Raw genomic sequence first — 144,179 nt, 5'->3', positions numbered from 1 at the left:
AGTAAAGTAGAGGTAAGAGAATCTGAGAAACCTCTGTTTTTGAGAACTAGTCGTTCAGCCTCAAAGCCATCAAATTCAGAGATTTGAGATCCATAACCAACACTGTTATATTAATACACATTTACCTTTCTAATTACCTTGTATCTAAGCCTCTGAAGATTGCTCCCTTATTTATTTTGACAGAATTGCATTTTAGCCAATCAGTGCTGACTCATAAATAACTCCATGGGAGTGAGCATAATGTTGTTTATATGGCACAGATAAACTAGCGCTATCTAGCTGTAAAAAAATCCCTGAGATAAGAGGTGGCCTTCAAGGGCATAGAAATTAGCATATGAGGTTTAGCTTTCAACAAAGAATACCAAGAGAACAAAGCAAATTTGATGCTAAAAGTAAATTGGAAAGTTGTTTAAAATTGTATGCCCTGAATCATGAAAGTTTAATGTTGACTAGATTGTCCCTTTAACGCGGTCACAACATTGTAACTTCAGCTTTTTGCACGTGTCGGGTTAGTGCGCGAGTGAACACTTTTTACTTTCAACTTGTAACACGTGTCGTACCCGACATGCACAAACCCCTATGTTGGATACATGTAGATTAGGAGCATGGTCCCTGCATTACCCTTTATGTCAGCAATATGCAGACCGGAAGCATGGCTCATGCAGTCACTTTATGCCAGCTATATGTAGATGAGAAGCATGGTTCGTGCAGTCACTTTATGCCAGCTACATGCAGATGAGAAGCATGGCCCATGCAGCCACTTTATGCCAGCTATATGTAGATCAGAAGCATGGCCCCTACAGCCACTTTTTGCCAGCTATATGTAGATCAGAAGCATGGCCCATGCAGTCACTTTATGTCAGCTACATGTAGATCAGAAGCATGGCTCATGCAGTCACTTTATGCCAGCTATATGTAGATCAGAAGTATGGCCCCTACAGCCACTTTATGCCAGCTATATGTAGATCAGAAGCATGGCCCATGCAGTCACTTTATGTCAGCTACATGTAGATCAGAAGCATGGCTCATGCAGTCACTTTATGCCAGCTATATGTAGATCAGAAGCATGGCTCATGCAGTCACTTTATGCCAGCTATATGTAGATGAGAAGCATGGCTCATGCAGTCACTTTATGCCAGCTACATGTAGATCAGAAGCATGGCTCATGCAGTCACTTTATGCCAGCTATATGTAGATCAGAAGCATGGCCCATGCAGTCACTTTATGCCAGCTATATGTAGATCAGAAGCATGGCTCATGCAGTCACTTTATGCCAGCTATATGTAGATGAGAAGCATGGCTCATGCAGTCACTTTATGCCAGCTATATGTAGATGAGAAGCATGGCTCATGCAGTCACTTTATGCCAGCTATATGTAGATCAGAAGCATGGCTCATGCAGCCACTTTATGCCAGCTATATGTAGATCAGAAGCATGGCTCATGCAGTCACTTTATGCCAGCTATATGTAGATCAGAAGCATGGCTCATGCAGTCACTTTATGCCAGCTATATGTAGATCAGAAGCATGGCTTATGCAGTCACTTTATGCCAGCTATATGTAGATCAGAAGCATGGCCCCTACAGTCACTTTATGCCAGCTATAAGTAGATCAGAAGCATGGCTCATGTAGTCACTTTGTGCCAGCTATATGTAGATGAGAAGCATGGCTCATGCAGTCACTTTATGCCAGCTATATGTAGATCAGAAGCATGGCTCATGTAGTCACTTTATGCCAGCTATATGTAGATCAGAAGCATGGCTCATGCAGCCACTTTATGCCAGCTATATGTAGATCAGAAGCATGGCTCATGCAGTCACTTTATGCCAGCTATATGTAGATCAGAAGCATGGCTCATGCAGTCACTTTATGCCAGCTATATGTAGATGAGAAGCATGGCTCATGCAGTCACTTTATGCCAGCTATATGTAGATGAGAAGCATGGCTCATGCAGTCACTTTATGCCAGCTATATGAAGATCAGAAGCATGGCTCATGCAGTCACTTTATGCCAGCTATATGTTGATGAGAAGCATGGCTCATGCAGTCACTTTATGCCAGCTATATGTAGATCAGAAGCATGGCTCATGCAGCCACTTTATGCCAGCTATATGTAGATCAGAAGCATGGCTCATGCAGTCACTTTATGCCAGCTATATGTAGATCAGAAGCATGGCCCATGCAGTCACTTTATGCCAGCTATATGTAGATCAGAAGCATGGACCATGCAGTCACTTTATGCCAGCTATATGTACATCAGAAGCATGGCCCCTACAGTCACTTTATGCCAGCTATATGTAGATGAGAAGCATGGCTCATGCAGTCACTTTATGCCAGCTATATGTAGATCAGAAGCATGGCTCATGCAGTCACTTTATGCCAGCTATATGTAGATGAGAAGCATGGCTCATGCAGTCACTTTATGCCAGCTATATGTAGATCAGAAGCATGGCTCATGCAGTCACTTTATGCCAGCTATATGTAGATCAGAAGCATAACTCATGCAGTCACTTTATGCCAGCTATATGTAGATCAGAAGCATGGCCCATGCAGTCACTTTATGCCAGCTATATGTAGATCAGAAGCATGGCTCATGCAGTCACTTTATGCCAGCTATATGTAGATCAGAAGCATGGCTCATGCAGTCACTTTATGCCAGCTATATGTAGATCAGAAGCATGGCTTATGCAGTCACTTTATGCCAGCTATATGTAGATCAGAAGCATGGCTCATGCAGTCACTTTATGCCAGCTATATGTAGATCAGAAGCATGGCTCATGTAGTCACTTTATGCCAGCTATATGTAGATCAGAAGCATGGCTCATGCAGTCACTTTATGCCAGCTATATGTAGATCAGAAGCATGGCTCATGCAGTCACTTTATGCCAGCTATATGTAGATCAGAAGCAAGGCTCATGCAGCCACTTTATGCCAGCTATATGTAGATCAGAAGCATGGCTCATGCAGCCACTTTATGCCAGCTACATGCAGATGAGAAGCATGGCTCATGCAGTCACTTTATGCCAGCTATATGTAGATCAGAAGCATGGCTCATGCAGCCACTTTATGCCAGCTATATGTAGATGAGAAGCATGGCTCATGCAGTCACTTTATGCCAGCTATATGTAGATCAGAAGCATGGCTCATGCAGTCACTTTATGCCAGCTATATGTAGATCAGAAGCATGGCTCATGCAGTCACTTTATGCCACCTATATGTAGATCAGAAGCATGGCTCATGCAGTCACTTTATGCCAGCTATATGTAGATGAGAAGCAAGGCTCATGCAGCCACTTTATGCCAGCTATATGTAGATCAGAAGCATGGCCCCTACAGTCACTTTATGCCAGCTGTATGTAGATCAGAAGCATGGCTCATGCAGTCACTTTATGCCAGCTATATGTAGATCAGAAGCATGGCTCATGCAGTCACTTTATGCCAGCTACACGCAGATGAGAAGCATGGCACATGCAGTCACTTTATGCCAGCTACATGCAGATGAGAAGCATGGCTCATGCAGTCACTTTATGCCAGCTATATGTAGATCAGAAGCATGGCTCATGCAGTCACTTTATGCCAGCTATATGTAGATCAGAAGCATGGCTCATGCAGTCACTTTATGCCAGCTATATGTAGATGAGAAGCATGGCTCATGCAGTCACTTTATGCCAGCTATATGTAGATCAGAAGCATGGCTTATGCAGTCACTTTATGCCAGCTATATGTAGATGAGAAGCATGGCTCATGCCGTCACTTTATGCCAGCTATATGTAGATGAGAAGCATGGCTCATGCAGTCACTTTATGCCAGCTATATGTAGATGAGAAGCATGGCTCATGCAGTCACTTTATGCCAGCTATATGTAGATCAGAAGCATGGCTCTTGCAGTCACTTTATGCCAGCTATATGTAGATCAGAAGCATGGCTCATGCAGTCACTTTATGCCAGCTATATGTAAATGAGAAGCATGGCTCATGCAGTCACTTTATGCCAGCTATATGTAGATGAGAAGCATGGCTCATGCAGTCACTTTATGCCAGCTATATGTAGATGAGAAGCATGGCCCCTACAGTCACTTTATGCCAGCTATATGTAGATCAGAAGCATGGCTTATGCAGTCACTTTATGCCAGCTATATGTAGATCAGAAGCATGGCTCATGCAGTCACTTTATGCCAGCTATATGTAGATCAGAAGCATGGCTCATGCAGTCACTTTATGCCAGCTATATGTAGATCAGAAGCATGGCTCATGCAGTCACTTTATGCCAGCTATATGTAGATCAGAAGCATGGCTCATGCAGTCACTTTATGCCAGCTATATGTAGATGAGAAGCATGGCTCATGCAGCCACTTTATGCCAGCTATATGTAGATGAGAAGCATGGCTCATGCAGTCACTTTATGCCAGCTATATGTAGATGAGAAGCATGGCACATGCAGTCACTTTATGCCAGCTACATGCAGATGAGAAGCATGGCTCATGCAGTCATTTTATGCCAGCTACACGCAGATGAGAAGCATGGCTCATGCAGTCACTTTACGCCAGCTATATGTAGATCAGAAGCATGGCTCATGCAGTCACTTTATGCCAGCTATATGTAGATCAGAAGCATGGCCCCTACAGTCACTTTATGCCAGCTATATGTAGATCAGAAGCATGGCTCATGCAGTCACTTTATGCCAGCTATATGTAGATCAGAAGCATGGCCCCTACAGTCACTTTATGCCAGCTATATGTAGATCAGAAGCATGGCTCATGCAGTCACTTTATGCCAGCTATATGTAGATCAGAAGCATGGCTCATGCAGTCACTTTATGCCAGCTATATGTAGATCAGAAGCATGGCTCATGCAGCCACTTTATGCCAGCTATATGTAGATCAGAAGCATGGCTCATGCAGTCACTTTATGCCAGCTATATGTAGATCAGAAGCATGGCTCATGCAGTCACTTTATGCCAGCTATATGTAGATCAGAAGCATGGCTCATGCAGTCACTTTATGCCAGCTATATGTAGATCAGAAGCATGGCTCATGTAGTCACTTTATGCCAGCTATATGTAGATCAGAAGCATGGCTCATGCAGTCACTTTATGCCAGCTATATGTAGATCAGAAGCATGGCTCATGCAGTCACTTTATGCCAGCTATATGTAGATCAGAAGCAAGGCTCATGCAGCCACTTTATGCCAGCTATATGTAGATCAGAAGCATGGCTCATGCAGCCACTTTATGCCAGCTACATGCAGATGAGAAGCATGGCTCATGCAGTCACTTTATGCCAGCTATATGTAGATCAGAAGCATGGCTCATGCAGCCACTTTATGCCAGCTATATGTAGATGAGAAGCATGGCTCATGCAGTCACTTTATGCCAGCTATATGTAGATCAGAAGCATGGCTCATGCAGTCACTTTATGCCAGCTATATGTAGATCAGAAGCATGGCTCATGCAGTCACTTTATGCCACCTATATGTAGATCAGAAGCATGGCTCATGCAGTCACTTTATGCCAGCTATATGTAGATGAGAAGCAAGGCTCATGCAGCCACTTTATGCCAGCTATATGTAGATCAGAAGCATGGCCCCTACAGTCACTTTATGCCAGCTGTATGTAGATCAGAAGCATGGCTCATGCAGTCACTTTATGCCAGCTATATGTAGATCAGAAGCATGGCTCATGCAGTCACTTTATGCCAGCTACACGCAGATGAGAAGCATGGCACATGCAGTCACTTTATGCCAGCTACATGCAGATGAGAAGCATGGCTCATGCAGTCACTTTATGCCAGCTATATGTAGATCAGAAGCATGGCTCATGCAGTCACTTTATGCCAGCTATATGTAGATCAGAAGCATGGCTCATGCAGTCACTTTATGCCAGCTATATGTAGATGAGAAGCATGGCTCATGCAGTCACTTTATGCCAGCTATATGTAGATCAGAAGCATGGCTTATGCAGTCACTTTATGCCAGCTATATGTAGATGAGAAGCATGGCTCATGCCGTCACTTTATGCCAGCTATATGTAGATGAGAAGCATGGCTCATGCAGTCACTTTATGCCAGCTATATGTAGATGAGAAGCATGGCTCATGCAGTCACTTTATGCCAGCTATATGTAGATCAGAAGCATGGCTCTTGCAGTCACTTTATGCCAGCTATATGTAGATCAGAAGCATGGCTCATGCAGTCACTTTATGCCAGCTATATGTAAATGAGAAGCATGGCTCATGCAGTCACTTTATGCCAGCTATATGTAGATGAGAAGCATGGCTCATGCAGTCACTTTATGCCAGCTATATGTAGATGAGAAGCATGGCCCCTACAGTCACTTTATGCCAGCTATATGTAGATCAGAAGCATGGCTTATGCAGTCACTTTATGCCAGCTATATGTAGATCAGAAGCATGGCTCATGCAGTCACTTTATGCCAGCTATATGTAGATCAGAAGCATGGCTCATGCAGTCACTTTATGCCAGCTATATGTAGATCAGAAGCATGGCTCATGCAGTCACTTTATGCCAGCTATATGTAGATCAGAAGCATGGCTCATGCAGTCACTTTATGCCAGCTATATGTAGATGAGAAGCATGGCTCATGCAGCCACTTTATGCCAGCTATATGTAGATGAGAAGCATGGCTCATGCAGTCACTTTATGCCAGCTATATGTAGATGAGAAGCATGGCACATGCAGTCACTTTATGCCAGCTACATGCAGATGAGAAGCATGGCTCATGCAGTCATTTTATGCCAGCTACACGCAGATGAGAAGCATGGCTCATGCAGTCACTTTACGCCAGCTATATGTAGATCAGAAGCATGGCTCATGCAGTCACTTTATGCCAGCTATATGTAGATCAGAAGCATGGCCCCTACAGTCACTTTATGCCAGCTATATGTAGATCAGAAGCATGGCTCATGCAGTCACTTTATGCCAGCTATATGTAGATCAGAAGCATGGCCCCTACAGTCACTTTATGCCAGCTATATGTAGATCAGAAGCATGGCTCATGCAGTCACTTTATGCCAGCTATATGTAGATCAGAAGCATGGCTCATGCAGTCACTTTATGCCAGCTATATGTAGATCAGAAGCATGGCTCATGCAGCCACTTTATGCCAGCTATATGTAGATCAGAAGCATGGCTCATGCAGCCACTTTATGCCAGCTATATGTAGATCAGAAGCATGGCTCATGCAGTCACTTTATGCCAGCTATATGTAGATCAGAAGCATGGCTCATGCAGTCACTTTATGCCAGCTATATGTAGATCAGAAGCAAGGCTCATGCAGCCACTTTATGCCAGCTATATGTAGATCAGAAGCATGGCCCCTACAGTCACTTTATGCCAGCTATATGTAGATCAGAAGCATGGCTCATGCAGTCACTTTATGCCAGCTATATGTAGATCAGAAGCATGGCCCCTACAGTCACTTTATGCCAGCTATATGTAGATCAGAAGCATGGCTCATGCAGTCACTTTATGCCAGCTATATGTAGATCAGAAGCATGGCTCATGCAGTCACTTTATGCCAGCTATATGTAGATCAGAAGCATGGCTCATGCAGTCACTTTATGCCAGCTATATGTAGATCAGAAGCAAGGCTCAGGCAGTCACTTTATGCCAGCTATATGTAGATCAGAAGCATGGCTCATGCAGTCACTTTATGCCAGCTATATGTAGATCAGAAGCAAGGCTCATGCAGCCACTTTATGCCAGCTATATGTAGATCAGAAGCATGGCCCCTACAGTCACTTTATGCCAGCTGTATGTAGATCAGAAGCATGGCTCATGCAGTCACTTTATGCCAGCTATATGTAGATCAGAAGCATGGCTCATGCAGTCACTTTATGCCAGCTATATGTAGATCAGAAGCATGGCTCATGCAGTCACTTTATGCCAGCTATATGTAGATCAGAAGCATGGCTCATGCAGTCACTTTATGCCAGCTATATGTAGATCAGAAGCATGGCTCATGCAGTCACTTTATGCCAGCTATATGTAGATGAGAAGCATGGCTCATGCAGTCACTTTATGCCAGCTATATGTAGATCAGAAGCATGGCTCATGCAGTCACTTTATGCCAGCTACACGCAGATGAGAAGCATGGCACATGCAGTCACTTTATGCCAGCTACATGCAGATGAGAAGCATGGCTCATGCAGTCACTTTATGCCAGCTATATGTAGATCAGAAGCATGGCTCATGCAGTCACTTTATGCCAGCTATATGTAGATCAGAAGCATGGCTCATGCAGTCACTTTATGCCAGCTATATGTAGATCAGAAGCATGGCTCATGCAGTCACTTTATGCCAGCTATATGTAGATGAGAAGCATGGCTCATGCAGTCACTTTATGCCAGCTATATGTAGATCAGAAGCATGGCTCATGCAGTCACTTTATGCCAGCTACATGCAGATGAGAAGCATGGCTCATGCAGTCACTTTATGCCAGCTATATGTACATCAGAAGCATGGCTCATGCAGTCACTTTATGCCAGCTATATGTAAATGAGAAGCATGGCTCATGCAGTCACTTTATGCCAGCTATATGTAGATGAGAAGCATGGCTCATGCAGTCACTTTATGCCAGCTATATGTAGATGAGAAGCATGGCCCCTACAGTCACTTTATGCCAGCTATATGTAAATGAGAAGCATGGCTCATGCAGTCACTTTATGCCAGCTATATGTAGATCAGAAGCATGGCCCCTACAGTCACTTTATGCCAGCTATATGTAGATCAGAAGCATGGCTCATGCAGTCACTTTATGCCAGCTATATGTAGATCAGAAGCATGGCCCCTACAGTCACTTTATGCCAGCTATATGTAGATCAGAAGCATGGCCCCTACAGTCACTTTATGCCAGCTATATGTAGATCAGAAGCATGGCCCCTACAGTCACTTTATGCCAGCTATATGTAGATCAGAAGCATGGCTCATGCAGTCACTTTATGCCAGCTATATGTAGATCAGAAGCATGGCCCCTACAGTCACTTTATGCCAGCTATATGTAGATCAGAAGCATGGCCCCTACAGTCACTTTATGCCAGCTATATGTAGATCAGAAGCATGGCTCATGCAGTCACTTTATGCCAGCTATATGTAGATGAGAAGCATGGCTCAGGCAGTCACTTTATGCCAGCTATATGTAGATCAGAAGCATGGCTCATGCAGTCACTTTATACCAGCTACATGTAGATCAGAAGCATGGCTTATGCAGTCACTTTATGCCAGCTATATGTAGATCAGAAGCATGGCTCATGCAGTCACTTTATGCCAGCTATATGTAGATGAGAAGCATGGCTCATGCAGTCACTTTATGCCAGCTATATGTAGATGAGAAGCATGGCTCATGCAGTCACTTTATGCCAGCTATATGTAGATCAGAAGCATGGCTCATGCAGTCACTTTATGCCAGCTATATGTAGATCAGAAGCAAGGCTCATGCAGTCACTTTATGCCAGCTATATGTAGATCAGAAGCATGGCTCATGCAGTCACTTTATGCCAGCTATATGTAGATGAGAAGCATGGCTCATGCAGTCACTTTATGACAGCTATATGTAGATCAGAAGCATGGCTCATGCAGTCACTTTATGCCAGCTATATGTAGATCAGAAGCATGGCTCATGCAGTCATTTTATGCCAGCTACACGCAGATGAGAAGCATGGCTCATGCAGTCACTTTATGCCAGCTATATGTAGATCAGAAGCATGGCTCATGCAGTCACTTTATGCCAGCTATATGTAGATCAGAAGCATGGCTCATGCAGTCACTTTATGCCAGCTATATGTAGATCAGAAGCATGGCTCATGCAGCCACTTTATGCCAGCTATATGTAGATGAGAAGCATGGCTCATGCAGTCACTTTATGCCAGCTATATGTAGATCAGAAGCATGGCTCATGCAGTCACTTTATGCCAGCTACACGCAGATGAGAAGCATGGCACATGCAGTCACTTTATGCCAGCTATATGTAGATCAGAAGCATGGCTCATGCAGTCACTTTATGCCAGCTATATGTAGATCAGAAGCATGGCTCATGCAGTCACTTTATGCCAGCTATATGTAGATCAGAAGCATGGCTCATGCAGTCACTTTATGCCAGCTATATGTAGATGAGAAGCATGGCTCATGCAGTCACTTTATGCCAGCTATATGTAGATCAGAAGCATGGCTCATGCAGTCACTTTATGCCAGCTATATGTAGATCAGAAGCATGGCCCCTACAGTCACTTTATGCCAGCTATATGTAGATCAGAAGCATGGCTCATGCAGTCACTTTATGCCAGCTATATGTAGATGAGAAGCATGGCTCATGCAGTCACTTTATGCCAGCTATATGTAGATCAGAAGCATGGCTCATGCAGTCACTTTATGCCAGCTATATGTAGATCAGAAGCATGGCTCATGCAGTCACTTTATGCCAGCTATATGTAGATCAGAAGCATGGCTCATGCAGTCACTTTATGCCAGCTATATGTAGATCAGAAGCATGGCTCATGCAGTCACTTTATGCCAGCTATATGTAGATCAGAAGCATGGCCCATGCAGTCACTTTATGCCAGCTATGTGTAGATCAGAAGCATAACTCATGCAGTCACTTTATGCCAGCTATATGTAGATGAGAAGCATGGCTCATGCAGTCACTTTATGCCAGCTATATGTAGATCAGAAGCATGGCTCATGCAGTCACTTTATGCCAGCTACACGCAGATGAGAAGCATGGCACATGCAGTCACTTTATGCCAGCTACATGCAGATGAGAAGCATGGCACATGCAGTCACTTTATGCCAGCTATATGTAGATCAGAAGCATGGCTCATGCAGTCACTTTATGCCAGCTATATGTAGATCAGAAGCATGGCTCATGCAGTCACTTTATGCCAGCTATATGTAGATCAGAAGCATGGCCCATGCAGTCACTTTATGCCAGCTATATGTAGATCAGAAGCATGGCCCATGTAGTCACTTTATGCCAGCTATATGTAGATCAGAAGCATGGCTCATGCAGTCACTTTATGCCAGCTATATGTAGATCAGAAGCATGGCTCATGCAGTCATTTTATGCCAGCTACACGCAGATGAGAAGCATGGCTCATGCAGTCACTTTATGCCAGCTATATGTAGATCAGAAGCATGGCTCATGCAGTCACTTTATGCCAGCTATATGTAGATCAGAAGCATGGCTCATGCAGTCACTTTATGCCAGCTATATGTAGATCAGAAGCATGGCTCATGCAGCCACTTTATGCCAGCTATATGTAGATGAGAAGCATGGCTCATGCAGTCACTTTATGCCAGCTATATGTAGATCAGAAGCATGGCTCATGCAGTCACTTTATGCCAGCTACACGCAGATGAGAAGCATGGCACATGCAGTCACTTTATGCCAGCTATATGTAGATCAGAAGCATGGCTCATGCAGTCACTTTATGCCAGCTATATGTAGATCAGAAGCATGGCTCATGCAGTCACTTTATGCCAGCTATATGTAGATGAGAAGCATGGCTCATGCAGTCACTTTATGCCAGCTATATGTAGATCAGAAGCATGGCTCATGCAGTCACTTTATGCCAGCTATATGTAGATCAGAAGCATGGCTCATGCAGTCACTTTATGCCAGCTATATGTAGATCAGAAGCATGGCTCATGCAGTCTCTTTATGCCAGCTATATGTAGATCAGAAGCATGGCTCATGCAGTCACTTTATGCCAGCTATATGTAGATCAGAAGCATGGCCCATGCAGTCACTTTATGCCAGCTATATGTAGATCAGAAGCATGGCCCATGCAGTCACTTTATGCCAGCTATATGTAGATCAGAAGCATGGCCCATGCAGTCACTTTATGCCAGCTATATGTAGATCAGAAGCATGGCCCATGCAGTCACTTTATGCCAGCTATATGTAGATCAGAAGCATGGCTCATGCAGTCACTTTATGCCAGCTATATGTAGATCAGAAGCATGGCTCATGCAGTCACTTTATGCCAGCTATATGTAGATCAGAAGCATGGCTCATGCAGTCACTTTATGCCAGCTATATGTAGATCAGAAGCATGGCTCATGCAGTCACTTTATGCCAGCTATATGTAGATCAGAAGCATGGCTCATGCAGTCACTTTATGCCAGCTATATGTAGATCAGAAGCATGGCTCATGCAGTCACTTTATGCCAGCTATATGTAGATCAGAAGCATGGCCCCTACAGTCACTTTATGCCAGCTATATGTAGATCAGAAGCATGGCTCATGCAGTCACTTTATGCCAGCTATATGTAGATCAGAAGCATGGCTCATGCAGTCACTTTATGCCAGCTATATGTAGATCAGAATCATGGCTCAGGCAGTCACTTTATGCCAGCTATATGTAGATGAGAAGCATGGCTCATGCAGTCACTTTATGCCAGCTATATGTAGATCAGAAGCATGGCTTATGCAGTCACTTTATGCCAGCTATATGTAGATCAGAAGCATGGCTCATGCAGTCACTTTATGCCAGCTATATGTAGATCAGAAGCATGGCTTATGCAGTCACTTTATGCCAGCTATATGTAGATCAGAAGCATGGCTCATGCAGTCACTTTATGCCAGCTATATGTAGATCAAAAGCATGGCTTATGCAGTCACTTTATGCCAGCTATATGTAGATCAGAAGCATGGCTTATGCAGTCACTTTATGCCAGCTATATGTAGATCAGAAGCATGGCTTATGCAGTCACTTTATGCCAGCTATATGTAGATCAGAAGCATGGCTTATGCAGTCACTTTATGCCAGCTATATGTAGATCAGAAGCATGGCTCATGCAGTCACTTTATGCCAGCTATATGTAGATCAGAAGCATGGCTCATGCAGTCACTTTATGCCAGCTATATGTAGATCAGAAGCATGGCTTATGCAGTCACTTTATGCCAGCTATATGTAGATCAGAAGCATGACCCTACAGCCACTTTATGCCAGCTATATGTAGATCAGAAGCATGGCTCATGCAGTCACTTTATGCCAGCTATATGTAGATGAGAAGCATGGCTCAGGCAGTCACTTTATGCCAGCTATATGTAGATCAGAAGCTTGGCTCATGCAGTCACTTTATACCAGCTACATGTAGATCAGAAGCATGGCTTATGCAGTCACTTTATGCCAGCTATATGTAGATCAGAAGCATGGCTCATGCAGTCACTTTATGCCAGCTATATGTAGATCAGAAGCATGGCTTATGCAGTCACTTTATGCCAGCTATATGTAGATGAGAAGCATGGCTCATGCAGTCACTTTATGCCAGCTATATGTAGATGAGAAGCATGGCTCATGCAGTCACTTTATGCCAGCTATATGTAGATCAGAAGCATGGCTCATGCAGTCACTTTATGCCAGCTATATGTAGATCAGAAGCATGGCTCATGCAGTCACTTTATGCCAGCTATATGTAGATGAGAAGCATGGCTCATGCAGTCACTTTATGCCAGCTATATGTAGATCAGAAGCATGGCTTATGCAGTCACTTTATGCCAGCTACACGCAGATGAGAAGCATGGCTCATGCAGTCATTTTATGCCAGCTACACGCAGATGAGAAGCATGGCTCATGCAGTCACTTTATGCCAGCTATATGTAGATCAGAAGCATGGCTCATGCAGTCACTTTATGCCAGCTATATGTAGATCAGAAGCATGGCTCATGCAGTCACTTTATGCCAGCTATATGTAGATGAGAAGCATGGCTCATGCAGTCACTTTATGCCAGCTATATGTAGATCAGAAGCATGGCTCATGCAGTCACTTTATGCCAGCTATATGTAGATGAGAAGCATGGCTCATGCAGTCACTTTATGCCAGCTATATGTAGATCAGAAGCATGGCTCATGCAGTCACTTTATGCCAGCTACACGCAGATGAGAAGCATGGCACATGCAGTCACTTTATGCCAGCTATATGTAGATCAGAAGCATGGCTCATGCAGTCACTTTATGCCAGCTATATGTAGATCAGAAGCATGGCCCATGCAGTCACTTTATGCCAGCTATATGTAGATCAGAAGCATGGCTCATGCAGTCACTTTATGCCAGCTATATGTAGATCAGAAGCATGGCTCATGCAGTCACTTTATGCCAGCTATATGTAGATGAGAAGCATGGCTCATGCAGTCACTTTATGCCAGCTATATGTAGATGAGAAGCATGGCTCATGCAGTCACTTTATGCCAGCTATATGTAGATCAGAAGCATGGCTCATGAAGTCACGTTATGCCAGCTATATGTAGATGAGAAGCATGGCTCATGCAGTCACTTTATGCCAGCTATATGTAGATCAGAAGCATGGCTTATGCAGTCACTTTATGCCAGCTACACGCAGATGAGAAGCATGGCTCATGCAGTCATTTTATGCCAGCTACACGCAGATGAGAAGCATGGCTCATGCAGTCACTTTATGCCAGCTATATGTAGATCAGAAGCATGGCTCATGCAGTCACTTTATGCCAGCTATATGTAGATCAGAAGCATGGCCCCTACAGTCACTTTATGCCAGCTATATGTAGATCAGAAGCATGGCTCATGCAGTCACTTTATGCCAGCTATATGTAGATCAGAAGCATGGCTCATGCAGTCACTTTATGCCAGCTATATGTAGATCAGAAGCATGGCTCATGCAGTCACTTTATGCCAGCTATATGTAGATCAGAAGCATGGCCCCTACAGTCACTTTATGCCAGCTATATGTAGATCAGAAGCATGGCTCATGCAGTCACTTTATGCCAGCTATATGTAGATCAGAAGCATGGCTCATGCAGTCACTTTATGCCAGCTATATGTAGATCAGAATCATGGCTCAGGCAGTCACTTTATGCCAGCTATATGTAGATGAGAAGCATGGCTCATGCAGTCACTTTATGCCAGCTATATGTAGATCAGAAGCATGGCTTATGCAGTCACTTTATGCCAGCTATATGTAGATCAGAAGCATGGCTCATGCAGTCACTTTATGCCAGCTATATGTAGATCAGAAGCATGGCTTATGCAGTCACTTTATGCCAGCTATATGTAGATCAGAAGCATGGCTCATGCAGTCACTTTATGCCAGCTATATGTAGATCAGAAGCATGGCTTATGCAGTCACTTTATGCCAGCTATATGTAGATCAGAAGCATGGCTTATGCAGTCACTTTATGCCAGCTATATGTAGATCAGAAGCATGGCTTATGCAGTCACTTTATGCCAGCTATATGTAGATCAGAAGCATGGCTTATGCAGTCACTTTATGCCAGCTATATGTAGATCAGAAGCATGGCTCATGCAGTCACTTTATGCCAGCTATATGTAGATCAGAAGCATGGCTCATGCAGTCACTTTATGCCAGCTATATGTAGATCAGAAGCATGGCTTATGCAGTCACTTTATGCCAGCTATATGTAGATCAGAAGCATGACCCTACAGCCACTTTATGCCAGCTATATGTAGATCAGAAGCATGGCTCATGCAGTCACTTTATGCCAGCTATATGTAGATGAGAAGCATGGCTCAGGCAGTCACTTTATGCCAGCTATATGTAGATCAGAAGCATGGCTCATGCAGTCACTTTATACCAGCTACATGTAGATCAGAAGCATGGCTTATGCAGTCACTTTATGCCAGCTATATGTAGATCAGAAGCATGGCTCATGCAGTCACTTTATGCCAGCTATATGTAGATCAGAAGCATGGCTTATGCAGTCACTTTATGCCAGCTATATGTAGATGAGAAGCATGGCTCATGCAGTCACTTTATGCCAGCTATATGTAGATGAGAAGCATGGCTCATGCAGTCACTTTATGCCAGCTATATGTAGATCAGAAGCAAGGCTCATGCAGTCACTTTATGCCAGCTATATGTAGATCAGAAGCATGGCTCATGCAGTCACTTTATGCCAGCTATATGTAGATCAGAAGCATGGCTCATGCAGTCACTTTATGCCAGCTATATGTAGATGAGAAGCATGGCTCATGCAGTCACTTTATGCCAGCTATATGTAGATCAGAAGCATGGCTTATGCAGTCACTTTATGCCAGCTACACGCAGATGAGAAGCATGGCTCATGCAGTCATTTTATGCCAGCTACACGCAGATGAGAAGCATGGCTCATGCAGTCACTTTATGCCAGCTATATGTAGATCAGAAGCATGGCTCATGCAGTCACTTTATGCCAGCTATATGTAGATCAGAAGCATGGCTCATGCAGTCACTTTATGCCAGCTATATGTAGATGAGAAGCATGGCTCATGCAGTCACTTTATGCCAGCTATATGTAGATCAGAAGCATGGCTCATGCAGTCACTTTATGCCAGCTATATGTAGATGAGAAGCATGGCTCATGCAGTCACTTTATGCCAGCTATATGTAGATCAGAAGCATGGCTCATGCAGTCACTTTATGCCAGCTACACGCAGATGAGAAGCATGGCACATGCAGTCACTTTATGCCAGCTATATGTAGATCAGAAGCATGGCTCATGCAGTCACTTTATGCCAGCTATATGTAGATCAGAAGCATGGCCCATGCAGTCACTTTATGCCAGCTATATGTAGATCAGAAGCATGGCTCATGCAGTCACTTTATGCCAGCTATATGTAGATCAGAAGCATGGCTCATGCAGTCACTTTATGCCAGCTATATGTAGATGAGAAGCATGGCTCATGCAGTCACTTTATGCCAGCTATATGTAGATGAGAAGCATGGCTCATGAAGTCACGTTATGCCAGCTATATGTAGATGAGAAGCATGGCTCATGCAGTCACTTTATGCCAGCTATATGTAGATCAGAAGCATGGCTTATGCAGTCACTTTATGCCAGCTACACGCAGATGAGAAGCATGGCTCATGCAGTCATTTTATGCCAGCTACACGCAGATGAGAAGCATGGCTCATGCAGGCACTTTATGCCAGCTATATGTAGATCAGAAGCATGGCTCATGCAGTCACTTTATGCCAGCTATATGTAGATCAGAAGCATGGCTCATGCAGTCACTTTATGCCAGCTATATGTAGATGAGAAGCATGGCTCATGCAGTCACTTTATGCCAGCTATATGTAGATCAGAAGCATGGCTCATGCAGTCACTTTATGCCAGCTATATGTAGATGAGAAGCATGGCTCATGCAGTCACTTTATGCCAGCTATATGTAGATCAGAAGCATGGCTCATGCAGTCACTTTATGCCAGCTACACGCAGATGAGAAGCATGGCACATGCAGTCACTTTATGCCAGCTATATGTAGATCAGAAGCATGGCTCATGCAGTCACTTTATGCCAGCTATATGTAGATCAGAAGCATGGCCCATGCAGTCACTTTATGCCAGCTATATGTAGATCAGAAGCATGGCTCATGCAGTCACTTTATGCCAGCTATATGTAGATCAGAAGCATGGCTCATGCAGTCACTTTATGCCAGCTATATGTAGATGAGAAGCATGGCTCATGCAGTCACTTTATGCCAGCTATATGTAGATGAGAAGCATGGCTCATGAAGTCACGTTATGCCAGCTATATGTAGATGAGAAGCATGGCTAATGCAGTCACTTTATGCCAGCTATATGTAGATCAGAAGCATGGCTCATGCAGTCACTTTATGCCAGCTACACGCAGATGAGAAGCATGGCACATGCAGTCACTTTATGCCAGCTACATGCAGATGAGAAGCATGGCACATGCAGTCACTTTATGCCAGCTATATGTAGATCAGAAGCATGGCTCATGCAGTCACTTTATGCCAGCTATATGTAGATCAGAAGCATGGCTCATGCAGTCACTTTATGCCAGCTATATGTAGATCAGAAGCATGGCCCATGCAGTCACTTTATGCCAGCTATATGTAGATCAGAAGCATGGCTCATGCAGTCACTTTATGCCAGCTATATGTAGATCAGAAGCATGGCTCATGCAGTCACTTTATGCCAGCTATATGTAGATCAGAAGCATGGCCCATGCAGTCACTTTATGCCAGCTATATGTAGATCAGAAGCATGGCCCATGCAGTCACTTTATGCCAGCTATATGTAGATCAGAAGCATGGCCCATGCAGTCACTTTATGCCAGCTATATGTAGATCAGAAGCATGGCTCATGCAGTCACTTTATGCCAGCTATATGTAGATCAGAAGCATGGCTCATGCAGTCACTTTATGCCAGCTATATGTAGATCAGAAGCATGGCTCATGCAGTCACTTTATGCCAGCTATATGTAGATCAGAAGCATGGCTCATGCAGTCACTTTATGCCAGCTATATGTAGATCAGAAGCATGGCCCCTACAGTCACTTTATGCCAGCTATATGTAGATCAGAAGCATGGCTCATGCAGTCACTTTATGCCAGCTATATGTAGATCAGAAGCATGGCTCATGCAGTCACTTTATGCCAGCTATATGTAGATCAGAATCATGGCTCAGGCAGTCACTTTATGCCAGCTATATGTAGATGAGAAGCATGGCTCATGCAGTCACTTTATGCCAGCTATATGTAGATCAGAAGCATGGCTTATGCAGTCACTTTATGCCAGCTATATGAAGATCAGAAGCATGGCTCATGCAGTCACTTTATGCCAGCTATATGTAGATCAGAAGCATGGCTCATGCAGTCACTTTATGCCAGCTATATGTAGATCAGAAGCATGGCTCATGCAGTCACTTTATGCCAGCTATATGTAGCTGAGAAGCATGGCTCATGCAGTCACTTTATGCCAGCTATATGTAGATGAGAAGCATGGCTCATGAAGTCACGTTATGCCAGCTATATGTAGATGAGAAGCATGGCTCATGCAGTCACTTTATGCCAGCTATATGTAGATCAGAAGCATGGCTCATGCAGTCACTTTATGCCAGCTACACGCAGATGAGAAGCATGGCACATGCAGTCACTTTATGCCAGCTACATGCAGATGAGAAGCATGGCACATGCAGTCACTTTATGCCAGCTATATGTAGATCAGAAGCATGGCTCATGCAGTCACTTTATGCCAGCTATATGTAGATCAGAAGCATGGCTCATGCAGTCACTTTATGCCAGCTATATGTAGATCAGAAGCATGGCCCATGCAGTCACTTTATGCCAGCTATATGTAGATCAGAAGCATGGCTCATGCAGTCACTTTATGCCAGCTATATGTAGATCAGAAGCATGGCTCATGCAGTCACTTTATGCCAGCTATATGTAGATCAGAAGCATGGCCCATGCAGTCACTTTATGCCAGCTATATGTAGATCAGAAGCATGGCCCATGCAGTCACTTTATGCCAGCTATATGTAGATCAGAAGCATGGCCCATGCAGTCACTTTATGCCAGCTATATGTAGATCAGAAGCATGGCTCATGCAGTCACTTTATGCCAGCTATATGTAGATCAGAAGCATGGCTCATGCAGTCACTTTATGCCAGCTATATGTAGATCAGAAGCATGGCTCATGCAGTCACTTTATGCCAGCTATATGTAGATCAGAAGCATGGCTCATGCAGTCACTTTATGCCAGCTATATGTAGATCAGAAGCATGGCCCCTACAGTCACTTTATGCCAGCTATATGTAGATCAGAAGCATGGCTCATGCAGTCACTTTATGCCAGCTATATGTAGATCAGAAGCATGGCTCATGCAGTCACTTTATGCCAGCTATATGTAGATCAGAATCATGGCTCAGGCAGTCACTTTATGCCAGCTATATGTAGATGAGAAGCATGGCTCATGCAGTCACTTTATGCCAGCTATATGTAGATCAGAAGCATGGCTTATGCAGTCACTTTATGCCAGCTATATGTAGATCAGAAGCATGGCTCATGCAGTCACTTTATGCCAGCTATATGTAGATCAGAAGCATGGCTTATGCAGTCACTTTATGCCAGCTATATGTAGATCAGAAGCATGGCTCATGCAGTCACTTTATGCCAGCTATATGTAGATCAGAAGCATGGCTTATGCAGTCACTTTATGCCAGCTATATGTAGATCAGAAGCATGGCTTATGCAGTCACTTTATGCCAGCTATATGTAGATCAGAAGCATGGCTTATGCAGTCACTTTATGCCAGCTATATGTAGATCAGAAGCATGGCTTATGCAGTCACTTTATGCCAGCTATATGTAGATCAGAAGCATGGCTCATGCAGTCACTTTATGCCAGCTATATGTAGATCAGAAGCATGGCTTATGCAGTCACTTTATGCCAGCTATATGTAGATCAGAAGCATGGCTCATGCAGTCACTTTATGCCAGCTATATGTAGATCAGAAGCATGGCTTATGCAGTCACTTTATGCCAGCTATATGTAGATGAGAAGCATAACTCATGCAGTCACTTTATGCCAGCTATATGTAGATCAGAAGCATGGCTCATGCAGTCACTTTATGCCAGCTATATGTAGATCAGAAGCATGGCTCATGCAGTCACTTTATGCCAGCTATATGTAGATCAGAAGCATGGCCCATGCAGTCACTTTATGCCAGCTATATGTAGATCAGAAGCATGGCTCATGCAGTCACTTTATGCCAGCTATATGTAGATCAGAAGCATGGCTCATGCAGTCACTTTATGCCAGCTATATGTAGATGAGAAGCATGGCCCATGCAGTCACTTTATGCCAGCTATATGTAGATCAGAAGCATGGCACATGCAGTCACTTTATGCCAGCTATATGTAGATCAGAAGCATGGCTCATGCAGTCACTTTATGCCAGCTATATGTAGATCAGAAGCATGGCACATGCAGTCACTTTATGCCAGCTATATGTAGATCAGAAGCATGGCTCATGCAGTCACTTTATGCCAGCTATATGTAGATCAGAAGCATGGCTCATGCAGTCACTTTATGCCAGCTATATGTAGATCAGAAGCATGGCTCATGCAGTCACTTTATGCCAGCTATATGTAGATCAGAAGCATGGCTCATGCAGTCACTTTATGCCAGCTATATGTAGATGAGAAGCATGGCTTATGCAGTCACTTTATGCCAGCTACACGCAGATGAGAAGCATGGCACATGCAGTCACTTTATGCCAGCTATATGTAGATCAGAAGCATGGCTCATGCAGTCACTTTATGCCAGCTATATGTAGATCAGAAGCATGGCTCATGCAGTCACTTTATGCCAGCTATATGTAGATGAGAAGCATGGCTCATGCAGTCACTTTATGCCAGCTATATGTAGATCAGAAGCATGGCTCATGCAGTCACTTTATGCCAGCTACACGCAGATGAGAAGCATGGCACATGCAGTCACTTTATGCCAGCTACATGCAGATGAGAAGCATGGCTCATGCAGTCACTTTATGCCAGCTATATGTAGATCAGAAGCATGGCTCATGCAGTCACTTTATGTCAGCTATATGTAGATCAGAAGCATGGCTCATGCAGTCACTTTATGCCAGCTATATGTAGATGAGAAGCATGGCTCATGCAGTCACTTTATGCCAGCTATATGTAGATCAGAAGCATGGCTCATGCAGTCACTTTATGCCAGCTATATGTAGATCAGAAGCATGGCTCATGCAGTCACTTTATGCCAGCTATATGTAGATGAGAAGCATGGCTCATGCAGTCACTTTATGCCAGCTATATGTAGATCAGAAGCATGGCTCATGCAGTCACTTTATGCCAGCTACATGCAGATGAGAAGCATGGCTCATGCAGTCACTTTATGCCAGCTATATGTAGATGAGAAGCATGGCTCATGCAGTCACTTTATGCCAGCTATATGTAAATGAGAAGCATGGCTCATGCAGTCACTTTATGCCAGCTATATGTAGATGAGAAGCATGGCTCATGCAGTCACTTTATGCCAGCTATATGTAGATCAGAAGCATGGCTCATGCAGTCACTTTATGCCAGCTATATGTAGATGAGAAGCATGGCTCATGCAGTCACTTTATGCCAGCTATATGTAGATCAGAAGCATGGCTCATGCAGTCACTTTATGCCAGCTATATGTAGATCAGAAGCATGGCTCATGCAGTCACTTTATGCCAGCTATATGTAGATCAGAAGCATGGCTCATGCAGTCACTTTATGCCAGCTATATGTAGATCAGAAGCATGGCCCCTACAGTCACTTTATGCCAGCTATATGTAGATCAGAAGCATGGCCCCTACAGTCACTTTATGCCAGCTATATGTAGATCAGAAGCATGGCCCCTACAGTCACTTTATGCCAGCTATATGTAGATCAGAAGCATGGCTCATGCAGTCACTTTATGCCAGCTATATGTAGATCAGAAGCATGGCCCCTACAGTCACTTTATGCCAGCTATATGTAGATCAGAAGCATGGCTCATGCAGTCACTTTATGCCAGCTATATGTAGATGAGAAGCATGGCTCAGGCAGTCACTTTATGCCAGCTATATGTAGATCAGAAGCATGGCTCATGCAGTCACTTTATGCCAGCTATATGTAGATGAGAAGCATGGCTCAGGCAGTCACTTTATGCCAGCTATATGTAGATCAGAAGCATGGCTCATGCAGTCACTTTATGCCAGCTATATGTAGATGAGAAGCATGGCTCATGCAGTCACTTTATGCCAGCTATATGTAGATCAGAAGCATGGCTCATGCAGTCACTTTATGCCAGCTATATGTAGATGAGAAGCATGGCTCATGCAGTCACTTTATGCCAGCTATATGTAGATCAGAAGCATGGCTCATGCAGTCACTTTATGCCAGCTACATGTAGATCAGAAGCATGGCTTATGCAGTCACTTTATGCCAGCTATATGTAGATCAGAAGCATGGCTCATGCAGTCACTTTATGCCAGCTATATGTAGATCAGAAGCATGGCTTATGCAGTCACTTTATGCCAGCTATATGTAGATGAGAAGCATGGCTCATGCAGTCACTTTATGCCAGCTATATGTAGATCAGAAGCATGGCTTATGCAGTCACTTTATGCCAGCTACACGCAGATGAGAAGCATGGCTCATGCAGTCATTTTATGCCAGCTACACGCAGATGAGAAGCATGGCTCATGCAGTCACTTTATGCCAGCTATATGTAGATCAGAAGCATGGCTCATGCAGTCACTTTATGCCAGCTACACGCAGATGAGAAGCATGGCTCATGCAGTCACTTTATGCCAGCTATATGTAGATCAGAAGCATGGCTCATGCAGTCACTTTATGCCAGCTATATGTAGATCAGAAGCATGGCTCATGCAGTCACTTTATGCCAGCTATATGTAGATGAGAAGCATGGCTCATGCAGTCACTTTATGCCAGCTATATGTAGATCAGAAGCATGGCTCATGCAGTCACTTTATGCCAGCTATATGTAGATCAGAAGCATGGCTCATGCAGTCACTTTATGCCAGCTATATGTAGATCAGAAGCATGGCTCATGCAGTCACTTTATGCCAGCTATATGTAGATCAGAAGCAAGGCTCATGCAGTCACTTTATGCCAGCTATATGTAGATAAGAAGCATGGCTCATGCAGTCACTTTATGCCAGCTATATGTAGATCAGAAGCATGGCTCATGCAGTCACTTTATGCCAGCTATATGTAGATCAGAAGCATGGCTCATGCAGTCACTTTATGCCAGCTATATGTAGATCAGAAGCATGGCTCATGCAGTCACTTTATGCCAGCTATATGTAGATCAGAAGCATGGCTCATGCAGTCACTTTATGCCAGCTATATGTAGATCAGAAGCATGGCTCATGCAGTCACTTTATGCCAGCTACACGCAGATGAGAAGCATGGCACATGCAGTCACTTTATGCCAGCTACATGCAGATGAGAAGCATGGCTCATGCAGTCACTTTATGCCAGCTATATGTAGATCAGAAGCATGGCTCATGCAGTCACTTTATGCCAGCTATATGTAGATCAGAAGCATGGCTCATGCAGTCACTTTATGCCAGCTATATGTAGATGAGAAGCATGGCTCATGCAGTCACTTTATGCCAGCTATATGTAGATCAGAAGCATGGCTCATGCAGTCACTTTATGCCAGCTATATGTAGATGAGAAGCATGGCTCATGCAGTCACTTTATGCCAGCTATATGTAGATCAGAAGCATGGCTCATGCAGTCACTTTATGCCAGCTACATGTAGATCAGAAGCATGGCTTATGCAGTCACTTTATGCCAGCTATATGTAGATCAGAAGCATGGCTCATGCAGTCACTTTATGCCAGCTATATGTAGATCAGAAGCATGGCTTATGCAGTCACTTTATGCCAGCTATATGTAGATGAGAAGCATGGCTCATGCAGTCACTTTATGCCAGCTATATGTAGATCAGAAGCATGGCTTATGCAGTCACTTTATGCCAGCTACACGCAGATGAGAAGCATGGCTCATGCAGTCATTTTATGCCAGCTACACGCAGATGAGAAGCATGGCTCATGCAGTCACTTTATGCCAGCTATATGTAGATCAGAAGCATGGCTCATGCAGTCACTTTATGCCAGCTACACGCAGATGAGAAGCATGGCTCATGCAGTCACTTTATGCCAGCTATATGTAGATCAGAAGCATGGCTCATGCAGTCACTTTATGCCAGCTATATGTAGATCAGAAGCATGGCTCATGCAGTCACTTTATGCCAGCTATATGTAGATGAGAAGCATGGCTCATGCAGTCACTTTATGCCAGCTATATGTAGATCAGAAGCATGGCTCATGCAGTCACTTTATGCCAGCTATATGTAGATCAGAAGCATGGCTCATGCAGTCACTTTATGCCAGCTATATGTAGATCAGAAGCATGGCTCATGCAGTCACTTTATGCCAGCTATATGTAGATCAGAAGCAAGGCTCATGCAGTCACTTTATGCCAGCTATATGTAGATAAGAAGCATGGCTCATGCAGTCACTTTATGCCAGCTATATGTAGATCAGAAGCATGGCTCATGCAGTCACTTTATGCCAGCTATATGTAGATCAGAAGCATGGCTCATGCAGTCACTTTATGCCAGCTATATGTAGATCAGAAGCATGGCTCATGCAGTCACTTTATGCCAGCTATATGTAGATCAGAAGCATGGCTCATGCAGTCACTTTATGCCAGCTATATGTAGATCAGAAGCATGGCTCATGCAGTCACTTTATGCCAGCTACACGCAGATGAGAAGCATGGCACATGCAGTCACTTTATGCCAGCTACATGCAGATGAGAAGCATGGCTCATGCAGTCACTTTATGCCAGCTATATGTAGATCAGAAGCATGGCTCATGCAGTCACTTTATGCCAGCTATATGTAGATCAGAAGCATGGCTCATGCAGTCACTTTATGCCAGCTATATGTAGATGAGAAGCATGGCTCATGCAGTCACTTTATGCCAGCTATATGTAGATCAGAAGCATGGCTCATGCAGTCACTTTATGCCAGCTACACGCAGATGAGAAGCATGGCACATGCAGTCACTTTATGCCAGCTACATGCAGATGAGAAGCATGGCTCATGCAGTCACTTTATGCCAGCTATATGTAGATGAGAAGCATGGCCCCTACAGTCACTTTATGCCAGCTATATGTAGATCAGAAGCATGGCTCATGCAGTCACTTTATGCCAGCTATATGTAGATCAGAAGCATGGCTCATGCAGTCACTTTATGCCAGCTATATGTAGATCAGAAGCATGGCTCATGCAGTCACTTTATGCCAGCTATATGTAGATCAGAAGCATGGCTCATGCAGTCACTTTATGCCAGCTATATGTAGATGAGAAGCATGGCACATGCAGTCACTTTATGCCAGCTACATGCAGATGAGAAGCATGGCTCATGCAGTCACTTTATGCCAGCTATATGTAGATCAGAAGCATGGCTCCTGCAGTCACTTTATGCCAGCTATATGTAGATCAGAAGCATGGCCCCTACAGTCACTTTATGCCAGCTATATGTAGATCAGAAGCATGGCTTATGCAGTCACTTTATGCCAGCTATATGTAGATCAGAAGCATGACCCTACAGCCACTTTATGCCAGCTATATGTAGATCAGAAGCATGGCCCCTACAGTCACTTTATGCCAGCTATATGTAGATCAGAAGCATGGCTTATGCAGTCACTTTATGCCAGCTATATGTAGATCAGAAGCATGGCCCCTACAGTCACTTTATGCCAGCTATATGTAGATGAGAAGCATGGCCCATGCAGTCACTTTATGCCAGCTATATGTAGATCAGAAGCATGGCTCATGCAGTCACTTTATGCCAGCTATATGTAGATCAGAAGCATGGCTCATGCAGTCACTTTATGCCAGCTATATGTAGATCAGAAGCATGGCTCATGCAGCCACTTTATGCCAGCTACACGCAGATGAGAAGCATGGCTCATGCAGTCACTTTATGCCAGCTATATGTAGATCAGAAGCATGGCTCATGCAGTCACTTTATGCCAGCTATATGTAGATCAGAAGCATGGCTCATGCAGTCACTTTATGCCAGCTATATGTAGATCAGAAGCATGGCTCATGCAGCCACTTTATGCCAGCTACATGCAGATGAGAAGCATGGCCCCTACAGTCACTTTATGCCAGCTATATGTAGATCAGAAGCATGGCTCATGCAGTCACTTTATGCCAGCTATATGTAGATGAGAAGCATGGCTCATGCAGTCACTTTATGCCAGCTACACGCAGATGAGAAGCATGGCTCATGCAGTCACTTTATGCCAGCTATATGTAGATCAGAAGCATGGCTCATGCAGCCACTTTATGCCAGCTATATGTAGATCAGAAGCATGGCCCATGCAGTCACTTTATGCCAGCTATATGTAGATCAGAAGCATGGCTCATGCAGTCACTTTATGCCAGCTATATGTAGATCAGAAGCATGGCTCATGCAGTCACTTTATGCCAGCTACACGCAGATGAGAAGCATGGCTCATGCAGTCACTTTATGCCAGCTATATGTAGATCAGAAGCATGGCTCATGCAGTCACTTTATGCCAGCTATATGTAGATCAGAAGCATGGCTCATGCAGTCACTTTATGCCAGCTACACGCAGATGAGAAGCATGGCTCATGCAGTCACTTTATGCCAGCTATATGTAGATCAGAAGCATGGCTCATGCAGTCACTTTATGCCAGCTATATGTAGATCACAACCATGGCCCCTGCAGCCACATGATGATGGCTATATGTATATCAGAAGCATGGTCCTTGCAGTAGCCTTTATGTCAGCAATCTGCAGACCAGAAGTATGGCTCATGCAGTCACTTTATGCCAGCTACATGCAGATCAGAAGCATGGCCCATGCAGCCACTTTTTGCTGGCTATTTGTAGATCACAACCATGGCCCCTGCAGCCACATGATGATGGCTATATGTATATCAGAAGCATGGTCCCTGCAGTACCATTTATGTCAGTATTATGCAGACCAGAAGCATGGTTCATGCAGCCACTTTATGCTAGCTATATGCAGACCAGAAGCATGGTTCATGCAGCCACTTTATGCTAGTTATATGCAGATCTAAAATCATGGTTCCTGCAGCCACTTTATGCCAACTATATACTAATAACAAGTATGGCCCCTGCAGCCACTTATGCCAGCTGAGCTATATAAAGATCACAAGTGTGGTCCCTGAAGCCACTTTATTCCATCTATATGCAGACCAGAAGTTAGGCTAATGCAGCCACTTTAAGTGAGAGGGACAGGGGAGTTCCCAGGATGTGTCTTAATCCCTCTCACAGTTTTCATGATATTCTCTAAGCATTTTACACTTGCAGGTCTCATTGGTTTATCTAACCATCTGTATGCAGGTGAAGGTTACTAAATTAGAAGCAAATGAAAGGTAAATTGTACTGAAAACAGTTCAGTTTAATTTACATTTGCTGCAATATTAGACTTTATATCAGTGCCAAGTGCTCCACTGTGAGATTCTGTTTCCCAATGAGCTTTATTTATTTCTAGGGCCTGATGATAAAACATTATTCTGCTTGGAGATAAATTGTAGTGCAGACTTCACAGGGACTGCACTCACTGAATGCTAAAAGAAAAGGGCAGAACCCTCCAGCACTGCTAGAACTTTCACAAGATTTTAGACAGTCACATTTTACTACACTTCTTTAAGGGGTGTTGTCTGCATGTAAAGGAGACACAAACCCAATGCAATACAGGGCCGGATTTCCCATTAGGCACAGTAGGCATGTGCCTACAGGCACACTGCAGCGAGGAGTGCCTGCCCGCTGTTTGCAAGAGAGAGTTTTTGTGACTGCAAGCATCTGCAAAAAAAATTTTTTTTAATTAAAATACACAGCGGCTGAGGCTCAGCGACAGCGCCGTTACCACCAGTTTTGCGTCAGGGAGAGTCTGAGGCAGGAGTACCACTCCAGTCAGTGGTCTGCTCCTTGAGTTATGCAGCGCCAAGTTTGTTTTACGGGAGTTGGGGGGGGGTGCCAACGTCACGTGATGCTGCGTTCAGCCTCAGAGTCAGTAGCGGGGACTACTGCTTTAGATCTTGTTTGAAACTATTTGCGGGAAGCCCTGTTCATTTAGAAGCCATGCTGTGACATACTAGTGGCTTATAAAACTGTCACAAGGAATTTGACCAGGGAGTGATGACTGAAGGTTGCAGAAAGAGGTGGGTGCGATATAAGTGGCTATTATTTATTAGTAATATTACACTACAGGAATGCTGATAGCGATACTTTTATTTTTTTTGAGCATGTACCTATTTAAACAAAACCTTTTCCTAATGGTAATAGCATGAAAAAATTAAAGACATATACTGTCATTCTGTTTTAGGTTACAGTTATATTAATTTATAGTTTATTTAATCTAAGTTCATTCGGCTTTGGGATGTAACATAGTTAACAAGTTAGCACATTAAAGAGCATTCAGATGCAGCCCTCTTTGTGAGCTAAGAGGTTAATCATGGCATATGATAGCAGCTGAGGTCTCAACGACCTACATGTCTAAGAATCACCAATATTTGATCCACTCACTACTATAAATGCCTTAAGGATGGCTGAACCTGTTTAAGAGCTATGGATTTGCATAGCTGAGATTACACCCATTTCAGTCTTCTTTCTCCAGTTTCGCTGCAGCTCCCTGATTGCACCGGGTGTCATATAAATGCTCTATCCTCTGCTGTAAATAGCACTCATGGCAAGTTGGCAACTGTCTTCGTGGAAAAAAACACTGTGGAGATCCGGGCAAATTAACCTCTACTTTGCCAGGACAGTGTCCGATCTCTCAGTACTCAACACTATTAAATGCCAGGTCAAATACAAAGTAAACTGTGTGATATCAAAACAATTCTCTTCCAGGTATAGCTGTGTAATATTAAGACACCTCTACTAGTTTTAATGCAATGCAACAAAAAGTAGAAATGACAAAGAAAATATAGGAGCTGATCCACACATATTGAAGTGTGTTTATAAGGTATGTATGTCCTGGGATTGGTCTGAATCACTGTACTACCCCTAGCTAAGCTTAGAAGCTGTGTAATACAGCGATGCTATGGCGTAAAGGGAAGTCTGCCTTAAAAAGCAGGCTAGAAGTAAAAAAGTGAGTCATTGTGAACCTCATTTGCATATCTCACCCAGAATCCTTTGCTGCATTGGAAACAGTGTAATCAGAGAGTTTATGGGGTGAAAGCAAGTCTTCTGACTTGTCTAGATTTGTAAATGGTTTACACAATGAGTTATTTTCTCTACCTTTTGGATTTAGTGGAGGATTTTAAACTTACTTTTCGCCTCCCCATATTTGAAATTGCTGTTGTAAATATATATATATATATATATATATATATATATATATATATATATATATATATATATATATATATATATATATATATATATATATATATATATATATATATATATATATATATATATATATATATACACATATACACACATACACACACATATACCATATATAGACACTTATTAAAGTTTTTTGCTTTATTTTAGTTCTTTATTTGTAAAAGTGTTTGTTGATTGTTAAAATATGTCTTTCTTTTTTTGTGATTTTGCACAGATGTAAAAGTAATACTGTGCTTACCTCATTACGTTAAACTTTAATGTTTTACATCTTATATTTATTTTTAGTTGTCCTAATTAATAATTAAAACAATTTCATCAGTTTTTTTACTTTTTTTTGTAAGGGGGCGGGGGCGCTTCAGGTTTTTGTGCCTACAGGCACCTGAGATGTAAATCCAGCCCTGGTGCAATATAGCGCTGCATGAGAGTTTTATTACACTTAGACATTGTGATTTTATATTACTTTACACTTCAGATTGGGTCATTTCAGTATTATTAAAGTTAAGCTTTGCACTTTCTCTTTTATATTTTAATACAGAAATATTTTGATTTAGATCCAGCAGTGATTTTACAAGTTATGATAATGTTTATAAAGTCTCTGTTACTTAAAAAAATTAGGATTATATTTATATTGCACTTTGTATTTGCTCTATTATATATTAAAACTGAGAGCTTTAGAGAATGGGAGGGACAGTGGGTTGTGTCTGAAGCTTTCTCACAATTCATGTGAAATGCTGTAAGCATTTTATACAAGCTGCTTTCACTGAATTATCTTGCCAGCTGTATACAGGTGAAGTTTGCTCAAAATTCACAATACACTTATTTAACTGACAGAAAAGTAATATCTATTAAACTAGAGACAAAAGCATGTTAAATTGCAGTAAAAACATTTCAGTTTAATTTGTAATTGATGCAGATGAGCCTTTATATCAGCCCCAAGTGTTCTCCAGTTACCTTTTTTCTCATCTCTAAAATTCTGTATCCCAGAGAGCCTATTTACTCTCTATGAAAGGCATCTCCCATGCAGCTGGGACTTCCAGGTTTTCAGCTTTATTTTAAATAGAAGAAATACAAAGTGCAATGTAATTTGAAAAAGATACACAGAAATGTACAATATATGATCCTAATTTGTTAAAGTTACACCAAAACTGTGAGAGCATAATCAGAATTTGTAAAACCACAATCTTTAATGCACTTTTGTATACAAAATAAAATACAAAATAGAAAGTGCAAAGTTTAAATGTAATTTTAATCTGGTGTAAAGTAATATAAAATACAAAGCACAAAGTGTAATGGCAGCAGAACTCTTATGTCATGCAGCGCTATATTGCACTGGGCTTGTCTCTCCTTCACATACAGAAGTGCAGGGAACACCCCTTGGAGAAGTATAGCAAAATCTGCTTTTTTAGAATTTCACTAGGGATCTTGCAGTGCTGGAGGATAATTTCATCTCATCTGAGTGGAGAGGTTTACATCATTAGGCCCTATGAGAGGCAGCTCATCTCTCTGGGAATTCAAGAATTCAGCCCCTGTGAAGTCTGAACTATAATTTCTCTCCAAGATGGATGGAATGTTTGACCATCAGATCCTATGTTTCTGATACCAGTCTACCAAGATGATAGATATGAATTGTGCTAAATTTAGCCCAGGTCACGATAAGCAATATTGCAACCATGCTAACTTGTGTGCGTATTACATGTTGAAAGTAAATGCGTTCGCTTGAGCACAAACAAAATTAGTGTGTATCAGGTTTGCGCAATTGAAGACCTAGCATAAAGGGTTAAAAATAATGTGTACCAAACACAACATAAAGTGTAACACTCATATTCACTATCTGATAACAATTATTCATGAAAATATTAATAAAACATTTTATAAGGGTTGAGGTTGAAAGGTATATTGTATATGACAAGGTATTTGAATGGAAATGGCTATAATATATATACAGTATATACCAAAAAAATTATTGGCCCTTAATACATTACTAGGTTTGGTTAATGTTAAAGGGACACTGAACCCAATTTTTTTCTTTTATGATTCAGATAGAGCATTTTAAGCAACTTTCTAATTTACTCCTATAATCAATTTTTCTTCATTCTCTTGCTATCTTTATTTGAAAAGCAAGAATGTAAGTTTAGAAGCCGGCCTATTTTTGGTTCACAACCTGGGTTGTTCTTGCTGATTGGTTGCTAAATATCAGCCACCATTAAACAAGTGCTGTCCAGGGTTTCAACCAAAAATTGGCTGGCTCTTTAGCTTAGATGCCTTCTTTTTTCAAATAAAGATAACAAGAGAACAAAGAAATGTTGATAATAGGAGTAAATTAGAAAGTTGCTTAAAATTCCATGCTGTATCAGAACCATGAAAGAAAAAATATGGGTTTAGTATCCCTTTAAGTAAATGTAAATATTTATAGAAATCTGCATTACGCCACTATAGATACCACAGGAATATGAAAATGAATATATTTTTGTAGCAGAAGTACTCAAATGACAAATACATGCAAATTTGTGGAATCGTATCTAATCTGATGAAATAATCAGACTAAGTAAATGCTCGGGTGAACTGTAGTTCCCTCCTCCTGTACTGAATGAGTTTGCATAACAAATAATACTCTGTCACAGTAACAAAACACAAGCTAGGTATGCTACAAACATAAAGAATTGCAGGGGCATTAATACGTGTGTACAATATATATACAGATTAGATGATAGAGAAATAGACAGACAGATGATAGATATATAGATAAATGATAGTCAGACAGGCAGATAGATATACTGTATAATAGATACCTTATTAATAACTTGCAACTAATTTGTTTGCACACAGATCTAGGAACTCAGATTAAGAAAAAAAACAGAAGCGGCAGCAAGTGACAATAAAGCCATTGAGTTTTTTGCACACAAAGAGCAGCCAACAAAAGCACTACTAGGTGGCAGACAAATGAACTCACCCCCACATATGCTTCTACAATTATTTAGGAATCACACCGTATAATACTGCCGTATATCAAGTGACACAGAATAGACAAGTTTTCCAACGTACTTATATTATAAAACATGCTTTGTTTTCTTTATATCCTTTGTTGAAAAGCAGGAAGGTAAGTTTAGGAGTGTGCACGTGTCTGCAACACTATATGGCAGCAGTTTTATAACATTATACATTAGCAAGAGCACTAGATGGCAGATGGGTAAATTGGAAACCTTTTTTAAATTGTATTCTTTATCTGAAAAATGAAAGAAAAAATGTGGGTTTCATGTCCCTTTAATCCCAAATGACACCCCCAGACATTAGCATACACACATTATCAATCATTCATAAAGACTTAAAGGGACAGAGGCCAATTTATTAAAGTGCGGACAGACATGATACGATGTAGAGTATCATGTCCGCCGCTCATCGATATCGGCATTTATCATTGAACAAGCAGTTCAACAGAACTGCTTGTGCATTGCCACCCCCTGCAGAGAAGGGGGTGTCAATCAGCCCGGTCGTATAGGATCGGGCGGATTGATGTCCGCAGTCTCAGATCAGACGGACAAGTTATGGAGCAGCGGTCTTTAGATTGCTGCTTCCTACCTACTGTTTCCAGCGAGCCTAAAGGTACTGGGTACATTCTTTTAAACCTGGAAGAAGTAGCAAATGGAATACCATTTTTTCCTATTCTTTGGTTATATAGTTAGAGACCAAACCTGGAACCTAAATTTCTTTGGAATCTTAGAAGCGTTGAAAACAACATTTATCTGATTTACAGGCTTGTTTTCAGCAGGTTTTTCCTAAGCAATACCCAGAGTTCTCAGTACCTCACGCAACAATTTGAGGATATGTTCTACTTTAAATCTGAAAGCACTGTCAAATTCAGGGTCAGGAAGATTGCCCTGTTCATCAGAAGACACTTCACCATCTGAACTGGATGATTTTAAATCTTCAGAATCAGAGCTCTGAAGCAGGACAGGAATTTGAGGTTGAGGGGAAGGAGTTTGCATGTTCACATCAAGAGAGTGAGGTAGATCCCCAGATTTGTATTTACGCTTACTTGGCTTGGGGATAGCTGCTAAATATTTAGCCATAACCCTGTGTAAATTATCTTTAAACTCAGGAGTAAAGTCAGTAGCGGCCCCTTGAGTAATATATACTGGAACAGGACTGGAACAGGATGCGTTAGAGGAAGTAAAGGGAAGAGGCTGATTTGCATGCAGAAATTGAGGTACACAACTATTGCAAAGTTGGTTTACCTGGCAGACTGGAACAGATTTGCAAAAAAGACATAAAAAAGTAGAGGGAGAGTTATCAGTAGGACCCTCTTCCATAGTGATTGACATAGTTTCAGTTGGAACAGATTCACTGGGTTCCATGATGTGCAAAAGTCTCAATTATAGCAGAGGATCAAACAACACACACACTGATAAAATATAATGGTAGATAGACCTATACACAAGCCAATTTATACCCCTTAAACCTGCAAAGTACCTAAAGGGTAAGGTAATACCTAGTCCCTATAATGCACTTAATGACAAATGCCCCCAAGTGACCCCCTGGCAACTCCTGTGTGGGTACTCACCCCCCTCCAGTGACAGGATCAAAATTTGAGGCAGATTTCTGAAGAAAAAAGGAGACAGACTTCCAAGGGGGTGGGACTACTGCCTGGAACAATGCTGGTGCACCAGAGAGGCTTAAAATAGTAACAAAAAAACACATTAATACAATTTTTACTCAAAAAACATAAAGCATACCCCAAAAACATTTCCTACATGCTGCATAAGATAACCGGATAACCTGGCTATGCTGTTCCTGTGTCAGAGTACCTTCTAATAGACTGTGGGCTGTGTCTGTGCTATGGTAAGTGGCTTACCTGAAGTTGCACCCCTCCACCACTTACCAATCACCAAACTGCAGTAGTATCCAGCAGAGCGCCCATCCAGTGCTTATACAAGTACAGCAGAGGATACCTGAGGAAATACTGTTATCCCACAGGGGGAGGCTGAGGCTGTGATGCCTGAGGGTAGTTATGGCTGAAACCCCCAAGGGAGATACTGCACACATAAAAGAGTATTCTTATTTCCCTGTATCATTCGGCTTGCTGGAAATCTCTTCTGCCTTCTTTGTGTATAATATATCCCAGGGATAAAGGGTCTCACATTGATCTGAGCTCCAAAACATTAATCCATAAACAAGAAACTAGAACATCTCTATTCTCAACCTTCTCCTGGGAGGGGAAGAACTAAAACTGAGGAAATATAGGAGGTGGGAGGGAATTTATGCTCCTGTGTGTGCTCTTGGTCTCCTCCTAGTGGCAGGAATTATATCCCCCATATTATGGACCCTATGTACTATCATAATTATACAAAGGAAATAAGAAACCCATTGTCTATCCAAATCTACAATCAGCTAAATGACCTGTTCCTCATGGCCCAAACATTCCAGTTCTGCTGCCACCAGGAACATTGGAAGATTTGCCTAGTAATGTAGGTTCAGATGATGATGATGGAGAGAAAAGCAACAGACACAGCTTCCCTGGCAAAAGAAAAAGGGAACACTAAGCTTTTTGATTAAAATGTAAATAAACAACTTGTATATTTTATGAAAAAGAAATATATTCAGAATTGTGCACCAGTATTCAGACACCATGCTTGCTCAGAGAGTCAGCACTTCAGCAGCAGTGTGTATTGCTTCTGAAGACTTAATTTGTATCAAGCAAGCCACTGCTTACTCTCTGAGAAAGTAAAGTGTTTGGAATACAGGTGCACATGCCCTCACAGCATATGTGTGTATGCTGCTGCATTGCCAGGAACATTCACAAGGCCATTCTAGCTATACAAAGATTCATAATATGATGATAAGATCAAAAAAGTAATGGAGGAGTTTAGAGAGAATTTATGGTTTTTTAAGAAAACTAAAATATCCAGGGACAAAGATGATTATGACAAAGGGAATATATATAGATGGATCCATACAGGGGGTAAGAAGAAACAGAGAGCTAACAGTAACTATAAGCCAGACAAAAAGAGAGTAAAATTTAATGAAACAGATACCGAATACGATTACGATTCATCTGATTTTGAAGGGGTTGTAGATGGAGCAAATCCAACTACTACTTTTGTTTTACAGTCCACTGTAGATAGGGAGAATGCAGATACTATTCCCTCCCAGGTCTCAAAAAACATGAAAGGCATTTTGCAGACAAAAGTAAAAGAAAAAAACGTAGGACTAGACGGGGAAGAAAGCATAGGAAGGGACAGGGGTTACCAGGGGGTTCAACAACAGGGGAGGATGCACCGTTATCCAAGGAGACAAAGACAGTCTCAGAACAGGAAATATGTCTAACCTCTAAAAATGTCATTAATTTATCATCTGTGAAACTTACTGATAATCAGATGAAAGTGCTATCATTAGGTCTGGGTTTTGCTCCTAGTTCACATTTCGATTTATTCCAAACCATTGTGGATATCAATAAATTTGTAAGATCTTTGACGTTAAAGAAATATTTCTTTGAAACATCAAGTAGTAACAATGTTTTGGATGAATCTGAATGTTTGGATCAGACTACCAAAGAAGCGAATGATAATGTAATATTGTCTTTTGCTGATTTATGTGCTGAAATGGATTTGAAACATCTAGAGAGGGAAGTAGGTGTGAATGTTCAAAATGTAAAGAGTAGTGACATTCCTGTGACAAAATTCAGAAGCAAATCAGAGTTCTATCCTTCACACGTTAGGAGTAACAGTATAGAGATATTTCACAAAACAGTTGAAAAGGAGTTGATTAAACTTCATAAGAAAAACACAGACATGAGGGGTCTATTTAAACATGACAACATGAGTAAACAAGAAAGGATTGCTATGAAACAATTGAAGAGTAATTTGTCAATTGTAATACGCAATTCAGATAAGGGAGGAAATGTGGTCGTCCTTGATAGGACAGACTACACAAAAGAGGTGCATAGACAATTGCAGGACGAGGAAGTGTATGAAAAACTTCCTATTAATCCTACATTCAAGTATAGGAGACTTCTTCATGACCTTTTGGATTGGGCAGTGATGATTGGTGCAATAACAAAAATGAATTTTGATTATCTATTGGTTGAACATCCTGTTGCACCAATCTTTCACTGCCTCCCGAAGGTTCATAAGAGCCTGATTTCACCTCCTGGACGCCCCATAGTGGCGGGTATCGGTTCATTAAATGAGCCATTAAGTGCTATGATAGATACCCTACTACAACCCATTCTACTGGGCCTCAAGAGCTATATTAGAGATACCACTGATTTTATCAGACAGATAGAACAAGTGGAATGGCAGGACAATTATTGTATTGTGACCACTGATGTTGTATCTCTCTATACCTCGATCCCCCATGAAAAGGGCATCATGGCCATACAGTCATGTCTTGAGACATATACAGATTATGATACTGGACTCAGGGAGTTTATTTTAAGATCAATTTAATTCCTATTGACTCATAATTTTTTCCTATTTGAGGGGGATTACTATCGCCGAAGACAGGGGACAGCCATGGGTGCAAAATTTGCACCCACTTATGCCAACCTATTTTTAGGTTGGTGGGAGCTGTCCCGTGTCTTTGGCGATGGTAATCCCTTCAAAGAACACATCATACATTATGGTCGCTATATTGACGACCTGGTGTTCATTTTTAATGGGAATGACTCAATGGTAAATGACTTCTTTATGTATCTCTCTGACAACCAGCATAATCTTTGTTTTACCATGAACATGAGTAGAACAGAGATGCCTTTCCTTGATGTTCTTATCAAACCAAACATAAATGAATGTCGTATAGAAGTAGAACTATATAGGAAAGAGAGTGCAGGCAATACTCTGTTAATGGCCAAATCTAGTCACCCAAGACATGTAATAAAGGCAACCCCCAAGGGCCAATATATGAGGACGAAGAGAAACTGTAGCACGGAAAGTGCATACGAGGTGCATTCTGAGAGAACCACTGAGCGGTTCCTGGAAAGGGGATATAGAATTGATGACTTGAAGGAAGCAAAGACCAAAGTAGATGATATGACAAGGCAAGATTTGATCACATATAAAACTCAGAAAAAGGTTAATTACCAGCAGAAACCAGTATTCATTACGGCCTATAGTAAAGAATATGATAATATTTGTCAAATAATTAAGAAATCCCTCCCCATGCTTAGGGTAGATGACACCATGGATAAAATAGTGGAAGGGGGATGTAAATTTGTAACAAGGAAATCTAGGACTTTGGCGAATATTCTTTCTCCGTCTATGCTCCCTACAGTTGCCAATGAAAACTGGTTAACTCTGAAGAAAGGTTTCTTCCACTGTGGCAGTAGAAGGTGCATTTCATGCACCCACGCCACACTGGGGGATACGTTTAAATCCACAGATAATGAAAAATCCTTTCATATAAAGGAATACATTAATTGTAACACATCTTACGTGATTTATCTACTCACGTGCAAACAATGCAACATTAAATATGTTGGCCAGACGACCAGACCTCTCAAAATAAGGTTCCTGGAGCATCTGAGATCCATCAGTGATGAGGACTCGTACACTCCAGTTGCCTTACATTTTAAGTCTGAACATAATGGCAATAGTAAATTACTATGCTTTCAGGGTATTCAGCACGTGAAAAGACCACTAAGAGGAGGCAATAGATTAAAACTCCTGAGTCAAAGGGAGGTCTTTTGGATTTTCCAACTGAATACGAGGGTCCCTAAAGGGTTAAACTCAGATTGGGACATCAAACTCTATGTGGATTGAATCTATGTAACAATTGGAGAAGAGGGTATCATTTAATAATAATTACTTTTTGGTCCACCGCAATCTGGTGAAACATAATTGTGGAGTATTCATTATTGAAATCTAAGTTTCACCTTGGCTACTATAATATTATAAGTTTCAAATGAAAAACTATGATCCTTTATTATAGGTAATACAATAATTTTATCTTATGATAGGCCTCATTTATTTAGACATTAGGTAACTTTTGGAGACTCATTTATGGCCCTTTAGGTGAGTCAAAGAGTAAAATGATTTTCCAAAAATTAATTGAAGTAGGCAAATTGATCCATAGAATTTAACTTTGGTATTATACATATTAGTGTCTCTCTGTATATTCTGCTTCCACACTGGCTTACCTTTTATTTATTGTTTACAATGAACTCAAATGAATGTACATGAATTACCCTCCTTTTTCTTACTTTAATCTGACTTACCTTTAAACACCTGTGTTAAGGGAGTGGTTACTGCCTTTATTAAGGGAGAGTTTACAGGCTTTGTCAGAGGTCACTGAAGAAGTGAGAACTACGAAACGCGTTTGACCTGTATCTTGTGTTGGCGTGTATGCCTTTTTATGTGCTATCAAATAAATAAAAGAAGCTTTTTATTGCTTATTAGTGCCGGTTCGTTTTTTGGCATTTCACCCTGACCGATCCATTTGAGTGCAAGGATTCTGGCTACTTCTTACAAAGATTCATAATATCTACATCCTTCTCACTACATAATAAGCTGTTATAATAAACCTTTCTTAGACAAGATGGATGCCTAAGACAAAATGGCAACTAAAACAAGATGGCGTCGGTAAGGCTAACATATTCTAACACTGCTGAAAAACAGTAATAACTTTTACTAGAAGCATTTTTGCTAATGAAAGTATATTGCAAAAATGCTTCTATTTCAAATTGAAGTGCACCCATGCACATTTAATTTTTGACCTTTCTATCCCGTTAATGTCCCTTTGACTGTTGATATGTGCTTATACAGTATACATTGTTTTATTTCTGTCTGACAGCTGTGCCAATACTATTTTTTCTCTTTTTGGGGAAAAATGTAATTGCATTACTTACTGTGTTTCAGTTTTGGGGGCATTTGTGAGGGTTATAGGACAGTCACTTTGGTTATACTGTAACCAGGGTCTGTCTGGTTTATGACTTTCATTATCTACGGCCTGTTCCAAGCCAAAAATAGCCATGAACACAATAGACTCACTGGACAGTCCCCTCCTACAGCACCAATGTTTGGTATATACAATAAAACGACAAGCTGTAATGGTATGATTCACCAGAAGATTGCATACAAAAATTATTCAGAATTATCTTACTATGAGAAGGTTTGTAATGATCCCATTGTGAATAACTGTGATCACAATATCATGGCTGCCTCAGTGTTTATTTGGGCAACGTTGGGCAGCAGTAATGTCAACAAGGCATGAATTTTACCAGCAAGATTGCGCCATTAGGGTCAAACTCCCATTAACCTTGTAGATGCCAGAGAAGACTGCAGTATATATTTCTAGACCTAGTAATGTCACCACTTGCTTGTCCTTTAGATGGGTGATTTGCAGCAACATTTGTCATAAGTGACAAGATTGTAATACTGATATGGAATAATGGTCTGTATACTAAATGACAATGTGTTGCCATCAGTTAATTTGTAGTATCCTCAATTGTTAGACAGCTAAAGAACTGTAGTTTTACACACAACTTACAGGATTCAAATTTTCTTTGTAAGAGTTCTTACTCTTTGTAACGCCAGCTATATTAGGGGTAGCATAGAGACTCATTCCCTTTCCTCCTAGTAACTTCACAAGTTATTTCAGCCCTGGTCTCTCTGACATATGACAATGCTCATTCAGATGTGGTAAACTATTGTTTTCCTGTATCTATAAGTTATACTCACATGTTGACCAGGTTCTTTATGATATTTGCCATCTAGAGAGCAGAACTCACAGATCCTTGAGTTTCATGTTGTATTTCCATATCTTGTTTTATTTACTGTACCCCTGTATAGCGCTGAGAATAGTAATAATGAGGTTGAATGTCCCATTGGCTTGACTGTAATAATGTAGTCTTATCTTTAAAGTCTGTCCAATAGTTCAGTGGAGAAGAGATAGGAAGAAGGTATTGATTAATAAGTCACTTAGGTCAGCTATGTCTAATCAATGCAAGATCTTAACAAACTGGCCTTTTTTAATCTACAGGAAGCCCACCCCTGTCTTTCAGATGATTATCACTGATTAGTAAAGTTGCTCTTCAATTTATTTTTATAGTAGCTTTACATGCTCAGTTGTCACCCAGTCCATGAGGGTATACAACTTCAGTTTGCCTTTCTTGTGATGCATCAAGATGTCGTGTTTGTAGTTTGGTGAATCTCAGAAGTATGACAAGATATGCTCAGAAGTAGATGACTCATTAGTTCTGACAACATTGCAACTATTAGAACCCTCATCCTGTGAGCTTGAGTATGAAGAATACACATGCAAAGAGAGCTTTTTAGACCCATGGGACCTTAAAGGGACATTAAACACCAAATACAATTTATAAGCATAATATTGAGATAATTCCCTCCCTCTAGTCATGAGTGCGGCCATTTCGAAACCTCTTTCACTAAATTCCAGTGCTGACCTGTTTACACACGTGCAGCAACTCTCCTTCAGATACCTACAGTGTAACCTAGGTTCCATAAGGCAGCACCTATGATTAGAGGGAGGTGCATGACATTTATTTTGCACTTAGTGTCTCTTTAAAGAAAAATAATACTTTAACAAACAGCTTGTGGGCTTTTTGATCCAGAACAGCTCAGGTCATACACATCATTTTCCCAGAAGCTTTGGCTGGGATGATAGTGACTTCATAGAACTTATAATTCTTGTTGTATAAGTGCCCATCAATGTTGGCACTGAGGAAGAATATAACTGAAAGTAAATTTAATTAAAGTTAAGGCTATTTATGGCTATTTCATGTATAACAATACGATTTAATCTCTTGCAACGGAAATGTTTTTTCACTGTAAGAGCAATAAAATTGTGGAACTCATTACCAAAGGAGGTAGTGAATGCCAATATCCTAGATACATTTAAAAATTATTTGGATACATTTCTGTCTATAAACAAAATTAATGGATATGATTGCTAGTATTAAATGGGTCACCTTTTAGTGGGATTATTTAAGATTAACTGGAGATTTTTGTATATATTTTAGATTTGTATAGGTTGAACTCGATGGACTTCGGTCTTTTTTCAACCTCATCTACTATGTTACTATGTATGTTACAAATATATACATGTAAAAAAAATACACACATTGCAGAACTGGCATTCTACTGTCATATCCTTGTAGCAAATAATATATAGAGAAGATACAATAAATTCAATGTCATTAGAGCAGAAAGGGATTAGGGAAGTTCCACCAAAACGTTGCTGAGTGGCGAATTGGAAAGTAAAACAAAGCCTCTACACTGAGACGGGAATAAGAAAATGAACATGCGCCCCAGGAATATGTACACATTGATTGCTAGCTCCTCTACCTTAGTTCTTTATCTTCCGTTTCCATGCCTGCCACTATTATTTATGCCTCTTGTGGTCTCTTGCCTCCCCCAAATCTCCCACCCTCTTATTGGTGTCTATTTAGCCATCTTTCAGTGCTATACCACCTTGTTTCCCACAGCTGATACACTTTTTACCCGCTGATATCACGCTGTTCCTTTCCCATGGTTGTCTCCAGTTATATGGCAGAGAGCCCAGATCATTTCCATAATTAAGTCATTGGCTGGCATCTACTCTAAAAGCAGCACAGACTGACACGCTGCCATAAATACATTTATACTCCTTACATATAATATATGTTAATAAGTTTATGTTCTGCCTCCCAGAAGTTAATGGTTACCTATAATCCTTAATTTAATGTTCAGCTTCAATTAGCGGCTAATTAAATTCAGTGCAAGGATTGGGGTCAATACACAAGAATAATCAAACTGTTTGCAGCACTGTTGGGTTGATGATTGCTTGATCAAATCTCAGAAATGTCTTTTGACACCAAATAGAATACAAAATATGTTACAGAATCTCACAATAAAACGGGGTGCTGTAAACAACCATTCCCCCTAAAATATTTTTATTATTGGGATCTTGATCTCAAGCCATAAAAAATCATATCATAATTTGTATCTGACTTTGTATCAAGCATCAATGCTCACTGTTCTCCTGTATAGATGGAAAAGTTGAAAGTTTTGTTCATACTGACCGCAAGTCCTTTAAACTCATTGTATGCAACCATAGGTGATTTTTCTTAAATTACATTTATGATATATGCTGTTGATACTGATATATATGTGCTTCTGTTCTGGTCAAGTTATCGCTGTGTGTTGCAGGGTCTATGTTCCGAAGTATGCATACTGATTTTATGAGGGGGTTAATTCTGAGTCTAAGGTCTCTTTAAAGCACAGCATGCCTATGATACAAGGGCCATACACCTATTTTTTGCCAAAGGGTCCAAAAAGGGCGTCAGTGGTCTGAGATTGATTTAGCATTTAAATTGTTGATTTAGGTAAAAACGTGTGTCAGAGGGAGAGCAGGCTAAGTCCCATGGCTATGCTGTGCCTGTGTCAGAGTACCTTCTAATAGCCTATGGGCTGTGTCTGTGATGTGGCTTACCTGAAGCTGCACCCTTCCACCGGCTTACCAGTCACCAAACTGCAGCAGTATCCAGTAAAGAGCCCATACAGTGCTTATGCAAGTACAACAGAGTATTCTTAGGAAATACAGAGGAAGGCTGAGGGAAATGTTCCTGTGACGCCTGAGGGTAGTTATGGCTGAAATCCCATAGGAAATTACTGTGCACATAACATATATGCCTTTGTCCCTGTATCATTCAGCTTGCTGTAAACCTCTTCTGTCTTCTTTAAGAATGATATGTCCCAGGGATTAGGGTCTCACATTTGTCTGAGCTCCCAAACACTAATCCAAAAGCAATTAGCTTTAACACCTCTATTCTCAACCTTCTCCTAGAGGCCAAGAACAAAACTGTGGAGAGATGAGTGGTGGAAGGAAATTTAAGGTCTTGTGTGTGTTCTTGGACTCCTCCTAGTGACGGGAATTATATCCCACATGTTATAGAGCTCTTTGGACCATCATCATTTTACAAAAGAAATAAAATATTTTCTGTGGCTTGCCATGACCATATTATTTAACACAGGAAGCAGTGATTTTTCTTCTAACATTTACAATGATTGTAATTCATGCTTCTTTTAATTGCGTATATTTGCTAATTGGTATATTTGCTGTCCATACGCATGATACAGAATAAGATACAGTCTATAGACTAGAACCATCTCATTAATTTACTTTGCAGATTGGTTGGAATGTTCACATATACTATATATTCTTAAAAAGTGTAAGCACATGCTCAGTTACTGTGCCCAAGATCAGAGACTGCCCAAAGCTGAATACAAACAATACTTGTTGGACTTACGGACAAACAGTTTATTTATGGACGTTGTGTCCATTTCTCATGTTCCGGGGTATTGTAGAGCTCACTATGGACCTGATAATCTTTGTCTTTGATTTTTTTTTTTAAAGAACCTTTTATTGTGATGCATGTATGTCCTTCACATCCTGAAACCTCACATGGCAAGATAATTATATTATATGTTATTTTAGGGACCTTGCAGTACTGACAAGACTTCTTAGATAATCTCGCCAGACCAGAAAGCTTTATAGACTCAGGCCTGATATGTGAGGATTGTTTCATCTATGACCCGTAGACTCAGCCCTGGTCTAGTGCTTGGAGTGGCATTGTGACTGGCATTAAAGGCTTTGCTGAGGTATACACATGGTCTGGTGTCTGATGTGGGCACGTGGCTGGTATTAAAGGTTTTGCTGAGGTTTACACCTGGTCTAGTGTTTGATGTGGGAATGTGACTGGCATTAAAGGCTTTGCTGAGGTTTACACATGGTCTGGTGTCTGATATTTACATTGGGCTGGCATTAATGGCTTTACTGAGATTTACACCTAGTCTGGTGTGCTCATGTAGCTGGGACCAAAGGTGTCCATGGAGTATGTATCTGATCTGTGCTTTGGTTTTTGTAGGTGAAGGTTCAAACAAAGTTTGGAAAAGAGCACACTTTTCTTTTTTGGGGCACGGAATGACAGACTTGCCAGGTCCTCTTATCCAGACATTAACATAATTATTCCAGCCTCCAACTTGGCAAAAAAAATACCTTTATTTGTTACTTGAGGTCCAAAGATATCAAATACAATGTTTCAGGACTTTGCTTAGTCATGACTAGGAGCCTAGCAGAGGCCTGAAAACTTTATATTTTGTTTCTTTGGACCCCATGTAACAAATAAAGGTCTTTTATTGCCAAGTTGGAGGCTGGAATAATTATGTTATTGTTTTGTAAGTGAAGGAACATGCCCAAAATTTTAGATACAACACAAAACATTTTTTTAATTAAAGTCTCACTCTAAAGGGATTCAATTTCAACTATTTTCTTTAGTTTGATTGCCTAAGGGGGACTTAAAAACCCATTGCTAGTCAACCAGCTGACAAAACTCACTCAGCTGAAATTTCCAGTAGACCCTATTGTGCCTACAGGCATATCTTTATACCAACACAGTGTAATAATCATAAGTTTATTATTATTTGTGAGAAATGTATTAAAAAATAATCCATGAATATACATGTAAGTTTGTATCTAAGGGGAACTCAGGAATACCTCCACAGTCCACACCCAGCTAGTGCCCATGTACCCTGGCATACAGTAACACTATACACACACAATGTAGCTTATGCAAACATTTACACATATGCATGTGGGCACACAAGCATTATCGCGCGCTCTCGGCACTTGTGGAGTTTGCATCAAGGGTAGCTGCGTAGGGTATGTAAAGGCAGAAGATCAGTATGTTGTGCCACTGCGTCCTGGATTAAACGCCATCTGGCGACTCTGTGAGCGAAACAGACAATACAATATGTATTAGCCATGGATTCTTACTGCTTAATGTCGTGTTTGTGTGTATAGGTGTGGTGTTTCTGTGTGTGATTAGTGGTGTGTGTTAGTATGTATATATATATATGTGTTGTGTGTGTGTGTATAGGTGTAGTGTTTTTGTGTGTGATTAGAGGCGTGCGTTAGTTTGTGTTGTGTACATGTGTATAGCGGTGTAGTGTTTCTGTCAGTGATTAGTGCTGTGTGTTAGTTTGTATATGTATGTGTTGTGTAGGTGTGTGTATAGGTGTAGTGTTCTGTGTTTGCTTAGCGGTGTGCATTAGATTGTATATGTATATGTGTGCTTAGGAGTTTGTGTGCATGTGATTGGTGATTTTTGCATATATGTGTGTGCGTCCTGGATTAAACGCCAACTGGCGACTCTGTGGGTGAAACAGACAATACAGTATGTATTAGCCATGGATTCTTACGACTTAATGTGGTGTTTGTGTGTATAGGTGTGGTGTTTCTGTGTGTGATTAGTGTTGTGTGTTAGTTTGTAAATGTATGTGTTGTGTGTTTGTATAGGTGTAGTGTTTTTGTGTGTGATTAGAGGTGTGTGTTAGTTTGTGTGTGTTGTGTACTTGTGTATAGAGGTTTAGTGGTTCTGTGTGTGATTAGTGGCATGGGTTATTTTGTATATGTATGTGTTGTGTACGTGTGTGTATAGGTGTAGTGTTTCTGTGTGTGATTAGTAGTGTGAGTTTGTGTGCATTTGATTGTTGGCTTGTATATATGTGAGTATGTTTGTATATACATGTGTATATGAGATTGTATATGTAAATGTGTGTTATGTATAGGCACATGTGTGTGTATGTTTGTATATTCATGTGTGTTATGTATATGCATGTGTTTGTGTTGTGTATGTGTATATGCATGCATTTATTTGTAGGTTAATTCCAGTATTTTTCTTTGTTGTATGCACATGAATCACTGTAATTATGCTACAGGTTAGTGAATAGATGTATTTACTCCTGAACATAAAATACCTATGTCTGTCTAGGGCAGCATATTTTGGGGCTATGTATAAGGGCACATATGTATGGCACAGACATCATTTGCTGGGGGAAGTAAGTTTGCAGCAGATCATTGAGGGGCATAACAAAGGCATGTGTCTCTTCCCCAGACACCAGGGATCATCAAGGGTACCACAGAGGGGGTAAACAGGGGTGTTTGTGGTTTAGGGGTTAATTTACTGGGTGTTGAGTGTTACTGTTATTTCTTCTGTGTATGTTAATTGCAGAAAGGGGTAATATTACAGCACCCCCTATCGTTACTACAGCTTCTATCTCACATTACTATAACAATCTTGTGCTGGGGCACATTTGAGGGACAGTGCATCACAGCGGTGCTGTACCTGTTGGGGTAAAGGTTTTACCCAAAAGTTATAAACCGCAGGTCAGATCGTTCTTATTTAGCTAGAGGATATATGAGTGTATTCTGGCACTACTGACCATGCACATACACAGAAATCCTCATGCACTTTGGGTATTTTGGATGTGTGTAACTTACCTACCGAGTGTTGATTATGTTTTTTTCTTTGTGAGGAAAGAATAGAGCTATAGCTCAGACATTACTCACCAGTTGCAGTTGGGGCGTGAGTTTTTCTCAGCTTTGGTATTGTTAGGAATGCATCATAACCAAAAACGATCCCAGCTATAAGTCCAAATACCTAGAAAGAACAAGAGCAGAGACAACATGAGATACAATGTCACTATAGGGTCACTAGAGGGAGCTAAAGGAGAGCATGGTACTAATCATAATGTTATTATAAGGAGGAATATTGCCCCCACACTTACCCCTCCAGCTATAGCAGCACCATCTCCACCACGGATAAGCGCAACCAAAGACGTGATGAGAAAGAGAACACAGGCAATAGCCGTTCGCAAGAAATCCTGGAGGAAGAGAAACAGTCATCAATGCTGATTATGCAGGGCAAAGAAATCAACCCCAAATACATGTAACATGTGACCCTCATCCATGGCTGGATTGGCCTACCAGGATACCAGGAGATTTCCCGGTGGGCTGCAGCAGCTGGGGCTGGAAAGCTACAATTTAAAGGGGTGATTAATGGAAGCAATTGGGTTGTAGGGTTGCTATTTAATTTTGAAAAAAATATTGGGGAAGGAGTGTCCCAATAATCCCCTTTGAGAAAAATTGGGGCATGTGCATTCTACCGACTGGCGGGTCTTCATATTTTTCCAGGGCTGCTTTTTATTCCTAGTCCAGCCCTGCCCTCATCCCCCAAAGAGTTGTCTCCTTCTGTCACATCAAAAGAAGGTTATATTTATACAGAACATATGTACGATAAGGTCCCCTGGTCCAACCCAATCATAACTCCCATGCCTCTTGTGGCATTTTGTGAAATTTTCAAATTTGAAGCCATTCCAGTGTATTTGTACAACAGCACTTCCTATATGCTTGCGCAAGAAGAACATGTCCTTGTATACCAAGCCAATGATTTTAGCGGAACAAGTTTATGTGCAAGCTCGGCTCACATGGTAATAAATACAATTGCTTTTCGGTTTAATAAAGTTAAAATGACTGCTCAAATAACAGTTTTAAATAATGAAACAAGAAATTAACACCTAGATTATGAGTTTTGCGTTAGAGGCTGTGCGGTGCTAACGAGCAGTTTATGCTCACCGCTCACTTACAGAGAGCGCTGGTATTACGGGTTTTTACAAACCCGGCGTTAACAGACAAGAAGTGAGCGTTGAGCAAAATTGAGCTCCACATCTCACTCCAATACCAGCGCTGCTTACATTAGCGGTGAGCTGGTTATACGTGCTCGTGCACGATTTCCCCATAGGAATCAACGGGGAGAGCCGGCTGAAAAAAAGTCTAACACCTGCAAAAAAAGCAGCGTTTAGCTCCTAATGCAGCCCCATTGATTCCTATGGGGAAATAAAATTTATGTTTACACCTAACACCCTAACATGAACCCGAGTCTAAACACCCCTAATCTTACACTTATTAACCCCAAATCTGCTGCCCCCGACATCGCCGACACCTGCATTATAACTATTAACCCCTAATCTGCCGCTCCGGACATCGCTGCCACCTACATTATACTTATTAACCCCTAATCTGCTGCCCCCAACATCGCCGCCACTTACATTATATTTATTAACCCCTAATCTGCCGCCCCCAACGTTGCCGCCACTATTCTAAATGTAATAACCCCTAAACCTAAGTCTAACCCTAACCCCCTCTAACTTAAATATAATTAAAATAAATCTAACTAAAACTTAATATTAATAACTAAATAATTCCTAGTTAAAACTAAATACTTACCTGTAAAATAAACCCTAAGCTAGCTACAATATAACTAATAGTTACATTGTAGCTAGCTTAGGGTTTATTTTTATTTTACAGGCAAGTTTGTATTTATTTTAACTAGGTAGAATAGTTATTAAATAGTTATTAACTATTTAATAACTACCTAGCTAAAATAAATACAAATTGACCTGTAAAATAAAACCTAACCTAAGTTACACTAACACCTAACACTACACTATAATTAAATTATTTCCCTAAATTAAATACAATTAAATACAATTAAATAAAATTATCTAAAGTACAAAAACAAACACTAAATTACAGAAAATAATAAACAAATTGCAAGATTTATAAACTAATTACACCTAATCTAATCCCCCAAACAAAATAAAAAAGCCCCCCCAAAATAAAAAAGCCCTACCCTACACTAAATTACAAATAGCCCTTAAAAGGGCCTTTTGCGGGGCATTGTCCCAAAGTAATCAGCTCTTTAACATGTAAAAAAAATTACAAATCCCCCCCCAACATTAAAACCCACCACCCACACAACCAACCCTACTTTAAAACCCACCCAATACCCCCTTAAAAAAAACCTAACACTAACCCCTTGAAGATCACCTTACCGGGAGAAGTCTTCATCCAACCGAGCCGAAGTCCTCAACGAAGCCGGGAGAAGTCTTCATCCAAGCCGGGCGAAGTGGTCCTCCAGACGGGCAGAAGTCTTCATCCAGACGGCATCTTCTATCTTGATCCATCCGGCACGGAGCGGGTCCATCTTCAAGACATCCGACGCAGAGAATCCTCTTCCTTCCGACAACTAACACTGAATGAAGGTTCCTTTAAATGACGTCATCCAAGATGGCGTCCCTTCAATTCCGATTGGCTGATAGAATTCTATCAGCCAATCGGAATTAAGGTAGAAAAAATCCTATTGGCTGATGCAATCAGCCAATAGGATTGAAGTTCAATCCTATTGGCTGATCCAATCAGCCAATAGGATTGAGCTGGCATTCTATTGGCTGATTGGAATAGATTGGAATAGGATTGAACTTCAATCCTATTGGCTGATTGCATCAGCCAATAGGATTTTTTCTACCTTAATTCCGATTAGCTGATAGAATTCTATCAGCCAATCGGAATTGAAGGAACGCCATCTTGGATGACATCATTTAAAGGAACCTTCATTCAGTGTTAGTCGTCGGAAGAAAGAGGATGCTCCGCGTCGGATGTCTTGAAGATGGACCCGCTCCGCGCCAGATGGATGAAGATAGAAGATGCCGTCTGGATGAAGACTTCTGCCCATCTGGAGAACCACTTCGCCCGGCTTGGATGAAGACTTCTCCTGGCTTCATTGAGGACTTCGGCCCGGTTGGATGAAGACTTCTCCCGGTAAGGTGATCTTCAAGGGGTTAGTGTTAGTTTTTTTAAGGGGGTATTGGGTGGGTTTTAGAGTAGGGTTGGTTGTGTGGGTGGTGGGTTTTAATGTTGGGGGGGGATTTGTAATTTTTTTTACAGGTAAAAGAGCTGATTACTTTGGGGCAATGCCACGCAAAAGGCCCTTTTAAGGGCTATTTGTAATTTAGTGTAGGGTAGGGCTTTTTTTATTTTGGGGGGGCTTTTTTATTTTGTTAGGGGGATTAGATTAGGTGTAATTAGTTTAAAAATCTTGTAATTTGTTTATTATTTTCTGTAATTTAGTGGGTTTTTTTTTGTACTTTGCTAATTTTATTTAATTGTATTTAATTTAGGGAATTAATTTAATTATAGTGTAGTGTTAGGTGTAATTGTAACTTAGGTTAGGTTTTATTTTACAGGTACTTTTGTATTTATTTTAGCTAGGTAGCTAGTAAATAGTTAATAACTATTTAGTAACTATTCTACCTCGTTAAAATAAATACAAACTTGCCTGTAAAATAAAAATAAACCCTAAGCTAGCTACAATGTAACTATTAGTTATATTGTAGCTAGCTTAGGGTTTATTTTATAGGTAAGTATTTAGTTTTAAATAGGAATAATTTAGTTAATGATAGGAATATTTAGGGGGTGTTAGGTTTAGGGTTAGACTTAGGTTTAGGGGTTAATAACTTTAATATAGTGGCAACAACGTTGGGGGCGGCAGATTAGCGGTTAATAAATGTAGGTAGGTGGTGGCGATGTTAGGGCCGGCAGATTAGGGGTTAATAATATTTAACTAATGTTTGCAAGGCGGGAGTGTGGTGGTTAAGGGGTTAATATATTTATTATAGTGGCGGCGATGTCCGGTTCGACAGATTAGGGGTTAAAAAATCTTTTTTAGTGTTTGCGATGTGGGAGGGCCTCGGTTTAGGGGTTAATAGGTATGGGTGTTAGTGTACTTTTTAGCACTTTAGTTAAGAGTTTTATGCTACGGCGTTGTAGTGTAAAACTCTTAACTACTGACTTTAAAATGCGGTACCAGTCTTGACAGGAGAGGGTCTACCGCTCACTTTTTGGCAGACTCGTAATACCGGCACTATGCAAGTCCCATTGAAAAAAAGAGGATACGCAATTTATGTAAGTGGATTTGCGGTATTTCCAAGTCTGGCCAAAAAAGTGAGCGGTACACCTGTACCTGCAAGACTCGTAATGCCAGCAGGCGTTAAAAAGCAGCGTTAGGACCGGCCACAACTCGTAATCTACCTGTAAGTGATTCTTATTATGATTGCAACAAAGTGTGCAAATAAAAATGACAAATTATATGATGTGTTTTTGTTATTTATTTATTCCTTTTCACGTGTTTAACTAGATTTTGTGATTATATCAGTAAAGGGAATTAAACGTACAAAAAGAAATGCTTTAATGTGTTAATTACACCATTGCAAAGGGACTAAGCACATAGCTGCAGAGAGCCAATGCCCAGAGGCATATGTGTGTAGCCACCAATCAACAGCTAGCTAGTGCATTACAGCTTCTGATGATACCTAGACACGCTTTTCCACATAGGATACTAAAAAAACAAAGTAATTTGACAAAAGAAGTAAATTCAAAAGTCAAAGTCAGCAAGCGCAGAATATACATCCCATGATCTTGTCCCAAAAACAGACATGTCATGCTACTTTTATGTAATTGTTGTCTGCCACCTCTTGAAGACCCTTCAGTAGCCACTTAACACTTTGCTAAAAGGTATATAAACAGTCTATTTCATTCTTCTAACAAAAAAAGATAAATAAAAAGATTTTACATTTAGTTCTTTTTTAATTTTATTTGTGTGTGTCCCTTACTTCCTATCACAGCACCACAAGGGGGTTGGGGTCTCTATAGGACAGCAAAGGAATAGTTTATTTCCTTTGAGGAGTTGCTAGGAAACACCAGAAAATAGCTCCAATCAGTTTATTGCCCATGATCAGTAGAAGATCATTAGAACTTAGGTTTTGTAATGTCTGCTGGCTTATCTAGCTGTAGGCAGGGGCTATACTTAGAAATTCTAAGTGCTCATTCTGCAAGAAAACAAGTAAGTTGTTTGCTCTTTAAACACTATTTCTAAATAAGAAGTGTTTCATATCCCTTTAAAGCCTTCCTCCTCATAAACGGTAAAAGACCTCCAAACACATTTTTTGTCTCATACTAAATATTTGGTTATATAAGAGACAAGATGGTCCATATAATTTTCTTTAAAAATTCACCATTTCACTAACACTAGTGTAGCATTTAGTTTTGTGTGCAGCCCTAGGCACTGACAAATCTGCTTCCCCCCACCCATAACAATTGTAGTTCATATTTGTAGGCTAGGAACACATGAAGGGGTTATGCCCCCCACTAGACAAACCAGGGGTGTGTAATAATATTAATTAATAAAAGATTTGGAGACCTTAGAGGCAATATAGTATTAAGCCATAGAACTACCCATCAAATCTACTTGTCCCCTTATATTCTGCTGCCCTAGGCATAGGATTACTTGGCCTCGGCCAAACCCTAACCTCAATTAGAAAAGGAAATATTATGTTTAAAGGGATATTACACACTAAACAATTGCTAGATAGAATGATGCACTCAAAGAAAAGATTAGCCTGACAATAACACGTAGATGTATTTATTAAAGTTTCATTAGCTGTTTAAATAGTGACAAAATAAGTGTAAAGTTTTAGGGGCCGATTTATCAAGCTCCGTTATGGCTGCTCCATAACTTGTCTGCCTGCTCTGAGACCGCAGACAGAAATCAACCCGATCGAATACGATCATGTTGATTGAAACCCCCTGTGTGCGGCCGATTGGCAGCGAATCTGTAGGAGGTGGCATTGCACCAGCAGTTCACAAGAACTGCTGGTGCAATAATAAATGCAGACAGCTTATGCTGTCGGCATTTATCGATGTGCAGCGGACATGATACGCTACATCGTATCATGTCCGCTCACACTATGAAAAAGCTACTTCCAAGTGTCTATAAAACAATGGGAGCTGCTATGTTGTAACTTAGGTTACCTTCTCTGCTGTGGCCAATTAGGGACAGTTATAAATAGGTCACTAGAGTGTGCAGCCAATGGGGCCCATTTAACAAGCTCCGTGGGGAGCTTGTGGGCCCGTGTTTCTGGCGAGTCTTTAGACTCGCCAGAAAGACAAGATGTGGAGCTGCGGTCTAAAGAGCGCTGCTCCATAACCCTGTCGGCCTGCTCTGAGCAGGCAGACAGGAATCGCCAGAAATCAACCCGATCGAGTACGATCGGGTTGATTGAAACCCCCCTGCTGGCGGCCGATTGGCCGCGAGTCTGCAGGGGGCGGCGTTGAACCAGCAGCTCTTGTGAGCTGCTGGTGCAGTGCTGAATACGGAGAGCGTATTGCTCTCCGTATTCAGCGAGGTCTTGCGGACCTGATCCGCAGTGTTGGATCAGGTCCGCAAGACCTTTCTTAAATAGGGGCCCTTGACTGTGTGGAATATATCAGTGTTCTGCACTTCCATTTCTAACAGGAACTGAAAAGCTCACAGTTTTACAATGGAATTACAGGAAATTACAGGAAAAGGGGATAAAATAAATAAAACGCTTCAGACATAGGGAGCCCCTTACTGTACCCTAAGGCTCGGATCCAATAAACGTATGGATTTACACTTTTTGGAACTCATTGCTTGTTTTTTTTCCACACTATATATATATATACATATACAATTTATCATTTGATATTAAAATCTCAAAGTGTTTAATATTCCTTTAACAGATAGTTGTGCCCCCACTGTGGGTGTGATGTTGGTACCAGTATCCTTGTTGTAACCCCTTCCTCCCATCGTTGACTATATATAATCCTCTCTTACTAGGCAGGCTGTGACCCTTAAACTCCCCAGACCTTAGTTGTGTACTTACAGTCCAGCCCCAGTGGATGAAATTGATCACCAAGTCATACTTTATGGCGAAGATAACAAAAAATATGATGGCCAACACTAGTTCTGTGACTGCAACGGTGAGGTACCCTGGGACCCGCGAGGCGGCGTAACACAGCAAAATCACAAAGCACAGAATCTGCAAATAGAGAAACACAAATGTAAAGACGGGCATGGAGTCATGAAAGGGTTAAATACATGTGGTTCATCTCTCAAGGAGAGAAAGGCTTACAAAATATTCTCATGTTATCAGAAAACAGTCACATGCAGACACTGATATTTCATTAGACAAGTACAGGCGTACCTCGGAAATAGTGTATCTCAATTAAAAACAGCCGCAATAAAGTGAGTCACACTAATTATTTGTTTCCCAGTGCATATAAGTTTTATTTAAAGGGACACTGAACCCAAATTTTTTTCTTTCATGGTTTAGATAGAGCATGCAATTTTAAGCAACTTTCTAATTTACTCCTATTATCAATTTTTCTTCGTTCTCTTGCTATCTTTATTTGAAAAAGAAGGCATCTAAGCTATTTTTTTGGTTTAGAAACGATGGACAGCACTTGTTTATTGGTGGGTGAATTTATCCACCAATCAGCAAGAGCAACCCAGGTTGTTCACCAAAAATGGGCCGGCATCTAAACTTACATTCTTGCTTTTCAAATAAAGATACCAAGAGAATGAAGAAAATTTAATAATAGGAGTAAATTAGAAAGTTGCTTAAAATTGCATGCTCTATCTGAATCACAAAAGAAAGAAAATTGGGTTCAGTGTCCCTTTAAACTATACTGTAATCTTTTAAGTGTGCAATAGCATTATGTCTAAAAAAAAAAACAGTGTACATACCTTAATTAAAAAGTACTTTATTGCTAAAAAAAAATGCTAACCATCATCTGAGCCTTCAGTGAGTCATAATGTTTTTGCTGGGGGTGTGTATATACAGGTGTGTATATATATATGTGTATTCATGTGTTTATATGTGTAAATATGTTGGGAAAATGGCACTGATAGATTTGTTCGACACAGGTTGCCACAGGCCTTCAATTTGTAAATAGAGCAATGTCTGCAAAGTACTATAAAGCAAAGTACAATAAAATGAGGTATGCCTGTAAGTAGTTGCCTAGGGGCACCTTCATTCAATAAGCCACATATAACGGGTGGTCTATTTCGTTTAGTGCATTTTCGTATGGAGAGGAGATGCAGATATTACAAAAGTGCACAAAAAAATTAGAATTTAAAAAATCATACAAAAAGAATAGTTCAACCATTTACACAAAAATAAGCATGAAAAAAATTGTATTGTTAAGGTGCATCAAAAATTGTAACAAACTTCTTCACCAAAAATAAATTGTATTAAAGGGACAGTCAACACCAGAATTTTTGTTGTTTTAAAAGATAGATAATCCCTTTATTACCAATTCCCCAGTTTTGCATAACCAACACAGTTATAATAAGACACGTTTTAACTCTGTAATTACCTTGTATCTATACCTGTGCAAACTGCCCCCTTATTTCAGTTCTTTTGACATACTTGCATTTTAGCCAATCAGTGCTGACTCCTAGGCAACTTCACGTTCGTGAGCTCAATGTTATCTATATGACACACATGAACTAACGTCCTCTAGTGGTGAAAAACTGTAAAAATGCATTCAGATTAGACCAATCTGCTCTTAAAGTATATTTTACTGCTCCATCGAGGATTACTTGTAACATTACATTCTACAGCTGTGAAAGCCCTTTCCAAAGATATCACTATTATATAGATTGGGTACCCGATTCGATCTACCGGAATACAATACAGGTTGCGGCCTATTATTCAACCCACCGGCAGGGACTTAACGTGTCCGTGTCGTTAAGGTACAGTGACACACCGCAAGACACTTAGAACAAGGAGATAAAAAACAGAGCGCAAGAACGAATTAAAGTGTAGTTTATGAACAACAAGCCAATGTGCACATTAAAAACACACTTACTATAATGTGTATAAAATCAAGCCTGTAGTATCAGAGCACCAGCATGTGCACCAAGAGTGTCCATCAAGAGAGGAATCCCCGTCACGGAGTGCTGCTAACTGGCATCTCTCGATCCCACGAGTGACTACTGACCCGTGACCTCAGGACGCTCCACGCTGGGTCTAGACAAAACAGGTGATCCGTGTACCTCTATGCGTTTCTCCCGGATCACGGCCGGGCTTTTTCAAGAGTAAGATAATGAATATGCTAGCAACACCTACCTACCCTATTTATAGCAGCATTTATTGAACCTGCCCCATTGAGGATCCAGAATGTCTCCAGTTTCCTAAGTTTGAGTAGTCTATTCTTCTCTGAGGGAGGGATCCAGTCTATTATTTGGACTTTAAGACCAGTGGGGTCGCTCCCATGACATTTTAGGAAATGTTTGGAAACGCTGTGTTTACCATACTTCTCTTTAATATTATATGTATGCTCATAAAACCTTCTTTTCATTTTACATTTTGTGCGGCCTATATAAAATAGGCCACACCTACATTCTAACAGGTAAAAAACGAACGTTGAATTACAGTTACTTCTGGTTTGATATTAAACTGCTGTATGCTTACAGCTGTATTCTAACTTTTTGTATTGAACTGTTTCTATGTGGTGGAGTTATTATGGAGTGTTTTTAAAATACCCACAAGGGTGAAATAAATGTTATGTTTTACTAAAGGACTTGCTCAGTTCTCTTTTTTAGTTCATTGATATTAAACTCCTCTGAATGTTCAGATTTATGAAATTTAGATGCTCTATTAATATGACTACACATACCACACTGTGATTTGACACATTTCATGGTTCCCTTCCACTCAGATAGCCAATTACCTTTCTGTTTCTCCTTGGTTTGATTAGAAAGAGCTTTTCTTAGTTTACTAGGGGCTAATACATTTTTTTAGATTTTGCCCTCTTTTAAAAGTAATATGTGGTTTACTCCCAACATGGATTCTCTATCTCTTGCCTCAACTATTAGATTTTGCTTGTATCCTTTCTGTTAATTTTTTTTTTCTAAAATATCCACTTCTTTAGAGAAGTTCTCATCATGAGTACAGTTTCTTTTCATCCTTAAATACTGACTGTACGGGACATTATTAATCCAACTCCATGTATGTGCACTCCTAGCATCTATATAACTGTTTCTTTCCGTTGGTTTCCTAAAATTAGTCACATCTATCAAATTCCTATGATCACAGTATAGGATCAAGTCTAGGAATTCAATACTGGTTTTGGAGTAAGTACCAGTGAATTTCAAGTTTAACTCATTCTTATAAATATATTTGAAGAAATCCTCAATCTCTGTATTACACCCCTTCCAGAGGATAATAACATCATCTATATAACGGCCATATTTAATAATACTTTTTTTGCAAAGGGGTTGTTATGCCATATATACATATTCTCTAAATGATTCATATACACATTGGCATATGATGGGGTAAAAGTAGTCCCCATCGTGGTGCCTTGGGTCTGTAAGTAGTATTTCTCTTCAAATATAAAATAGTTATGGTTTAAAATAAAAGTGATACTGTCTACCATGAATTTAATATGTGATTGGGGCATATTCCATCTACGCAGCTCATTATTAACTGCATCTACACCTGCTGTGTGGGGGATAGACATGTAAGAGGGCAGACACATCACAGGTTACCCAAAACATATCATCTTCCCATATTTGTCCCTCAAAGCTTTTAATAACATCCTGTGTGTCTTTTAGGAATGCTTTTTGTATTCTTAACCCCCGGTTGTAAGAAAGAGTCTACTATTTAGATAGACACCGCAAGACACTGTAAGAACCTCTCCCATACTAACCTTGGAACCATCTACTTTCCCCAAACAGCTATAAGCAGGGACGCTGTCACTAAAGCAGCATAATACAACTTTATTGTGGAAATGGAGGCTCTGGACAAATGGGAATACATGATGACCCAGACGATACAAGTCCATTACCAGACCTTAGAGGAAGAAATACGCAAGCTCCTAATAACTACATGGAACACAGAAGGGGATCAACTTGAAATCACACCCAGTCCACAAGAGACTACGAAGATGGGCCCATGTCTAACACGACTGGTTTGGCCAGTGCTAAGGCCCTTGGCTCCTACAGTAAAATGGACCGCAACACCTTTACAAAAAAAGACCCGCTCCTCACCTTGATTCCCCCAACGGGAGGACCTTGTGGACTTGGAAGCCCAAGCCTGCGCTGCAAAGTCACCAACTGAGCAAGCAAAGACCGAACCCGCAGTAGAGGTGGAAACCTTCCCCGCGTTGATAGAGGAGACTGTTTCCCTTTGCACCACACAAGCGGCAAGCCAAGACAACTTGAAGAAGCAGAGAGGGTCAGTTCTCGGAACTACAGTCCCAGAATCTGATCCGCAGCATGGTGAGATCATTGCCAATCACTTACCCCCAACTACACCTATAACCGGGGGCTTTATAAATAGAGAACTATGTTACGCATCTGCACACACAGACTATGAGAGGTCCAGTTATCTGCTAATGCTTACTTCTTGGAATTGGCAAATACCTTACTGTGGGTCCCTCATCCTGGACAGTATATCTCTATGGTTGAGACATAGCGTGGGATGACAGAAGAGTATTACCCGGGACTAATACCCATGCTGTGACTGAAAGAACAATAGTCATAAGCTACTACAGCTCAGTGGTATCCCTACCAGTATGAGTCCTGTCTGAAGTAGACTAATAGCTCACAATGTTCATGAGGACTTTCTGTCTGAAGATATGCTGATAATCATAGCCTGCTTTTATTTACCCCTGTTACATCTCATCCCCACACATATTCCAAGTTACTGGTTCCAAGCTGTATTGAGGGCTTTAGGATACCCATACACACCCTTTGTAAGGTTACTATTCATGTTACCTGTTTAATTTAAGTTTAATATGTCTTAAGCTGCGGTTATTTAATACTACAATGACCTATAGCAATATATTCATATATAGTCGCTTCTTTGATCTTCTGGATGTAATTGAACTATTATGTGCATTGCTGGTAATTAAATGCGATAAAATATTAGCACACCAATAGCTACATATCATATACCAACGACTGAAATGCTTATTCTCTACGTGTAGAATAATACATAAACATACCATAATGTATAATCACTGCTGTCACAACATGGTTTCTGTTTTAATCCCACCTAGGTGCACGCCTCTGATAAGCTAATATAGGTCTTTGCAAACAGCACACCATAGCACTAGAAAGTTAAACTTCACCACATTTACTTTTCACCCTTGCTTTAATTGAGGGATATATTATATTTTAATGTCACCTATATCCATATGGCGCTAGCTTCTTACTACAAAGCAATTTGAAGGGGCTCAGTCTCACTCATTTTGTATATTATCTCTCTGTACAATACCTTAATATATTGTCTCTGACTGACATACATTATAAAGCTTTCCTGGTGTTGGGTAGATGTCCTAACATAATCTCTCTTGTGGGCATGCTGTCTGCGGCCGTGGCAGCGTGTCCTCGTCTTCACTTACTAATCACCACATTTGAGATGAGTAAGAAAATACCCACCTGTAAAACTATGTATTGTATGGAAACTGCTGCCCCATAAGCTTTTTCCAATTGGACTGTAGAACTATGGGCTTAAATTAGAAATGTACCCTACTGGATCTCTATCCGCATTAATAACTGTCTGCTAGATAGTCCCAAATACTCATTTATAAATAAACATCTCCCTTTTTAACCTTATAGAGACACTACATTTTAACCCACACCCACCCAGTCAACCTGCAATTACTGTGCTGATGGTTCCCATCATATTATGCATTACCATATCTGGGTCCATAAGTGACCTTTTTTTTTTATTTCTCCAATATTCCCCCTCCCAATTTTATTATGCTCTCACCGGTCCAAGAGTGGCCAATTTATTCCAGTTTGGGGAAACCATTCACTACCAACTAAATAAAAAAAATCTGAGATATTACTTCTGGGTTGTCCCTCTGAAGCTCATTTAGTTTCTCCCTTTTCTGACCTTTCAGATATGATCACAGCATTAATGATATGACAGTTGTATTTCCATATTGATATGATTGCTTTTGAAAAATACATTTTTTGATATGATTATTGGAAAAGTATGACTTGCGATATGCCTGTAACCAATGTCATTTATACCTCAATAAAAATTATTTAAAAAAAATGTATTCAGATTAGAGGCAGACTTCAAGGTGTAAGACATTAGAATATGAGCCTACCTAGGTTTAGCTTTCAATTAAAAATATCAAGAGAACAAAGCAAAATTGTTGAAAAAAGTAAATTGGAAAGTTGTTTAAAATTACATGCCCTTGTAAACTACCCTGGTCAAGGAAAACTCCTGAGAAAAATTGATCATTTATAATTTAGAGCTTTAGCTAAATCAAGATGAGGTAGATGTAATGAATTGCATGTAACAATTTTTTCCCCTGAAGAAAGAGAAGGGAAGAGGAGGGGGAGGAAGGGAGGAAGGAAAAGGAAAAGAAAAGATGTTAGTTTGCTAGGATAATTGATTTATTTAGTTATGTTGATTGTTATCATAGTTGGCTTAGCAAGTATTCAATTGCAACCATAATTAACTGAGTTAATTGAATTCAAAAATGCATGCATATTGCTCTGGTCAAGGATGACCTTTGAGAAAAATTGATTATTTATAATTTAGAGCTTTAGTTTAAGATAAAGTAGTTGAATAAATGGCATACAATAATTATTAATGATGCACTCCTTGGGAAAAATTGATGTAATGCTGATGTAAAATAAAAACTATATTGAAAAAGAGGTATAACTCATGGCTAAGGAACATCCTCTTTGGATGGTTCTCAAGGAATGTACATAATTCTAAAGACATGTCTGTTATACTGGTTATTTATGTTGCTTTTTCGATGTATGTCATATTGGCATGTTGCCATGAATTTCCTACGTATATGTACTGTTTTACTTATGATTTTACCTCAATAAAAAGTACTTTAAAAAAAAAAAAAAAAAAAAAAATTACATGCCCTATTTGAATCATGAACGTTTATTTTGGCCTTGACTGTTCCTTTAAATATGAACAGCATAAATCCTGAATTAAGTACACAATGTGCAAAAATCACTTTGAAATTTGTACTTTTAAGTACAAAATACAAAGTGTAATTGTTGTTTTTTCGTAAAATGAGCTGAACATGGGCTACATGAAATTGTCTCTCAAATCCCAGCGTAATTCTCTAAAGATTGTCACACTACAGATCTCACAGTTTTTTCTCGCCAACTAAAACGTGTTAAGCTTTTCTCAAAATACTTATAAACCTAATAGAAAAACTAATGCATATCAAAATATAGGCAATTATAAGATGCTATACACAGAAAGCAGTGTAATGTGATTTATTTTGCCTGCAGGGTTTCATTTTTAAAGTGCGCCCCCCTGCTCACTGCTTCTCGGTGCGAAGCGTCCCTCGCCAGCAAAATCCATTACTTTCAATAGGCACCGTCTCGCAAATCGCAGGGACTGACCATTTTTTACGATAATTCCACAAGGGCAACCCCTGTGAAGGTTGGCGTGAAAAAGCACATCTGAAATTGCAAGGTTTGCGCTTCACTAGTAATCTGGCCTAAATAGGCCATCTGGGTCTGCATATTGGTAGGGTATCACTGCACTGCTACAAGCTGCAGAAGCTTTTAGTGCATATAGCCTGATGATAAAAGAGTGCAGACTTCACAGGGGCTGAACTCACCAAATGTTAAAAGAAACAGCGAGGAACCCTCCAGCACTGCTAGACCTCTCACAAGATTCTAGACAGGCACACTTTGCTTGTCTAAGGGGTGTTCTCTTAATTTCTGTATGTGAAGGAGAGACAACTCCAATGCAATATAGCACTGCATGATATGAGAGTCTTGTTACACTTATATATTGAGCAGTGTATTTTATATTATTTTACACTTCAGATTGGGTCCTTTCAGTATTATTATATTGGAGCTTTTGCACTTTCTATTTTAATACATTTAGATTTAGAGACAGTAGTGATTTTATAAGCTATGATTGTGACTTTAAAGCTTCTGTGTTACTTTAACAAATTAGGATCATACTTAATATATTGCTGCATATTTTTTACAAATTAAATTGCACTTTGCATTTGCTCTATAGTATATTAAAACTGACAGCTCCAGAAAGTGGGAAGGAAAGGGGAGTTCCCTGGGTTAAACATTGTGAGTTCTCAGGATGTGACAAGCTGGTCTCACTGAATTATCTTGCCAGCTGTATGCAGGTGAAGTTTGCTCGAAATTCACAAAGAGACAAAAGCATGTTAAATTGTAGTGAAAACATTTCAGTTTCATTTGTAACTGATACAAACTGAGCCTTTATATCACCCCTTGGTGTTCTCCACGTACCTTCTCTTTCCCCTGTGAAATTCTGTATCCCAGAGAGCTTCATTACTTTCTTTGGAAGTCATCTCATCTCTCTGTGACTTCAAGTTTTGCATTTTTTTCTTACTTGAGAATCTTTGCTTATAGGGCCCATAGAAAGTAATGAAGCTTTCTGGGAAAAAAACACCTGTTGGTTTTTCAGTTTTATTTTAATTATAAGGAATAAAAAGTGCAATGTAATTTCTAAAACAAAGTATGATAAAGTTACACAGAAACTATCAAAGCATAATCAGAATTTCTAAAATCACAATCCTAAATACATTGCTGTATACAAAATAAAATGCAAAATAGAAAGTGCAAAGTTTAAATGTATTAAAAGTTACTTAACTGATGTCAAAAGAAATATAAAATGCAAAGCACAAAGTGTAAATGCAGCAGTACTCTCATGCCATGCAGTGCTACAATGCATTGGGCTTGGCTCTCCTTCACATACAGAAATGCAGGGAACACCCCTTGGAGAAGTATAGTAAAATCTACCTTTTTAGAATTTCACAAGGGATCTCGCAGTGATGGAGAATAATTTTATATTATCTCACCTAAGTGGAGAGCTTTAGTTCATTAGGTCCTGTGTCACTTAGGGCCGGATTATCTAAACTTCGTCGGATCAGAAGTGGATTTCCATACCGACCCTCAAAGGGGCTGCCCTGGCGGAACAATCTTTAAAAAGTTCCTGCGAGTGGTGAGATGTCTCCTACAGAAAGTAATGGAGCTTGCTGGAAAGGGAAACTTCTCTGGGTAGAGTGAAGTTAGCAGTGAGCAGGGGACACCCTTTAAAAAGTATATCCTGCATCAAAAACAAATCACATTGTGCTGCTTTTTGTGTATAGCATCTTATTTTCATATGCATGTGTCCATCTATTAGGGTATATTATCTCCTGTCACTGAGGCAATCGCAAACTAGGTCTCACAAAAGTACTGATAAAGGGAAACTCACACATGAACATGCAATAGAATAATAAATAACATTATTTATTATGAACTTATTTCAATAACCTAAATCAGTAATCTGCTGATACAGCAAGGAAGTGATTCAACTATAAACATATTACTTATCTTTAGGTTTCGTATAAGGCATTAATATAAGTGTACGATGGTACACAGGCAGAGGAGTGCCGCTACATTCAGCATTGTCATTCAGTGACACACATGCAGCAACATAGCAGGCTTGTCTAAAGTTATTCAAAGCAACATTGTAGGCACCTGCTGTGTAAATTACAAAGTTAACCAGTAGCCACGCTATACCATCAACATTCCCACTACCTGAGTAATCCTCCTGTGAAATGGCAAAACATATGCGTACCAACACCACCGTTCCGGTTAGCCTCAAATGGGGGTGTATACTCACGGTTCATCTGCACTGTAGTGGCTTCCTTTTCATCCGTCCTAAGCGCATTTTGCTAAGGTAAGGATCACTGGAGAGGTTCTGCCAAATGTGCAGATGCCCAAAACTGCCGGCTTGTTGTCCACTTGCTCCCCTCGGCTACTTTCGTTCGGCGCGTGATGTCACAGGCTTCACGATCACGTGGAGGGTAGTGGGAGTGGTGGCTACAGACTGGGGTTGAGATCCGCTGGTGTGCTCACTATGTATCCAATACAATCCGAGTGCACAAAAGAGAGAAGGAGGAGCACTTCCATAGATCTTTAAAATATAGCTTTTATTTGTCAACTCCATAATCGTAGTGTTCAGCCGAAACACGTCAGTGGGTCTAGGGATTTGCCTATCAACCTTCCCTACTTTTGCTGCTACAGTTGTCATATGGATTTTAATGAAGTTGACAAATAAAAACTATATTTTAAAGATCTATGGAAGTGCTGCTCCTTCTCTCTTTTGTGTCTAAAGTTATGTCAATCTTATTATTTCATGTAGCGAGCGTTAAGCAAAAAGTGTTCTCATAACAATTGAAAATTCTCACACTAGTGTGGTAGCATTAACTCCTTTGGAATGTGACATCCTACTCTATCTAGATATTAACACTGCTTAAGAACAGAACAGCAGAGTGAAATACAAGTGTAACATTTCTTAAAAACAGAATTTATGTTTACCTGATAAATTACTTTCTCCAACGGTGTGTCCGGTCCACGGCGTCATCCTTACTTGTGGGATATTCTCTTCCCCAACAGGAAATGGCAAAGAGCCCAGCAAAGCTGGTCACATGATCCCTCCTAGGCTCCGCCTACCCCAGTCATTCGACCGACGTTAAGGAGGAATATTTGCATAGGAGAAACCATATGGTACCGTGGTGACTGTAGTTAAAGAAAATAAATTATCAGACCTGATTAAAAAAACCAGGGCGGGCCGTGGACCGGACACACCGTTGGAGAAAGTAATTTATCAGGTAAACATAAATTCTGTTTTCTCCAACATAGGTGTGTCCGGTCCACGGCGTCATCCTTACTTGTGGGAACCAATACCAAAGCTTTAGGACACGGATGAAGGGAGGGAGCAAATCAGGTCACCTAAATGGAAGGCACCACGGCTTGCAAAACCTTTCTCCCAAAAATAGCCTCAGAAGAAGCAAAAGTATCAAACTTGTAAAATTTGGTAAAAGTGTGCAGTGAAGACCAAGTCGCTGCCCTACATATCTGATCAACAGAAGCCTCGTTCTTGAAGGCCCATGTGGAAGCCACAGCCCTAGTGGAATGAGCTGTGATTCTTTCGGGAGGCTGCCGTCCGGCAGTCTCGTAAGCCAATCTGATGATGCTTTTAATCCAAAAAGAGAGAGAGGTAGAAGTTGCTTTTTGACCTCTCCTTTTACCGGAATAAACAACAAACAAGGAAGATGTTTGTCTAAAATCCTTTGTAGCATCTAAATAGAATTTTAGAGCGCGAACAACATCCAAATTGTGCAACAAACGTTCCTTCTTTGAAACTGGTTTCGGACACAGAGAAGGTACGATAATCTCCTGGTTAATGTTTTTGTTAGAAACAACTTTTGGAAGAAAACCAGGTTTAGTACGTAAAACCACCTTATCTGCATGGAACACCAGATAAGGAGGAGAACACTGCAGAGCAGATAATTCTGAAACTCTTCTAGCAGAAGAAATTGCAACCAAAAACAAAACTTTCCAAGATAATAACTTAATATCAACGGAATGTAAGGGTTCAAACGGAACCCCCTGAAGAACTGAAAGAACTAAATTGAGACTCCAAGGAGGAGTCAAAGGTTTGTAAACAGGCTTAATTCTAACCAGAGCCTGAACAAAGGCTTGAACATCTGGCACAGCTGCCAGCTTTTTGTGAAGTAACACAGACAAGGCAGAAATCTGTCCCTTCAGGGAACTTGCAGATAATCCTTTTTCCAATCCTTCTTGAAGGAAGGATAGAATCTTAGGAATCTTAACCTTATCCCAAGGGAATCCTTTAGATTCACACCAACAGATATATTTTTTCCAAATTTTGTGGTAAATCTTTCTAGTTACAGGCTTTCTGGCCTGAACAAGAGTATCGATAACAGAATCTGAGAACCCTCGCTTCGATAAGATCAAGCGTTCAATCTCCAAGCAGTCAGCTGGAGTGAAACCAGGTTCGAATGTTCGAACGGACCCTGAACAAGAAGGTCTCGTCTCAAAGGTAGCTTCCAAGGTGGAGCCGATGACATATTCACCAGATCTGCATACCAAGTCCTGCGTGGCCACGCAGGAGCTATCAAGATCACCGACGCCCTCTCCTGATTGATCCTGGCTACCAGCCTGGGGATGAGAGGAAACGGCGGGAACACATAAGCTAGTTTGAAGGTCCAAGGTGCCACTAGTGCATCCACTAGAGCCGCCTTGGGATCCCTGGATCTGGACCCGTAGCAAGGAACTTTGAAGTTCTGACGAGAGGCCATCAGATCCATGTCTGGAATGCCCCACAGCTGAGTGACTTGGGCAAAGATTTCCGGATGGAGTTCCCACTCCCCCGGATGCAATGTCTGACGACTCAGAAAATCCGCTTCCCAATTTTCCACTCCTGGGATGTGGATAGCGGACAGGTGGCAGGAGTGAGACTCCGCCCATAGAATGATTTTGGTCACTTCTTCCATCGCTAGGGAACTCCTTGTTCCCCCCTGATGGTTGATGTACGCAACAGTTGTCATGTTGTCTGATTGAAACCGTATGAACTTGGCCCTCGCTAGCTGAGGCCAAGCCTTGAGAGCATTGAATATCGCTCTCAGTTCCAGAATATTTATCGGTTAAACACTAAAAAACTCTAAGCCATCTCCGTGGAGATGTTGCCTGTACAACGGCAAAGAGAATGACTGGGGTAGGCGGAGCCTAGGAGGGATCATGTGACCAGCTTTGCTGGGCTCTTTGCCATTTCCTGTTGGGGAAGAGAATATCCCACAAGTAAGGATGACGCCGTGGACCGGACACACCTATGTTGGAGAAAGTAAACTCTTAAAAGCATATATGTGTTTTTATGTGATATATATGTATATACAGTATGTACTATACTATATATATATATGCATACTGTAAATATGTTGTCTAAAAGCAAAGTTGTAATATAAACTGCTAATAAATTATCTGTTTGATTAATTATTTGTGCATGGAATCATAAAAAGTTTCTAATCTCTTTATTTGGGGTATTTCCCAACCTCGCCACCTTTTAGTTCGCGTGAAAAAACAGAGAGAGGACAGATATGAATTTGAGAGACAATTTCATACGCTCCCATGGAACGCCAATATTCAGCCCATTTTACGATATAACAACAATTACGCTTTCTATTTTGTACTTATAGGTTTGAATTTATATGTGTTTTTGCACACCCAGTGTACTTGAATTACGATTTACACTGTGCATATGTAAAACGATTTATTCCTGTGTAAATTACACACAAATATTACGTCTCTAATAAAAAAATATTTTTGGTGAACAATTTTGTTATGATTTTTAAAGCATATTAACAGTACAATTTTTTCCCTGTGTATTTTTGTGTGAATGGTTAAATTATTTGTTTTGTATGATTTTTAATTTACAATTTTCATTGTGCACTTTTGTAATGTACGCATCTCCTTCCAATACGAAAATGCAGTATACACCCCTTAGCGAGACAACGTGTTTTCAGGGTAAAAAAGTGACTCAAGATAATTTCACCTGGGCCTTTATGTAGAAACTGCATTATATGTACAAAGTAGCATATATCACATGCACATTAATGCTATGATATTCTACAGTAACTTGCACACAAGTCACATGTGTACATATGACAGTTAGCTTGTGCAAGTTACAGTGTATAAATCACAGTAAGTGTATGCAGGATACAGTGTATATTTTACAGTAAGCATGTGCAAGTTATAGTGTACATATGACAGTAAGTGTGCAGGTTACAGTGTATATATGATAGCATTTGCAAATTACAGTGCATATTTGACAGTAAGCATCTACAGAGGTTACTATGTATATTTCACAGTAAGCATGTGCAAGTTACAGTATACATATGACAGTAAGTGTGCGCAGGTAACAGCGTACAGTATATACAATAGATAGCATAGTGTATATATGAAAATAAACATGTACAGATTACAATTTATATATGACAGGACGTGTGAGTAGGTTATATTGTAATATATGACAGTAATCATGTACAGATAACAATGTATATATGAAAGTATTTTCAGATTACTGTGTATATATGACAATAAGCATGTTAAGTGTAATATATAACAATAAGCATAAGCAGGTTACAGTGTGTATATAACAATAAGCATGAGCAGGTTACAGTGTATATATGGCAGTTAGCAGGTGCAAATTTCAGTGAATGTTTGACAGTGTGTACAGGTTACAGTGTATATATAACAATAACCATGTGCAGGTTACAGTAAATATAAAACAATTAGCATGTGCAGGTTACAGTGTATATATAACAATAAGTATGTGCAGGTTACAGTGTACATATAACAATAAGCACGTGCAGATCACAGTGTATATATAACAATAAGCATGTGTAAGTTACAGTGTATATATAACAATAAGCACGTGCAGATCACAGTGTATATATAACAATAAGCATGTGCAAGTTACAGTGTATATAAAACAATTGGCATGTGCATGTTACAGTGTATATATAACAATAAGCATGTGCAGGTTACAGTTTATATATAACAATAAGCATATATATATAGCAATAAGCATGTGCAGGTGATAGTGTATATATAACATTAAGCAAGAGCAGGTTACAGTGTATAAATAACAATATGTATGTGCAGGTTACAGTGTATATATAAGGATACGCATGTGCAGATTACAGTGTATACATAACAATAAGCACGTGCAGATCACAGTGTATATGTAACAATAAGCATGTGCAAGTTACAGTGTATATAAAACAATTGGCATGTGCATGTTACAGCGTATATATAACAAAACGCATGTGCAGGTTACAGTTCATATATAACAATAAGCATATATATATAGCAATAAGCATGTGCAGGTTATAGTGTATATATAACATTAAGCAAGAGCAGGTTACAGTGTATATATAAGAATAAGCATGTGCAGGTTACAGTGTATAAATAACAATAAGCATGTGAAGGATACAGTGTATATATAAGGATACACATGTGCAGATTACAGTGTATATATAACAATAAGCATGTGCAGATTACAGTGTATAAATAACAATACGTATGTGCAGGTTACAGTGTATATATAACAATAAGCATGTGCAGGTTATAGTGTATGTATAACAAAAAGCATGTGCAGATTACAGTGTATATATAACAATAAGAATGTGCAGGTTACAGTATATATATATATATATATATATATATATATATATATATAACAATAAGCATGTGCAGGATACAGTGTATATATAAGGATACGCATATGCAGATTACAGTGTATATATAACAATAAGCATGTGCAGGTTAAAGTGTATATATAGTTTGTGCAGGTATAAATATGATAGTATGTGCGTGCAGGTTACAGTGTATATATGACAGTATGTGTGCAGGTTACAGTGTATATATGACAGTATGTGTGTGCAGATTACAGTGTATATATGACAGTATGTGTGTGCAGGTTACAGTGTATATATGACAGTATGTGTGTGCAGGTTACAGTGTATATATGACAGTATGTGTGCAGGTTACAGTGTATATATGACAGTATGTGTGTGCAGATTACAGTGTATATATGACAGTATGTGTGTGCAGGTTACAGTGTATATATGACAGTATGTGTGTGCAGGTTACAGTGTATATATGACAGTATGTGTGCAGGTTACAGTGTATATATGACAGTATGTGTGTGCAGATTACAGTGTATATATGACAGTATGTGTGTGCAGGTTACAGTGTATATATGACAGTATGTGTGTGCAGGTTACAGTGTATATATGACAGTATGTGTGCAGGTTACAGTGTATATATGACAGTATGTGTGTGCAGATTACAGTGTATATATGACAGTATGTGTGTGCAGGTTACAGTGTATATATGACAGTATGTGTGTGCAGGTTACAGTATATATATGACAGTATGTGTGTGCAGGTTACAGTGTATATATGACAGTATGTGTGTGCAGGTTACAGTGTATATATGACAGTATGTGTGTGCAGGTTACAGTGTATATATGACAGTATGTGTGTGCAGGTTACAGTGTATATATGACAGTATGTGTGTGCAGATTACAGTGTATATATGACAGTATGTGTGTGCAGGTTACAGTGTATATATGACAGTATGTGTGTGCAGGTTACAGTGTATATATTAAATAGTAAGGAAAGGGGAAAGTGATGGGAATAAAGAGGGGATTAGTAGCACTCTTATCCTAAGTAACAAGCTGTTATAAAACAGCATATATACACCGCTAGGAGGTGAGAAAAGTAATTAAAACTTCAAATTTTTATTTCATTACTTAAAATCTAAAAAAATATAGTGGAAAAAGCGATATAATAATCGCCAGAATAATACCCACAACACTAAAGCAAAAAGCAACACTTTAAATCCAGTACAACTGCAAAGCTATCTAACTGCCACCCCCCTGTATTCCTGGCCGATAACAGGAAACATTGGCATCAGGTGTCAGGGGTGACACAGAATAGCATGTACAAGCAGCTCCTAGATAACCAAAAGAAGTAGTTGCTATTGCTAAAATATTTAAAATCAGCACACAAACGCATTTCGGCCGTTATTTGCCCTTTCTCAATGTGTTATTGATTAGAAAAATGACAAGCCGATTGACCGTCATGCAACCCTTTTAAACCCTGCACCAAACAGTAAGGACCAATCACAGCATAGCAGGCGGACGCGCCCCCCCCATTGACCAATCGCATTCAATTACTTATGTGCTGGAGGCAAACCGCAAGTTACCAGCGCAAGGATTGGATGCTATGTTATGAGCAGGAGTCCTATCGTCTTCTAGCCTAATATCGAGCCTCTAATCCTAATACATATGTGACTCGCAAGTCACTTTAACAATCGGCAATCATTTGTGAAAAAGTGGATTCATTGCGACAAATTAATTGCCAGTATGATCCGCTCCATTTATCCATCATTATATCAGGGCCAACATACACTGAGTGTATCATCGCTGTAAACCATATATGCATAATATGACCCAATAATGACAGTGCTCGATGTACAATTCTATTTCTACACTGTCAAATGCCGCATGCTAGAATTATTGAGAGAGCTTGTCATACGTTAACTGTGAGATCAGGCAGGAAATTCGGATTGACAAGTATCAGAATTTAACTAAATACAGGACATGCACTCAAAGAATTTTACATTGTAGACCCTGAAAAAAACACACACACATTGCCGTAACTTGCCACAATAAAATGCTTGTAATATATTTATGACAATGTGATATTACAAGGATCTACAGAAGGGGCCCAAACCTATTCCGGTGTAATACAGGTTCTGAATGCTAATTCATTAAGAAAAAAAGAGAAAATTTTTCTTTATAATGATAATATGACCTATAATATCACCTTTAATTTTAGTATGGTAACCCATTCGGGGTGCACATCTTGTATATTAATGGGTAATAGGTTGCTAATCATATGTCAAAAAATACTGTGAATTGAGTATCATATAGATACTTTTAGGTTATACCTAGGCATACCCTCAATATACATAGTATATATATAGCCATTATGGCAATCAAACATAACTACTGCGTTATACGATAAATTGTTATCAGTAACTCTGGTTATATATATGATTGCTCATGAATTTAATTAGCTTCTCATAAATAAACCCAAAAATTATTATTCTCATTCATGCCATGGGGCATGACGGAATTCAGTCTAAAAATCCATCTGGCGTCTTTCTTGAGTAGGGCCTGTTCAGTGTCACCTCCTCTGATCCCAGGTTTTAACCTCTCCAAACCCCAGCACTTGAAAGACTGAGTTTTGCCATCATGATTTATTAGAAAATGTCTGGCTACACTTGTTATTTTCTTGCCATTTTCCAAATCTTTACTGGCTAATCTGATGTTGCTTAAGTGCTCGGTCATTCTTGCCCCAAGACATCTCGTCGTCATTTCGACATAGAATAAATCACAATCACATGATAAACAATATATAACATTTGTGCTTTTGCAATTTATGTGGTTATTAATAAACCACTTCTTGCGAAACCTATCTGTTATAGTTTTCTTCTTTATCATATGTGGACAGACTTTACAGCTGCCACATGCAATTGACCCTTTGTAAATTGGAGCTTTTTTAGCATTTCTATTGTAGTGACTGCTTGTAAGATGGTCACTCAGATTGTTAGCTCTTCTATATGTAAACAAAGGTTTGTCTGGGATGACAGTTTGCAATTGTTCATCAGCTTCTTGCAAAATATGCCAGTATTTTTGTATGATATTTGAAACAGAATGGCTGTGACTGGTATAGGTGGAGATAAACCTGAGTAGGTTATTATCTTCTACCCTTTTAGGCCTCAAAAGTTCAGATCTGTCTTTCATTAGAGCTTTATTATAAGCTTTCACTAAGGCTTTTCTCGAATAGCCCCTCTGGAGCAGTATATTCCTTAGCTCTTTAGCAGCACAATGAAAAGATTCCACAGTAGAACAATTCCTACGAATCCTAAGGTATTCACCTATCGGTAGACTTTTAATAGTATTTGGATGATGGTGACTATCAGCACGTAGGATGTTGTTAGTGGATGTAGGCTTTCTGTATGTTTCAGTCTCCACATGATTATCAACCCTCCTAATAGTGAGATCCAAAAATTCTACCTTATTCTTATCAGTCGCCATGGTGAGAAATAAGCCCAAAGGATTCGTGTTTAAAGTGGAGATAAATTCAGATGAGTTCATTAGTCCCCTCCCACACAAATATTATGTCGTCTATATACCTGGACCAGTGGGTAATGTGCTGTGTAAACCTATTAATAGTATCATGAAATACTATAGTTTCCTCCCACCAGCCCAGGTATATATTTGCATAGGTAGGGGCGCAAGACGTCCCCATTGCCGTCCCGCACGTTTGCAAATAAAACTTGTCATCGAAGACAAAATAATTGTGTCCCAATACAAATTCCAATAACTCTATTAGAGATTCCTTGGTCATATTGGACATACAATCATTTTTAAGCAGAAAATGTGATACTGCCTTACAACCCCATTTAGTGTCAATACTAGTGTACAACGATTCAACGTCACAGGTCACTAAGATAGAGTTGGATGTTAAGTGAATCTGATCAATTTTATTGAGAACGTGCATGGTGTCCCTCGTGTAAGATGGCAGGGACTCTACAATGTATCTAAGTCTTGCGTCAATGTATTTGCCAGCCTTTTCCGTTAGAGATCCTATACCTGAAACAATGGGTCTACCCGGGGGACATAACAGATTCTTATGTACCTTAGGCAGCAAGTACAGTGTAGCTACTTTTGGTTGCTTAGTTTCCAAGAATTTGAACTCTTTATGATCGATTATGCCACTAGACAGTGCTGAGCTAATGAGTTTATTATATTGCACTAAAAAACCCTCTGTTGGATTGCCGAAGAGGCTCTTATAGTTTTTATCATTACTGAGTTGTCTTTTAGCTTCATGTAGGTACATATGGTTAGGCCATAGGACTATATTACCACCTTTGTCACTTTGTTTAATTTCGGTATCTGTCCACTGTGTTAGTTCTTTTAATGCTTGTTTTTCTTCCACTGTTAAATTAGCAGAACAAGACTCATTATTATCTGGAAGACTTAAAATGTCTTTGCAAACTAAATCCAAAAAGGATACAGTGTTGTGAGAGATGTTACTAGGTGGTACAAAATGTGACTTGGATTTATGAGCAATCATATATATAACCAGAGTTACTGATAACAATTTATCGTATAACACAATAGTTATGTTTGATTGCCATAATGGCTATATATATGCTATGTATATTGAGGGTATGCCTAGGTATAACCTAAAAGTATCTACATGATACTCAATTCATAGTATTTTTTGACATATGATTAGCAACCTATTACCCATTAATATACAAGATGTGCACCCAGATTGGGTTACCATACTAAAATTAAAGGTGATATTTTAGGTCATATTAACATTATAAAGAAAAAAAAAATCTCTTTTTTTCTTAATGAATTAGCATTCAGAACCTGTATTACACCGGAATAGGTTTGGGCCCCTTCTGTAGATCCTTGTAATATCACATTGTCATAAATATATTACAATCATTTTATTGTGGCAAGTTACGGCAATGTGTGTGTCTTTTTTCAGGGTCTACAATGTAAAATTCTTTGAGTGCATGTCCTGTATTTAGTTAAATTCTGATACTTGTCAATCCGAATTTCCTGCCTGATCTCACAGTTAACGTATGACAAGCTCTCTCAATAATTCTAGCATGCGGCATTTGACAGTGTAGAAATAGAATTGTACATCGAGCACTGTCATTATTGGGTCATATTATGCATATATGGTTTACAGCGATGATACGCTCAGTGTATGTTGGCCCTGATATAATGATGGATAAATGGAGCGGATCATACTGGCAAATAATTTATCGCAATGAATACACTTTTTCACAAATGATTGCCGATTGTTAAAGTGACTTGCGAGTCACATATGTATTAGGATTAGAGGCTCGATATTAGGCTAGAAGACGATAGGACCCCTGCTCATAACATAGCATCCAATCCTTGCGCTGGTAACTTGCGGTTTGCCTCCAGCACATAAGTAATTGAATGCGATTGGTCAATGGGGGGGGCGCATCCGCCTGCTATGCTGTGATTGGTCCTTACTGTTTGGTGCAGGGTTTAAAAGGGTTGCATGGCGGTCAATCGGCTTGTCATTTTTCTAATCAATAACACATTGAGAAAGGCCATATAACGGCCGAAATGCGTTTGTGTGCTGATTTTAAATATTTTAGCAATAGCAACTACTTCTTTTGGTTATCTAGGAGCTGCTTGTACATGCTATTCTGTGTCACCCCTGACACCTGATGCCAATGTTTCCTGTTATCGGCCAGGAATATATGGGGGTGGCAGTTAGATAGCTTTGCAGTTGTACTGGATTTAAAGTGTTGCTTTTTACTTTAGTGTTGTGGGTATTATTCTGGCGATTATTATATCGCTTTTTCCACTATATCTTTTTACATTTTAAGTAATGAAATAATAATTTGAAGTTTTAATTACTTTTCTCACCTCCTAGCGGTGTATATATGCTGTTTTATAACAGCTTGTTACCAAACTTAGGATAAGAGTGCTACTAATCCCCTCTTTATTCCCATCACTTTCCCCTTTCCTTACTATATGATTAACAACAAGGGGCAGTACCGAAGTTATTTACCTTTTACTTCTAATATCCTATACACACATTAGACACAGTACCAATATTAATCATTACTTGTTAAGATACAGTGTATATATGATAGTATGTGTGCAGGTTACAGTGTATATATGATAGTATGTGCGTGCAGGTTACAGTGTATATATGACAGTCTGTGTATGCAGGTTACAGTGTATATATGACAGTATGTGTATGCAGGTTACAGTGTATATATGACAGTATGTGTATGCAGGTTACAGTGTATATATGACAGTCTGTGTATGCAGGTTACAGTGTATATATGACAGTATGTGTGTGCAGGTTACAGTGTATATATGACAGTATGTGTGTGCAGGTTACAGTGTATATATGATAGTATGTGTGCAGGTTACAGTGTATATATGACAGTCTGAGTATGCAGGTTACAGTGTATATATGACAATCTGTGTATGCAAGTTACAGTATATATATGACAGTATGTGTGTGCAGGTTACAGTGTATATATGACAGTATGTGTGTGCAGGTTACAGTGTATATATGACAATCTGTGTATGCAAGTTACAGTGTATATATGATAGTATGTGTATGCAGGTTACAGTGTATAGATAGTATGTGTGCAGGTTACAGTGTATATATGACAGTATGTGTGCAGGATACAGTGTATATATGACAGTATGTGTATGCAGGTTACAGTGTATAGATAGTATGTGTGCAGGATACAGTGTATATATGATAGTATGTGTATGCAGGTTACAGTGTATAGATAGTATGTGTGCAGGATACAGTGTATATATGATAGTATGTGTATGCAGGTTACAGTGTATAGATAGTATGTGTGCAGGTTACAGTGTATATATGACAGTATGTGTGTGCAGGTTACAGTGTATATATGACAATCTGTGTATGCAAGTTACAGTGTATATATGATAGTATGTGTATGCAGGTTACAGTGTATATACGATAGTATGTGTATGCAGGTTACAGTGTATAGATAGTATGTGTGCAGGATACGGTGTACATATGACAGTATGTGTGTGCAGGTTACAGTGTATATATGACAGTATGTGTATGCAGGTTACAGTGTATATACGATAGTGTGTGTATGCAAGTTACAGTGTATATACGATAGTATGTGTATGCAGGTTACAGTGTATAGATAGTATGTGTGCAGGATACGGTGTACATATGACAGTATGTGTGTGCAGGTTACAGTGTATATATGACAGTATGTGTATGCAAGTTACAGTGTATATACGATAGTATGTGTATGCAGGTTACAGTGTATAGATAGTATGTGTGCAGGATACGGTGTACATATGACAGTATGTGTGTGCAGGTTACAGTGTATATATGACAATCTGTGTATGCAGGTTACAGTGTATATTCGATAGTGTGTGTATGCAAGTTACAGTGTATATACGATAGTATGTGTATGCAGGTTACAGTGTATATACGATAGTGTGTGTATGCAAGTTACAGTGTATATACGATAGTATGTGTATGCAGGTTACAGTGTATATACGATAGTGTGTGTATGCAAGTTACAGTGTATATACGATAGTATGTGTATGCAGGTTACAGTGTATAGATAGTATGTGTGCAGGATACGGTGTACATATGACAGTATGTGTGTGCAGGTTACAGTGTATATATGACAGTATGTGTGTGCAGGTTACAGTGTACATATGACAGTATGTGTGTGCAGGTTACAGTGTATATATGACAGTATGTGTGTGCAGGTTACAGTGTATATATGACAGTATGTGTGTGCAGGTTACAGTGTATATATGACAGTATGTGTGTGCAGGTTACAGTGTATATATGACAGTATGTGTATGCAAGTTACAGTGTATATACGATAGTATGTGTATGCAGGTTACAGTGTATAGATAGTATGTGTGCAGGATACGGTGTACATATGACAGTATGTGTGTGCAGGTTACAGTGTATATATGACAATCTGTGTATGCAGGTTACAGTGTATATACGATAGTATGTGTATGCAGGTTACAGTGTATATACGATAGTGTGTGTATGCAAGTTACAGTGTATATACGATAGTATGTGTATGCAGGTTACAGTGTATAGATAGTATGTGTGCAGGATACGGTGTACATATGACAGTATGTGTGTGCAGGTTACAGTGTATATATGACAGTATGTGTGTGCAGGTTACAGTGTATATATGACAATCTGTGTATGCAAGTTACAGTGTATATACAATAGTATGTGTATGCAGGTTACAGTGTATATATGACAATCTGTGTATGCAGGTTACAGTGTATATATGATAGTATGTGTATGCAGGTTACAGTGTATATACAATAGTATGTGTATGCAGGTTACAGTATATATACAATAGTATGTGTATGCAGGTTACAGTGTATATATGACAATCTGTGTATGCAAGTTACAGTGTATATACAATAGTATGTGTATGCAGGTTACAGTGTATATATGACAATCTGTGTATGCAGGTTACAGTGTATATATGATAGTATGTGTATGCAGGTTACAGTGTATAGATTGTATGTGTGCAGGATACAGTGTACATATGACAGTATGTGTGTGCAAGTTACAGTGTATATATAACAGTCTGTGTATGCAGGTTGCAGTGTATATATGACATTATGCATGTTCAGGTTTTAGTTTACATATATATAACAAAAATGTGCAGGTAACAGTGTATAAATGACATTATGCATAGATGACATTTTCTATGTGTAGGTTACAATGTATATATGGTATTATGCATAGATGAGGTTATGCAGATTTCAGTTTATATAAAAAATATGCATGCAGTGTATATATGACATTATAAATAGATTACATTATGCATGTGTAGGTTTCAGTTTAAATATAACAACAATGTTCAGGTTACAGTGTATATATGATATAATGTGTGTTCAGGTTACAATGTTTGTGTATATATATATATATATATATATATATATATATATATATATATATATATATATATATATATATATATATATATATATATATATATATATATATATATATATATATGAAAAAAGTAAGGAAAATAGGCAGATGAGTTAATCCAGCATATATATAAATAAAATAACTCATTTTGTAGTTCATTAACAAGTCTAGACAGGCCAGAAGGCTTGTTTTTCCCACAGAAAATCTCTGAATTACATTGTTTCCAATACAGCAAAGGATTCTGGGTAAGATATGCAAATTAGGTTCACGACACACTTTTTACTTTGTCTGCTTTTCAGCAGATTCCCTTTACGCCAAAGAGTCGCTGTTCACACAGCTTATAAACTTAGCTAGGGTTAGTGCAGTGATTCATAACCATCCCAGGACAGACGGTTTCGTGGTTATTGCCACTCATCAGCTGGGAGAAGGTTTGAATCACTGCTGGGTGAAGTTGATTTTGGGCAAAATACAACAACATTTAAAATTTCCTCCACTACGCACAAAATATAGAGAAAATAACTCATTGTGTAGTTCATTAACAAATCTAGACAGGCCAGAAGGCTTGTTTTTCCCACATAAAACCTCTGAATTACATTGTTTCCAAAACAGCAATGCTTTGGCGTAAAGGGAATCTGCTGAAAAGCAGACTTGAAGTAAAAAGGTGTGTCATTGTGAACTGAATTTGCATATCTTACCCAGAATCCTTTGCTGCATTGGAAACAATGTAATTCAGAGGTTTTCTGTGGAAAAAAAAGCCTTCTGGCCTGTCTAGATTTGTTAATGAAATACGCAATGAGTTATTTTCTCTATATTTTGTACGTAGTGGAGGATTTCAAACTCACCTTTTACCTCCCCCTAATTTGTATAGATGACAGCATGCATGTGTAGGTTATAGCAGTGTTTTTCAACCAGTGTGCCGTGGCACACTAGTGTGCCGTGAGAGATCCTCAGGTGTGCCACGGCAGACTGACAACAGTGTGACATATTTTTTAAACGTTGCTTGTTTTTTACTCCCAGTGCAGGGGTAGTTTGTAGGAGGCATGGCATAACAGCACAATACATACAGTATGTGTGTGTTTGTGTGTATGTGTATATATATATGCTGTATTAGGCTACAATGTGTGATTTTATTTTAAATTTTGGGATGGTGGTGTGCCACAGGAATTTTTAATGTAAAAAAGTGTGCCACAGCAAAAAAAAGGTTAAAAATCACTGGGTTATAGTGTATATTTGTTATTATGAATAGATAACATTATGCACGTGCAGGTCACACTGTATATATGACATTATGAATAGATTACAGTATGCACGTGCAGGTTACAGTGTATATATGTTATTATGAATAGATTTCATTATGCATGTGTAGGCTATAGTGTATATATGACAATATGAAGATTACATTATGCACGTACAGGTTACAGTGTATATATGACAATATGAATAGATTACATTATGCATGTGCAGGTTACAGTGTATATATGACAATATGAATAGATTACATTATGCACATGCAGGTTACAGTGTATATATGACATTATGAATAGATTACATTATGCATGTGCAGGTTACAGTGTATATATGACATTATGAATAGATTACATTATGCACGTACAGGTTACAGTGTATATATGACACTATGAATAGATTGCATTATGCACGTGCATTTTACAGTGTATATATGACATTATGAATAGATTGCATTATGCACGTGCATTTTACAGTGTATATATGACATTATGAATAGATTACATTATGCACAAGCAGGTTACAGTGTATATATGACACTATGAATAGATTGCATTATGCACATGCATTTTACAGTGTATATATGACATTATGAATAGATTGCATTATGCACGTGCATTTTACAGTGTATATATGACATTATGAATAGATTACATTATGCACGTGCATTTTACAGTGTATATATGACATTATAAATAGATTACATTATGCACGTGCAGGTTACAGTGTATATATGACAATATGAATAGATTACAGTATGCACGTGCAGGTTACAGTGTATATATGACATTATGAATAGATTACAGTATGCACGTGCATTTTACAGTGTATATATGACATTATGAATAGATTGCATTATGCACGTGCATTTTACAGTGTATATATGACATTATGAATAGATTACATTATGCACGTGCAGGTTACAGTGTATATATGACATTATGAATAGATTGCATTATGCACATGCATTTTACAGTGTATATATGACATTATGAATAGATTACATTATGCACATGCATTTTACAGTGTATATATGACATTATGAATAGATTGCATTATGCACATGCATTTTACAGTGTATATATGACATTATGAATAGATTGCATTATGCACGTGCATTTTACAGTGTATATATGACATTATGAATAGATTGCATTATGCACGTGCATTTTACAGTGTATATATGACATAATGAATAGATTGCATTATGCACGTGCATTTTACAGTGTATATATGACATTATGAATAGATTGCATTATGCATGTGCAGGTTACAGTGTATATATGACAATATGAATAGATTGCATTATGCACGTGCATTTTACAGTGTATATATGACATTATGAATAGATTGCATTATGCACGTGCATTTTACAGTGTATATATGACATTATGAATAGATTGCATTATGCACGTGCAGGTTACAGTGTATATATGACATTATGAATAGATGGCATTATGCATGTGCAGGTTAGAGTGTATATATGACAATATGAATAGATGGCATTATGCATGTGCAGGTTACAGTGTATATATGACATTATGAATAGATTGCATTATGCATGTTCAGGTTACAGTGTATATATGACATTATGAATAGATTGCATTATGCACATGCATTTTACAGTGTATATATGACAATATGAATAGATTACCTTATGCATGTGCAGGTTACAGTGTATATATGACATTATAAATAGATTACATTATGCACGTGCAGGTTACAGTGTATATATGACATTGTGAATAGATTACAATATGCACGTGCAGGTTACAGTGTATATATGACATTATGAATAGATTGCATTATGCACATGCATTTTACAGTGTATATATGACAATATGAATAGATTACATTATGCACGTGCAGGTTACAGTGTATATATGACATTATGAATAGATTGCATTATGCACGTGCATTTTACAGTGTATATATGACATTATGAATAGATTGCATTATGCATGTGCAGGTTACAGTGTATATATGACAATATGAATAGATTACATTATGCATGTGCATTTTACAGTGTATATATGACATTATGAATAGATTACATTATGCACGTAAAGGTTACAGTGTATATATGACATTATGAATAGATTGCATTATGCACGTGCAGGTTACAGTGTATATATGACATTATGCATGTGCATTTTACAGTGTATATATGACAATATGAATAGATTACATTATGCATGTGCAGGTTACAGTGTATATATGACAATATGAATAGATTACATTATGCATGTGCAGGTTACAGTGTATATATGACATTATGAATAGATTACATTATGCATGTGCATTTTACAGTGTATATATGACATTATGAATAGATTACATTATGCATGTGCAGGTTACAGTGTATATATGACATTATGAATAGATTACATTATGCACGTACAGGTTACAGTGTATATATGACATTATTAATAGATTGCATTATGCACATGCATTTTACAGTGTATATATGACAATATGAATAGATTACATTATGCACGTGCAGGTTACAGTGTATATATGACATTATGAATAGATTGCATTATGCACGTGCATTTTACAGTGTATATATGACATTATGAATAGATTGCATTATGCATGTGCAGGTTACAGTGTATATATGACAATATGAATAGATTACATTATGCATGTGCATTTTACAGTGTATATATGACATTATGAATAGATTACATTATGCACGTAAAGGTTACAGTGTATATATGACATTATGAATAGATTGCATTATGCACGTGCAGGTTACAGTGTATATATGACATTATGCATGTGCATTTTACAGTGTATATATGACAATATGAATAGATTACATTATGCATGTGCAGGTTACAGTGTATATATGACAATATGAATAGATTACATTATGCATGTGCAGGTTACAGTGTATATATGACATTATGAATAGATTACATTATGCATGTGCATTTTACAGTGTATATATGACATTATGAATAGATTACATTATGCATGTGCAGGTTACAGTGTATATATGACATTATGAATAGATTACATTATGCATGTGCATTTTACAGTGTATATATGACAATATGAATAGATTACATTATGCATGTGCAGGTTACAGTGTATATATGACAATATGAATAGATTACATTATGCATGTGCAGGTTACAGTGTATATATGACATTATGAATAGATTACATTATGCATGTGCAGGTTACAGTGTATATATGACAATATGAATAGATTACATTATGCATGTGCAGGTTACAGTGTATATATGACACTATGAATAGATTACATTATGCACGTACAGGTTACAGTGTATATATGACATTATGAATAGATTACATTATGCATGTGCAGGTTACAGTGTGTATATGACATTATGAATAGATTACATTATGCATGTGCAGGTTACAGTGTATATATGACATTATGAATAGATTACATTATGCATGTACAGGTTACAGTGTATATATGACATTATGAATAGATTACAGTATGCATGTGCAGGTTACAGTGTATATATGACAATATGAATAGATTACATTATGCATGTGCAGGTTACAGTGTATATATGACATTATGAATAGATTACATTATGCACATGCAGGTTACAGTGTATATATGACAATATGAATAGATTACATTATGCATGTGCAGGTTACAGTGTATATATGACATTATGAATAGATTACAGTATGCATGTGCAGGTTACAGTGTATATATGACAATATGAATAGATTACATTATGCTCATGCAGGTTACAGTGTATATATGGCACTATGAATAGATTACATTATGCACATGCAGGTTACAGTGTATATATGTTATTATGAATAGATTACATTATGCACATGCAGGTTACAGTGTATATATGACAATATGAATAGATTACATTATGCACATGCAGGTTACAGTGTATATATGACAATATGAATAGATTACATTATGCATGTACAGGTTACAGTGTATATATGACATTATGAATAGATTACAGTATGCATGTGCAGGTTACAGTGTATATATGACAATATGAATAGATTACATTATGCACATGCAGGTTACAGTGTATATATGTTATTATGAATAGATTACATTATGCACATGCAGGTTACAGTGTATATATGACAATATGAATAGATTACATTATGCACATGCAGGTTACAGTGTATATATGACAATATGAATAGATTACATTATGCACATGCAGGTTACAGTGTATATATGACAATATGAATAGATTACATTATGCACATGCAGGTTACAGTGTATATATGACAATATGAATAGATTACATTATGCACATGCAGGTTACAGTGTATATATGACATTATGAATAGATTGCATTATGCACGTGCATTTTACAGTGTATATATGACAGTATGAATAGATTACATTATGCACATGCAGGTTACAGTGTATATATGACAATATGAATAGATTACATTATGCACATGCAGGTTACAGTGTATATATGACATTATGAATAGATTACATTATGCACATGCAGGTTACAGTGTATATATGACATTATGAATAGATTACAATATGCACATGCAGGTTACAGTGTATATATGACAATATGAATAGATTACATTATGCACATGCAGGTTACAGTGTATATATGTTATTATGAATAGATTACATTATGCACATGCAGGTTACAGTGTATATATGACATTATGAATAGATTGCATTATGCACGTGCATTTTACAGTGTATATATGACATTATGAATAGATTACATTATGCACATGCAGGTTACAGTGTATATATGACATTATGAATAGATTACAATATGCACATGCAGGTTACAGTGTATATATGACAATATGAATAGATTACATTATGCACATGCAGGTTACAGTGTATATATGTTATTATGAATAGATTACATTATGCACATGCAGGTTACAGTGTATATATGACATTATGAATAGATTGCATTATGCACGTGCAGGTTACAGTGTATATATGACATTATGAATAGATTACATTATGCACATGCAGGTTACAGTGTATATATATGACAATATGAATAGATTACATTATGCACATGCATTTTACAGTGTATATATGACATTATGAATAGATTGCATTATGCACGTGCAGGTTACAGTGTATATATGACATTATGAATAGATTACATTATGCACGTGCAGGTTACAGTGTATATATGACATTATGAATAGATTACATTATGCACATGCAGGTTACGGTTACAGTGTATATATGACAATATGAATAGATGGCATTATGCACATGCATTTTACAGTGTATATATGACATTATGAATAGATTACAATATGCACATGCAGGTTACAGTGTATATATGACAATATGAATAGATTACATTATGCACATGCAGGTTACAGTGTATATATGTTGTTATGAATAGATTACATTATGCACATGCAGGTTACAGTGTATATATGACATTATGAATAGATTGCATTATGCACGTGCAGGTTACAGTGTATATATGACATTATGAATAGATTACATTATGCACATGCAGGTTACAGTGTATATATGACAATATGAATAGATTACATTATGCACATGCATTTTACAGTGTATATATGACATTATGAATAGATTGCATTATGCACGTGCAGGTTACAGTGTATATATGACATTATGAATAGATTACATTATGCACGTGCAGGTTACAGTGTATATATGACATTATGAATAGATTACATTATGCACATGCAGGTTACGGTTACAGTGTATATATGACAATATGAATAGATGGCATTATGCACATGCATTTTACAGTGTATATATGACAATATGAATAGATTACATTATGCACGTGCATTTTACAGTGTATATATGACAATATGAATAGATTACATTATGCACATACAGGTTACAGTGTATATATGACAATATGAATAGATTACATTATGCATGTGCAGGTTACAGTGTATATATGACAATATGAATAGATTACATTATGCATGTGCAGGTTACAGTGTATATATGACATTATGAATAGATTACATTATGCATGTGCAGGTTACAGTGTATATATGACAATATGAATAGATTACATTATGCACGTACAGGTTACAGTGTATATATGACAATATGAATAGATTACATTATGCATGTGCAGGTTACAGTGTATATATGACAATATGAATAGATTACATTATGCATGTGCAGGTTACAGTGTATATATGTTATTATGAATAGATTACATTATGCATGTGCAGGTTACAGTGTGTATATGACATTATGAATAGATTACATTATGCATGTGCAGGTTACAGTGTATATATGACAATATGAATAGATTACATTATGCATGTGCAGGTTACAGTGTATATATGACAATATGAATAGATTACATTATGCATGTGCAGGTTACAGTGTATATATGACAATATGAATAGATTACATTATGCATGTGCAGGTTACAGTGTATATATGACATTATGAATAGATTGCATTATGCACGTGCAGGTTACAGTGTATATATGACATTATGAATAGATGGCATTATGCATGTGCAGGTTAGAGTGTATATATGACAATATGAATAGATTACATTATGCATGTGCAGGTTACAGTGTGTATATGACATTATGAATAGATTACATTATGCATGTGCAGGTTACAGTGTATATATGACATTATGAATAGATTACATTATGCACATGCAGGTTACAGTGTATATATGACAATATGAATAGATTACATTATGCACATGCATTTTACAGTGTATATATGACAATATGAATAGATTACATTATGCATGTGCAGGTTACAGTGTATATATGACAATATGAATAGATTACATTATGCACGTGCAGGTTACAGTGTATATATGACATTATGAATAGATTACATTATGCACATGCAGGTTACGGTTACAGTGTATATATGACAATATGAATAGATGGCATTATGCACATGCATTTTACAGTGTATATATGACAATAAGAATAGATTACATTATGCACATGCAGGTTACAGTGTATATATGACAATAAGAATAGATTGCATTATGCACATGCATTTTACAGTGTATATATGACAATAAGAATAGATTACATTATGCACATGCAGGTTACAGTGTATATATGACATTATGAATAGATTACATTATGCACATGCAGGTTACAGTGTATATATGACAATATGAATAGATTACATTATGCATGTGCATTTTACAGTGTATATATCCCAGTAAGCAGGTTACAGAGTCAATATGACAATGAGCAGTTTTTACATATAACACCAGGGGCGTGTCAGGAAAGGCAGATTTACTAGCATTACTCATCCCTTCCTGTCTGTGTGTTTATAGCTGTGTGTGTCAGTGCTATGGTAATGTGTGTGCTTAGTGATTTGCTGATATGATTATTCAGTGTAAAAAGGGGTGGCATGGCAGCAACTTATGTGTAATGTGTAAGGGCGGGAGACTGCAATACACAGCACACAGAACAGGCAACTTGTTGTACAAGGCAGCGGGGGAAGGAGAGAGAATTTCTGAGAGGGGAAAATGCAAGAGGCAGATGGAAACAGGAGGAGGGGGGAGTGAGAGCAACTTATAGTGTGTGTAAAAGTATCAACAGGCAGCAAAACACAGGGAGACAGAAACGGGGATTGAGAGAGGGGGAAAGAAGAGAGGAGTGAGAGACAGAGAAAATAGACAGAAAATGGGTGAGACAAAAAAAGAGGAGGTTAAATTGCAGAATAGTAGAGAGGGAGAAGTTTCACAGTTGAGGGAGGGAGGACAGAAGGAGAAAAGAGTACAATATGATAAACAAAACCCCAGAAAGAGGTGTTACAATGTTAGAAACAGGAAAGAGAAGTTTAACTGGGTAAGGAAAGGGATAAAGAGAGCTTAGTAGAAAGAGGGGGACATAGAATTTTGAGAGGAGAGTTTAGAGGGGACACGGGGGAAAGTTTAGAGGGGCATGGGGGAGAGTTTAGAGGGGGCATGGGGGAGAGTTTAGAGGGAGTGTGGCGGGAGAGTTTAGAGGGGGCACGGGGGAGAGTTTAGAGGGGGCATGAGGGGGAGAGTTTAGAGGGGGCATGAGGGGAGAGTTTAGAGGGGGCATGAGGGGGAGAGTTTAGAGGGGGCATGAGGGGAGAGTTTAGAGGGGGCATGAGGGGGAGAGTTTAGAGGGGGCATGGGGGAGAGTTTAGAGGGAATATGGGGGAGAGTTTAGAGGGGGCATGAGGGGGAGAGTTTAGAGGGGGCATGAGGGGGAGAGTTTAGAGGGGGCATGGGGGAGAGTTTAGAGGGAATATGGGGGAGAGTTTAGAGGGGGCATAAGGGGCAGAGTTTAGAGGGAATATGGGGGAGAGTTTAGAGGGGGCATGAGGGGGAGAGTTTAGAGGGAATATGGGGGAGAGTTTAGAGGGGGCATGAGGGGGAGAGTTTAGAGGGAATATGGGGGAGAGTTTAGAGGGGGCATGAGGGGAGAGTTTAGAGGGGGCATGAGGGGGAGAGTTTAGAGGGAATATGGGGGAGAGTTTAGAGGGGGCATGAGGGGGAGAGTTTAGAGGGGGCACGGGGGAGACTTTAGAGGGGGCATGGGGGAGAGTTTAGAGGGAATATGGGGGAGAGTTTAGAGGGGGCATGAGGGGGAGAGTTTAGAGGGGGCACGGGGGAGAGTTTAGAGGGGGCATGGGGGAGAGTTTAGAGGGAATATGGGGGAGAGTTTAGAGGGGGCATAAGGGGGAGAGTTTAGAGGCAATGTGGGAATAGGACAGAGCAAACTAGGAGCAAGCAGAGTGGGTTTGGCAGCAGTTGGTGCCCAGCTCACACTTACTATCTCGGCTGCTATGACCATTCCCTTCCTGGTCCTCAGGTAGGATGTGATGCTGCCCATGCAGCTGGTCTGCTGCTGCTGCCCTGAGTCCGACATGCTGGCACGGAGGGGCAGTGATGTGTGGGGAGCTGTATGGGGCTGGGTTGGGCTGGGAGCTGGGTGTGTCTGTGCAGCTGTCACCGCCTGACTACACAGCAAGTCTAGATGGAGCTATGTGCTTCAGTTTGGTTATGAGATTGCTGCACTCACAGCTGGCACTGAGGGAGGGTACCTGCAGCTCCCTGTTAGGGAAGGGGTTAAGTTCCAGTGGAGTTAACTCTTTGGCTGACTGAGTAGGATGTGGCACAATTCTTTGCAACACATCCTAGCTACCTCCAGCAGCCCAGGGGTAAGTCCTATTAAACATAGTTCACTGTCCCTGTCCTAAAGAACAGCAGGAAAATAATAACCAGGGTGCACAAGGTAGGTATTAACCCTTCTCCTACTGATCCTGATTTCACACCTTTTAGCTTCAACAACTATTAAAGGTGTGCACATAAATGTAACAGTTGTGTTAGTGACCAGCTTGAAAACATTGCTGTTCTCCTGTTTCTATGGCAACTAAAGATGTATTTTTAAACAATCTGCTCTCACTCATAGCTCCCATGGCCGTCTGTGAATGTTATTATTTGCCTGACAGTGAGCAGCACTGAATAACTCCCACACCCTCCCAAGGGAAAACTATATTTTGCTGTTAACAGAAGCAGAAGCAAAATCACTGAGATACACACATGGTACACCACAAAGCAAGAACTCTGTGTCCAGGGCTAGGTTAACAGTAGATCAGATATTTATGGTGAAAGCTAAAGTTGTTTTATTGACCATATATGGGAATACTGGCCCCTATTCCAATCCATCAGACTCCCATGTGAAAATATTGTAATGCCACTTAAAGGGACATTAAACCCAAAATGTTTCTTTCATGATTCAGACAGAGACTACAATTTTAACCCCTTAAGGACCACAGCACTTTTCCATTTTCTGACCGTTTGGGACCAAGGCTATTTTTAGATTTCTGCGGTGTTTGTGTTTAGCTGTAATTTTCCTCCTACTCATTTACTGTACCCACACATATTATACACAGTTTGTCTCGCCATTAAATGGACTTTATAAAGATACCATTATTTTCATCATATCTTATAATTTACTATAACAAAAATGATAAAATATGAGGAAAAAATGGAAAAAAACTAATTTTTTCTAACTTTGACCCCCAAAATCTGTTACACATCTACAAGCACCAAAAAACACCCATGCTAAATAGTTTCTAAATTTTGTCCTGAGTTTAGAAATACACAATGTTTACTTGTTCTTTGCTTTTTCTGCAACTTATATAGCAATAAATACAAGAAGCACTTTGCTATTTCCAAAACACTTTTTTTCAAAATTAGTGATAGTTACATTGGGACACTGATATCTGTCAGGAATCCCTGAATATCCCTTGACATGTATATATATTTTTTTAGTAGACAACCCAAAGTATTGATCTAGGCCCATTTTGGTATATTTCATGCCACCATTTCACCGCCAAATGCGATCAAATAAAAAAAAAAAAGTTTACTTTTTCACAAACTTTAGGTTTCTCACTGAAATTATTTACAAACAGCTTGTGCAATTATGGCACACATGGTCGTAAATGCTTCCCTGGGATCCCCTTTGTTTAGAAATAGCAGATTTATAAGGCTTTGGTATTGCTTTTTGGTAATTAGAAGGCCGCTAAATGCAGCTGCGCACCACACGTGTATTATGCCCAGCAGTGAAGGAGTTAATTAGGTAGCTTGTAGGGAGTTTGTAGGCTTAATTTTAGCTTTAGTGTAGTGTAGTAAGTAGACAACCCCAAGTATTGATCTAGGCCCATTTTGGTATATTTCATGCCACCATTTCACCACCAAATGCAATAAAATAAAAAAAAAGTTACATTTTTCACAATTTTAGGTTTCTCAGTGAAATTATTTACAAACAGCCTGTGCAATTATGGCACAAATGGTTGTAAAAGCTTCTCTGGGATCCCCTTTGTTCAGAAATAGCAGACATATATGGCTTTGGCGTTGCTTTTTGGTAATTAGAAGGCCGCTAAATGCCGCTGCGCACCACACGTGTATTATGCCCAACAGTGAAGGGGTTAATTAGGGAGCTTGTAGGGTTAATTTTAGTGTAGCGTAGTGTAGTGTAGTAGACAACCTTAAGTATTGATCTGTGCCCATTTTGGTATATTTCATGCCACCATTTCACCCCCAAATGCGATCAAATAAAAAAAATTGTTCACTTTTTCACAAACTTTTTTACAAACTTTAGGTTTCTCACTGAAATTATTTACAAACAGCTTGTGCAATTATGGCACAAATGGTTGTAAATGCTTCTCTGGAATCCCCTTTGTTCAGGAATAGCAGGCATATATGGCTTTGGCGTTGCTTTTTGGCAATTAGAAGGCCGCTAAATGCCGCTGTGCACCACACTTGTATTATGCCCAGCAGTGAAGGGGTTAATTAGGTAGCTTGTAGGGAGATGCAGGGTTAATTTTAGCTTTAGTGTAGAGATCAGCCTCCCACCTGAAACATCACACCCTCTGATCCCTCCAAAACAGCTCTCTTTCCTCCCCCACCCCACAATTGTCCCCGCCATCTTAAGTACTGGCAGAAAGTCTGCCAGTACTAAAATAAAAGTTGTTTGTTTTTTTGTTTGTTTTAAAAAAAACAACAAACAAACATATTCTGCTGTGTAGGATCCCCCCCTTAGCCCCCAACCTCCCTGATCCCCCCCCCAAACAGCTCGCTAACCCACCCCCTCTACCTTATTGTGCGCCATCTTGGGTACTGGCAGCTGTCTGCCAGTACCCAGTTTACAATAACATTTTGTTTTGTTTTCATTTTTTTCCCTATTTTTCTGTAGTGTAGCTTCCCCCCCTCAAAAACCAATCCCCCACCCCCTCCCAGATCCCTTAGATCACAATTCCATCTCTCCTATCTCTCACTTTATTTGGCAAAAAGTTTCATAGTGTAGCAGTTCCCATCCGCTACCGCTCTGTGCACGCGCGTCCCCTAGCATGATCCCGCCCCCCTCTAACACGCAACCCTCATTGATGGCCACCCACCCGCCTCCCACATCGGCTCCCACCCACCAACGATCACGGCCATCAATGTCCGATGCAGAGAGGGCCACAGAGTGGCTCTCTCTGCATCGGAAGGCTAAAACATGTTATTGCAGGATGCTTAATATTGAGGCATCACTGCAATAACATAAAAGCGGCTGGACGCGATCAGGATCGCTTCCACCGATTTCAAACACCAACGACGTACAGGGTACGTCCCTGGTCGTTAAGGACCTTTTTTTGTACCCTGTACGTTGTTGGTCCTTAAGGGGTTAATCAACATTTTTATATATATATATATATATATATATATATATATATATATATATATATATATATACATACATACATATATATGTTAAAGAAATAGCAATGCACATGGGTGAGACAATCACATGAGGCAAATATGTGCAGCCACGAATCTAGATATGCTTTTCAGGAAGGAATATCAAGAGAATTAAGCAAATTAGATAACAGAAGTAAATTAGAAACTTGCTTAAAATGTTATTCTCTATCTGAATCATGAAAGAAGAAAATTGAGTTTAATGTCCCTTTAAGTGAGTGTTTTCCTTTACAATCCATACGGAGAACCATTTCAGTAAACAGTATTACAGGAAAAATCTTTCTTTCATGTAATTAGCAAGAGTCCATGAGCTAGTGACGTATGGGATATACATTCCTACCAGGAGGGGCAAAGTTTCCCAAACCTCAAAATGCCTATAAATACACCCCTCACCACACCCACAATTCAGTTTTACAAACTTTGCCTCCCATGGAGGTGGTGAAGTAAGTTTGTGCTAGATTCTACGTTGATATGCGCTTCGCAGCAGGCTGGAGCCCGGTTTTCCTCTCAGAGTGCAGTGAATGTCAGAGGGATGTGAAGAGAGTATTGCCTATTTGAATACAATAGTCTTCCTCTAGGGGATCTATTTCATAGGTTCTCTGTTATCGGTCGTAGAGATTTCTTCTCCTACCTCCCTTTTCAGATCGACGATATACTCTTATATACCATTACCTCTACTGATTCTCGTTTCAGTACTGGTTTGGCTATCTACTATATGTAGATGAGTGTCTTAGGGTAAGTAAGTCTTATTTTATTTATGACACTCTAAGCTATGGTTGGGCACTTTATATGTAAAGTTCTAAATATATGTGTTTAAACTTATATTTGCCATGATTCAGGATAATCAGTATTCCTTTATTCAGACTGTCAGTTTCATTATTTGGGATAATGCATATGAATAAATACATTTTTTCTTACCTTAAACATTTTTCAATTAACTTTTTTTCCTGCGGGCTGTTAGGCTCGCGGGGGCAGAAAATGCTTCAATTTATTGCGTCATTTTTGGCGCAAACTTTTTTGGCACAAAATTTTGTAATTTCCGGCGCCATAGTTGATGCCGGAAGTTTGTCGTGGTTACGTCATTTTTTGACGTATGTGTGTTACAGACGTTTTTTTGCGCCAAAAAATGTGGCGTCGTTTTTGACGTCAGAGGAAGTTGCGTCATTCTTGGCGCCAAAAAATATGGGCGTTATACTTGGCGCCAATAATGTGGGCGTCATACTGGTCTCCACCTTTTTTCACATTATTTAAGTCTCACTTTTTTATTGCTTCTGGTTGCTAGAGGCTTGTTTATTTTGCATCTTTTCCCATTCCTGAAACTGTCATTTAAGGAATTTGATAATTTTGCTTTATATGTTGTTTTTTCTATTACATATTGCAAGATGTCACAACCTGACCCTGGATCAGAATCTACTTCTGGAAAGACGCTGCCTGATGCTGGTTCTACCAAAGTTAAGTGCATCTGTTGTAAACTTTTGGTATCTGTTCCTCCGGCTGTAGTTTGTGTTAGTTGTCATGATAAGCTTTCTAACGCAGATAGTGTCTCCATTAGTAATAATCCTTTACCTGTTGTTTTTCCTTCAACATCTAATGTTCAGGATGTCCCTGTTAATGTAAAATAATTTGTTTCTAATTCTATTAGGAAGGCTCTGTCTGTTATTCCTCCTTCCAGTAAACGTAAAAGGTCTTTTAAAACTTCTCATATTTCAGATGAATTTTTAAGTGACCGCCATCATTCTGACTTATCTGTTTCTGATGAGGATCTATCTGGTTCAGAAGATTCTGCTTCAGATATTGACACTGATAAATCTTCATATTTATTTAAGATGGAGTTTATTCGTTCTTTACTTAAAGAAGTGTTGATTGCATTAGATATGGAGGAGTCTAGTCCTCTTGATACTCAATCTACTAAGCGTTTAAATTCGGATTTTAAACCTCATGTAGTTATTCCTGAAGTTTTTCCAGTTCCTGATGCTATTTCAGAAGTAATTTCTAGGGAATGGAATAGTCTGGGTACTTCATTTACTCCTTCTCCAAGGTTTAAGAAATTGTACCCTGTGCCATCTGATAGATTAGAATTTTGGGACAAAATCCCTAAAGTTGATGAGGCTATCTCTACTCTTGCTAAATGTACTACTATTCCTATGGCGGATAGTACTTCCTTTAAGGATCCTTTAGATTGGAAGCTTGAATCCTTTCTAAGGAGAGCTTATTTATGTTCAGGTAATCTTCTTAGACCTGCTATTTCTTTGGCTGATGTTGCTGCAGCTTCCACTTTCTGGTTGGAGGCTTTAGCGCAACAAGTGTCAGACCATAATGCTTATAGCATTGTTAAACTTCTTCAACATGCTAATAACTTTATTTGTGATGCCATTTTTGATATCATTAGAATTGATGTCAGGTATATGTCTTTAGCTATTTTAGCTAGAAGAGCTTTATGGCTTAAATCTTGGAATGCAGATATGACTTCTAAGTCAACTTTGCTTTCTCTTTCTTTCCAAGGTAATAAATTATTTGGTTCACAGTTGGATTCTATAATTTCAACTGTTACTGGGGGGAAAGGAACCTTTTTGCCTCAAGACAAAAAATCTAAAGGTAAATATAGGGCTGCTAATCGTTTTCATTCCTTTCGTCAGAATAAGGAACAAAAGCCTGACCCTTCCACTAAAAGAACGGTTTCTGTTCGGAAACCTTCTCCAGTCTGGAATAAATCCAAGCCTTTTAGAAAGTCAAAACCAGCTCCCAAATCCGCATGAAGGTGCGGCCCTCATTCCAGCACAGCTGGTAGGGGGCAGGTTGCGATTTTTCAAAGATATTTGGATCAATTCGATTCACAGTCTTTGGACTCAGAACATTGTTTCACAAGGGTACAGAATAGGTTTCAAGGTAAGGCCACCTGTGAGAAGATTTTTTCTCTCACGCATTCCAGTAAACCCAGTAAAGGCTCAGGCGTTTCTGAAATGTGTTTCAGACCTAGAGTTGGCTGGGGTAATTGTGCCAGTTCCAGTTCTGGAACGGGGTCTGGGGTTTTACTCAAATCTATTCATTGTATCAAAGAAGGAGAATTCCTTCAGACCAGTTCTGGATCTAAAAATATTGAATCGTTATGTAAGGATACCAACATTCAAAATGGTGACTATAAGGACTATTCTGCCTTTTGTTCAGCAAGGGCATTATATGTCTACAATAGACTTACAGGATGCATATCTTCATATTCCAATTCATCCAGATCACTATCAGTTCCTGAGATTCTCTTTTCTGGACAAGCATTACCAGTTTGTTGCCCTTCCGTTTGGCCTAGCAACAGCTCCAAGGATCTTTTCAAAGGTTCTCGGTGCCCTTTTCTCTGTAATCAGAGAACAGGGTATTGCGGTTTTTCCTTATTTGGACGATATCTTGGTACTTGCTCAGTCTTTACATTCTGCAGAATCTCATACGAATCAACTTGTGTTGTTTCTTCAAAGACATGGTTGGAGGAGCAATTTACCAAAGAGTTAATTAATTCCTCAGACAAAGGTAACCTTTTTGGGCTTTCAAATAGATTCAGTGTCCATGACTTTGTCTCTAACAGAAAAGAGACGTCTGAAGTTGGTTTCAGCTTGTCGAAACCTTCAGACTCAATCATTCCCTTCGGTAGCTTTGTGCATGGAAATTCTAGGTCTCATGACTGCTGCATCGGACGCGATCCTCTTTGCTCGCTTTCACATGAGACCTCTTCAGCTTTGTATGCTGAACCAGTAGTGCAGGGATTATACAAAGATATCCCAATTAATATCCTTAAATCCCAATGTTCGATCTTCTCTGACTTGGTGGTTGAATCACCATCGTCTAATTCAAGGGGCTCCTTTTGTTCGTCCAACCTGGACTGTAATCTCAACAGATGTGAGTCTTTCAGGTTGGGGAGCTGTATGGGGATCTCTGACAGCGCAGGGGGTTTGGGAATTTCAGGAGGCGAAATTACCAATCAACATTTTGGAACTCTGTGCGATTTTCAGAGCTCTTCAGTTCTGGCCTCTTCTGAAGAGAGAATCGTTTATTTGTTTTCAGACAGACAATGTCACAACCGTGGCGTATGTCAATCATCAAGGTGGGACTCACAGTCCTCAGGCTATGAGAGAAGTATCTTGGATACTTGTATGGGCGGAATCCAGCTCCTGTCTAATCTCTGCGGTTCATATCCCAGGTGTAGACAATTGGGAAGCGGATTATCTCAGTCGCCAGACGTTACATCCAGGCGAATGGTCTCTTCACCCAGAGGTATTTCTTCAGATTGTTCAAATCTGGGGAATTCCAGAAATCGATCTGATGGCCTCTCATCTAAACAAGAAACTCCCCAGGTATCTGTCCAGATCCAGGGATCCTCAGGCGGAAGCAGTAGACGCGTTGTCGCTTCCTTGGAATTATCAACCTGCTTATATCTTTCCGCCTCTTGTTCTTCTTCCAAAAGTGATTTCCAAAATTCTAATGGAACGTTCGTCTGTATTGCTGGTGGCTCCAGCATGGCCTCACAGGTTTTGGTATGCGGATCTCGTTCGGATGGCAAGTTGCCAACCTTGGACACTTCCGTTAAGGCCAGACCTTCTATCTCAAGGCCCATTTTTCCATCAGGATCTCAAATCATTAAATTTGAAGGTATGGAGATTGAACGCTTGATTCTTAGTCATAGAGGTTTCTCTGATTCAGTGATTAATACTATGATACAGGCTCGTAAATCTGTGTCTAGAAAGATTTATTACCGAGTCTGGAAGACTTACATTTCTTGGTGTTCTTCTCATAAATTCTCCTGGCATTCTTTTAGAATTCCTAGAATTTTACAGTTTCTTCAGGATGGTTTGGATAAGGGTTTGTCTGCAAGCTCTTTGAAAGGTCAAATCTCTGCTCTTTCTGTTCTTTTTCACAGAAAGATGCTAATCATCCTGATATTCATTGTTTTGTACAGGCTTTGGTTTGTATCAAGCCTGTCATTAAGTCAATCTCTCCTCCTTGGAGTCTTAATTTGGTTCTGAGGGCTTTACAGGCTCCTCCGTTTGAACCTATGCATTCTCTGGATATTAAATTGCTTTCTTGGAAAGTGTTATTCCTTTTAGCCATCTCTTCTGCTAGAAGAGTTTCTGAGTTATCTGCTCTTTCTTGTGAATCTCCTTTTCTGATTTTTCAAAAAGATAAGGCAGTGTTGCGGACTTCATCTAAATTTTTACCTAAGGTTGTGAATTCTAACAACATTAGTAGAGAAATTGTTGTCCCTTCATTGTGTCCTAATCCTAAGAATTCTCTGGAGAAATCTTTACATTCTTTGGATGTAGTAAGAGCTTTGAAATATTATGTTGAAGCTACTAAAGGTTTTAGAAAGACTTCTAGTCTATTTGTTATCTTTTCTGGTTCCAGGAAAGGTCAGAAGGCTTCTGCTATTTCTTTGGCATCTTGGTTAAAATCTTTGATTCATCATGCTTATGTAGAGTCGGGTAAGTCCCCGCCTCAAAGGATTACAGCTCATTCTACTAGGTCAGTTTCTACTTCCTGGGCTTTTAAGAATGAAGCTTCGGTTGATCAGATTTGCAAAGCAGCAACTTGGTCTTCTTTGCATACTTTTACTAAATTCTACCATTTTGATGTTTTCTCTTCTTCAGAAGCAGTTTTTGGTAGAAAAGTACTTCAGGCAGCTGTTTCAGTTTGATTCTGTTGCTTATTATTTCTTTTTTTGATTTGGGTTGTGGATTATTTTTTCAGCGGAATTGGCTGTCTTTATTTGATCCCTCCCTCTCTAGTGACTCTTGCGTGGAAGTTCCACATCTTGGGTATCTGCTATCCCATACGTCACTAGCTCATGGACTCTTGCTAATTACATGAAAGAAAACATAATTTATGTAAGAACTTACCTGATAAATTCATTTCTTTCATATTAGCAAGAGTCCATGAGGCCCACCCTTTTTTGTGGTGGTTATGATTTTTTTGTATAAAGCACAATTATTCCAATTCCTTATTTTTTGATGCTTTCGCTCCTTTCTTATCACCCCACTTCTTGGCTATTCGTTAAACTGAATTGTGGGTGTGGTGAGGGGTGTATTTATAGGCATTTTGAGGTTTGGGAAACTTTGCCCCTCCTGGTAGGAATGTATATCCCATACGTCACTAGCTCATGGACTCTTGCTAATATGAAAGAAATGAATTTATCAGGTAAGTTCTTACATAAATTATGTTTTTAGACAAAACTGTACATACGTGAATAACGTGAAATTATAACACAAAACCTGTAATATATTCCATATTGATTATCATATCTAATGTGTTTGAACGGAGGATGTTTTTTACTTAAATTAACAATAAACGCCTTTGCATTTTTATATAAAATGTTTAGTTATGCACAACTTTGTAATATATTAATCATATATATATTTTGTCCATTTATCATGTAATTTAGTGCTGAAATTGGAGTAATTTCTAATTCTTAGAACTTGAAATGCATCCTGCTAATTTATCAAGGCTAACTCTGCTACATATCGGACCCTAATTGGCTTTATCAGATAACTGCAAAACAATGCATTTTGCAGTCATAAACTAAGGTTCTGAAGATGGTTTGTTAGTATGTTTCATAACTAAAAAGGGCAATTTGAGGTAACGCATACATTTTTGGTTAAACCAGAAAAAATTGACATTTTATTTAAAATGTGAACATAACGTGTTAAAACATTAAAAGAACATTAAACTGGACACAACTGCAACAGAATATATTGTTTTCCTTTGTCCCCATGTTCAACTTTTTATTTTAATTCTATTATCCAATTTGTTTTGTATCCTTTGTTGAAAAGAATACCTAGATAGGCTCAGTAGCTGCTGATAGGTGGCTGCACATATATGCCTGATGTTATTGGCTCACACAATGTGTTAAGCTATTTCCCAGTAGTAAATAGGAAAGTTATTAAAAGTCGTATGCTCTATCCTGAATCATGAAAGAAACATTTTGGGCTTTATGTCCCTTTAATGTTTCTGGCTTTTTGACAGCTGTATTGTTCTCTTCAGGTTAGCGCGCACAAAACAGAGCAGGAGGTTTACATTTTTTCCTTTTTTATACACAGTTTAAAAGTGACATAATATTATATATATACGCCGGGGTTAGGTTCCAGAAGGAATGGTTGTAAATCGAAACTGTTGTAAATTGAAACCCAGTTTATAATGTAAGTCAATGGGAAGTGAGGGAGATAGGTTCCAGGCCCCTCTCAAAATTGTCATAAGTAACACCTAATACATTATTAAAGCTTTGAAATGAAGACTTTAAATGCTAAACAGCATTATAAACCTAATAAAATAATCACACAACACAGAATATATAATTAAACTAAGTTAAATGAACAAAAACATTTGCTAAACAGCATTATAAACCTAATAAAATAACCACACAACACATACTTCACTTGGAAGATCTTGTTCCTTTGAAATCTACTCGATAGCTCAGGTCTGGTTAAACTGATTCATTTCAGCTTGCTTGGCTTTGCTGCAACACAAGCGGACAGCTCCACCTACTAGCTATTTTAATAAATGCACTGCTTCTCAATAGCAGTCACATGACTGGAAAAAAAGGTTGTTATTCTGAAACGGTGTAAATTGAACCGTTGTAAAACGAGGGCCACCTGTATATATATATATATGTCATATGAATAATATAAAGCAATGTTAACAGTGCAAAAAATGTAATGCTCTTGCTCTATATTATGTGCGCTAACTCGAAGTACACAATACAGGTGTCAGAGAACGCCATTGATGTTGAATGCTCACCGCTTCTGTCACAGGGTGCAGCAATACCTAAGCTTCAAGATGGCGACGCCCAGATTCAGATAGCGCATGTAATTTTAAACAACGTTCTAATTTACTCCTATTATCACTTTTTCTTTGTCCTCTTGGTATCTAAATGTAGCCACCAATAAGCAAGTGCTACCCAGGGTGCTGAACCAAAATGGGATGGCTCTTAAGCTTATTTTCAAATAAAGATACCAAGAGAACAAAGACAAATTGTTAATAGGAGTAAATTAGAAAGTTGCTTAAAATTGCTGCTCTATATGAATCATGAAAGAAACAAAAATGGGTGTTATATCCCTTTAAGATACAGTAAATGGATTTGAAGAGAGATGTAGGCACGGGAATCAAACCAATAGCAGAGTAAGTAGTAACCCTGTTACTGTAGTTGTACCCAGAAAAGAAGTTGTACAAACTACCAAGGTACGGTAAACATCTTAAATATTTTGTTGTATGGATAAGGTTATGTTAAAGGTATTTCTATTTATATTAGGACTAATGGGCAATGTGCTTTTGTGCACAACTGACTTGCATGCATTAAAGGGACACTCAGGTCAAATAAAATTTTCATGATTCAGATACAGCATGTAATATTAAACAACTTTCCAATTTACTTCCATTAAAAAAAATGTGCACAGTCTTTTATATTTACAATTTTTGAGTCACCATATCCTACTGAGCATGTGCAAGAATTCACAGACTATACGTATATGCATTTGTGATTGGCTGATTGCTATCACATGGTGTAAGGGGAGTGGAAATATACATAACTTTGAAATTTGTTATAAAAAAATCTACTACTCATTTGAAGCTCAGACTAAGTGCTATTGCATTGTCTTGTTATCTTGCATTTGTTGATTATGCAAATCTAATGTGTTGACTGGTCCTTTAATTGCTTACTGGCTGAGAAGGACAAGTCTCACTTTTCTATTTCTATTTATGGAGAGGGACACCCCCCAAATGCATACATATGAACATATGATTTCAAATGAAATACAGCAAAGTCAAACAGTGTTACTGGGTTGTTGTCTCATTGCACCATCTTATCTTGCAAACATCAAGATAAAATAGGAAGTGAGTGAAACATATAAAGCATCACCTGCACTATCAGCCCAGTTACAGCGCTATGCATTTCTCTCTTTATACGCAAGTGCAATGAGTCAGGTTGTTAGAGACTGTAAAGAGCGTTCGCTGTTCTTTATGTTCACTTGTTCCCCAGGTCATTTACCTGCAAATCAGTACTCAAATAGGACTCTGCTTGATCATGAGAAATCCCAGATGATAACCTACCTACCCGGGAACAGTCTCATAAAGAGCAGCAGGGGCGGGTTGTTATTACGCCCTTACAGATGATGTGCTGGCTGGGTATGATAATGTTTAAGATGCTGACCCTATAACTATATAAATATAAAACATATATATATATATAATATGTATGCAAATCTTCTCACTGTGGCCATAGGGCACTTGTACCCTTACAGGCAGCGGCATCACCTGATGCTGTTCACTATGCGCTCAATTTATCAAGCTAGGGCGGACAGGGGCGTCCATGTCGCCCGTGTCCACCCCAGCTTGCCTCTGGTGAGCAGCAGTCCGCTGCTAGAATTCAGCATTGCATAAGAGCGCTATTTTGCGCTCTTGTGCAACACCGCCCCCTGCCTGCGCACAGCCCATCATGCGCGGGCAGGAGCTGTCAATCTCCCTGGTTGGACGACACCTGGGAGATTTAAATTTTCCACATAAGAGGTTAGGGAAGCAGCGGTCTGACTGCAGGTTCTCTAGTAAGAACCTGCTGTTGTTCCTTTCCCGCCTCGACTACTGCAACTCCGTCCTCTCTGGTCTACCTAGCTGCCGCATAGCTCCTTTACAATCCATAATGAATGCCTCTGCCAGGCTCATCTTCCTTACTCGTCAATCTTCATCTGCTGCGCCTCTCTGCCAATACCTTCACTGGCTTCCTTTTGCCTCTAGGATTAAACACAAAATCCTCACTCTGACATACAAAGCTCTCAACTGCACTCCTCCCCCCGACATTTTAGAACTTGTCTCTAGATACTCTCCCTCCCGTCCCCTTCGATCAGCTCAGAATCTCCTCCTCTCCTCCTCTCTTGTTACCTCATCACACTCCCGTCTACAGGACTTCTCCAGACTGGCCCCCATCTTGTGGAACTCCCTGCTCGCTCCACAAGACTCTCCCCTAGTTTTAACAGCTTCAAGCGCTCCCTAAAAACTCTACTATTCAGGGATGCATACAACCAACACTAACCTTTCCTAACGCCATTGCTTTCCCCTTGAACCCCTTAGAATGTAAGCCTATGAGCCCAGCTGTTTGCAGATCGCCTTAATAAGAGCCGACTACAACAGTGAAACTCTCAGCAGGGCCCTCTACCCACTTGATCCCTGCAAAAGCTATTCTGTACACCGACTATGTTTACAGCGCTGCGGAATCTGTTGGCGCTCTACAAATACCTGATAATAATAATAATATATTTGCTGCTAATATACCCTTCATAGGTGCACGGAAGACAAAGCAAGCATACTCTTGGCCTCACCCTCTTACTCATGGGGGAAAAAAAGATTTTCTTTTCAGGTATTTGCTTACTAATGGATCTACCCATTCATAAGGTGGCAGCTTTTCAAAAAGAAGAGTTATTTATACGGCAAGTCAAGATGCTGTATTACTCTTTAGAAAAGAGATACAAGGAGAGCGAAAGTCAAATTGAAACTTTCATGAATCAGATAGAACATGTAGTTTTAAACAACTTTCCAAATCACTTCCATAATAAAAATGGGCACCATATGTTTATATACACACTTTTTGAGGCACCAGCACCTACTGAGCATGTGCAAGAAATATATGCATGTTGTGATAGGTGTCACATGATTCAAGGGGAAGGAAATGGAACTTTGTCAGAAAAAAAATATACTACTTATTTGAAATTCACACTAAGTGCTTTTGCATTGTCTTTTTTTATAATGTACTAGTTATGTCATTTTACTGTATTAATGGCCATTTAAGAGGTAATTAAACCTTTTCAGGCTATTCTGATAATGCTCTCTGTAGTTTGCAGACGTGCTTGTCCTCACGTATCTGCTGTAGCTTGGTTAATCTTTTGCACCTATGAAATCACAGCATCAATTCTAAATCCTTAAAAATTTGCCCCCTACCTCCTTTATGTTCCCATATATATTTTGGAGGAATACTCTGCAGTGCTCATACAGCGGGTTAGGGACCGGAGCCCCGCTGTAAAGTGAAAACCGCCTTAAAGTGAAACAAGGCAGTTTTAGCTTTCTTTTCACTTGTCAGTGTGCTTAAAAACTTGAAAACATGTTTGAACTAACTTATATTAGGGGTGCAATAGCGCTACGTTTAGTTTAACACTAGCACAGCACAGTATTTAATTAGTATTCAATAAATACTGTACCTGTAAAATAGTGACAATGACTGTAGTAAAATTTGCCAGACTATAGCACTGAGACACAGATTGCACTGTAATGCTGTAAACAGAGTGAACTGCGCATAACAAAATGGCGCCAGTCACTTTTCTCGCAATCTCACGAAGCTTACAGCACCGTTTCAAAATCCTTGGAAGTTGAACTTCAGCTCCACAAAGCGCTGTATTAGCGAAGCGCTGTAAAGTGAGGTATACCTGTATATCTATTGTTGTTTTGGTAGAATGCAAAAGCGCCTAGGGATTATCTGCTGGAGCATGCCTAGAAGCTGTGTGAACTCAGTTGAAATACTATGTCTGTGTCTAAACACTGATAAGGGGGGTGGAGTTGGCTTCTCCAGGCAGCTTTGCTATGTAATTCATTTTGCTTATTTTTGAAAATTATTTTAAAATACTTTCCAGCAATTTTTAAACAGTTTTTTATGCAAACTATTTTTAATTACTTAGCTCTTTTAGGATATGCACAGATCTCAATCTGTTATATGTCCCTTTAAGATAAAGACATTTCTCATATGTATTTAAAGGGACAGGAAACCCCAATTTTTTTCTTTCATGATTTTTTATAGAACATACATTTTTGATCAACTTTCCAATTTACTTCCATTATCAAATTTGCTTTGTTCTCTTGTTATCCTTTGCTAAAGGAGCAGGAATGCACTACTGGCAGCAAGATGAACACATTTAGTCAGCCAATCATAAGAGACAAATGTGTGCAGGCACCAATTAGCAGCAGCTCTAGTGTAGGATATGTGCGTATTCCATTTTCAACAAGGGATACCAAGAGAACAAAGCACATTTAAAAAGAGAAGCAAATTTAAAAGTGTCTTAAAATGACATGCTCTATCTGAATCATGCAAGTTTAATTTTGACTTTGCTATCCCTTTAAGCATCCATATACATGTATTTTCTTGGTATACAAAGGGGCTCTACTAAAGGTGTGTGTGTGTGGGGGGGTATAAAGTCTAAAACTTTAAAGGGATATTAAACAGTCAATTTCATTGTGTTAATACAAAAAAGCACTAAGCAGTGCATTATACTTTATAGAAATCATTGCAATATATTATGTATTAGTCATCACTTCCTTTTGTTACTTTTTTCTTCACTTCATGTGTGCAGTGTTCTTTACCTCCAGTCCAGCCATGGTCCTACAAGTCTTCTGAAGTCTTGCTAGGAGACACCTCTCTGCTATCAATTAGTTTATTATAAGGTAATATATAGTGATCAGCGCCACGTGGAAAAACGTGAGTTGGAGCGATTACCTAACACAATCGCTCTAGATTAGTAATATATAGACTTAGTCTTCATAAAGGCCCGTCATAGGCTGAAACGCGTTGACCAATCCCCTACTTTGACATACCAGCCCGAGTCCACACGGTGAGCACACTTCCTTTATCAGTTCTGTTATCGCTGCAGTTTTTTGGTACACCTGTTTTTTTCTTTAGGTACCTGTGCTTTATATTATTTGATCCTAAACAACTGACCAATCCCTGCGTTCTGCCCCCTGGGAAATATTGGATCCTTTACTTTGGAACCCCTTTACTTTGGACGCTTATACTTTTAAACAAATATTTTACTGGACATTTTTTTATTTTACTGGACAATTTTTTTGTTTCATATTCTACTGAAAATTCATTGTTCTATACTTTTTAGTGTTTTTTTATATAAGTACATTTTTCTGCTGCAGCAAATCATAACGTTTTTATATATCTTGGCCAATGATATTAGTTACTATATAAGCTTATATAAACTTGTGTAAATCATGTTCACTATAGCCGCGTTCGGGCAGCGCTCAGGAACTAGTGGGGGTGCTCCACTCCCAGCGATGACGTGGCGCTAGGTGACGTCACAAGCAAGGGAGCTTAGAAAAAACGTTTGCATGCGCAAAGGGATCTGCTGCACAATATTGGACTGCGCATGCGAACATTTTCACTAAGCTCCCTTGTAGCTGTTACACAACACCGGTGTTATGCCGAGAATGATTTCCCCAGTCTCTTCGCAAACATCGGAACTCTGACCCACCTCCATTCAGCAGCTTTCAGCTCAGCCCCTGTAGCTTATCCTGCACTGAATAAAGGTGGGTCAGAGTTGCAATGTTTGCCAAGAGACTGGGGAAATCATTATCGGCATAAAACCGGTGTTGTCCCAACGTAGCTGTGTGGGATTTCGGAGGAGTGGGAGGTATCCTGGGTGTAGTTTGTAGAAGTGGGAGGTAGCCTGGGCGGACGTTAGGCTAGTGTGTTAAGAAACCATTCTTGGCATAACACCGGATAAGTCTGACAACAGCATTTAGTACAGGGCAAAGTGGGGATAGGTTAAGTAGCCTATCTCCACTTTGCCCTGTACTAAATGCTGCTGTCAGACTTATCCGCCTCACTTGTCCATCCTCTGCAGCTTATAAAAACATGGCAGCCTCCACAGCAACACGTGTGTGGAGGCTGCCATGTTGTCAAGCGTCTGAGCTTGCTCTGAAAAGTCCCAGCTTTTCCAGCATGCTGGAAGCGCTGGGACTTACGTCATCAGAGCGCTCAAAAAAAGCCAGGCATCTTACTTGCAAGTGTGAGAAAAACGCTCCAAGCAAGTCCCAGTTCGCTTGGAGCGCTGCCCGAACGTGCCCTGTTATTGCTGTTTCTAAATATGTTTCCTAAGTGTGGTCTATAGAAATATACACCAGATAGCTCTGCATATTTTGGAATTCTGCAAGAAGCCAATGTATAATAAACTACTAATTCGGCATTAGATACGCAAACTAGTATCTTGGTAGCACTTTTCCATAGAGGAGTTTTTCTTAGCACTCTGTAGTAACACTTTGTAGCTCTATAGTATTTTTTGCAGTTTTTTAGTGCTATGTAATATCACTTTGTAGTGCTTCAACCTTATACTTTGTCACAACACTTTGTTAACTTTTGCTATCAAGTTTTCCACTACATTTGATACGTAGTTAACTGTTTCACTACACTGACACGCAGTCACTTCCCTTATAGCAAGCATTTTTGTTGTCTGTGCAGCTACCATACATATCCTGCAAATTACAGTATAATCTATTACTATTATATTCTTTGTTTTTTTTCTCTTTTCATGTGACCCTCAGTACAAATATCACATTCACTTATATCCTAAACATACATTATTCACGTATCTTCATAACGCACTTAAGCAGCCCTCCTTTGAGGGTGGCGCTCCTTACATCTCTCTATGCAATTAGTTTATTGCCCATGTTTACTATAGGACTTTTGCTGCACAAATCACATGACCTCAAATCGTAGGTTTTATAATGGTGGCATCTATATCTAGCTGTGGTCTACACTGACAATTTCTATGTGCTCGTTTAGAAAGAAAGCAAAAAAGTTGTTTGCTGTTTATTACACAGTCGGTTTCTTTTAAAGTTTACTTTAACATATTTCTTTTTTTTTTTTTTTAAAAGGAGCACTGTTTAATATCCCTTTAAAGGCACACAAGTCTAAATTAATCTTTCATGTTTTAGATGGAGCATGCAGTGTTGAGACGTTACAATGTACATCTATTATCAAATTTACTTTGTTCTTGGTTTCCTTTGTTGAAAAGCATACGTACGTAGGCTCAGGACAGCAAACGTACTACTGGGAGCTAGCTGGTAATTTTTGGCTAGCTCCCAGCGGTGCATATCAGGTAATGTACTAGCAATGGTGCAATAATAAAATGCACTCTTATGTCCTTCTCCAAAAGAACACAAAATCTGATTGGTCCTTCATGGCACACAGCCATATTGCATATTGCATCAGAGCACCCCTGGTGTCTGTGCTGGTTCTAGCACTGCTCTATGTATGTGGAATTACTTGCTAAATAATTGTCAGCTACTTGTGGAATGACGTACGGTATACAAGCCAGTTATATTTAGGCATTCCTTCCCCTTTGAGATCCCATGTTAACTGAAAGTTGCCTGCAGGGAGGGGAATGTATTAAAAAAAACGCTCAGTTTGCATAGCCCTGGTTTATTTTTGAGCTCTGGTGTTAAAGGTGACAGCTTACTGATAAGAGCACACAAGTCACTTCCCATGTGCTGGAGGAATTCAGGTTGTTACAGCGGAAGGAGGGGGGTGACCCTGTAATTAGGAGAGTCCCTTCACTCCACCTTCATTGGGCCTGGTCTGACATGAGACAACTTGTGGTGCAGAGCGTCCTGGCAACATATTAACAGACACCTCAGCCCTCCCTCCTCTACGCCCCCAGGGCAAGTACAGCACAACATCTTGCAGGCTGCACACCAATTGCTTTTATACACACCTTCATTTATTAGTGAGCAGAGCAGTGTGCAAAGGTACAACGCCCTGCAGGGTGCTGGCAGGAAACTTACCTTACAGACAGGCCATTCTCAGGAACAAGAACAGTCAAGACAGATGACTACATAGGAGGATATCCTACAAGCCTACTGGGGGCCAAGGAACCCCAAATTTGCTGAGGTGTCAATGTGCAAATCAGTCTTTTTTATTGCGTTCTTTGCTCTACCTAGGACAAGGAGAGGGGAAAATTGTGGATTTAAAGGACTACTAAACACAGCAGAATATCATTCTATATAATAAAAGGCCAAGTGTGTTTGTCCGAAGCTGTCATGCACAGTAGAGACAAACCTGGCCTTTACCCACAGCGTGGCACGAGACAGCTTCAGGAAGCTCCAGAATTCTCAGCTGTTAAGTTACAGCCGCGAGCTGGAGTTCCTAAAGCTCAAGGCATCTGCAGCATATGGAGCCTGAGCGCGATCGGTGCTCCGTCTCCATATGAGGGCAGATGGTGACACTGTGTGTGTCACCATCTGTAACAATCTTCTGCTGGGGCTGGCGGGACGTGTGGGCGAGAGGTGGGTTGTGGATGGGCTGCCCAGCAGGGGAGGGGTGGGGAGTGGGAGGACCCTGCGCTACGACAAATAATAAAGGAAAGGGAGGGATGGGGCAGCTACACTACAAAAAAAATGTTTGGGGGTGTGGGGGGAATAAATGGCAATCGTGGGAGGGGGAGGTGGTGGAACCACTACACTACAGAAAAAAATAAAAAGGGGTTTAAAGGTACTGGCAGACAGCTGCCAGTACCTAAGATGGTAGCAAAAGTTAGAGCGAGGAGGGTTAGAGAGGTTGGGGGGTTAGGGGGATCCTACACTGCAGAAAAATAGAGGGAGAGGAATATATGGATAGGAATAGAGGGAGAGGGATAGAGATATAGAGATAGAATGGATAGAGATAGAGGGATATGTATATTTCTTTCCTTAAACATTTTGGCCCGTGTATAACACTAGTAATTAATAAATGCATAAGAAAAAGACAATGCAAAAGCACTTAGTTTGAATTTCAAACGAGTATATTTTTTTCTGACAAATGTAAAATTAGTTACATTTTCCTTCCTAATGCATTATGTGACAGCCATCAGCCAATCACAAAATCCATATACGTATATCCTTTGAGGGATTGGTGTCTCAGAAAGTTTGCTTATAAAAAGTCTGTGTGAATTGGAAAGCTGTTGTGTGCTCTCTATGAATCATAAAATTTTAATATTGACTTGACTGTCCCTTTAATGTAAAAATAAAATGCTCTGTTTCATTAGAGAATTTTATTATGTTTTTAACTCAATCAAAAGGGTTAAACTCTTAGTCAAAGTTGCACCCATAGAAAACCCCTATTCTGCTCCCTTCTTTTACTGTCTGTTTAAAAAGGGTTAAACATATAGAAAACATTGCACTCCTAGGGGCCCATTTATCAAGCTCCGAACGGAGCTTGTGGGCCCGTGTTTCTGGCGAGTCTTCAGACTCGCCAGAAACAGCAGTTATGGAGCAGCGGTCACAAAGACCTCTGCTCCATAACCTGTCCGCCTGCTCTGATGAGGCGGACAGGAATCGCCGGAAATCAACCCGATCGAGTACGATCGGGTTGATTGACACCCCATGCTGGCGATTGGCCGCGAGTCTGCAGGGGGCGGCGTTGCACCAGCAGCTCTTGTGAGCTGTTGGCGCAATGCTGAATACGGAGAGCGTATTGCTCTCCGCATTCAGCGAGGTCTTGCGGACCTGATCCGCACTGTCGGATCAGGTCCGAAGAGACCTTTGATAAATAGGCCCCCTAATCTGCTCAGGATAAAGATAAGGCCAGTGATTGAGCATACACACATATGCCCCTTTCTCATTGGCTAATCGGCTGTATCCCCATATGAAGAGGCACAGGAGCAGTGACCTACTTACAAGAACCTGCAGCTGAAAGCTAAGTGCTAACCTCTCAGCCACCCCTAAAGTGGAGGAATTATCACCCCGGGCATGATCTGTCTGGGGTGGTTGACAAGCTCTGCTCTTGTGCAATTAGTTGTGTGATGTAAACAGCAATTACAAAGGCAGCACCTACACAGTCACTAAATGATGCAAGAGCTCAGTGAAATACACTGGAAAATATAAATGAAAGAATAAAAAATAAAAATAAAAAAAGTCACAGTTTGGTTTAATTGTTTTGTGTTGTAAAATGCAGTCTATATTTATTTTAAACAGCTATTACATTTCTGGTTACAGTACTGTACTATCTTTCTGAAGGTACACTGTATACACAAGTATATATAATGATATAACCTTACCTTTAGGTTGCATGTATAAGCTGAATTATGGAAATATTGCCTAAATGACATAAGATCATAAGATGTTATCTACACTTGCTCCCATCCCCTCTCCATTTTACAGATAAAAATAAAAAAATATTCCAAAATCCAAACCTTTTCTGGTCCCAAACAGTTTGGATAAAGGGTTTTGTACTTGTATTGCTACTGCTGCATATGAGTATGGGTTTCCATAGGCAAGTGATTTAGCATATGAGTATTATGTCCATTTAAACTTTATTATGGGTCTCTAAACATACCACATTTTTTATTGTGAATATAATTTAATATCTCCAACTTTATTTTTATAAGATCTTTTGTGTGGTACTACTCCAAGACCACCTTTTTCAAAGAGCGGACACTTTTAATTTAAATGAGGGGGTTTTCTTGGAGGTTTGTAGTTGCTAAGGGAACTAAGATCGAGAGGTTTGAAAATCCAACCCCATCCAGTTTCCTTGCAGATACCGTTGCATCCTGGTTCAGCCCCCTTTGTGACGTCATCACATCCATGAAGCCTGGGTGTGCCGACCACTAGGCCACCAATGATCCCTGGCCTGTATTGAGGGGGATCGCCAAAAACAGTGTTTGACTGGTGATCCCCTGCACGATGAGAAGGGCTTGTCATGCACCTACAAGTAGCGATGTGCATGAGGAGAGCACCTTGTCATGCGCATTGAAGGGGTTAAGAAATTCAGGTTGTGATTACTTTCTAGATATAGGCATTTGGTGGTTTCGGATACCTCTGAATGCAGAAGAAGGCAGCTGTTCATGCCGTTTGGCTATTTTCTGAGCCAAATTTATTCTTGTAAAACTGCCTGCTTGGATGAAGACATCTGCAGGCTTCGATGAGGACTTCTGCCGCTTCGTTGAGGATGGATGTCCGGTCTTCAAAAACTGTAAGTGTATCTTCGGGGGTTAGTGTTAGGTTTTTTTAAGGGTTTATTTGGTGGGTTTTATTTTTAGCTTAGGGTTTGGGCTGAAAAAGAGCTAAATGCCCTTTTAAGGGCAATGTCCACCCAAATGCCCTTTTCAGGGCAATGGGGAGCTTATGTTTTTTAGATAGGATTTTATTTGGGGGGTTTGGTTGTGTGGGTGGTGGGTTTTACTATTGGGGGGTTGTTTGTATTTTTTTTACAGGTAAAAGAGCTGATTTATTTGGGGCAATGCCACGCAAAAGGCCCTTTAAAGGGCTATTGGCAGTTTAGTTTAGGCTAGGTGGGTTTTTATTTGGGGGGGGGGCTTTTTTATTTTGATAGGGCTATTAGATTAGGTGTAATTAGTTTAAATATTTGATAATTTATTTTTTATTTTGTGTAATTTAGTGTTTTTTTTTGTAATTTAGTTAATTGTATTTAATTAATTTAATTTATTTAATTGTATTGTAATGTTAGGTGTTAGTGTAAGACAGGTTAGGTTTTATTTTACAGGTAAATTTGTATTTATTTTAACTAGGTAGCTAGTAAATAGTTAATAACTATTTAGTAACTAGTCTACCTAAGCTAGCTACAATGTAACTATTAGTTATATTGTAGCTAGCTTAGGGTTTATTTTACTGGTAAGTATTTAGTTTTAAATAGGTATTATTTAGTTAATGATAGTAATTTTTATTTAATTTATTTTAATTCTACTAAAGTTAGTGGGTGTTAGGGTTAGGATTAGATTTAGGGTTAGGGGTTAATAACTTTAGTATAGTGGCAGCGACATTGGGGGTGGCAGATTAGGAGTTAATAAGTGTAGGTAGGTAGCAACGACATTGGGGGCAGCAGATTCGGGGTTAATAAGTGTAATGTTCGGGGGTTAATAAGTGTAATGTAGGTAGCGACGACATTGGGGGCGGCAGATTAGGAGTTAATAAGTGTAGGTAGGCGGCGGCGATTTCGGGGGTGGCAGATTAGGGGTTAATAACTGTAATGTAGGTGGTGGCGATGTCGGGGGTGGCAGATTAGGGGTGTTTAAACTCAGGGTTTATGTTAGGGTGTTAGGTGTAAACATAAATTTTCATTCCCCATAGGAATCAATGGGGCTGCGTTACGGAGCTTTACGCTCATTTATTGCAGGTGTTAGACTTTTTTTCAGCCGGCTCTCCCCATTGATGTCTATGGGGAAATCGTGCATGAGCACGTAAAACTAGCTCACAGCAGTGCTGGTATTTGAGAGCGGTATGGAGCTCAATTTTGCTCAACGCTGCCATATTGCCTGCTAACGCCGGGTTTTTGCAAACATGTAATAGCAGCGCTATAGGGAGGTGAGCGGTGACAATAACTTGCAAGTTAGCACCGAGCCGCTCATAACGCAAAACTCGCAATCTAGCTGATAAACCCCTAGTCTAAACACCCCTAATCTGCTGCACCAACATCGCTGACACCTAAATAAAGTTTATGTAAAAAATATCCCTAATATCCTATAGGGGAGGTGGGGAGGAGGGTATATAAACCTAGACCTTCTAGTATAATCCTAGGTATAGCAGAAGGTGCCTAATGCCTGGGTTATAAAGTAATTTATAATAAAGTATAAAGAAAAAGAAGCATTATATTGGCACACTTGCAGGTTATATTACCATGAAGAGTAAGGTGGTGAAGAGTGGTATGTGTACAGGGAATACAGTAATTCATTCATAAAACATAACATTTATTGATCATATAAGCATAAAAACTGTGGACCATGCCACCATTAAAAACAAGTATAGAAAAAGTGTGTGATTGTGTTTATTTAAAAACAGGTATCATATAGTGAGCACTCCTATTTCTCCTAAGTCAGGCAAAACGCCTGGAGGTCAATATTTATAATATTTATAGATCGTAGGTGGAAAAATACATAATGTGTGTATAGACACAAATTAGTAAAAAAAAAATTTAAGGTAAGTAAAGACTATGGTTACTAGATATGTTAATTCCCAGTGGCAATGCTATAAAGCAAGAAAAATCTGAGTAAATCTTCTCCTAATTATTGCGTATTATGCTCGTCAGGGAATGTAACATTTATGACAGATTAGCCTATCAAATAAACAGATGTAACTTTATTACCTAAATTTGTGCTTGATTTAAGTTGTTATATAATTTACTGAGGAACGAGACTGCTCCACAAAATCCTCACAACTAGATAAGCCGGTACCGTGGCAAGAATATAGAGATTAGAGGCAGGGAAGGAACAAAACTGCTCCGCTATATTATCCTAACCTACTATCCAATGCCAGCGGATCCCTATTGCATGTTGTACTAGCTAGTAACTAGTGTGCATAGATTAATCCTATTATATAATTAAATAAGTATTTGCCACTTAGGCCAACGTTAGGTAAATAACTGCCCAACCACTGTATATTTTGACTATAAGAGAGCGTACCCCCGTAGGGGATAAAGCTTGTTGTTTACAATTGGTATCTATATTAAAAAAAATGGCTAGTTTCCAAGTGGTGTTATAAGCAATATATGCCAATGAAGGCCAACAAAATTAACAACGAGGGGAAAAAGCAGTGCGAACGCCTGACGCGCGTTTCGCATCTGCTTTGTCAAAGGCGACCCGCAACTTCACCTGGTCTACCTTAAAATGGCTCGCCGGCCAATCAGATCGATCTGTTTATTTGCATCAGCCATCCATCAGCCAATCGCATCATCCATTCTGCGATAGGCTGAGAGCAGGGGGTGTGTAATTCCTGTGCCAAGAGGGGCGTGTGTATCCTGTTACATGTATACACACGCCTACCTGTCAGATATTTTTCACAACACAGAGGTTATTACGTGATCCGGTGCAATCAGAACTAATATTATACATTACAATCGACACTAATAATTCAATGAGATACTATGTATACTACATTGTGACGACAAATCCATAGGTTTGTTTTGCAGATGAAGAAGCACATTTTTAAGAGTTGTTATGCTGTTATTGCTTTTGTCCTGTTATTAGATGTCATTTTCACGAATGGACAAACGACATCTGTACATTAGAGCATGTAGATCATAGGATTGGTTTACGATTATACAATCCAAACATTCTCAGATTTCTTGATTTCTCAGATGGTCGCGCCAATATTGATCACGCATTACGATCAAAAATGACCATACCGATCACAGCAATGCTATGTATAGTATGATATAGATACAAAGCCATCAGTTTGTTTCAGAAATTTAAACAGCAAGTTTTAGAGGATGTTTATTGATATCATTTTAATCCATTTATTTAGTATCTTTTGGCGAATGACCAGTCAAAGTCTCTACAGTAAACGATACAGATCATAGGATTAGATAAAAATTGCATAGTCCAAGTGATCTCATTTATCAAAAAATATATATATTAGTCACACAATGCAATCACAGATGGCCCTAATGAGTCACTGAGATACTATGTAACATATCTTATAGAGTCAAATCCATGGATTTATTTTCCAAATTCCAAGACAGATTTTAATATCTATTTTCCGTTATTAGTTTGGTCCAGTTATTTGGTACTATTTGGCAGCTATCTGGTAAGTGGACAGAAAGACTGTCCACAATAGTGGAGGGTACAAATCATATGATTGGTTCAGAAAATGCATAATCTATATGTTCTCATATATCTAGATGTATCAGGTAACTCTAATAAATTATGGAAGTGCTAGTATTTGTCACATTCCCAGGTACAAGTGCATGTATTCTTATAAAAAAGAAACCAGCATATATTAAAAAATTCTTAGATTCACTAATGGATGTTCATACTCTTGAGACTATCATGGGTAGTGCTCATCTTTACATTTGTTTTTATTATTGGCCCAGAAAGGTGCTGTAGGTGATTAATTCATTCATCCCAAGAGGGTTCATACACTGTAGCCTGAAAATCCATTTTGTTTCAGCTCTAAGAAGGGCATTTTCAATATTGCCCCCCTTATTCCAAGAGAGACCTTTTGAAGTATCCAACATTGGAGATCAAGTTTACAGTCATGTTTTTCTAGGAAGTGTCTAGCCACCGTTGTTAATTTCTTGTCTCTTTCTAAGTCCTTCCTCACATTTTTGATACCACATATATGTTCCCCCAGGCGTTTTCTGAACTCTCTTGTAGACATCCCTACGTATCTCTTTTTGCATTTGCACTCGATGCAATATATTATATTTTTGCTCCTACAATTAAAGAAATCAGTTATATGTATTGTACCAGTAGGAAAAATGTCAATCTGTTGTACATTGAGCATGTAGGGACAAAATATACATGTACCGCAGGCGTGTGTACCTTTGACCTTATCCTTCCTTCGATTGATGTGTTTCACGAAGTGACTTCTTGTTATTTTGTCCCTTATTGTGGGTGCTCTCTTCCAGCTCATAGCGATTGTATCCCCCAAGCATTTCGAGAGATCATCATCTGTTCTCAGAATGTGGACATGTTTGTTCAAAATTTCTTTTATCTGTTAGTGTGCTTCATTAAAGGTACCAATGAAGCGTACTTTGTTATCCATGTTGGTTTTGGACTTTGGTTTTAACTAGTCTATCCGTATGTAGAGCCCTATGGTAAGCTCTTTTTAGGGTCCTATTTGGGTATCCTCTGACTTTTTGTCTATTTTTCATATCTCTTGTTTGTTTTTTTGAAGGTGAGCACGTCCGAGCAGTTGCGTCTCAGCCTGAGGAATTCTCCAAAAGGAATCGCCTTTTTAGTTGATGGGTGGTGTGCACTTTCATAGTTCAATATAGCATTTGTAGCAGTTTCTTTTCTGTACAAATCTGATTGGACCTGTCCAAACATATCTCTAGATATCCTCAGATCTAGGAATGTTACACTGTCACGTTCTATCTCATATGTCAGCCGTAAGTTCAGATTATTGCTGTGCCCATGGCGGTTCCGTGAGTTTGAAGGAAAAATTTGTCATTGAAGACAAAGAAATTGTGGCTCAGTATAAACTTTAGGAGCCTCACAATAAATCCATTCTTCAGGATTTAAACAGCAACAATCTGAACTTACGGCTGACATATGAGATAGAATGTGACAGTGTAACGTTCCTAGATCTGAGGATATCTAGAGATATGTTTGGACATTTTCTGAACCAATCATATGATTTGTACCCTCCACTATTGTGGACAGTCTTTCTGTCCACTTACCAAATAGCTGCCAAATGGTACCAAATAACTGGACCAAACTAATAACGGAAAATAGATATTAAAATCTGTCTTGGAATTTGGGAAATAAATCCATGGATTTGACTCTATAAGATATGTTACATAGTATCTCAGTGACTCATTAGGGCCATCTGTGATTGCATTGTGTGACTAATATATATATTTTTTGATAAATGAGATCACTTGGACTATGCAATTTTTATCTAATCCTATGATCTGTATCGTTTACTGTAGAGACTTTGACTGGTCATTCGCCAAAAGATACTAAATAAATGGATTAAAATGATATCAATAAACATCCTCTAAAACTTGCTGTTTAAATTTCTGAAACAAACTGATGGCTTTGTATCTATATCATACTATACATAGCATCACTGTGATCCGTATGGTAATTTTTGATCGTAATGCGTGATCAATATTGGCACCCTTGCATTTTATGTGTACCATCTGAGAAATCAAGAAATCTAAGAATGTTTGGATTATATAATCGTAAACCAATCCTATAATCTACATCCTCTAATGTACAGATGTCATTTGTCCATTCGTGAAAATGACATCTAATAACGGGACAAAAGCAATAACAGCATAGCACCTCTTAAAAATGTGCTTCTTCATCTGCAAAACAATCCTATGGATTTGTCGTCACAATGTAGTATACATAGTATCTCATTGAATTATTAGTGTCGATTTTAATGTATACTATTAGTTCTGATCGCACCGGATCACGTAATAACCTCTCTCTGTGTTGTGAAAAATATCTGACAGGTAGGCGTGTATACATGTAACAGGATACACACGCCCCTCTTGGCACAGGAATTACACACACCCTGCTCTCAGCCTATCGCAGAATGGATGATGCGATTGGCTGATGGATGGCTGATGCAAATAAACAGATTGATCTGATTGGCCGGTGTGCCGTTTTAAGGAAGCCCAGGTGAAGTTGCGGGTCGCCTTTGACAAAGCAGATGCGAAATGCGCGTCAGGTGTTCGCACTGCTTTTCCCCCTCGTTGTTAATTTTTTTTAACTGTGGATCCTCTTTAGAATCGTAGTGGTTAACGTTGGCCTTCATTGGCATATATTGCTTATAACTCAACTTGGAAACTAGCCATTTTTTGAATATAGATACCAATTGTAAACAACAAGCTTTATCCCCTACGGGGGTGCACTCTCTTATAGTCAAAATATACAGTGGTTGGGCAGTTATTTAGCTAACGTTGGCCTCAGTGGCAAATACTTATTTAATTATATAATATGATTAATCTATGCACACTAGTTACTAGCTAGTACAACATGCAATAGGGATCCGCTGGCATTGGATAGTAGGTTAGGATAATATAGCGGAGCAGTTTTGTTCCTTCCGTACCTCTAATCTCTATATACTTGCCACGGTACCGGCTTATCTAGTTGTGAGGATTTTGTGGAGCAGTCTTGTTCCTCAGTAAATTATATAACAACTTAAATCAAGCACTAATTTAGGTAATAAAGTTACATCTGTTTATTTGATAGGCTAATCTGTCATATATGTTACATTCCCTGACGAGCATAATACGCAATAATTAGGAGCAGATTTACTCTGACTTTTCTTGCTTTATAGCATTGCCACTGGGAATTAACATATCTAGTAAACATAGTCTTTACTTACCTTAAAAATCTTTTTTACCAATTTGTGTCTATACACACATTATGTATTTTTCCACCTACGATCTATAAATAATTTAAATATTGACCTCCAGGCGTTTTGCCTGACTTAGGAGAAATAGCAGTGCTCACTATATGATACCTGTTTTTAAATAAACACAATCACACACTTTTTCTATACTTGTTTTTAATGGTGGCATGGTCCACAGTTTTTATGCTTATATGATCAATAAATGTTATGTTTTATGAATGAATTACTGTATTCCCTGTACACATACCGCTCTTCACCACCTTACTCTTCATGGTAATATAACCTGCAAGTGTGCCAATATAATGCTTCTTTTTCTTTACACTTTATTATAAATGACCTAAATAAAGTTATTAACCCCTAATCTGCCGCTCCCGACACCACAGAATTTAATAAAAGTTATTAACCCCTATTCTGCTGCTCCCCAACATAGCAGACACTATAATAAAGTTATTAACCCCTATTCCACCGCTCCCCGACATTGCCAACACTATAATAAAGTTATTAACCCCTAAACCTCTGGCCTCCCACATCGCCGCCACAAAATAAACCAATTAATCCTTAAACCTCCGGCCTCCCTCATCACCGCCACAAAATAATCATATTAACCCCTAAACCGCCCCCCCCCCACATTGCAAAACACTAAATTAAACTATTAACCCCTAAACCTAACACCCCTAACTTTAAATTAAAATTACAATATAACTATATTAAAATAAATAAAAACTTGGGGGGCGGAGCTAACTGTGGAGCTGAACGGACGTACATTACAAGAGCTCCAGCTATATTATATTTAAAAAAGTAACCTTAGCGCCCGTTCAAGCCCAAATTTGACATCATCATGGGGAAATCTGGAAGTCCAGGAGACCTGAACAGTTAAGCTCCAAACGGGGAACAATAAATGGATGGTTCCTCACTTTCACGGAGCATGCCCTGCTGAAGGGAATCCTTGAGAGCGGCCATCTTTTTCAGCCTACGCAGCAACTAAAAGTACAGAACGTATCCAACTAAAGGCTAATCTACTACCTACAGCTGAGGGCAATGGCTAACGCAACACTTGAGGATGTGATATCTGACATATTTGGGAGCCACCTCTCTGACATGCTCACAATAATCTCCAAGTGGTCTGTACGCTCCACTGCACCATATATGTTCCAAGATGGCGCAGGACCGCTATCTATATCAGCTGAGCGTGCAGAGCCCCCTCACGACACAATGGTATACACTCTGAACATGATTGGAGATGGTGAGGACATAGATGATAGGCAGTCACTGAAGTCATACCCACCTCAACCCAAACAGCGGCTCAATATGCGCGGCTCTCCAGCATCAGCCCAATCTGTCTCTACGATACTGATCCGATCTATTTCTAGTGCTAAGGAGTTGAAACAGGCTCGGGAGGGGAGAATCTTTGAGAGGACAGATAGAGTGATCATCGGAGTTAAACACCCACCTGCTGCCCTAAGAGAGGAAGTCCCGGTCCTGGAGTAGTTGCCGTAGAAAATGAGGACAGCTCTACTACATATACTTTAACCAGGCGGGGAATAGGATAACCCCTTCTTTTTTTTTTTTACAGGGTGAACTTTGTTCCTACAGTCTGTTGATCAACTGTGCCCAAGTGAAGTTCCCAAATGTGAAACTTTTTATTTCATCTTAAAAATGTAAAGTATGAAGGCTACCAGCTGAATCCACAAGTTACCCTATAAGTTTGCTGTCTAATTATATATATGGTTGTTAATTTCGGAGTTCAGGGTAGTTGACCCACTGCTATTTGTTAGCTATTACTGTTTATAGCTCTATACATCTGCTCTTTAGACAAATGGAGGTTATGATAAACATGCAGGGTGAAATAATCTATATGACTACTGCCTGCCAGAAATGATAAAGACCCATTGTTCAGAAGTGCGATAGAGGTTGGTCCTGCAACTATAACACTAAGGACACTCTGTTTCATTAGCCTATTTGGACAATATAAATGGTATACCAAAAAGTCAGTTAATTCCTATTACCAGATTAAAAGTTTTTTGTTACTGCAAAGTTACACCCTATACTTGTTGGAATAATATCCTTTTTTTCTTATTGATGTTAAATATTAGTGATGCCTATGCACTGCTGACTTTGCAATTTGTTTTTATCGCCTTGTTTCCATCTGTTTTTTGAGGGCTTTTATTCTACATATAATTCTCTCCTGTATTACATATGTCTTCCGCTAGTGATAACAACAGGACCAGAAGCTTTGGATCTTTGTCTTATTATCTCCCTATCAACTATATAGTGTTGTTTACACCACTGTTGTACTTTTTAGTCTTCACTGCATATTTTTGTATAAAAATAGAGCATATGTTAAGGTCTGTTTAATAGAAGGTACAGCACATATCATGATTGGATTTAGGCATTATAGCCATGTTGATACCTAGGTATGCTAGTTATTACTTATTAGCGCATATTTATATATAAAGATATATTTTAATGCCACATACATAAAACATATATATACTCATACTGCCGAGTCATATGTTCACAGAACCTGATCCATATTATGTATATATGCTACACAAGTAAGTTATAGATTTCCTTACATGTTTTTGTATATGCTGGTAAGAACTACTAGAATGTTTCCTGTCTACAGTTTGGTTCTCCTTCAAGATGTACCCCCATATGTCAGTTCTATAATCTAGCTGTGTAATATACGTGGATTTATTACTGTAAATATATAGAAGACAAGTGCTATAAATATATTTATGAAGATGGAGCTACTTAACTGTGATAATTACTATGCTACCCAATAGACCTACCTTGAGAGTGATACACATGTTAGTTATGATTCGCCAAATGTACTTAATTTTCCCCATATGGATGCAAAGTGATTTGCCTTTACGGCTACCATATTACTACATTATGGTTCCATAGTATTAGTAACCATTTTCATTGTCTGGGACTCCTTGCTTTATACTTGAAGGTCCTGTGCTATGCCTATATGGGAAGTTAGCTGTCACCATTAATCTACATAATACCTGGCTTGCTACGCTCTTGGCAAATAGTGGCTTAAAAAGGAGATTCTATAGATCTGTTATTTTCTATACCCACATTATCTGAGATAATAGAGCTAAATATACACAAAAAGAGTTTTGTTTTCAATGGCTATAGGTGGGCACACTAATACTAACACGAGAGGCTATTCTTTATTTAGCTTGATCTCTATATTATAAGTGAATTTAATATAAGATTATCTCTACATGTACCAGATGCTTTTTATATATTGTTTAAAATGGCATATTTTGCTTAAGCACATAGCATCTATGAACCCCATGCAAGGGACGCTCATTTATGCCTCCAAGTCGTAGTTTACTGGCTCAGCCATTCATTCTAGCGAGATACCTTTGCTGTTATAGCCTCTCACATATGGATCGAAAATAAGATCTTAACTAAATTTCCCATTACCATGTGCACATAGAGGTCCATATAACAGAGAGACAGAATGATATAGGTTATATAGATGGTAGACGGGACTGGAGGTGTGCTGCCTGCGGCCGGGGCGGCGGATTTCTGTCTCTGTCAGTGATTATTTATATTCTCACCGTACCAGTATCCAGAGACCTATGACCCTTTAACCGTTAAATTTAGCTCCTAGTGTATGATAAGGTTACATGATATCTTTTACTTTCCTAGCCCATATAAGTTTTACCTGCTGATGTTAATACCCTCATACCGTAGAATTCAGATATGCCTCTCTCCACACTAACATCGGGAAATAGTCTTTGAGACCTGATAGCTTCAATTAATCTTGGTTTAGATGTGATTTTTATAGATTCTTCATCTAATATACAGGGATATGGTAAGCTCTTAATCTACCCATAGTGTCACCCAATAACGCATAGGTTCTTATTTAGTAAAGGTCCCCTGGTTTCTGGTTTATAGGATTGTCAGCTCCCATAATATTTCTCCACCGACTGTATCTCCCCTTATCCTTTCCCGCTTTGCATATGTGAGCAGGTCATAGCCACTACCCCTTACCCGTCTGTGTCCAGTGGGGACAAAAATCCCTGGGGGGAGATACAGCATAAGTCCTTTCACCATATGGGTCCAACGGTGATATTTTCCTATACCAACCCGGTCTTAAATTTATATATCTTCATTTTTCCTTTCAGCCTCACTCTTTTGGTTTCAATCCTGTTTTCTCCACCCCCCCCCCCTCACCATTGAGTCTACTTCGTAGGCAAAAGAAAATGAATCCCATAGAAACCTTTATTTCTTCTTAACATGACGACCACCTAATTCATTCAGTGGTACTATTCTCTCTGAGTGATCTTAACAATATTGTGATATTAAATGTAAGCAGTTGTTTGTTCAAATGTTTTTCTCTAGACATTGAGGATTTGTTGCTGAATGTACCACATATGTTTCCAGGAGAATGACTTGTTATTCATGTTGGTTGAAACTCATTTCTTAATTGTTGTTGATATATATATTTAATGCTATATACTATACCAAGCTCAAAAGTGGCTATAGACCCAATTTGCTCACCTCCATCGAGTATTTCTATTATACCATGGTCCAAGAGTGGCCTACTATTTTCGGAGGAGGTATATACCAATATAAAAATGAGGAAATAGCTATATTTGCCCATTATATTTTGAATCTGTATTTACCTGATTGTACTTTGTTTATTATTGTGAATGATATCCCAATGTTTGTAATATTTGAGTTTTGGGTACTCTTTATACGATGTATATGTGTATAATAACCTCAATAAAAACTATTTAAAAAAAATAAAATAAATAAATAAATAAAAACTTACCTGTGAAATAAAAATAAACCTAACATTAAACTATAAATTAACCTAACATAACTATTCTAATAAAATAAAAAAAACTACCAATTAAAAAAATCTAAATTACAAAATTAAAAAAAAACTAACACTACGAAAAAAATTAAAACATCTAAAATTACAAAAAATGATAAACACTAAATTACGAAAAATAAAAAACACTAAGCTTACAAAAAATAATAAACAAATTTATAAAATTTTTTTACACCTAATCTAATAGCCCTATAAAAAGAAAAAAGCCCCCCCAAAATAAAATCACCCCTTTGCCTACAATAAACTACCAATAGCCCTTAAAAAGGCCTTTTGTAGGGCATTGCCCTAAGTTAAATAACATAATTTATGTAAGAACTTACCTGATAAATTAATTTCTTTCATATTGGCAAGAGTCCATGAGCTAGTGATGTATGGGATATACAATCCTACCAGGAGGGGCAAAGTGTCCCAAACCTCAAAATGCCTATAAATACACCCCTCACCACACCCACAATTCAGTTTAATGAATAGCCAAGTAGTGGGGTGATAAAGAAAGGAGTAAAAAGCATCAACAAAGAAATTTGGAAGTAATTGTGCTTTATACAAAAAAATCATAACCACCAAAAAAAGGGTGGGCCTCATGGACTCTTGCCAATATGAAAGAAATTAATTTATCAGGTAAGTCCTTACATAAATTATGTTTTCTTTCATGTAATTGTCATTTCTTTCATATTGGCAAGAGTCCATGAGCTAGTGACGTATGGGATAGCAATACCCAAGAAGTGGAACTCCACGCAAGAGTCACTAGAGAGGAAGGGACAAAATAAAAACAGCCATTTCGCTGAAAAAAATTAATCCACAACCCAAATATAAATTTAATCTCATAAATAAAAGGAAAAACTTAAATCATAAGCAGAAGAATCAAACTGAAACAGCTGCCTGAAGAACTTTTCTACCAAAAACTGCTTCCGAAGAAGCAAATACATCAAAATGGTAGAATTTAGTAAATGTATGCAAAGAAGACCAAGTTGCAGCTTTGCAAATCTGATCAACTGAAGCTTCATTCTTAAAAGCCCAGGAAGTGGAAACTGATCTAGTAGAATGAGCTGTAATTCTCTGAGGCGGGGCTTGACCCGGCTCCAAATAAGCTTGATGAATCAAAAGCTTTAACCACGAAGCCAAGGAAATGGCAGAAGCCTTCTGACCTTTCCGGGAACCAGAAAATATAACAAATAGACTAGCAGTCTTCCTAAAATCTTTAGTAGCTTCAACATAATATTTCAGAGCTCTCACCACATCCAAAGAATGTAAAGATCCCTCCAAAGAATTCTTAGGATTAGGACACAAGAAAGGGACAACAATGTCTCTATTAATGTTGTTAGAATTCACAACCTTAGGTAAGAATTTAAATGAAGTCCGCAAAACTGCCTTATCCTGATGAAAAATCAGAAAAGGAGATTCACAAGAGAGAGCGGATAATTCAGAACCTCTTCTAGCAGAAGAGATGGCCAAAAGAAACAACACTTTCCAAGAAAGTATTTTAATGTCCAAAGAATGCATAGGTTCAAAAGGAGGAGCCTGTAAAGCCTTCAAAACCAAATTAAGACTCCAAGGAGGAGAGATTGATTTAATGACAGGCTTGATACGAAGCAAAGCCTGCACAAAACAATGAATATCAGGAAGTTTAGCAATCTTTCTGTGAAATAAGACAGAAAGAGCAGAGATTTGTCCTTTCAAGGAACTTGCAGACAAACCTTTATCCAAACCATCCTGAAGAAACTGTAAAATTCTAGGAATTCTTAAAGAATGCCAAGAGAATTTATGAGAGGAACACCATGAAATGTAAGTCTTCCAAACTCGATAATAAATCTTTCTAGAAACAGATTTTTTTGAGCCTGCAACATAGTATTAATAACGGAGTCAGAAAAAACTCTATGACTAAGTACTAAGTGTTCAATTTCCATACCTCCAAATTTAATGATTTGAGATGCTGATGGAAAAACGGACCTTGATATAGAAGGTCCGGCCTTAATGGAAGTGGCCAAGGTTGGCAACTGGACATCCGAACAAGATCCGCATACCAAAACCTGTGAGGCCATGCTGGAGTCACCAGCAACACAAATGATTGCTCCATGATGATTTTGGAGATTACTCTTGGAAGAAGAGCTAGAGGAGGAAAAATATAAGCAGGTTGATAACACCAAGGAAGTGTCAATGCATCCACTGCTTCCGCCTGAGGATCCCTGGACCTGGACAGGTACCTGGGAAGTTTCGTGTTTAGATGAGATGCCATCAGATCTATTTCTGGAAGACCCCACATCTGAACAAGTTGAGAAAACACATCTGGGTGGAGAGACCATTCTCCCGGATGTAAAGTCTGACGACTGAGATAATCCGCTTCCCAATTGTCTATACCTGGGATATGAAGTGCAGAAATTAGACAGGAGCTGGATTCCGCCCAAACAAGTATCCGAGATACTTCTTTCATAGCTTGAGAACTGTGAGTCCCACCCTGATGATTGACATATGCCACAGTTGTAATATTGTCTGTCTGAAAACAAATGAACTGTTCTCTCTTCAAAAGAGGCCAAAACTGAAGAGCCCTGAGAATTGCACGGAGTTCCAAAATATTTATTGGTAATCTCGCCTCTTGAGATTTCCAAACCCCTTGTGCTGTCAGAAATCCCCAAACAGCTCCCCAACCTGAAAGACTCGCATCTGTTGTGATTACAGTCCAGGTTGGACGAACGAAAGAGGCCCCTAAAACAATACGATGGTGATCTAACCACCAAGTCAGAGATAGTCGAACATTGTGATTTAAGGATATTAATTGTGATATCCTTGTATAATCCCTGCACCATTGGTTCAGCATACAAAGCTGGAGAGGTCTCATATGAAAACGAGCAAAGGGGATCGCGTCCGATGCTGCAGTCATGAGACCTAAAACTTCCATGCACATAGCTACTGAAGGGAATGTCTGAGACTGAAGGTTCTGACAGGCTGCAACCAATTTCAAACGTCTCTTGTCTGTTAGAGACAAAGTCATGGACACTGAATCTATCTGGAAACCTAAAAAGGTTACCCTTGTCTGAGGAATCAAAGCACTTTTTGGTAAATTGATCCTCCAACCATGTCTTTGAAGAAACAACACTAGTTGATTCATGTGAGATTTTGCAGAATGTAAAGATTGAGCAAGTACCAAGATATCGTCCAAATAAGGAAACACTGCAATAGCCCGCTCTCTGATTACAGAGAGTAGGGCACCGAGAACCTTTGAAAAGATTCTTGGAGCTGTCGCTAGGCCAAAAGGAAGAGCAACAAATTGGTAATGCTTGTCTAGAAAAGAGAATCTCAGGAGATGATAGTGATCTGGATGAATCGGAATATGAAGATATGCATCCTGTAAGTCTATTGTGGACATATAATGCCCTTGCTGAACAAAAGGCAGAATAGTCCTTATAGTCAACATTTTGAAAGTTGGTACTCTTACATATCGATTCAAAATTTTTAGATCCAAAACTGGTCTGAATGAATTTTCTTTCTTTGAGACAATGAATAGATTTGCATAAAACCCCAGACCCTGTTCCTGAAACGGAACTGGCATGATAACTCCAGGTCTGAAACACACTTCAGGAAAGCCTGAGCCTTTACTGGGTTTGCTGGAATTCGTGAGAGAAAAAAGGAAATTTATGCTTACCTGATAAATTTATTTATTTTACGATATGACGAGTCCACGGATTTCATCCTTACTTATGGGATATCGCCTCCTGGTCAGCAGTAGGAGGCAAAGAGCACCACAGCAGAGCTGTATATATAGCCCCTCCCTTCCCTCCCACTCCAGTCATTCGACCAAAGTTAGGAAGAGAAAGGAAAAGCCAAAGGTGCAGAGGTGACTAAAGTTTAACAAAATAAAGACCTGTCTTAGAAAATGACAGGGTGGGCCGTGGACTCGTTATATCTTAAAAGAAATAAATTTATCAGGTAAGCATAAATTTCCTTTTCTTTTACAAGATACGACGAGTCCACGGATTTCATCCTTACTTATGGGATACAATAAGAAAGCTATAGGACACGAATGAAAGGGAGGGACAAGACAGGAACCTAAACGGAAGGCACCACTGCTTGAAGAACCTTTCTCCCAAAAACAGCCTCGGACGAGGCAAAAGTATCAAATTTGGAAAATTTGGAAAAAGTGTGAAGAGACGACCAAGTTGCAGCCTTGCAAATCTGTTCAACAGAAGCATCATTTTTTTTTTTTTTATAATATTTTTATTGAGGTTGTGAGACGTATTACAGCAAGTATGCATTTAGTCACAATGAACACATAAAAGAAGTTATCAGGTGAGCATAAATTTCCTTTTCTTTTACAAGATACGACGAGTCCACGGATTTCATCCTTACTTATGGGATACAATAAGAAAGCTATAGGACACGAATGAAAGGGAGGGACAAGACAGGAACCTAAACGGAAGGCACCACTGCTTGAAGAACCTTTCTCCCAAAAACAGCCTCGGACGAGGCAAAAGTATCAAATTTGGAAAATTTGGAAAAAGTGTGAAGAGACGACCAAGTTGCAGCCTTGCAAATCTGTTCAACAGAAGCATCATTTTTTTTTTTTTTTTTTTATAATATTTTTATTGAGGTTGTGAGACGTATTACAGCAAGTATGCATTTAGTCACAATGAACACATAAAAGAAGTTTACAAGAAGTATCTGGTATAAGTGAGTAATGTTATAAAACAAACATAACCAGCATAACGATAATAAAAAAAAAATTAATGAAACCTCATTTTATATTATGGAACTAAGAAGTATAGTCTCCCCCTTGCCATTTATAGAATTATTTAATCTAAGAGAGACAAATAGATAAATTGGGACAAGGGAGAGTAAGTTATTGTTTGGTCACTATTGGACCAAGTTAGCGGGGAGGGGGATAAGGAGTGCAGCGGGCAAGAGCCGCTCTAAATGGAGTGGGGGAGGGGATGGGGGGGCGGAGCCTTATAAGATACCAAAGTAGTAAGGTGCAGAGAACAAATAGGGGTCATGCTACATATTCATAGGAGAAAACTTCAAAGGGAAGGAACAATGTATTGTTTATCTAACAGACGGGGAGGGGACCATCAGTCCAATGTGTAACACTGTCTGTCCAATTCAAGACTATGAGATTCCCAACAATACCACTCAGTTGAAATAATATGTTTACTGGGGGAGGTAGTATATTAAATGTATGAGTTCTCTAGGCTGCATGTATAGGATGTAAAAAGAGGAAATAGTAAATAAACAACAACTGTGAGCTATTAGGGCTCTCTTAACAAACCCCTGAGGTGGATATACCCGTAATACAAAAGCACAGGGGTGATAACTAACTGTACATGACCCATATCCCCCGAGTGGAAAGGAACCACATATAACCATAAAAATATAGCAAGTATTGTGTGGGGGATCTCTCTTATCCCTTATGTGGTATGGAAACATAAATATCTTCAAGGCTAGGGAGTCTGATATAAAGGAATGCATGGTTATGTATATGCCCCTTGTGAACCACAGTGTAGGAAGAGAGTATGGTCTATTTCAATAAAAGGGATTAAGAAAAGGCGCTCCATTTGGAGTCTCACATAGTCTTATGTGGTGGTATGGGTAGTAGACTAGTCTGTATCATCGTTGGTCCGGTTCTATTTTAAGATTTTGAGGGTCCTCTTACTATAGATAAAAAGTGGAATGTGAGAACAAATGGGAATGATGTGGGGAAGGGTGTACATTAGCGAGAGAAGACCGCTATTTCCTTGATAGAAAAGTGTGAAGTGCAATGGAGGGGCAATGAAATTATATACAAACTTGAGACTTAACTATAATAAAGGGTTACTCTGCACATACATAAAGGGTAGCGAACATTCCCGTAATGGCTGTATCATCCACCCCCTGTCATAACAGAAATACAAGATTGATAATCATCCTATGAGCATGGTGCTCTACATATATCTGGTGGCAAACAGGGCTTTTTCTGTAAACTTATATATAACCATATTCTATATAACTAATCTGACTGCTGTAAACTAACTGACTGTAAGTACTATAAAGAAAACCACAGTGATAGTATATATAGACCAGGAATAAATAATAGTATGAGGTGTAGCATGTTGTGTAGAATGGCATATAACAAACTAAACACTGACTTATTAGGATCTATTGTGGTCCCCATAATGCACTATTTCAGTCTAGATTAACAAATTAGAAACCAGCCAAGTTCCCCCTGTTAGCATCTCTTGTACGTTCTAAATAAACAAGCCAGGAGAGTAGAGGCAACACCCTAGAAAGCTTGTATGTGTTGAGAGCGAGGCTCCATACAAAATGCAATTACAAATATTTTAGATCATGCTTAGCTAATAGGGCAAAGCTAGGTAAGGATTACTGATATATAACAACATATACACTCTAAGTCAACTAAATAAACGATTAACAATATAAAAACTCAAGCTAGAAAGGAAAAAGGAACATCATAGTTGCGTACTGGGGAAGTCTCATCTGATCTTAGTCTTTGAGCGTAACAAAATAAAGGGAGATGACAAATGAATGAGAAATGCACGGAATACTGGCCTTAAGATAATGAACTACCCTACCCTATACCATGTCTGTATATATGGGGTCCCAGCACGTTCCTGTGGACACAGAGAGTCTTAGATGAAAACTTAATATGGGACTGTACGTAGTAGAGTCCTGTGAGTGCAAAGTGAACCCGTTTGGGGAGAAAGTCTGGCAACTGATGTTTTATCAATTCTCTTCGGGTGTATCTCGGTACAGGGAGGGAAAGTTTACCCTTGGGAGCGGTGAATGCGGAGAAGCACTGCGAAGCATCCACATGCACAGGTAATGTTTCCAGAATTGAGATTCCACTACTTCCGATCCTGCTCCATTCCACTGTCAGTAGAAGCTGTGTAGGACCCGTTGCTCTGCTCCCAGGAGGCACGGAGTCTGTCTCTTCCTTGATAGAGCGTGGAGCTGCAGTTATGCGATCCAAGCGATCAGCTGACTCTCTGGTAGCAAGGCGCCTCATACTCTGATCTCGGGCTGTTATTGTCAGAGATAGCCCCTTATCTAAGAGAGTGGTTTTCTCAGGAATAACAGTCTCAGAGATTCCCAGTAAGTCATGCTGTACATCCGATGCTGTAACACAGTGGATACTAATGCCCTCAGAGGCGGTAGATGGTACAAGGGAATCCCCCTCCGGCTCATTCAGCTCCGCTTGCAGGGTGGCCATAAGTACCTGAAAATGTTGCCTGAGGTCATAATAGTGACGATCTAGCGTGTGCAGCAGATTACACTCCCAGAGTGCTATGGGATCCATTGTAGTAGGGCAATATGCAATAAAACCCTCTAGAACCAAAATTCGGTCTGTGAGCCGTAACAAAAGTGAGCTCCACGTGTCCTGCAATATGGCCGCTCCACAGATAGATTCTGTGTGAGCTGCGGGTCATTGAAAAATGTACCGAATTGTCACTTCCAGACTTCTCTGTCTCCTTGAGCCCCCTACATGGATCTATGGATTATTAGCCACAATTTTGCCTAATTTTGAGCGATACTGAGCGGTCTGATATTCAGTTAAAGATTATTTTTGAGCAGAGCTCTCTTATTATGCGACCGCTCAGATGCCCGGCTTGCTCCGCCCCCCACCAGAAGCATCATTTTTAAATGCCCATGAGGAAGCCACAGCCCTAGTAGAATGAGTCATAATTCTTTCAGTAGGCTGCTGTCCAGCAGTCTCGTATGCAAAACAGATGATACTCTTCAGCCAAAAAGAAAGGGAGGTAGCCGTAGTTTTCTGGCCCCTACGTTTTCCGGAAAAAACAACAAATAATGAAGATGATTGACGAAATTCTTTAGTCGCCTGCAAGTAAAACTTCAGGGCACGGACCACGTCCAAGTTATGTAACAGACGCTCCTTCTTAGAAGAAGGATTGGGACACAATGAAGGAACAATAATTTCCTGATTAATAATTTTGTTGGAAACAACCTTAGGAAGAAAACCAGGTTTGGTACTTAACACTACTTTATCGGAGTGAAAAATAAGGTAAGGAGAATCACATTCTAGAGCCGAAAGCTCAGAAACTCTGCGAGCAGAAGAAATAGCAACCAAAAATAAAACTTTCCAAGATAACAACTTAATATCTATGGAATGCATAGGTTCAAACGGAACCCCTTGAAGAACCTTAAGAACTAAATTCAAACTCCAAGGAGGAGAAATAGGTCTAAACACAGGCCTGATCCTAGTCAGAGCCTGACAAAAAGATTGAACATCCGGAATGTCTGCCAGACGTTTGTGTAGCAAAATAGATAAAGCAGAAATCTGTCCCTTTAAGGAACTTGCTGATAACCCCTTCTCCAATCCTTCTTGGAGAAAGGACAAAATCCCAGGAATCCTAATCTTACTCCATGAATAACCCTTGGATTCGCACCAAGAAAGATATTTACACCATATCTTATGGTAAAACTTTCTAGTAACAGGCTTACGTGCCTGAATCAAGGTATCAATGACCGAATCAGAGAATCCTAGCTTAGATAAAATCAAGCGTTCAATCTCCAAGCAGTCAGCTGTAGAGAAATTAGATTCGGATGATAGAAGGGTCCCTGAATGAGAAGGTTCTGCCTCAATGGATGCTTCCACGGTGGCAGAGAGGACATGTCCACCAGATCGGCATATCAAGTCCTGCGAGACCACACAGGAGCGATGAGAATCAGTGAAGCCCTCTCCTGTTTGATCCGAACAATCACCCGGGGAAGGAGAGCAAATGGTGGAAACACATAAGCTAGGTTGAACGACCAAGGCACTGCCAAGGCATCTATCAGTTTGGCCTGAGGATCCCTGGACCCCTAGCCGTATCTTGAACATTAGATGTTGAGGGAACAGCAACAGGTAATGAACTACTACTGATGGATACATTCTCTGCATGTAAAAGTTTATCATGACAACTATTACAAACCATAGTTGGAGATATAACCTCCACAAGTTTACAACAAATGCACTTAGCTTTGGTAGAACTATTATCAGGCAGCAGGGTTCCAACAGTGATTTCTGAGACAGGATCAGATTGAGACATCTTGCAAATGTAAGAGAAAAAAACAACATATAAAGCAAAATTATCAATTTCCTTATATGGCAGTTTCAGGAATGTGGAAAAATGCAAACAGCATAGCCCTCTGATAGAGAAAAAGGCATATAGGAATGGGGTCTTCAATAATGAAAATAAACGTCTGGAAATGACACACTCGCGTCACAGATGACGCAACCTTGTGAAAGACTCGGCGTCGACTAAGACGCAAGGAAATGACGAATTTGCGTCAACGAACGTAACTTTGCACCAAAAAAAATCTTGCGCCAAGAATGACGCAATAAACTTTGGCATTTTTCGCCCTTGCGAGCCTAATTCTGCCCGTGAATTTAAAAGACAGTCAATTTGAAAAAAGAGACTAAACCCCAGGTATTTTCCTAAAAAAAAGCATTTCCCAGATATGAAACTGACAGTCTGCAAAAGGAAAAATACTGAAAACCTGAATCATGGCAAATATAAGTATAATACATATATTTAGAACTTTATATAAATACATAAAGTGCCAAACCATAGCTGAGAGTGTCTTAATTAATGAAAACATACTTACCAAAAGACACCCATCCACATATAGCAGATAGCCAAACCAGTACTGAAACGGTTATCAGTAGAGGTAATGGAATATGAGAGTATATCGTCGATCTGAAAAGGGAGGTAGGAGATGAATCTCTACGACCGATAACAGAGAACCTATGAAATAGATCCCCGTGAGGAAAACCATTGCATTCAATAGGTGATACTCCCTTGACATCCCTCTGACATTCACTGTACTCTGAGAGGAATCAGGCTTCAAAATGCTGAGAAGCACATATCAACGTAGAAATCTTAGCACAAACTTACTTCACCACCTCCATAGGAGGCAAAGTTTGTAAAAACTGAATTGTGGGTGTGGTGAGGGGTGTATTTATAGGCATTTTGAGGTTTGGATAACTTTGCCCCTCCTGGTAGAATTGTATATCCCATATGTCACTAGCTCATGGACTCTTGCCAATTACATGAAAGAAAGCTCTTTAACCTGTAAAAAAATACAAAGTCCCCCCCAACAGTAAAACCTACCACCCAATCAACCCCCCCAAAACAGCCAATCGTATGAGAGCCACTGAAATCCTATTGGCTGTTCATATCAACCAATAGGATTTCAGTAGCTTTCATCCTAGTGGCTGATTTGAATTTGAAGAATTAAATCAGCCAATAGGAATGCAAGGTACGTCGTTTTCAAACAGCAACCTTGCATTCAACTTCAGTGTACGGCGGTGACCGTATGAAGAGGACGCTCCGCACAGGATGGGATTGGCTTCCAGGATGGCTTCGCTCCGCACTGCCGAGATGTAGATAGAAGACGTCCCCGAGATGGATGAAGGTGTCGCTGCCTGGATGAAGACTTCTCGCCGCCTGGATGAAGACGGATGACCGGACTTTAGGAACCGTGAGTAGATATTCTGGGGAAGTAAACTGGGGTTAGTGTTAGGTGTTTTTTTTGTCATTTTTTTTTTGGGGGGGGGTTTAAATTAGGGCTTTGTGCTTTTGGAAAAGAGCTGAATGCCCTTTTAAAGGACTAGTCAATACAGTAGATTTGCATAATCAACAAATGCATGATAAGTAGACAATGCAATAGAACTTTGTCAGAACTTCAAATGAGTAGTAGATTTTTTTAAAATAAATTGCAAAGTTATGTCTATTTCCACTCCCCCTGTATCATGTGACAGCCATCAACCAGTCACAAATGCATATACATATATGCTGTTAACTCTTCCACATGCTCAGTAGGAGCTGGTGACTCAAAAAGTGTAAATATAAAAAGACTGTGCACATTTTGTTAATGGAAGTAAATTGGAAAGTTGTTTAAAATTGCATGCTCTATCTGAATCATGAAGTTTAATTTTGACTTGAGTGTCCCTTTAAGGGCAGTGAAAAATAGCTGAATGCACTTTTAAGGGCAATGCCCATACAAATGACCCATTAGGGGCAATGGGTAGCTTAGGTTTTCTTTTAGAGTTAGGTTTTTTATTTTGGGGGGTTGGGGGTGGCAAATTAGGGGTTATTAGGTTTATTTAATAGTCGCGATGTGGGTGGGCGACAGATTAGGGGTTAATACGTTGTAAATAGTGTTTGCGATGCAGGAGGGCAGCGGTTTATGGGGTTAATAGGTAGTTTATGGGTATTAGTGTACTCTGTAACAGTTTAGTTATGAATTTTGTGAAACATTTTTGTTTTGCAAAATCCATAACTACTGCTGTCAGATGGCACAATGGATCATGCCGGTATAGGCTGTAACGCAAGCTTTTTAGCTGGACCGCACAACCTGTAATACCGGTGCTATGAAAATCTCACACAAAAACGTCATTTTTTTAAAAGTGGAATGGACGTTCCGTTACAGGCTAAAATGCTTGCGGTATAGCTATACCAACACAACTCGTAATATGCGTTCCTGGCCATTACGCTGGAATGGCCATTTTTTCAGCGTATAAAGCCCTATCGCAACACTTGTAATCTAGCCGATTATTTTGTAAACTTCAATACAAAAATGCAGTTCATATTAATGTGAGCAAACTGGAGAAATTGGTTCAATTATCCCTCAACCCCAATATCTAAAATAGTCTTTACTCCTATAAACAGATAACAAGGAAATTCCACATAAGTGATGAATTCATTAATTTTCCCCCTGAATCCGTATTTGTGTGGAATATAATGGGGTGGGGGGGAATAAATAAATGAAAGTCTCAAAATTAAATGAAAGAGACCAGGCGAGAGCAAGAAGTGCGTACAGATGGCACTAAAAATAGCACAATAAAAAACGCAGCTCACTGCCCACATGACTACAGCATTATTGTCCTGAGGGCAAAAATGGCGCAGAGGCACTTCTCCTTAAGCTCAAAAAATTAACACTTTTTCTGTCCGCGCTGCTTTCTGATAAAGTATAACCCACAATAAAGCGCTACCGAGGGAGTTAGTCCTCAGCCTTGCAAAAGAACAAAACGCTGCATAAAGACAAACAAATATCGCTATAAAAGTGATCATACATAGTATCTTTACTAACGCCACAGAAAAAGCTGCTACTCCTTATAACTACAGTTATTAAACATGTCAGATAAAATGGCGCCCAAATGCAAAAGGCGCATCAGATGCAGCCGCATAATGGCCATCAAAAATTCAAAAATATTAAAGTCCTACCATTAATACGTAGTAGAAATAAGGAGATACCAAGGGAATAGATCGTTATTACAATATCCCCTCCTTATGAGACCTCTCTCCATGAACGCACAACGCAGGAGATAAACTAGTGGCACCATTAGATAAACAAACAGCCCAAAAACAGAATTTATGCTTACCTGATAAATTACTTTCTCCAACGGTGTGTCCGGTCCACGGCGTCATCCTTACTTGTGGGAATATCTCTTCCCCAACAGGAAATGGCAAAGAGTCCCAGCAAAGCTGGCCATGTAGTCCCTCCTAGGCTCCGCCCACCCCAGTCATTCGACCGACGGACAGGAGGAAAAAATAGGAGAAACCATAGGGTGTCGTGGTGACTGTAGTTAGAGAAAATAATTAATCGGACCTGATTAAAAAACCAGGGCGGGCCGTGGACCGGACACACCGTTGGAGAAAGTAATTTATCAGGTAAGCATAAATTCTGTTTTCTCCAACATTGGTGTGTCTGGTCCACGGCGTCATCCTTACTTGTGGGAACCAATACCAAAGCTTTAGGACACGGATGAAGGGAGGGAGCAAATCAGGTCACCTAAACGGAAGGCACCACGGCTTGCAAAACCTTTCTCCCAAAAATAGCCTCCGAAGAAGCAAAAGTATCAAATTTGTAAAATTTGGCAAAAATGTGCAGTGAAGACCAAGTCGCTGCCTTACATATCTGATCAACAGAAGCCTCGTTCTTGAAGGCCCATGTGGAAGCTACAGCCCTAGTGGAGTGAGCTGTGATTCTTTCAGGAGGCTGCCGTCCGGCAGTCTCATAAGCCAATCGGATGATGCTTTTAAGCCAAAAGGAAAGAGAGGTAGAAGTTGCTTTTTGACCTCTCCTTTTACCAGAATAGACGACAAACAGAGAAGAAGTTTGTCTGAACTCTTTTGTAGCTTCTAAGTAGAATTTTAGAGCACGGACTACATCTAAATTGTGTAGCAAATGTTCCTTCTTTGAAACTGGATTCGGACACAAAGAAGGTACAACTATCTCCTGATTAATATTTTTGTTGGAAACAACCTTTGGTAGAAAACCAGGCTTAGTACGCAGAACAACCTTATCTGAATGGAACACCAGATAGGGTGGAGTACACTGCAGAGCAGATAACTCAAACTCTTCTAGCAGAAGAAATAGCAACCAAAAACAAAACTTTCCAAGATAACAACTTAATATCTATGGAATGTAAAGGTTCAAACGGAACCCCTTGAAGAACTGAAAGAACTAGATTTAAACTCCAGGGAGGAGTCAAAGGTCTGTAAACAGGCTTGATCCTAACCAAAGCCTGAACAAATGCTTGAACATCTGGCACAACTGCCAGTCGTTTGTGTAGTAGGACAGATAAAGCAGAAATCTGTCCCTTTAGAGAACTCGCAGATAATCCTTTATCCAAACCTTCTTGTAGAAAGGAAAGAATCCTAGGAATCTTTATCTTATTCCATGGGAATCCCTTGGATTCACACCAGCAGATATATCTTTTCCATATTCTATGGTAAATCTTTCTAGTTACCGGTTTTCTGGCTTGAACCAGAGTATCTACCACGGAATCTGAAAACCCACGCTTTGATAGAATCAAGCGTTCAATCTCCAAGCCGTCAGCTGGAGGGAGACCAGATTTGGATGTTCGAATGGACCCTGAACAAGAAGGTCCTGTCTCAAAGGTAGCTTCCATGGTGGAACCGATGACATATTCACCAGGTCTGCATACCAAGTCCTGCGTGGCCACGCAGGAGCTATCAAGATCACCGAGGCACTCTCCTGTTTGATCCTGGCTACCAGCCTGGGAATGAGAGGAAACGGTGGAAACACATAAGCTCGGTTGAAGGTCCAAGGCGCTACTAGTGCATCCACTAGAGTCGCCTTGGGATCCCTGGATCTGGACCCGTAGCAAGGAACCTTGAAGTTCTGACGAGACGCCATCAGATCCATATCTGGAATGCCCCATAGTTGCGTCAACTGGGCAAAGATCTCCGGGTGGAGTTCCCACTCCCCCGGATGGAATGTCTGACGACTCAAATAATCCGCTTCCCAGTTTTCCACACCTGGAATGTGGATCGCAGATAGGTGGCAGGAGTGATTCTCCGCCCATTGTATTATTTTGGTCACTTCTTTCATCGCCAGGGAACTCCTTGTTCCCCCCTGATGATTGAGATACGCAACAGTCGTCATGTTGTCTGATTGGAATCTTATGAATCTGGCCTTTGCTAGCTGAGGCCAAGCCCTGAGAGCATTGAATATCGCTCTTAGTTCCAGAATGTTTATCGGGAGAAGAGACTCTTCCCGAGACCACAGTCCCTGAGCTTTCAGGGATTCCCAGACCGCGCCCCAGCCCACTAGGCTGGCGTCGGTCGTGACAATGACCCACTCTGGACTGCGGAAGCTCATTCCCTGGGATAGGTGATCCTGGGTTAGCCACCAACGGAGTGAGTCTCTGGTCTTCTGATCTACTTGAATCACTGGAGACAAGTCTGTATAGTCCCCATTCCACTGTTTCAGCATGCACAGTTGTAATGGTCTTAGATGAATTCGCGCAAAAGGAACTATGTCCATTGCTGCAACCATCAATCCTACTACTTCCATGCACTGAGCTACGGAAGGACGAGGAATAGAATGAACAGCTTGACAAGCGTTTAGAAGTTTTGACTTTCTGACTTCTGTCAAGAAAATCGTCACTTCTAAGGAATCTATTATTGTTCCCAAGAAGGGAACTCTTGTAGACGGAGACAGGGAACCTTTTCCTATGTTCACCTTCCATCCGTGAGATCTGAGAAAGGCCAGAACGATGTCTGAGTGAGCCTTTGCCTTTTAAAGAGACGACGCTTGTACTAGAATGTCGTCCAAGTACGGTACTACTGCAATGCCCCTTGGTCTTAGAACCGCTAGAAGGGATCCGAGTACCTTTGTGAAAATCCTTGGAGCAGTGGCTAACCCGAATGGGAGGGCCACAAACTGGTAATGTTTGTCCAGAAAGGCGAACCTTAGGAACTGATTATGTTCTTTGTGGATAGGGATATGTAGATACGCATCCTTTAGATCCATGGTAGTCATAAATTGACCTTCCTGAATTGTGGGTAGAATCGTTCGAATGGTTTCCATCTTGAACGATGGTACTCTGAGAAATTTGTTTAGGATCTTTAAATCCAGGATTGGTCTGAAAGTTCCCTCTTTTTTGGGAACTACAAACAGATTTGAGTAAAATCCCATTCCTTCTTCCGCCGTTGGAACTGGGTGTATCACTCCCATCTTTAACAGGTCTTCTACACAATGTAAGAATGCCTGTCTCTTTATTTGGTTTGAAGATAAGTGAGACATGTGGAACCTTCCCCTTGGGGGTAGTTCCTTGAATTCCAGAAGATAACCCTGAGAAACTATTTCTAGCGTCCAGGGATCCTGAACATCTCTTGCCCAAGCCCGAGCAAAGAGAGAGAGTCTGCCCCCCACTAGATCCGGTCCCGGATCGGGGGCTACTCCTTCATGCTGTTTTGTTAGCAGCGGCAGGCTTCTTGGCCTGCTTACCCTTGTTCCAGCCTTGCATCGGTTTCCAGGCTGGTTTGGTCTGTGAGGTATTACCCTCTTGCTTAGAGGATGCAGAATTAGAGCCCGGTCCGTTCCTGAAATTACGAAAGGAACGAAAATTAGACTTATTCTTGGCTTTGAAAGGCCTATCTTGTGGGAGGGCGTGGCCCTTTCCCCCAGTGATGTCTGAGATAATCTCTTTCAATTCTGGCCCAAAGAGAGTTTTACCCTTGAAGGGGATATTAAGCAATTTTGTCTTGGATGATACATCCGCTGACCAAGACTTTAGCCAAAGCGCTCTGCGCGCCACAATTGCAAACCCTGAATTTTTCGCCGCTAATCTAGCTATTTGCAAAGCGGCATCTAAAATAAAAGAGTTAGCCAACTTAAGTGCGTGAACTCTGTCCATAACTTCCTCATATGGAGTCTCTCTACTGAGCGACTTTTCTAGTTCCTCGAACCAGAACCACGCTGCTGTAGTGACAGGAACAATGCACGAAATGGGTTGAAGAAGGTAACCTTGCTGTATAAAAATCTTTTTAAGCAAACCCTCCAATTTTTTATCCATAGGATCTTTGAAAGCACAATTATCCTCGATAGGAATAGTAGTGCGCTTGTTTAGAGTAGAAACTGCCCCCTCGACCTTAGGGACTGTCTGCCATAAGTCCTTTCTGGGGTCGACCATAAGAAATAATTTCTTAAATATAGGAGGGGGAACAAAAGGTATGCCGGGCTTCTCCCATTCCTTATTCACTATGTCCGCCACCCGCTTGGGTATAGGAAAAGCGTTGGGGTGCACCGGAACCTCTAGGAACTTGTCCATCTTGCATAATTTTTCTGGAATGACCAGGTTGTCACAATCATCCAGAGTAGATAACACCTCCTTAAGCAGTGCGCGGAGATGTTCTAATTTAAATTTAAATGTCACAACATCAGGTTCAGCCTGTTGGGAAATTTTTCCTGAATCTGAAATTTCCCCATCTGACAAAACTTCCCTCATGGCCCCTTCAGATTGGTGTGAGGGTATGACAGAACAATTATCATCAGCGCCCTCCTGCTCTTCAGTGTTTAAAACAGAGCAATCGCGCTTTCTCTGATATGCAGGCATTTCGGATAAAATATTTGCTAAGGAGTTATCCATTACAGCCGTCAATTGTTGCATGGTAATAAGCATTGGCGCGCTAGAAGTACTAGGGGCCTCCTGCGTGGGCAAAACTGGTGTAGACACAGAAGGAGATGATGTAGAACCATGTCTACTCCCTTCATCTGATGAATCATCTTGGGCAACTTCATTATCTGTGACAGTACTGTCCTTACTTTGTTTGGACGCTTTGGCACAATTATCACATAATTTAGAAGGGGGAGACACATTGACTTTCATACATATAGAACATAGCTTATCTGAAGGCACAGACATGTTAAACAGGCTTAAACTTGTCAGTAAAACACAAAAACCGTTTTAAAACAAAACCGTTACTGTCTCTTTAAATTTTAAACAGAGCACACTTTATTACTGAATATGTGAAAAAATATGAAGGAATTGTTCAAAATTTACCAAAATTTCACCACAGTGTCTTAAAGCATTAAAAGTATTGCACACCAATTTTCAGAGCTTTAACCCTTAAAATAACGAAACCGGAGCCGGTTACAGTTTTAACCCCTCTACAGTCCCAGCTACAGCTAAACACCACATACTCTTAACCATCTCCGTGGAGATGTTGCCTGTGCAACGGCAAAGAGAATGACTGGGGTGGGCGGAGCCTAGGAGGGACTATATGGCCAGCTTTGCTGGGACTCTTTGCCATTTCCTGTGGGGAAGAGATATTCCCACAAGTAAGGATGACGCCGTGGACCGGACACACCAATGTTGGAGAAAAGTTAAGGTGAAAGAGCTTCGGCTACTATTACGCCAAAAAGCTCTACATGAAAAGGAAATGTTTATAAAATTAACCCCATTCAAGGAGTAAAGTAACATTCTCCTTAAACCTGTATAACACACAAACTCCTCAACTACGGAGTGTAAAAGGGCCGTAGACAAAAAAAACCTTATCTAAGGGATCAGGAGCTGTCAGCCTACTGGACTGCTAGCGTCGCCAAGGGAAGGAATATTTACACCCAGAAATAAAAACTTCACTAGAAGTCATCTGCTCCACATAATATTTTTCCTTCACTTATTGCCCACCCTCACTGGAGGGAATCCTGCAAAATTAATAAAGGTCCCTCACCCTTAATGCCTCATTTTATCAGACCACAAGCCATGGGGGCAGGGCTAAAGGGACTCACAGTTAGAAGTCTTCATTCTACTCACCAACAACAAAGCTGCTCTCTGACAGTGACCTGCGGTGAAAGAAAAAACAGAGTAACCAACCCTGGTTTTCTATATAGGTGTAGCAATAATGTTAGAAGTTAAGCAAAGACTACCTTGCCGTCTTCTAACTGCTAAAAGCCACCATTACTCTTACTAAAGAGATTGACATGGACACAGCATAGCCCCAATCCTTGCTTGCAGGGAAAAGTACCTATTAAAAGGACTGAAATTCTTCAGACACTATCTTCGTACATCCTCCCGTCACAGAGGCAAAGAGAATGACTGGGAGTTATGGGAAAGGGAAGTGAAACTTAACATCTTTGCTGGGGTGCTCTTTGCCTTCTCCTGCTGGCCAGGAGTTGAATATCCCACTAGTAATTGGAATGAATTTGTGGACTCTCCATACCGTACGAAAGAAATATGATTATTTCACATTCCAATGTTCTTCACATAGAATATGTTCTTTTTATTCATAAGTACATATTTATATATACCCGTATTGTTCAGAGTATAGGCGATCCCTGATTATAAGCCCGCACCCTTAAAGTTTGGTGGTAACTTGAAGGATTCTCTAATATCACCTGTATTTTACTGTATCATTACATGCTCACTATTCCAAGATGTTTTTTTATTTATTTTGTTAGCTAAACTTATTTGTATTAATCTTTTTAAAGCCAAATACAAATATATATATATATATATATATATATATATATATATATATATATATATATATTTAACTTGCACAATACTTTTGCCTACTTGCACTGTACTGCATAGCTAACTAATTGGCTCCCAGACATTGACCACTACACATGAAATGTGAGAATACAGAGATCTGCTGGTCAGCACTGACACCATCCATACTAAAGTACAACAGACAGAAAAATCATTAATGTTGCCCACGGACTCTTGTCTCCCTGCTGCCTACCGTTTCTCCTTCCTTAGTCATGGTGATGAGATGAATGACTTTGCCTTCTGCACCATAAACATCACTATCACAGTCAACAACTGCTTAAGGTGCGATCGGCCAACATTGTGCACAGTAAATAAGAGAGGGAATTCATTTACTGATGCACGCAACGCATATAACTGTAACAATGTTTGTCTGTGAGCAACATGGAGACAGTATTCCAGTTCCCTTTATTCTATTTGTGGATTCAATAATAGGCTGCACCCTGATTATAGGGGGCACCCAGAATTTAAAGATTTAAATCAGGGGGAAAAGTGTGGCCTGAACTTGGAACAATACTATATATACTGTATATATATATATATATATATATATATATATATATATATATATATATATATATATATATATATATAATGGTATTTTGCATAAATATATATTTATACATATACTGTATATATATATATCTATATCTATATATGTGTGTGTGTGTGTGTGTGAAAAAAAAGAGATGTGACCTGGGCACTGTGAAAAATTTAATTATAAGAAATCTATATGCTGACAAAAATTCACCTATTATGTTATACGGATTCTCTCAAATCCAGAAACACAATATAAAAGATTATTGAGAAGAAAAGGGGGGTTTGTGAATTGGCGCAAAAAGAAAATGCTTTAAAAATGTATACAATGATATCAAATAAAATTGATATCTACAAGTACAATAATCACAAGTAGTGTTATACAATCAATATTAAGATTTTAAACGTTAGATACTATTAAAAGTTATAGTAAAAGCACAATTTAGGTCTAGTAAACATTAAAAAATCCTGGTAAAAAGATCATATATAAATAAAATGTCCCAGTAGAAGAAAAACATCAATAACTCCTGGGTGGTAAATACAGCAATTAAAGGGTTATTATGTGCCTACAGTTCACAGAGTCAATATTAGGAGATCAAGATTCTGGTCCCTTTCGGGCATCTACTTAAACTCTTTTACCTCAATCTGTATGAGGTAAGGACCGCACAGTGTAGAGAGGGTCTTGTCATAGACCCCAGGGAAAACTTGTCTCCACGTTGTACAGTAGTAGTATCCAACGTTGTTCAGAGATGCAATCACAGATAACTGCTGACACGTTTCGCCCGTTCGGCTTTTTCAAAGACTTCTTACATAAATGATGTTTTCTTTCATGTAAGAAGAGTCCATGAGCTAGTGACGTATGGGATAGAAATACCCAAGATTGGGAGACCACAGAAGAGTCACTAGAAAGGGAGGGATAAAATAAAAACAGCTATTTCCGCTGAAAAAATTAAATCCACAAGAAAATAAGTCTTTCTTATAATTTACAAGAAAAAAACTTAAATCATAAACAGAAGAATGAAACTGAGACAGCTGCCTGAAGAACTTTTCTACCAAAGACTGCTTCTGCAGAAGCAAAAACATCAAAACGGTAGAATTTAGTAAATGTATGCAAAGAAGACCAAGTTGCTGCTTTACAAATCTGATCAACTAAAGCTTCATTCTTAAAAGCCCAAGAAGTGGCGACTGATCTAGTAAAAGGAGCTGTAATTCTCGGAGGCGAAGACTGTCCCGCATCCAAATAAGCCTTGTGAATCAAAAGCTTTAACCACAATGCCAAAGAAATGGCAGAGGCTTTCTGGCCTTTCCTGGAACCAGAAAACGCATAGACTGGAAGCCTTTCTAAAATCCTTAGTAGCTTCGATATAGTATTTGAAAGCTCTTACAACATCTAAAGAATGTAAAGAAGGACACAAAGAAGGAACAATAATTTCCCTACTAATGTTGTTAGAATTCACAACCTTAGAAAGAAATTTAAACGAAGTCCGCAAAACAGCTTTATCCTGATGAAAAATCAGAAAAGGAGACTCACAAGAGAGAGCAGACAATTCAGAAACTCTTCTAGCAGAAGAGATAGCCAAAAGGAACAACACTTTCCAAGAAAGTAGTTTAATATCCAGGAAATGCATAGGCTCAAACGGAGGAGCCTGCAAAGCTTTTAAAACTAAATTAAGACTCCAAGGAGGAGAAATTGATTTAATAACAGGCTTGATACGAACCAAAGCCTGACCAAAACAGTGAATATCAGGAAGCTTAGCAATCTTTCTATGAAATAAAACAGAAAGAGCAGAGATTTGTTCCTTCAAAGTACTTACAGAAAAACCATTATCCAAACCATCCTGAAGAAACTGTAAAATTCTAGGAATTCTAAAAGAATGCCAAGAGAATTTATGAGAACACCATGAAATATAGATTTTCGAAACCCAATAATAAAACTTCCTTGAAACAGACTTACGAGCCTGAAGCATAGTATTAATCACTGAGTCAGAGAAACCTCTATGGCTAAGCACTAAGCATTCAATTTCCATACCTTCAAATTTAGCGATTTGAGATCCTGATGGAAAAACAGCCCTTGAGACAGAAGGTCTGGCATTAACAGAAGCGGCCAAGTTTGGCAAAACCTGTGAGGCCATGCTGGTGCTATCAGAAACACATGCGATTGTTCCATTATGATCTTAGAGATCACCCTTGGAAGAAGAACTAGAGGTGGAAAATATAAGCAGGTTGGTAACACCAAGGAACTGCTAACGCATCCAGCATCTCCGCCTGAGGATCCCTGGACCTGGAAAGGTACCAAAACACACTTCAGAAAAGCCTGAGCTTTCACAGGTGTTGGAACGTGAGAGAGAAAAAATCTTCTCACAGGAGGTCTTATTATGAAACCTATTCAATACCCCTGGGAGACAATATTCTGAATCCAATGATTCCGAATTGAACCTGCCCAAATGTCTTGAAATAATTTCAATCTGCCCCCCACCAGCAGAACTGGATCGAGGGCCGCACCTTCATGCAGACTTGGGGGCTGGCTTTTGTTTCTTGTAAGGTTTGGATTTATTCAGACTCGAAGATGGCTTCCAATTGGAGCCAGAATCTTTAAGGGAAGGAGTGGTTTTCTGTTCTCTATTCTGACGAAAGGAACGAAACCGATTAGAAGCTTTAGATTTGCCATAGACTTTTTATCTTGAGGCAAAAAAACTCCCTTCCCCCCAGTAATAGTGGAAATAATTGAATCCAACTGGGAACCAAACAAATTAGTACCCTGGA

The 144,179-nt window shown here is 39.4% G+C and overlaps 1 protein-coding gene across 1 annotated transcript; it reads right to left on the bottom strand.

The window, feature by feature from the left end:
- Positions 1-45,108: 45,108 nt before the first annotated feature.
- On the bottom strand, positions 45,109-88,413 carry PLP2 (proteolipid protein 2). The gene is made up of 5 exons (XM_053696200.1): positions 88,178-88,413; positions 54,070-54,225; positions 47,278-47,373; positions 47,060-47,150; positions 45,109-45,436 (listed from the first exon to the last, which is right to left on the bottom strand). The coding sequence occupies exons 1-5, from the start codon at positions 88,271-88,273 to the stop codon at positions 45,417-45,419; spliced, it is 459 nt and encodes a 152-aa protein (XP_053552175.1). The 5' UTR covers positions 88,274-88,413; the 3' UTR covers positions 45,109-45,416.
- Positions 88,414-144,179: the final 55,766 nt, after the last annotated feature.

The sequence above is a fragment of the Bombina bombina genome, chromosome 12 (genome assembly GCF_027579735.1).
Source record: "Bombina bombina isolate aBomBom1 chromosome 12, aBomBom1.pri, whole genome shotgun sequence".
NCBI classification, from domain to species: Eukaryota; Metazoa; Chordata; class Amphibia; order Anura; family Bombinatoridae; genus Bombina; species Bombina bombina.
Note: the sequence above shows the minus strand (reverse complement) of the source record. Positions and strands in the feature narration are given on the sequence as shown.

What these genes read in the sequence shown, in the direction of transcription:
- PLP2 (XM_053696200.1), bottom strand. Translation starts at nt 88,273, where the DNA reads ATGTCGGACTCAGGGCAGCAGCAGCAGACCAGCTGCATGGGCAGCATC. An exon ending in TGGTCATAGCAGCCGAGATA is followed by an intron (nt 54,226 to 88,177) that starts GTAAGTGTGAGC and finishes CTCTATTTGCAG; the next exon opens with ATTCTGTGCTTTGTGATTTT. An exon ending in TCATCCACTGGGGCTGGACT is followed by an intron (nt 47,374 to 54,069) that starts GTAAGTACACAA and finishes CTCTTCCTCCAG; the next exon opens with GATTTCTTGCGAACGGCTAT.